We start from the raw sequence: 144,179 nt of genomic DNA, 5'->3' as shown, positions 1-144,179 counted from the left end.
GTTTCACAGAATGTTTCTGTGTAGTTTATATTTGAATATATTCCTTTTTCCACTACTACTCTCTTAGCGCTCCAAATGTCCAGTTGCATTTTCTATAGAAAGAGTGTTCAGATCTGCTCAATCAAAAGTATGGTTTAACTCTGTTAGCTGAATGCACAGATCAGAAAGAAGTTTCACAGAATGATTCTGTGTAGTTTATATTTGGAGACATTCCTTTTTCCACAAATACCCTCTTAGCGCTCCGAATCTCCACTTGCATTTTCTACAGAAAGAGTGTTTCAGAACGGCTCAATCAAAACTAAGGTTCAACTCTTTTAGTTGAACAAACAGAACAGAAAGAAGTTTCACACAATTCTTCTGTGTAGTTTTTATTTGTAGACATTCTTTTTCCCAATATAGGCCTCTTAGCGCTCAGAATGTCCAATTGCAGTTTCTACAGAAAGAGTGTTTCAGAACGGCTCAATCAAAAGTAAGGTTCAACTCTGTTAGTTGAATGCACAGAACAGAAAGAAGTTTCATACAATGCTTCTGTGTAGTTTATATTTGAACATATTCTTTTTTCCACTATTACCCACTTAGCGCTACGAATGTCCAGTTGCATTTTCTACAGACAGAGTGTTTCAAAACTGCTCAATCAAAAGTATGGTTTAACTCTGTTAGCTGAATGCTCAGATCAGAAAGAAGTTTCACAGAATGCTTCTGTGTAGTTTATATTTGAATATATTCCTTTTTCCACTACTACGCTCTTAGCGCTCCAAATGTCCAGTTGCATTTTCAACAGAAAGAGTGTTCAGATCTGCTCAATCAAAAGTATGGTTTAACTCTGTTAGCTGAATGCACAGATCAGAAAGAAGTTTCACCGAATGATTCTGTGTAGTTTATATTTGAAGACATTCCTTTTTCCAATATTACCCTCTTAGCGCTCCGAATCTCCACTTGCATTTTCTACAAAAAGAGTGTTTCATAACTGCTCAATCAAAAATATGTTTTATCTCTGTTAAATGAATTTACAGATCAGAAATAAGTTCCACAGAATGCATCTGTGTAGTTTTTATTTGAAGATATTCTTTTACCCAATGTAGGCCTCTTAGCGCTTAGCATGTCCAATTGCAGTTTCTACAGAAAGAGTGTTTCAGAACGGCTCAATCAAAAGTAAGGTTCAACTCTGTTAGTTGAATGCACAGAACAGAAAGAATTTTCACAGAATGCTACTGTGTAGTTTATATTTGAATATATTCCTTTTTCCACTATTACCCTCTTAGCGCTCCGAATGTCCACTTGCATTATCTACAGAAAGAGTGTTCAGAACTGCGCAATCAAAAGTATGGTTTAACTCTGTTAGCTTAATGAACATATCAGAAATAAGTTTCGCACAATGCTTCTGTGTAGTTTTTATTTGAAGATATTATTTTTCCCAATAGAGGCCTCTTAGCGCTCAGAATGTCCAATTGCAGTTTCTACAGAAAGAGTGTTTCAGAAAGGCTCAATCAAAAGTAAGGTTCAACTCTGTTATTTGAATGCACAGAACAGAAAGAAGTTTCATACAATGCTTCTGTGTAGTTTATATTTGAACATATTCTTTTTTCCACTATTACCCACTTAGCGCTACGAATGTCCAGTTGCATTTTCTACAGACAGAGTGTTTCAAAACTGCTCAATCAAAAGTATGGTTTAACTCTGTTAGCTGAATGCTCAGATCAGAAAGAAGTTTCACAGAATGTTTCTGTGTAGTTTATATTTGAATATATTCCTTTTTCCACTACTACTCTCTTAGCGCTCCAAATGTCCAGTTGCATTTTCTATAGAAAGAGTGTTCAGATCTGCTCAATCAAAAGTATGGTTTAACTCTGTTAGCTGAATGCACAGATCAGAAAGAAGTTTCACAGAATGATTCTGTGTAGTTTATATTTGGAGACATTCCTTTTTCCACAAATACCCTCTTAGCGCTCCGAATCTCCACTTGCATTTTCTACAGAAAGAGTGTTTCAGAACGGCTCAATCAAAACTAAGGTTCAACTCTTTTAGTTGAACAAACAGAACAGAAAGAAGTTTCACACAATTCTTCTGTGTAGTTTTTATTTGTAGACATTCTTTTTCCCAATATAGGCCTCTTAGCGCTCAGAATGTCCAATTGCAGTTTCTACAGAAAGAGTGTTTCAGAACGGCTCAATCAAAAGTAAGGTTCAACTCTGTTAGTTGAATGCACAGAACAGAAAGAAGTTTCATACAATGCTTCTGTGTAGTTTATATTTGAACATATTCTTTTTTCCACTATTACCCACTTAGCGCTACGAATGTCCAGTTGCATTTTCTACAGACAGAGTGTTTCAAAACTGCTCAATCAAAAGTATGGTTTAACTCTGTTAGCTGAATGCTCAGATCAGAAAGAAGTTTCACAGAATGCTTCTGTGTAGTTTATATTTGAATATATTCCTTTTTCCACTACTACGCTCTTAGCGCTCCAAATGTCCAGTTGCATTTTCAACAGAAAGAGTGTTCAGATCTGCTCAATCAAAAGTATGGTTTAACTCTGTTAGCTGAATGCACAGATCAGAAAGAAGTTTCACCGAATGATTCTGTGTAGTTTATATTTGAAGACATTCCTTTTTCCAATATTACCCTCTTAGCGCTCCGAATCTCCACTTGCATTTTCTACAAAAAGAGTGTTTCATAACTGCTCAATCAAAAATATGTTTTATCTCTGTTAAATGAATTTACAGATCAGAAATAAGTTCCACAGAATGCATCTGTGTAGTTTTTATTTGAAGATATTCTTTTACCCAATGTAGGCCTCTTAGCGCTTAGCATGTCCAATTGCAGTTTCTACAGAAAGAGTGTTTCAGAACGGCTCAATCAAAAGTAAGGTTCAACTCTGTTAGTTGAATGCACAGAACAGAAAGAATTTTCACAGAATGCTACTGTGTAGTTTATATTTGAATATATTCCTTTTTCCACTATTACCCTCTTAGCGCTCCGAATGTCCACTTGCATTTTCTACAGAAAGAGTGTTCAGAACTGCGCAATCAAAAGTATGGTTTAACTCTGTTAGCTTAATGAACATATCAGAAATAAGTTTCACACAATGCTTCTGTGTAGTTTTTATTTTAAGATATTATTTTTCCCAATAGAGGCCTCTTAGCACTCAGAATGTCCAATTGCAGTTTCTACAGAAAGAGTGTTTCAGAAAGGCTCAATCAAAAGTAAGGTTCAACTCTGTTAGTTGAATGCACAGAACAGAAAGTAGTTTCATACGATGCTTCTGTGTAGTTTATATTTGAACATATTCTTTTTTCCACTATTACCCACTTAGCGCTACGAATGTCCAGTTGCATTTTCTACAGACAGAGTGTTTCAAAACTGCTAAATCAAAAGTATGGTTTAACTCTGTTAGCTGAATGCTCAGATCAGAAAGAAGTTTCACAGAATGCTTCTGTGTAGTTTATATTTGAATATATTCCTTTTTCCACTACTACTCTCTTAGCGCTCCAAATGTCCAGTTGCATTTTCTACAGAAAGAGTGTTCAGATCTGCTCAATGAAAAGTATGGTTTAACTCTGTTAGCTGAATGCACAGATCAGAAAGAAGTTTCACAGAATGATTCTGTGTAGTTTATATTTGGAGACATTCCTTTTTCCACTATTACCCTCTTAGCGCTCCGAATCTCCACTTGCATTTTCTACAGAAAGAGTGTTTCAGAACGGCTCAATCAAAACTAAGGTTCAACTCTTTTAGTTGAACAAACAGAACAGAAAGAAGTTTCACACAATTCTTCTGTGTAGTTTTTATTTGTAGACATTCTTTTTCCCAATATAGGCCTCTTAGCGCTCAGAATGTCCAATTGCAGTTTCTACAGAAAGAGTGTTTCAAAACGGCTCAATCAAAAGTAAGGTTCAACTCTGTTAGTTGAATGCACAGAACAGAAAGAAGTTTCATACAATGCTTCTGTGTAGTTTATATTTGAACATATTCTTTTTTCCACTATTACCCACTTAGCGCTACGAATGTCCAGTTGCATTTTCTACAGACAGAGTGTTTCAAAACTGCTCAATCAAAAGTATGGTTTAACTCTGTTAGCTGAATGCTCAGATCAGAAAGGAGATTCACAGAATGCTTCTGTGTAGTTTATATTTGAATATATTCCTTTTTCCACTACTACGCTCTTAGCGCTCCAAATGTCCAGTTGCATTTTCAACAGAAAGAGTGTTCAGATCTGCTCAATCAAAAGTATGGTTTAACTCTGTTAGCTGAATGCACAGATCAGAAAGAAGTTTCACCGAATGATTCTGTGTAGTTTATATTTGAAGACATTCCTTTTTCCACTATTACCCTCTTAGCGCTCCGAATCTCCACTTGCATTTTCTACAAAAAGAGTGTTTCATAACTGCTCAATCAAAAATGTGTTTTATCTCTGTTAAATGAATTAACAGATCAGAAATAAGTTCCACAGAATGCATCTGTGTAGTTTTTATTTGAAGATATTCTTTTACCCAATGTAGGCCTCTTAGCGCTTAGCATGTCCAATTGCAGTTTCTACAGTAAGAGTGTTTCAGAACGGCTCAATCAAAAGTAAGGTTCAACTCTGTTAGTTGAATGCACAGAACAGAAAGAATTTTCACAGAATGCTACTGTGTAGTTTATATTTGAATATATTCCTTTTTCCACTATTACCCTCTTAGCGCTCCGAATGTCCACTTGCATTTTCTACAGAAAGAGTGTTCAGAACTGCGCAATCAAAAGTATGGTTTAACTCTGTTAGCTTAATGAACATATCAGAAATAAGTTTCACACAATGCTTCTGTGTAGTTTTTATTTGAAGATATTATTTTTCCCAATATAGGCCTCTTAGCGCTCAGAATGTCCAATTGCAGTTTCTACAGAAAGAGTGTTTCAGAACGGCTCAATCAAAAGTAAGGTTCAACTCTGTTAGTTGAATGCACAGAACAGAAAGAAGTTTTATACAATGCTTCTGTGTAGTTTATATTTGAACATATTCTTTTTTCCACTATTAACCACTTAGCGCTACGAATGTCCAGTTGCATTTTCTACAGACAGAGTGTTTCAAATCTGCTCAATCAAAAGTATGGTTTAAATCTGTTAGCTGAATGCTCAGATCAGAAAGAAGTTTCACAGAATGCTTCTGTGTAGTTTATATTTGAATATATTCCTTTTTCCACTACTGCGCTCTTAGCGCTCCAAATGTCCAGTTGCATTTTCAACAGAAAGAGTGTTCAGATCTGCTCAATCAAAAGTATGGTTTAACTCTGTTAGCTGAATGCACAGATCAGAAAGAGGTTTCACCAAATGATTCTGTGTAGTTTATATTTGGAGACATTCCTTTTTCCACTATTACCCTCTTAGCGCTCCGAATCTCCACTTGCATTTTCTACAGAAAGAGTGTTTCAGAACGGCTCAATCAAAACTAAGGTTCAACTCCTTTAGTTGAACAAACAGAACAGAAAGAAGTTTCACACAATTCTTCTGTGTAGTTTTTATTTGTAGACATTCTTTTTCCCAATATAGGCCTCTTAGCGCTCAGAATGTCCAATTGCAGTTTCTACAGAAAGAGTGTTTCAGAACGGCTCAATCAAAAGTAAGGTTCAACTCTGTTAGTTGAATGCACAGAACAGAAAGAAGTTTCATACAATGCTTCTGTGTAGTTTATATTTGAACATATTCTTTTTTCCACTATTACCCACTTAGCGCTACGAATGTCCAGTTGCATTTTCTACAGACAGAGTGTTTCAAAACTGCTCAATCAAATGTATGGTTTAACTCTGTTAGCTGAATGCTCAGATCAGAAAGAAGTTTCACAGAATGCTTCTGTGTAGTTTATATTTGAATATATTCCTTTTTCCACTACTACGCTCTTAGCGCTCCAAATGTCCAGTTGCATTTTCTACAGAAAGAGTGTTCAGATCAGCTCAATCAAAAGTATGGTTTAACTCTGTTAGCTGAATGCACAGATCAGAAAGAAGTTTCACCGAATGATTCTGTGTAGTTTATATTTGAAGACATTCCTTTTTCCACTATTACCCACTTAGCGCTCCGAATCTCCACTTGCATTTTCTACAAAAGGAGTGTTTCATAACTGCTCAATCAAAAATATGTTTTATCTCTGTTAACTGAATTTACAGATCAGAAATAAGTTTCACAGAATGCATCTGTGTAGTTTTTATTTGAAGATATTCTTTTTCCCAATGTAGGCCTCTTAGCGCTTAGCATGTCCAATTGCACTTTCTACAGAAAGAGTGTTTCAGAACGGCTCAATCAAAAGTAAGGTTCAACTCTGTTAGTTGAATGCACAGAACAGAAAGAATTTTCACAGAATGCTACTGTGTGGTTTATATTTGAATATATTCCTTTTTCCACTATTACCCTCTTAGCGCTCCGAATGTCCACTTGCATTTTCTACAGAAAGAGTGTTCAGAACTGCGCAATCAAAAGTATGGTTTAACTCTGTTAGCTTAATGAACATATCAGAAATAAGTTTCAAACAATGCTTCTGTGTAGTTTTTATTTGAAGATATTATTTTTCCCAATAGAGGCCTCTTAGCGCTCAGAATGTCCAATTGCAGTTTCTACAGAAAGAGTGTTTCAGAAAGGCTCAATCAAAAGTAAGGTTCAACTCTGTTAGTTGAATGCACAGAACAGAAAGAAGTTTCATACAATGCTTCTGTGTAGTTTATATTTGAACATATTCTTTTTTCCACTATTACCCCCTTAGCGCTACGAATGTCCAGTTGAATTTTCTACAGACAGAGTGTTTAAAAACTGCTCAATCAAAAATATGGTTTAACTCTGTTAGCTGAATGCTCAGATCAGAAAGAAGTTTCACAGAATGCTTCTGTGTAGTTTATATTTGAATATATTCCTTTTTCCACTACTACTCTCTTAGCGCTCCAAATGTCCAGTTGCATTTTCTACAGAAAGAGTGTTCAGATCTGCTCAATCAAAAGTATGGTTTAATTCTGTTAGCTGAATGCACAGATCAGAAAGAAGTTTCACAGAATGATTCTGTGTAGTTTATATTTGGAGACATTCCTTTTTCCACTATTACCCTCTTAGCGCTCCGAATCTCCACTTGCATTTTCTACAGAAAGAGTGTTTCAGAACGGGCAATCAAAACTAAAGTTCAACTCTTTTAGTTGAACAAACAGAACAGAAAGTAGTTTCACACAATTCTTCTGTGTAGTTTTTATTTGTAGACATTCTTTTTCCCAATATAGGCCTCTTAGCGCTCAGAATGTCCAATTGTAGTTTCTTCAGAAAGAGTGTTTCAGAACGGCTCAATCAAAAGTAAGGTTCAACTCTGTTAGTTGAATGCACAGAACAGAAAGAAGTTTCATACAATGCTTCTGTGTAGTTTATATTTGAACATATTCTTTTTTCCACTATTACCCACTTAGCGCTACGAATGTCCAGTTGCATTTTCTACAGACAGAGTGTTTCAAAACTGCTCAATCAAAAGTATGGTTTAACTCTGTTAGCTGAATGCTCAGATCAGAAAGAAGTTTCACAGAATGCTTCTGTGTAGTTTATATTTGAATATATTCCTTTTTCCACTACTACGCTCTTAGCGCTCCAAATGTCCAGTTGCATTTTCAACAGAAAGAGTGTTCAGATCTGCTCAATCAAAAGTATGGTTTAACTCTGTTAGCTGAATGCACAGATCAGAAAGAAGTTTCACCGAATGATTCTGTGTAGTTTATATTTGAAGACATTCCTTTTTCCACTATTACCCTCTTAGCGCTCCGAATCTCCACTTGCATTTTCTACAAAAAGAGTGTTTCATAACTGCTCAATCAAAAATGTGTTTTATCTCTGTTAAATGAATTTACAGATCAGAAATAAGTTCCACAGAATGCATCTGTGTAGTTTTTATTTGAAGATATTCTTTTACCCAATGTAGGCCTCTTAGCGCTTAGCATGTCCAATTGCAGTTTCTACAGAAAGAGGGTTTCAGAACGGCTCAATCGAAAGTAAGGTTCAACTCTGTTAGTTGAATTCACAGAACAGAAAGAATTTTCACAGAATGCTACTGTGTAGTTTATATTTGAATATATTCCTTTTTCCACTATTACCCTCTTAGCGCTCCGAATGTCCACTTGCATTTTCTACAGAAAGAGTGTTCAGAACTGCGCAATCAAAAGTATGGTTTAACTCTGTTAGCTTAATGAACATATCAGAAATAAGTTTCACACAATGTTTCTGTGTAGTTTTTATTTGAAGATATTATTTTTCCCAATAGAGGCCTCTTAGCGCTCAGAATGTCCAATTGCAGTTTCTACAGAAAGAGTGTTTCAGAAAGGCTCAATCAAAAGTAAGGTTCAACTCTGTTAGTTGAATGCACAGAACAGAAAGTAGTTTCATACGATGCTTCTGTGTAGTTTATATTTGAACCTATTCTTTTTTCCACTATTACCCACTTAGCGCTACGAATGTCCAGTTGCATTTTCTACAGACAGAGTGTTTCAAAACTGCTCAATCAAAAGTATGGTTTAACTCTGTTAGCTGAATGCTCAGATCAGAAAGAAGTTTCACAGAATGCTTCTGTGTAGTTTATATTTGAATATATTCCTTTTTCCACTACTACTCTCTTAGCGCTCCAAATGTCCAGCTGCATTTTCTACAGAAAGAGTGTTCAGATCTGCTCAATGAAAAGTATGGTTTAACTCTGTTAGCTGAATGCACAGATCAGAAAGAAGTTTCACAGAATGATTCTGTGTAGTTTATATTTGGAGACATTCCTTTTTCCACTATTACCCTCTTAGCGCTCCGAATCTCCACTTGCATTTTCTACAGAAAGAGTGTTTCAGAACGGCTCAATCAAAACTAAGGTTCAACTCTTTTAGTTGAACAAACAGAACGGAAAGAAGTTTCACACAATTCTTCTGTGTAGTTTTTATTTGTAGACATTCTTTTTCCCAATATAGGCCTCTTAGCGCTCAGAATGTCCAATTGCAGTTTCTACAGAAAGAGTGTTTCAGAACGGCTCAATCAAAAGTAAGGTTCAACTCTGTTAGTTGAATGCACAGAACAGAAAGAAGTTTCATACAATGCTTCTGTGTAGTTTATATTTGAACATATTCTTTTTTCCACTATTACCCACTTAGCGCTACGAATGTCCAGTTGCATTTTCTACAGACAGAGTGTTTCAAAACTGCTCAATCAAAAGTATGGTTTAACTCTGTTAGCTGAATGCTCAGATCAGAAAGAAGTTTCACAGAATGCTTCTGTGTAGTTTATATTTGAATATATTCCTTTTTCCACTACTACGCTCTTAGCGCTCCAAATGTCCAGTTGCATTTTCAACAGAAAGAGTGTTCAGATCTGCTCAATCAAAAGTATGGTTTAACTCTGTTAGCTGAATGCACAGATCAGAAAGAAGTTTCACCGAATGATTCTGTGTAGTTTATATTTGAAGACATTCCTTTTTCCACTATTACCCTCTTAGCGCTCCGAATATCCACTTGCATTTTCTACAAAAAGAGTGTGTCATAACTGCTCAATCAAAAATATGTTTTATCTCTGTTAACTGAATTTACAGATCAGAAATAAGTTTCACAGAATGCATCTGTGTAGTTTTTATTTGAAGATATTCTTTTTCCCAATGTAGGCCTCTTAGCGCTTAGCATGTCCAATTGCATTTTCTACAGAAACAGTGTTTCAGAATGGCTCAATCAAAAGTAAGGTTCAACTCTGTTAGTTGAATGCACAGAACAGAAAGAATTTTCACAGAATGCTACTGTGTAGTTTATATTTGAATATATTCCTTTTTCCACTATTACCCTCTTAGCGCTCCGAATGTCCACTTGCATTTTCTACAGAAAGAGTGTTCAGAACTGCGCAATCAAAAGTATGGTTTAACTCTGTTAGCTTAATGAACATATCAGAAATAAGTTTCACACAATGCTTCTGTGTAGTTTTTATTTGAAGATATTATTTTTCCCAATATAGGCCTCTTAGCGCTCAGAATGTCCAATTCCAGTTTCTACAGAAAGAGTGTTTCAGAACGGCTCAATCAAAAGTAAGGTTCAACTCTGTTAGTTGAATGCACAGAACAGAAAGAAGTTTCATACAATGCTTCTGTGTAGTTTATATTTGAACATATTCTTTTTTCCACTATTAACCACTTAGCGCTACGAATGTCCAGTTGCATTTTCTACAGACAGAGTGTTTCAAATCTGCTCAATCAAAAGTATGGTTTAAATCTGTTAGCTGAATGCTCAGATCAGAAAGAAGTTTCACAGAATGCTTCTGTGTAGTTTATATTTGAATATATTCCTTTTTCCACTACTGCGCTCTTAGCGCTCCAAATGTCCAGTTGCATTTTCAACAGAAAGAGTGTTCAGATCTGCTCAATCAAAAGTATGGTTTAACACTGTTAGCTGAATGCACAGATCAGAAAGAGGTTTCACCAAATGATTCTGTGTAGTTTATATTTGGAGACATTCCTTTTTCCATTATTACCCTCTTAGCGCTCCGAATCTCCACTTGCATTTTCTACAAAAAGAGTGTTTCATAACTGCTCAATCAAAAATGTGTTTTATCTCTGTTAACTGAATTTACAGATCAGAAATAAGTTTCAAAGAATGCATCTGTGTAGTTTTTATTTGAAGATATACTTTTTCCCAATGTGGGCCTCTTAGCGCTTAGCATGTCCAATTGCAGTTTCTACAGAAAGAGTGTTTCAGAACGGCTCAATCAAAAGTAAGGTTCAACTCTGTTAGTTGAATGCACAGAACAGAAAGAATTTTCACAGAATGCTACTGTGTAGTTTATATTTGAATATATTCCTTTTTCCACTACTACTCTCTTAGCGCTCCAAATGTCCAGTTGCATTTTCTACAGAAAGAGTGTTCAGATCTGCTCAATCAAAAGTATGGTTTAACTCTGTTAGCTGAATGCACAGATCAGAAAGAAGTTTCACAGAATGATTCTGTGTAGTTTATATTTGGAGACATTCCTTTTTCCACTATTACCCCCTTAGCGCTCCGAATCTCCACTTGCATTTTCTACAGAAAGAGTGTTTCAGAACGGGCAATCAAAACTAAAGTTCAACTCTTTTAGTTGAACAAACAGAACAGAAAGTAGTTTCACACAATTCTTCTGTGTAGTTTTTATTTGTAGACATTCTTTTTCCCAATATAGGCCTCTTAGCGCTCAGAATGTCCAATTGTAGTTTCTTCAGAAAGAGTGTTTCAGAACGGCTCAATCAAAAGTAAGGTTCAACTCTGTTAGTTGAATGCACAGAACAGAAAGAAGTTTCATACAATGCTTCTGTGTAGTTTATATTTGAACATATTCTTTTTTCCACTATTACCCACTTAGCGCTACGAATGTCCAGTTGCATTTTCTACAGACAGAGTGTTTCAAAACTGCTCAATCAAAAGTATGGTTTAACTCTGTTAGCTGAATGCTCAGATCAGAAAGAAGTTTCACAGAATGCTTCTGTGTAGTTTATATTTGAATATATTCCTTTTTCCACTACTACGCTCTTAGCGCTCCAAATGTCCAGTTGCATTTTCAACAGAAAGAGTGTTCAGATCTGCTCAATCAAAAGTATGGTTTAACTCTGTTAGCTGAATGCACAGATCAGAAAGAAGTTTCACCGAATGATTCTGTGTAGTTTATATTTGAAGACATTCCTTTTTCCACTATTACCCTCTTAGCGCTCCGAATCTCCACTTGCATTTTCTACAAAAAGTGTGTTTCAAAACTGCTCAATCAAAAATGTGTTTTATCTCTGTTAAATGAATTTACAGATCAGAAATAAGTTCCACAGAATGCATCTGTGTAGTTTTTATTTGAAGATATTCTTTTACCCAATGTAGGCCTCTTAGCGCTTAGCATGTCCAATTGCAGTTTCTACAGAAAGAGTGTTTCAGAACGGCTCAATCAAAAGTAAGGTTCAACTCTGTTAGTTGAATTCACAGAACAGAAAGAATTTTCACAGAATGCTACTGTGTAGTTTATATTTGAATATATTCCTTTTTCCACTATTACCCTCTTAGCGCTCCGAATCTCCACTTGCATTTTCTACAGAAAGAGTGTTCAGAACTGCGCAATCAAAAGTATGGTTTAACTCTGTTAGCTTAATGAACATATCAGAAATAAGTTTCACACAATGCTTCTGTGTAGTTTTTATTTGAAGATATTATTTTTCCCAATAGAGGCCTCTTAGCGCTCAGAATGTCCAATTGCAGTTTCTACAGAAAGAGTGTTTCAGAAAGGCTCAATCAAAAGTAAGGTTCAACTCTGTTAGTTGAATGCACAGAACAGAAAGTAGTTTCATACGATGCTTCTGTGTAGTTTATATTTGAACATATTCTTTTTTCCACTATTACCCACTTAGCGCTACGAATGTCCAGTTGCATTTTCTACAGACAGAGTGTTTCAAAACTGCTCAATCAAAAGTATGGTTTAACTCTGTTAGCTGAATGCTCAGATCAGATAGAAGTTTCACAGAATGCTTCTGTGTAGTTTATATTTGAATATATTCCTTTTTCCACTACTACTCTCTTAGCGCTCCAAATGTCCAGCTGCATTTTCTACAGAAAGAGTGTTCAGATCTGCTCAATGAAAAGTATGGTTTAACTCTGTTAGCTGAATGCACAGATCAGAAAGAAGTTTCACAGAATGATTCTGTGTAGTTTATATTTGGAGACATTCCTTTTTCCACTATTACCCTCTTAGCGCTCCGAATCTCCACTTGCATTTTCTACAGAAAGAGTGTTTCAGAACGGCTCAATCAAAACTAAGGTTCAACTCTTTTAGTTGAACAAACAGAACGGAAAGAAGTTTCACAAAATTCTTCTGTGTAGTTTTTATTTGTAGACATTCTTTTTCCCAATATAGGCCTCTTAGCGCTCAGAATGTCCAATTGCAGTTTCTACAGAAAGAGTGTTTCAGAACGGCTCAATCAAAAGTAAGGTTCAACTCTGTTAGTTGAATGCACAGAACAGAAAGAAGTTTCATACAATGCTTCTGTGTAGTTTATATTTGAACATATTCTTTTTTCCACTATTACCCACTTAGCGCTACGAATGTCCAGTTGCATTTTCTACAGACAGAGTGTTTCAAAACTGCTCAATCAAAAGTATGGTTTAACTCTGTTAGCTGAATGCTCAGATCAGAAAGAAGTTTCACAGAATGCTTCTGTGTAGTTTATATTTGAATATATTCCTTTTTCCACTACTACGCTCTTAGCGCTCCAAATGTCCAGTTGCATTTTCAACAGAAAGAGTGTTCAGATCTGCTCAATCAAAAGTATGGTTTAACTCTGTTAGCTGAATGCACAGATCAGAAAGAAGTTTCACCGAATGATTCTGTGTAGTTTATATTTGAAGACATTCCTTTTTCCACTATTACCCACTTAGCGCTCCGAATATCCACTTGCATTTTCTACAAAAAGAGTGTTTCATAACTGCTCAATCAAAAATATGTTTTATCTCTGTTAACTGAATTTACAGATCAGAAATAAGTTTCACAGAATGCATCTGTGTAGTTTTTATTTGAAGATATTCTTTTTCCCAATGTAGGCCTCTTAGCGCTTAGCATGTCCAATTGCAGTTTCTACAGAAACAGTGTTTCAGAATGGCTCAATCAAAAATAAGGTTCAACTCTATAAGTTGAATGCACAGAACAGAAAGAATTTTCACAGAATGCTACTGTGTAGTTTATATTTGAATATATTCCTTTTTCCACTATTACCCTCTTAGCGCTCCGAATGTCCACTTGCATTTTCTACAGAAAGAGTGTTCAGAACTGCGCAATCAAAAGTATGGTTTAACTCTGTTAGCTTAATGAACATATCAGAAATAAGTTTCACACAATGCTTCTGTGTAGTTTTTATTTGAAGATATTATTTTTCCCAATATAGGCCTCTTAGCGCTCAGAATGTCCAATTGCAGTTTCTACAGAAAGAGTGTTTCAGAAAGGCTCAATCAAAAGTAAGGTTCAACTCTGTTAGTTGAATGCACAGAACAGAAAGTAGTTTCATACGATGCTTCTGTGTAGTTTATATTTGAACATATTCTTTTTTCCACTATTACCCACTTAGCGCTACGAATGTCCAGTTGCATTTTCTACAGACAGAGTGTTTCAAAACTGCTAAATCAAAAGTATGGTTTAACTCTGTTAGCTGAATGCTCAGATCAGAAAGAAGTTTCACAGAATGCTTCTGTGTAGTTTATATTTGAATATATTCCTTTTTCCACTACTACTCTCTTAGCGCTCCAAATGTCCAGTTGCATTTTCTACAGAAAGAGTGTTCAGATCTGCTCAATGAAAAGTATGGTTTAACTCTGTTAGCTGAATGCACAGATCAGAAAGAAGTTTCACAGAATGATTCTGTGTAGTTTATATTTGGAGATATTCCTTTTTCCACTATTACCCTCTTAGCGCTCCGAATCTCCACTTGCATTTTCTACAGAAAGAGTGTTTCAGAACGGCTCAATCAAAACTAAGGTTCAACTCTTTTAGTTGAACAAACAGAACAGAAAGAAGTTTCACACAATTCTTCTGTGTAGTTTTTATTTGTAGACATTCTTTTTCCCAATATAGGCCTCTTAGCGCTCAGAATGTCCAATTGCAGTTTCTACAGAAAGAGTGTTTCAAAACGGCTCAATCAAAAGTAAGGTTCAACTCTGTTAGTTGAATGCACAGAACAGAAAGAAGTTTCATACAATGCTTCTGTGTAGTTTATATTTGAACATATTCTTTTTTCCACTATTACCCACTTAGCGCTACGAATGTCCAGTTGCATTTTCTACAGACAGAGTGTTTCAAAACTGCTCAATCAAAAGTATGGTTTAACTCTGTTAGCTGAATGCTCAGATCAGAAAGGAGATTCACAGAATGCTTCTGTGTAGTTTATATTTGAATATATTCCTTTTTCCACTACTACGCTCTTAGCGCTCCAAATGTCCAGTTGCATTTTCAACAGAAAGAGTGTTCAGATCTGCTCAATCAAAAGTATGGTTTAACTCTGTTAGCTGAATGCACAGATCAGAAAGAAGTTTCACCGAATGATTCTGTGTAGTTTATATTTGAAGACATTCCTTTTTCCACTATTACCCTCTTAGCGCTCCGAATCTCCACTTGCATTTTCTACAAAAAGAGTGTTTCATAACTGCTCAATCAAAAATGTGTTTTATCTCTGTTAAATGAATTAACAGATCAGAAATAAGTTCCACAGAATGCATCTGTGTAGTTTTTATTTGAAGATATTCTTTTACCCAATGTAGGCCTCTTAGCGCTTAGCATGTCCAATTGCAGTTTCTACAGTAAGAGTGTTTCAGAACGGCTCAATCAAAAGTAAGGTTCAACTCTGTTAGTTGAATGCACAGAACAGAAAGAATTTTCACAGAATGCTACTGTGTAGTTTATATTTGAATATATTCCTTTTTCCACTATTACCCTCTTAGCGCTCCGAATGTCCACTTGCATTTTCTACAGAAAGAGTGTTCAGAACTGCGCAATCAAAAGTATGGTTTAACTCTGTTAGCTTAATGAACATATCAGAAATAAGTTTCACACAATGCTTCTGTGTAGTTTTTATTTGAAGATATTATTTTTCCCAATATAGGCCTCTTAGCGCTCAGAATGTCCAATTGCAGTTTCTACAGAAAGAGTGTTTCAGAACGGCTCAATCAAAAGTAAGGTTCAACTCTGTTAGTTGAATGCACAGAACAGAAAGAAGTTTTATACAATGCTTCTGTGTAGATTATATTTGAACATATTCTTTTTTCCACTATTAACCACTTAGCGCTACGAATGTCCAGTTGCATTTTCTACAGACAGAGTGTTTCAAATCTGCTCAATCAAAAGTATGGTTTAAATCTGTTAGCTGAATGCTCAGATCAGAAAGAAGTTTCACAGAATGCTTCTGTGTAGTTTATATTTGAATATATTCCTTTTTCCACTACTGCGCTCTTAGCGCTCCAAATGTCCAGTTGCATTTTCAACAGAAAGAGTGTTCAGATCTGCTCAATCAAAAGTATGGTTTAACTCTGTTAGCTGAATGCACAGATCAGAAAGAGGTTTCACCAAATGATTCTGTGTAGTTTATATTTGGAGACATTCCTTTTTCCACTATTACCCTCTTAGCGCTCCGAATCTCCACTTGCATTTTCTACAGAAAGAGTGTTTCAGAACGGCTCAATCAAAACTAAGGTTCAACTCCTTTAGTTGAACAAACAGAACAGAAAGAAGTTTCACACAATTCTTCTGTGTAGTTTTTATTTGTAGACATTCTTTTTCCCAATATAGGCCTCTTAGCGCTCAGAATGTCCAATTGCAGTTTCTACAGAAAGAGTGTTTCAGAACGGCTCAATCAAAAGTAAGGTTCAACTCTGTTAGTTGAATGCACAGAACAGAAAGAAGTTTCATACAATGCTTCTGTGTAGTTTATATTTGAACATATTCTTTTTTCCACTATTACCCACTTAGCGCTACGAATGTCCAGTTGCATTTTCTACAGACAGAGTGTTTCAAAACTGCTCAATCAAATGTATGGTTTAACTCTGTTAGCTGAATGCTCAGATCAGAAAGAAGTTTCACAGAATGCTTCTGTGTAGTTTATATTTGAATATATTCCTTTTTCCACTACTACGCTCTTAGCGCTCCAAATGTCCAGTTGCATTTTCTACAGAAAGAGTGTTCAGATCAGCTCAATCAAAAGTATGGTTTAACTCTGTTAGCTGAATGCACAGATCAGAAAGAAGTTTCACCGAATGATTCTGTGTAGTTTATATTTGAAGACATTCCTTTTTCCACTATTACCCACTTAGCGCTCCGAATCTCCACTTGCATTTTCTACAAAAGGAGTGTTTCATAACTGCTCAATCAAAAATATGTTTTATCTCTGTTAACTGAATTTACAGATCAGAAATAAGTTTCACAGAATGCATCTGTGTAGTTTTTATTTGAAGATATTCTTTTTCCCAATGTAGGCCTCTTAGCGCTTAGCATGTCCAATTGCACTTTCTACAGAAAGAGTGTTTCAGAACGGCTCAATCAAAAGTAAGGTTCAACTCTGTTAGTTGAATGCACAGAACAGAAAGAATTTTCACAGAATGCTACTGTGTGGTTTATATTTGAATATATTCCTTTTTCCACTATTACCCTCTTAGCGCTCCGAATGTCCACTTGCATTTTCTACAGAAAGAGTGTTCAGAACTGCGCAATCAAAAGTATGGTTTAACTCTGTTAGCTTAATGAACATATCAGAAATAAGTTTCAAACAATGCTTCTGTGTAGTTTTTATTTGAAGATATTATTTTTCCCAATAGAGGCCTCTTAGCGCTCAGAATGTCCAATTGCAGTTTCTACAGAAAGAGTGTTTCAGAAAGGCTCAATCAAAAGTAAGGTTCAACTCTGTTAGTTGAATGCACAGAACAGAAAAAAGTTTCATACAATGCTTCTGTGTAGTTTATATTTGAACATATTCTTTTTTCCACTATTACCCCCTTAGCGCTACGAATGTCCAGTTGCATTTTCTACAGACAGAGTGTTTAAAAACTGCTCAATCAAAAATATGGTTTAACTCTGTTAGCTGAATGCTCAGATCAGAAAGAAGTTTCACAGAATGCTTCTGTGTAGTTTATATTTGAATATATTCCTTTTTCCACTACTACTCTCTTAGCGCTCCAAATGTCCAGTTGCATTTTCTACAGAAAGAGTGTTCAGATCTGCTCAATCAAAAGTATGGTTTAATTCTGTTAGCTGAATGCACAGATCAGAAAGAAGTTTCACAGAATGATTCTGTGTAGTTTATATTTGGAGACATTCCTTTTTCCACTATTACCCTCTTAGCGCTCCGAATCTCCACTTGCATTTTCTACAGAAAGAGTGTTTCAGAACGGGCAATCAAAACTAAAGTTCAACTCTTTTAGTTGAACAAACAGAACAGAAAGTAGTTTCACACAATTCTTCTGTGTAGTTTTTATTTGTAGACATTCTTTTTCCCAATATAGGCCTCTTAGCGCTCAGAATGTCCAATTGTAGTTTCTTCAGAAAGAGTGTTTCAGAACGGCTCAATCAAAAGTAAGGTTCAACTCTGTTAGTTGAATGCACAGAACAGAAAGAAGTTTCATACAATGCTTCTGTGTAGTTTATATTTGAACATATTCTTTTTTCCACTATTACCCACTTAGCGCTACGAATGTCCAGTTGCATTTTCTACAGACAGAGTGTTTCAAAACTGCTCAATCAAAAGTATGGTTTAACTCTGTTAGCTGAATGCTCAGATCAGAAAGAAGTTTCACAGAATGCTTCTGTGTAGTTTATATTTGAATATATTCCTTTTTCCACTACTACGCTCTTAGCGCTCCAAATGTCCAGTTGCATTTTCAACAGAAAGAGTGTTCAGATCTGCTCAATCAAAAGTATGGTTTAACTCTGTTAGCTGAATGCACAGATCAGAAAGAAGTTTCACCGAATGATTCTGTGTAGTTTATATTTGAAGACATTCCTTTTTCCACTATTACCCTCTTAGCGCTCCGAATCTCCACTTGCATTTTCTACAAAAAGAGTGTTTCATAACTGCTCAATCAAAAATGTGTTTTATCTCTGTTAAATGAATTTACAGATCAGAAATAAGTTCCACAGAATGCATCTGTGTAGTTTTTATTTGAAGATATTCTTTTACCCAATGTAGGCCTCTTAGCGCTTAGCATGTCCAATTGCAGTTTCTACAGAAAGAGTGTTTCAGAACGGCTCAATCGAAAGTAAGGTTCAACTCTGTTAGTTGAATTCACAGAACAGAAAGAATTTTCACAGAATGCTACTGTGTAGTTTATATTTGAATATATTCCTTTTTCCACTATTACCCTCTTAGCGCTCCGAATGTCCACTTGCATTTTCTACAGAAAGAGTGTTCAGAACTGCGCAATCAAAAGTATGGTTTAACTCTGTTAGCTTAATGAACATATCAGAAATAAGTTTCACACAATGCTTCTGTGTAGTTTTTATTTGAAGATATTATTTTTCCCAATAGAGGCCTCTTAGCGCTCAGAATGTCCAATTGCAGTTTCTACAGAAAGAGTGTTTCAGAAAGGCTCAATCAAAAGTAAGGTTCAACTCTGTTAGTTGAATGCACAGAACAGAAAGTAGTTTCATACGATGCTTCTGTGTAGTTTATATTTGAACCTATTCTTTTTTCCACTATTACCCACTTAGCGCTACGAATGTCCAGTTGCATTTTCTACAGACAGAGTGTTTCAAAACTGCTCAATCAAAAGTATGGTTTAACTCTGTTAGCTGAATGCTCAGATCAGAAAGAAGTTTCACAGAATGCTTCTGTGTAGTTTATATTTGAATATATTCCTTTTTCCACTACTACTCTCTTAGCGCTCCAAATGTCCAGCTGCATTTTCTACAGAAAGAGTGTTCAGATCTGCTCAATGAAAAGTATGGTTTAACTCTGTTAGCTGAATGCACAGATCAGAAAGAAGTTTCACAGAATGATTCTGTGTAGTTTATATTTGGAGACATTCCTTTTTCCACTATTACCCTCTTAGCGCTCCGAATCTCCACTTGCATTTTCTACAGAAAGAGTGTTTCAGAACGGCTCAATCAAAACTAAGGTTCAACTCTTTTAGTTGAACAAACAGAACGGAAAGAAGTTTCACACAATTCTTCTGTGTAGTTTTTATTTGTAGACATTCTTTTTCCCAATATAGGCCTCTTAGCGCTCAGAATGTCCAATTGCAGTTTCTACAGAAAGAGTGTTTCAGAACGGCTCAATCAAAAGTAAGGTTCAACTCTGTTAGTTGAATGCACAGAACAGAAAGAAGTTTCATACAATGCTTCTGTGTAGTTTATATTTGAACATATTCTTTTTTCCACTATTACCCACTTAGCGCTACGAATGTCCAGTTGCATTTTCTACAGACAGAGTGTTTCAAAACTGCTCAATCAAAAGTATGGTTTAACTCTGTTAGCTGAATGCTCAGATCAGAAAGAAGTTTCACAGAATGCTTCTGTGTAGTTTATATTTGAATATATTCCTTTTTCCACTACTACGCTCTTAGCGCTCCAAATGTCCAGTTGCATTTTCAACAGAAAGAGTGTTCAGATCTGCTCAATCAAAAGTATGGTTTAACTCTGTTAGCTGAATGCACAGATCAGAAAGAAGTTTCACCGAATGATTCTGTGTAGTTTATATTTGAAGACATTCCTTTTTCCACTATTACCCTCTTAGCGCTCCGAATATCCACTTGCATTTTCTACAAAAAGAGTGTGTCATAACTGCTCAATCAAAAATATGTTTTATCTCTGTTAACTGAATTTACAGATCAGAAATAAGTTTCACAGAATGCATCTGTGTAGTTTTTATTTGAAGATATTCTTTTTCCCAATGTAGGCCTCTTAGCGCTTAGCATGTCCAATTGCATTTTCTACAGAAACAGTGTTTCAGAATGGCTCAATCAAAAGTAAGGTTCAACTCTGTTAGTTGAATGCACAGAACAGAAAGAATTTTCACAGAATGCTACTGTGTAGTTTATATTTGAATATATTCCTTTTTCCACTATTACCCTCTTAGCGCTCCGAATGTCCACTTGCATTTTCTACAGAAAGAGTGTTCAGAACTGCGCAATCAAAAGTATGGTTTAACTCTGTTAGCTTAATGAACATATCAGAAATAAGTTTCACACAATGCTTCTGTGTAGTTTTTATTTGAAGATATTATTTTTCCCAATATAGGCCTCTTAGCGCTCAGAATGTCCAATTCCAGTTTCTACAGAAAGAGTGTTTCAGAACGGCTCAATCAAAAGTAAGGTTCAACTCTGTTAGTTGAATGCACAGAACAGAAAGAAGTTTCATACAATGCTTCTGTGTAGTTTATATTTGAACATATTCTTTTTTCCACTATTAACCACTTAGCGCTACGAATGTCCAGTTGCATTTTCTACAGACAGAGTGTTTCAAATCTGCTCAATCAAAAGTATGGTTTAAATCTGTTAGCTGAATGCTCAGATCAGAAAGAAGTTTCACAGAATGCTTCTGTGTAGTTTATATTTGAATATATTCCTTTTTCCACTACTGCGCTCTTAGCGCTCCAAATGTCCAGTTGCATTTTCAACAGAAAGAGTGTTCAGATCTGCTCAATCAAAAGTATGGTTTAACACTGTTAGCTGAATGCACAGATCAGAAAGAGGTTTCACCAAATGATTCTGTGTAGTTTATATTTGGAGACATTCCTTTTTCCATTATTACCCTCTTAGCGCTCCGAATCTCCACTTGCATTTTCTACAAAAAGAGTGTTTCATAACTGCTCAATCAAAAATGTGTTTTATCTCTGTTAACTGAATTTACAGATCAGAAATAAGTTTCACAGAATGCATCTGTGTAGTTTTTATTTGAAGATATACTTTTTCCCAATGTGGGCCTCTTAGCGCTTAGCATGTCCAATTGCAGTTTCTACAGAAAGAGTGTTTCAGAACGGCTCAATCAAAAGTAAGGTTCAACTCTGTTAGTTGAATGCACAGAACAGAAAGAATTTTCACAGAATGCTACTGTGTAGTTTATATTTGAATATATTCCTTTTTCCACTACTACTCTCTTAGCGCTCCAAAGGTCCAGTTGCATTTTCTACAGAAAGAGTGTTCAGATCTGCTCAATCAAAAGTATGGTTTAACTCTGTTAGCTGAATGCACAGATCAGAAAGAAGTTTCACAGAATGATTCTGTGTAGTTTATATTTGGAGACATTCCTTTTTCCACTATTACCCCCTTAGCGCTCCGAATCTCCACTTGCATTTTCTACAGAAAGAGTGTTTCAGAACGGGCAATCAAAACTAAAGTTCAACTCTTTTAGTTGAACAAACAGAACAGAAAGTAGTTTCACACAATTCTTCTGTGTAGTTTTTATTTGTAGACATTCTTTTTCCCAATATAGGCCTCTTAGCGCTCAGAATGTCCAATTGTAGTTTCTTCAGAAAGAGTGTTTCAGAACGGCTCAATCAAAAGTAAGGTTCAACTCTGTTAGTTGAATGCACAGAACAGAAAGAAGTTTCATACAATGCTTCTGTGTAGTTTATATTTGAACATATTCTTTTTTCCACTATTACCCACTTAGCGCTACGAATGTCCAGTTGCATTTTCTACAGACAGAGTGTTTCAAAACTGCTCAATCAAAAGTATGGTTTAACTCTGTTAGCTGAATGCTCAGATCAGAAAGAAGTTTCACAGAATGCTTCTGTGTAGTTTATATTTGAATATATTCCTTTTTCCACTACTACGCTCTTAGCGCTCCAAATGTCCAGTTGCATTTTCAACAGAAAGAGTGTTCAGATCTGCTCAATCAAAAGTATGGTTTAACTCTGTTAGCTGAATGCACAGATCAGAAAGAAGTTTCACCGAATGATTCTGTGTAGTTTATATTTGAAGACATTCCTTTTTCCACTATTACCCTCTTAGCGCTCCGAATCTCCACTTGCATTTTCTACAAAAAGTGTGTTTCATAACTGCTCAATCAAAAATGTGTTTTATCTCTTTTAAATGAATTTACAGATCAGAAATAAGTTCCACAGAATGCATCTGTGTAGTTTTTATTTGAAGATATTCTTTTACCCAATGTAGGCCTCTTAGCGCTTAGCATGTCCAATTGCAGTTTCTACAGAAAGAGTGTTTCAGAACGGCTCAATCAAAAGTAAGGTTCAACTCTGTTAGTTGAATTCACAGAACAGAAAGAATTTTCACAGAATGCTACTGTGTAGTTTATATTTGAATATATTCCTTTTTCCACTATTACCCTCTTAGCGCTCCGAATCTCCACTTGCATTTTCTACAGAAAGAGTGTTCAGAACTGCGCAATCAAAAGTATGGTTTAACTCTGTTAGCTTAATGAACATATCAGAAATAAGTTTCACACAATGCTTCTGTGTAGTTTTTATTTGAAGATATTATTTTTCCCAATAGAGGCCTCTTAGCGCTCAGAATGTCCAATTGCAGTTTCTACAGAAAGAGTGTTTCAGAAAGGCTCAATCAAAAGTAAGGTTCAACTCTGTTAGTTGAATGCACAGAACAGAAAGTAGTTTCATACGATGCTTCTGTGTAGTTTATATTTGAACATATTCTTTTTTCCACTATTACCCACTTAGCGCTACGAATGTCCAGTTGCATTTTCTACAGACAGAGTGTTTCAAAACTGCTCAATCAAAAGTATGGTTTAACTCTGTTAGCTGAATGCTCAGATCAGATAGAAGTTTCACAGAATGCTTCTGTGTAGTTTATATTTGAATATATTCCTTTTTCCACTACTACTCTCTTAGCGCTCCAAATGTCCAGCTGCATTTTCTACAGAAAGAGTGTTCAGATCGGCTCAATGAAAAGTATGGTTTAACTCTGTTAGCTGAATGCACAGATCAGAAAGAAGTTTCACAGAATGATTCTGTGTAGTTTATATTTGGAGACATTCCTTTTTCCACTATTACCCTCTTAGCGCTCCGAATCTCCACTTGCATTTTCTACAGAAAGAGTGTTTCAGAACGGCTCAATCAAAACTAAGGTTCAACTCTTTTAGTTGAACAAACAGAACGGAAAGAAGTTTCACAAAATTCTTCTGTGTAGTTTTTATTTGTAGACATTCTTTTTCCCAATATAGGCCTCTTAGCGCTCAGAATGTCCAATTGCAGTTTCTACAGAAAGAGTGTTTCAGAACGGCTCAATCAAAAGTAAGGTTCAACTCTGTTAGTTGAATGCACAGAACAGAAAGAAGTTTCATACAATGCTTCTGTGTAGTTTATATTTGAACATATTCTTTTTTCCACTATTACCCACTTAGCGCTACGAATGTCCAGTTGCATTTTCTACAGACAGAGTGTTTCAAAACTGCTCAATCAAAAGTATGGTTTAACTCTGTTAGCTGAATGCTCAGATCAGAAAGAAGTTTCACAGAATGCTTCTGTGTAGTTTATATTTGAATATATTCCTTTTTCCACTACTACGCTCTTAGCGCTCCAAATGTCCAGTTGCATTTTCAACAGAAAGAGTGTTCAGATCTGCTCAATCAAAAGTATGGTTTAACTCTGTTAGCTGAATGCACAGATCAGAAAGAAGTTTCACCGAATGATTCTGTGTAGTTTATATTTGAAGACATTCCTTTTTCCACTATTACCCACTTAGCGCTCCGAATATCCACTTGCATTTTCTACAAAAAGAGTGTTTCATAACTGCTCAATCAAAAATATGTTTTATCTCTGTTAACTGAATTTACAGATCAGAAATAAGTTTCACAGAATGCATCTGTGTAGTTTTTATTTGAAGATATTCTTTTTCCCAATGTAGGCCTCTTAGCGCTTAGCATGTCCAATTGCAGTTTCTACAGAAACAGTGTTTCAGAATGGCTCAATCAAAAATAAGGTTCAACTCTGTAAGTTGAATGCACAGAACAGAAAGAATTTTCACAGAATGCTACTGTGTAGTTTATATTTGAATATATTCCTTTTTCCACTATTACCCTCTTAGCGCTCCGAATGTCCACTTGCATTTTCTACAGAAAGAGTGTTCAGAACTGCGCAATCAAAAGTATGGTTTAACTCTGTTAGCTTAATGAACATATCAGAAATAAGTTTCACACAATGCTTCTGTGTAGTTTTTATTTGAAGATATTATTTTTCCCAATATAGGCCTCTTAGCGCTCAGAATGTCCAATTGCAGTTTCTACAGAAAGAGTGTTTCAGAAAGGCTCAATCAAAAGTAAGGTTCAACTCTGTTAGTTGAATGCACAGAACAGAAAGTAGTTTCATACGATGCTTCTGTGTAGTTTATATTTGAACATATTCTTTTTTCCACTATTACCCACTTAGCGCTACGAATGTCCAGTTGCATTTTCTACAGACAGAGTGTTTCAAAACTGCTAAATCAAAAGTATGGTTTAACTCTGTTAGCTGAATGCTCAGATCAGAAAGAAGTTTCACAGAATGCTTCTGTGTAGTTTATATTTGAATATATTCCTTTTTCCACTACTACTCTCTTAGCGCTCCAAATGTCCAGTTGCATTTTCTACAGAAAGAGTGTTCAGATCTGCTCAATGAAAAGTATGGTTTAACTCTGTTAGCTGAATGCACAGATCAGAAAGAAGTTTCACAGAATGATTCTGTGTAGTTTATATTTGGAGATATTCCTTTTTCCACTATTACCCTCTTAGCGCTCCGAATCTCCACTTGCATTTTCTACAGAAAGAGTGTTTCAGAACGGCTCAATCAAAACTAAGGTTCAACTCTTTTAGTTGAACAAACAGAACAGAAAGAAGTTTCACACAATTCTTCTGTGTAGTTTTTATTTGTAGACATTCTTTTTCCCAATATAGGCCTCTTAGCGCTCAGAATGTCCAATTGCAGTTTCTACAGAAAGAGTGTTTCAGAACGGCTCAATCAAAAGTAAGGTTCAACTCTGTTAGTTGAATGCACAGAACAGAAAGAAGTTTCATACAATGCTTCTGTGTAGTTTATATTTGAACATATTCTTTTTTCCACTATTACCCACTTAGCGCTACGAATGTCCAGTTGCATTTTCTACAGACAGAGTGTTTCAAAACTGCTCAATCAAAAGTATGGTTTAACTCTGTTAGCTGAATGCTCAGATCAGAAAGAAGTTTCACAGAATGCTTCTGTGTAGTTTATATTTGAATATATTCCTTTTTCCACTACTACTCTCTTAGCGCTCCAAATGTCCAGCTGCATTTTCTACAGAAAGAGTGTTCAGATCTGCTCAATGAAAAGTATGGTTTAACTCTGTTAGCTGAATGCACAGATCAGAAAGAAGTTTCACAGAATGATTCTGTGTAGTTTATATTTGAAGACATTCCTTTTTCCACTATTACCCTCTTAGCGCTCCGAATCTCCACTTGCATTTTCTACAGAAAGAGTGTTTCAGAACGGCTCAATCAAAACTAAGGTTCAACTCTTTTAGTTGAACAAACAGAACGGAAAGAAGTTTCACACAATTCTTCTGTGTAGTTTTTATTTGTAGACATTCTTTTTCCCAATATAGGCCTCTTAGCGCTCAGAATGTCCAATTGCAGTTTCTACAGAAAGAGTGTTTCAGAACGGCTCAATCAAAAGTAAGGTTCAACTCTGTTAGTTGAATGCACAGAACAGAAAGAAGTTTCATACAATGCTTCTGTGTAGTTTATATTTGAACATATTCTTTTTTCCACTATTACCCACTTAGCGCTACGAATATCCAGTTGCATTTTCTACAGACAGAGTGTTTCAAAACTGCTCAATCAAAAGTATGGTTTAACTCTGTTAGCTGAATGCTCAGATCAGAAAGAAGTTTCACAGAATGATTCTGTGTAGTTTATATTTGAATATATTCCTTTTTCCACTACTACGCTCTTAGCGCTCCAAATGTCCAGTTGCATTTTCAACAGAAAGAGTGTTCAGATCTGCTCAATCAAAAGTATGGTTTAACTCTGTTAGCTGAATGCACAGATCAGAAAGAAGTTTCACCGAATGATTCTGTGTAGTTTATATTTGAAGACATTCCTTTTTCCACTATTACCCTCTTAGCGCTCCGAATATCCACTTGCATTTTCTACAAAAAGAGTGTTTCATAACTGCTCAATCAAAAATATGTTTTATCTCTGTTAACTGAATTTACAGATCAGAAATAAGTTTCACAGAATGCATCTGTGTAGTTTTTATTTGAAGATATTCTTTTTCCCAATGTAGGCCTCTTAGCGCTTAGCATGTCCAATTGCAGTTTCTACAGAAACAGTGTTTCAGAATGGCTCAATCAAAAGTAAGGTTCAACTCTGTAAGTTGAATGCACAGAACAGAAAGAATTTTCACAGAATGCTACTGTGTAGTTTATATTTGAATATATTCCTTTTTCCACTATTACCCTCTTAGCGCTCCGAATGTCCACTTGCATTTTCTACAGAAAGAGTGTTCAGAACTGCGCAATCAAAAGTATGGTTTAACTCTGTTAGCTTAATGAACATATCAGAAATAAGTTTCACACAATGCTTCTGTGTAGTTTTTATTTGAAGATATTATTTTTCCCAATATAGGCCTCTTAGCGCTCAGAATGTCCAATTGCAGTTTCTACAGAAAGAGTGTTTCAGAAAGGCTCAATCAAAAGTAAGGTTCAACTCTGTTAGTTGAATGCACAGAACAGAAAGTAGTTTCATACGATGCTTCTGTGTAGTTTATATTTGAACATATTCTTTTTTCCACTATTACCCACTTAGCGCTACGAATGTCCAGTTGCATTTTCTACAGACAGAGTGTTTCAAAACTGCTAAATCAAAAGTATGGTTTAACTCTGTTAGCTGAATGCTCAGATCAGAAAGAAGTTTCACAGAATGCTTCTGTGTAGTTTATATTTGAATATATTCCTTTTTCCACTACTACTCTCTTAGCGCTCCAAATGTCCAGTTGCATTTTCTACAGAAAGAGTGTTCAGATCTGCTCAATGAAAAGTATGGTTTAACTCTGTTAGCTGAATGCACAGATCAGAAAGAAGTTTCACAGAATGATTCTGTGTAGTTTATATTTGGAGATATTCCTTTTTCCACTATTACCCTCTTAGCGCTCCGAATCTCCACTTGCATTTTCTACAGAAAGAGTGTTTCAGAACGGCTCAATCAAAACTAAGGTTCAACTCTTTTAGTTGAACAAACAGAACAGAAAGAAGTTTCACACAATTCTTCTGTGTAGTTTTTATTTGTAGACATTCTTTTTCCCAATATAGGCCTCTTAGCGCTCAGAATGTCCAATTGCAGTTTCTACAGAAAGAGTGTTTCAGAACGGCTCAATCAAAAGTAAGGTTCAACTCTGTTAGTTGAATGCACAGAACAGAAAGAAGTTTCATACAATGCTTCTGTGTAGTTTATATTTGAACATATTCTTTTTTCCACTATTACCCACTTAGCGCTACGAATGTCCAGTTGCATTTTCTACAGACAGAGTGTTTCAAAACTGCTCAATCAAAAGTATGGTTTAACTCTGTTAGCTGAATGCTCAGATCAGAAAGAAGTTTCACAGAATGCTTCTGTGTAGTTTATATTTGAATATATTCCTTTTTCCACTACTACTCTCTTAGCGCTCCAAATGTCCAGCTGCATTTTCTACAGAAAGAGTGTTCAGATCTGCTCAATGAAAAGTATGGTTTAACTCTGTTAGCTGAATGCACAGATCAGAAAGAAGTTTCACAGAATGATTCTGTGTAGTTTATATTTGAAGACATTCCTTTTTCCACTATTACCCTCTTAGCGCTCCGAATCTCCACTTGCATTTTCTACAGAAAGAGTGTTTCAGAACAGCTCAATCAAAACTAAGGTTCAACTCTTTTAGTTGAACAAACAGAACGGAAAGAAGTTTCACACAATTCTTCTGTGTAGTTTTTATTTGTAGACATTCTTTTTCCCAATATAGGCCTCTTAGCGCTCAGAATGTCCAATTGCAGTTTCTACAGAAAGAGTGTTTCAGAACGGCTCAATCAAAAGTAAGGTTCAACTCTGTTAGTTGAATGCACAGAACAGAAAGAAGTTTCATACAATGCTTCTGTGTAGTTTATATTTGAACATATTCTTTTTTCCACTATTACCCACTTAGCGCTACGAATATCCAGTTGCATTTTCTACAGACAGAGTGTTTCAAAACTGCTCAATCAAAAGTATGGTTTAACCCTGTTAGCTGAATGCTCAGATCAGAAAGAAGTTTCACAGAATGATTCTGTGTAGTTTATATTTGAATATATTCCTTTTTCCACTACTACGCTCTTAGCGCTCCAAATGTCCAGTTGCATTTTCAACAGAAAGAGTGTTCAGATCTGCTCAATCAAAAGTATGGTTTAACTCTGTTAGCTGAATGCACAGATCAGAAAGAAGTTTCACCGAATGATTCTGTGTAGTTTATATTTGAAGACATTCCTTTTTCCACTATTACCCTCTTAGCGCTCCGAATATCCACTTGCATTTTCTACAAAAAGAGTGTTTCATAACTGCTCAATCAAAAATATGTTTTATCTCTGTTAACTGAATTTACAGATCAGAAATAAGTTTCACAGAATGCATCTGTGTAGTTTTTATTTGAAGATATTCTTTTTCCCAATGTAGGCCTCTTAGCGCTTAGCATGTCCAATTGCAGTTTCTACAGAAACAGTGTTTCAGAATGGCTCAATCAAAAGTAAGGTTCAACTCTGTAAGTTGAATGCACAGAACAGAAAGAATTTTCACAGAATGCTACTGTGTAGTTTATATTTGAATATATTCCTTTTTCCACTATTACCCTCTTAGCGCTCCGAATGTCCACTTGCATTTTCTACAGAAAGAGTGTTCAGAACTGCGCAATCAAAAGTATGGTTTAACTCTGTTAGCTTAATGAACATATCAGAAATAAGTTTCACACAATGCTTCTGTGTAGTTTTTATTTGAAGATATTATTTTTCCCAATATAGGCCTCTTAGCGCTCAGAATGTCCAATTGCAGTTTCTACAGAAAGAGTGTTTCAGAAAGGCTCAATCAAAAGTAAGGTTCAACTCTGTTAGTTGAATGCACAGAACAGAAAGTAGTTTCATACGATGCTTCTGTGTAGTTTATATTTGAACATATTCTTTTTTCCACTATTACCCACTTAGCGCTACGAATGTCCAGTTGCATTTTCTACAGACAGAGTGTTTCAAAACTGCTCAATCAAAAGTATGGTTTAACTCTGTTAGCTGAATGCTCAGATCAGAAAGAAGTTTCACAGAATGCTTCTGTGTAGTTTATATTTGAATATATTCCTTTTTCCACTACTACTCTCTTAGCGCTCCAAATGTCCAGTTGCATTTTCTACAGAAAGAGTGTTCAGATCTGCTCAATGAAAAGTATGGTTTAACTCTGTTAGCTGAATGCACAGATCAGAAAGAAGTTTCACAGAATGATTCTGTGTAGTTTATATTTGGAGACATTCCTTTTTCCACTATTACCCTCTTAGCGCTCCGAATCTCCACTTGCATTTTCTACAGAAAGAGTGTTTCAGAACGGCTCAATCAAAACTAAGGTTCAACTCTTTTAGTTGAACAAACAGAACAGAAAGAAGTTTCACACAATTCTTCTGTGTAGTTTTTATTTGTAGACATTCTTTTTCCCAATATAGGCCTCTTAGCGCTCAGAATGTCCAATTGCAGTTTCTACAGAAAGAGTGTTTCAGAACGGCTCAATCAAAAGTAAGGTTCAACTCTGTTAGTTGAATGCACAGAACAGAAAGAAGTTTCATACAATGCTTCTGTGTAGTTTATATTTGAACATATTCTTTTTTCCACTATTACCCACTTAGCGCTACGAATGTCCAGTTGCATTTTCTACAGACAGAGTGTTTCAAAACTGCTCAATCAAATGTATGGTTTAACTCTGTTAGCTGAATGCTCAGATCAGAAAGAAGTTTCACAGAATGCTTCTGTGTAGTTTATATTTGAATATATTCCTTTTTCCACTACTACGCTATTAGCGCTCCAAATGTCCAGTTGCATTTTCTACAGAAAGAGTGTTCAGATCAGCTCAATCAAAAGTATGGTTTAACTCTGTTAGCTGAATGCACAGATCAGAAAGAAGTTTCACCGAATGATTCTGTGTAGTTTATATTTGAAGACATTCCTTTTTCCACTATTACCCACTTAGCGCTCCGAATCTCCACTTGCATTTTCTACAAAAAGAGTGTTTCATAACTGCTCAATCAAAAATATGTTTTATCTCTGTTAACTGAATTTACAGATCAGAAATAAGTTTCACAGAATGCATCTGTGTAGTTTTTATTTGAAGATATTCTTTTTCCCAATGTAGGCCTCTTAGCGCTTAGCATGTCCAATTGCACTTTCTACAGAAAGAGTGTTTCAGAACGGCTCAATCAAAAGTAAGGTTCAACTCTGTTAGTTGAATGCACAGAACAGAAAGAATTTTCACAGAATGCTACTGTGTAGTTTATATTTGAATATATTCCTTTTTCCACTATTACCCTCTTAGCGCTCCGAATGTCCACTTGCATTTTCTACAGAAAGAGTGTTCAGAACTGCGCAATCAAAAGTATGGTTTAACTCTGTTAGCTTAATGAACATATCAGAAATAAGTTTCAAACAATGCTTCTGTGTAGTTTTTATTTGAAGATATTATTTTTCCCAATAGAGGCCTCTTAGCGCTCAGAATGTCCAATTGCAGTTTCTACAGAAAGAGTGTTTCAGAAAGGCTCAATCAAAAGTAAGGTTCAACTCTGTTAGTTGAATGCACAGAACAGAAAGAAGTTTCATACAATGCTTCTGTGTAGTTTATATTTGAACATATTCTTTTTTCCACTATTACCCCCTTAGCGCTACGAATGTCCAGTTGCATTTTCTACAGACAGAGTGTTTAAAAACTGCTCAATCAAAAATATGGTTTAACTCTGTTAGCTGAATGCTCAGATCAGAAAGAAGTTTCACAGAATGCTTCTGTGTAGTTTATATTTGAATATATTCCTTTTTCCACTACTACTCTCTTAGCGCTCCAAATGTCCAGTTGCATTTTCTACAGAAAGAGTGTTCAGATCTGCTCAATCAAAAGTATGGTTTAACTCTGTTAGCTGAATGCACAGATCAGAAAGAAGTTTCACAGAATGATTCTGTGTAGTTTATATTTGGAGACATTCCTTTTTCCACTATTACCCTCTTAGCGCTCCGAATCTCCACTTGCATTTTCTACAGAAAGAGTGTTTCAGAACGGGCAATCAAAACTAAAGTTCAACTCTTTTAGTTGAACAAACAGAACAGAAAGTAGTTTCACACAATTCTTCTGTGTTGTTTTTATTTGTAGACATTCTTTTTCCCAATATAGGCCTGTTAGCGCTCAGAATGTCCAATTGTAGTTTCTTCAGAAAGAGTGTTTCAGAACGGCTCAATCAAAAGTAAGGTTCAACTCTGTTAGTTGAATGCACAGAACAGAAAGAAGTTTCATACAATGCTTCTGTGTAGTTTATATTTGAACATATTCTTTTTTCCACTATTACCCACTTAGCGCTACGAATGTCCAGTTGCATTTTCTACAGACAGAGTGTTTCAAAACTGCTCAATCAAAAGTATGGTTTAACTCTGTTAGCTGAATGCTCAGATCAGAAAGAAGTTTCACAGAATGCTTCTGTGTAGTTTATATTTGAATATATTCCTTTTTCCACTAATACGCTCTTAGCGCTCCAAATGTCCAGTTGCATTTTCAACAGAAAGAGTGTTCAGATCTGCTCAATCAAAAGTATGGTTTAACTCTGTTAGCTGAATGCACAGATCAGAAAGAAGTTTCACCGAATGATTCTGTGTAGTTTATATTTGAAGACATTCCTTTTTCCACTATTACCCTCTTAGCGCTCCGAATCTCCACATGCATTTTCTACAAAAAGAGTGTTTCATAACTGCTCAATCAAAAATGTGTTTTATCTCTGTTAAATGAATTTACAGATCAGAAATAAGTTCCACAGAATGCATCTGTGTAGTTTTTATTTGAAGATATTCTTTTACCCAATGTAGGCCTCTTAGCGCTTAGCATGTCCAATTGCAGTTTCTACAGAAAGAGTGTTTCAGAACGGCTCAATCAAAAGTAAGGTTCAACTCTGTTAGTTGAATTCACAGAACAGAAAGAATTTTCACAGAATGCTACTGTGTAGTTTATATTTGAATATATTCCTTTTTCCACTATTACCCTCTTAGCGCTCCGAATGTCCACTTGCATTTTCTACAGAAAGAGTCTTCAGAACTGCGCAATCAAAAGTATGGTTTAACTCTGTTAGCTTAATGAACATATCAGAAATAAGTTTCACACAATGCTTCTGTGTAGTTTTTATTTGAAGATATTATTTTTCCCAATAGAGGCCTCTAATCGCTCAGAATGTCCTATTGCAGTTTCTACAGAAAGAGTGTTTCAGAAAGGCTCAATCAAAAGTAAGGTTCAACTCTGTTAGTTGAATGCACAGAACAGAAAGTAGTTTCATACGATGCTTCTGTGTAGTTTATATTTGAACATATTCTTTTTTCCACTATTACCCCCTTAGCGCTACGAATGTCCAGTTGCATTTTCTACAGACAGAGTGTTTAAAAACTGCTCAATCAAAAATATGGTTTAACTCTGTTAGCTGAATGCTCAGATCAGAAAGAAGTTTCACAGAATGCTTCTGTGTAGTTTATATTTGAATATATTCCTTTTTCCACTACTACTCTCTTAGCGCTCCAAATGTCCAGTTGCATTTTCTACAGAAAGAGTGTTCAGATCTGCTCAATCAAAAGTATGGTTTAACACTGTTAGCTGAATGCACAGATCAGAAAGAAGTTTCACAGAATGATTCTGTGTAGTTTATATTTGGAGACATTCCTTTTTCCACTATTACCCTCTTAGCGCTCCGAATCTCCACTTGCATTTTCTACAGAAAGAGTGTTTCAGAACGGGCAATCAAAACTAAAGTTCAACTCTTTTAGTTGAACAAACAGAACAGAAAGTAGTTTCACACAATTCTTCTGTGTAGTTTTTATTTGTAGACATTCTTTTTCCCAATATAGGCCTGTTAGCGCTCAGAATGTCCAATTGTAGTTTCTTCAGAAAGAGTGTTTCAGAACGGCTCAATCAAAAGTAAGGTTCAACTCTGTTAGTTGAATGCACAGAACAGAAAGAAGTTTCATACAATGCTTCTGTGTAGTTTATATTTGAACATATTCTTTTTTCCACTATTACCCACTTAGCGCTACGAATGTCCAGTTGCATTTTCTACAGACAGAGTGTTTCAAAACTGCTCAATCAAAAGTATGGTTTAACTCTGTTAGCTGAATGCTCAGATCAGAAAGAAGTTTCACAGAATGCTTCTGTGTAGTTTATATTTGAATATATTCCTTTTTCCACTACTACTCTCTTAGCGCTCCAAATGTCCAGTTGCATTTTCTACAGAAAGAGTGTTCAGATCTGCTCAATCAAAGTATGGTTTAACTCTGTTAGCTGAATGCACAGATCAGAAAGAAGTTTCACCGAATGATACTGTGTAGATTATATTTGAAGACATTCCTTTTTCCACTATTACCCTCTTAGCGCTCCGAATCTCCACTTGCATTTTCTACAGAAAGAGTGTTTCAGAACGGCTCAATCAAAACTAAGGTTCAAATCTTTTAGTTGAACAAACAGAACAGAAAGAAGTTTCACACAATTCTTCTGTGTAGTTTTTATTTGTAGACATTCTTTTTCCCAATATAGGCCTCCTAGCGCTCAGAATGTCCAATTGCAGTTTCTACAGAAAGAGTGTTTCAGAAGGGCTCAATCAAAAGTAAGGTTCAACTGTGTTAGTTGAATGCACAGAACAGAAAGAAGTTTCATACAATGCTTCTGTGTAGTTTATATTTGAACATATTCTTTTTTCCACTATTACCCACTTAGCGCTACGAATGTCCAGTTGCATTTTCTACAGATAGAGTGTTTCAAAACTGCTCAATCAAAAGTATGGTTTAACTCTGTTAGCTGAATGCTCAGATCAGAAAGAAGTTTCACAGAATGCTTCTGTGTAGTTTATATTTGAATATATTCCTTTTTCCACTACTACTCTCTTAGCGCTCCAAATGTCCAGTTGCATTTTCTACAGAAAGAGTGTTCAGATCTGCTCAATCAAAAGTATGGTTTAACTCTGTTAGCTGAATGCACAGATCAGAAAGAAGTTTCACAGAATGATTCTGTGTAGTTTATATTTGGAGACATTCCTTTTTCCACTATTACCCTCTTAGCGCTCCGAATCTCCACTTGCATTTTCTACAGAAAGAGTGTTTCAGAACGGGCAATCAAAACTAAAGTTCAACTCTTTTAGTTGAACAAACAGAACAGAAAGTAGTTTCACACAATTCTTCTGTGTAGTTTTTATTTGTAGACATTCTTTTTCCCAATATAGGCCTGTTAGCGCTCAGAATGTCCAATTGTAGTTTCTTCAGAAAGAGTGTTTCAGAACGGCTCAATCAAAAGTAAGGTTCAACTCTGTTAGTTGAATGCACAGAACAGAAAGAAGTTTCATACAATGCTTCTGTGTAGTTTATATTTGAACATATTCTTTTTTCCACTATTACCCACTTAGCGCTACGAATGTCCAGTTGCATTTTCTACAGACAGAGTGTTTCAAAACTGCTCAATCAAAAGTATGGTTTAACTCTGTTAGCTGAATGCTCAGATCAGAAAGAAGTTTCACAGAATGCTTCTGTGTAGTTTATATTTGAATATATTCCTTTTTCCACTAATACGCTCTTAGCGCTCCAAATGTCCAGTTGCATTTTCAACAGAAAGAGTGTTCAGATCTGCTCAATCAAAAGTATGGTTTAACTCTGTTAGCTGAATGCACAGATCAGAAAGAAGTTTCACCGAATGATTCTGTGTAGTTTATATTTGAAGACATTACTTTTTCCACTATTACCCTCTTAGCGCTCCGAATCTCCACTTGCATTTTCTACAAAAAGAGTGTTTCATAACTGCTCAATCAAAAATGTGTTTTATCTCTGTTAAATGAATTTACAGATCAGAAATAAGTTCCACAGAATGCATCTGTGTAGTTTTTATTTGAAGATATTCTTTTACCCAATGTAGGCCTCTTAGCGCTTAGCATGTCCAATTGCAGTTTCTACAGAAAGAGTGTTTCAGAACGGCTCAATCAAAAGTAAGGTTCAACTCTGTTAGTTGAATTCACAGAACAGAAAGAATTTTCACAGAATGCTACTGTGTAGTTTATATTTGAATATATTCCTTTTTCCACTATTACCCTCTTAGCGCTCCGAATGTCCACTTGCATTTTCTACAGAAAGAGTGTTCAGAACTGCGCAATCAAAAGTATGGTTTAACTCTGTTAGCTTAATGAACATATCAGAAATAAGTTTCACACAATGCTTCTGTGTAGTTTTTATTTGAAGATATTATTTTTCCCAATAGAGGCCTCTTAGCGCTCAGAATGTCCAATTGCAGTTTCTACAGAAAGAGTGTTTCAGAAAGGCTCAATCAAAAGTAAGGTTCAACTCTGTTAGTTGAATGCACAGAACAGAAAGTAGTTTCATACGATGCTTCTGTGTAGTTTATATTTGAACATATTCTTTTTTCCACTATTACCCACTTAGCGCTACGAATGTCCAGTTGCATTTTCTACAGGCAGAGTGTTTCAAAACTGCTCAATCAAAAGTATGGTTTAACTCTGTTAGCTGAATGCTCAGATAAGAAAGAAGTTTCACAGAATGCTTCTGTGTAGTTTATATTTGAATATATTCCTTTTTCCACTACTACTCTCTTAGCGCTCCAAATGTCCAGCTGCATTTTCTACAGAAAGAGTGTTCAGATCTGCTCAATGAAAAGTATGGTTTAACTCTGGTAGCTGAATGCACAGATCAGAAAGAAGTTTCACAGAATGATTCTGTGTAGTTTATATTTGGAGACATTCCTTTTTCCACTATTACCCTCTTAGCGCTCCGAATCTCCACTTGCATTTTCTACAGAAAGAGTGTTTCAGAACGGCTCAATCAAAACTAAGGTTCAACTCTTTTAGTTGAACAAACAGAACGGAAAGAAGTTTCACACAATTCTTCTGTGTAGTTTTTATTTGTAGACATTCTTTTTCCCAATATAGGCCTCTTAGCGCTCAGAATGTCCAATTGCAGTTTCTACAGAAAGAGTGTTTCAGAACGGCTCAATGAAAAGTAAGGTTCAACTCTGTTAGTTGAATGCACAGAACAGAAAGAAGTTTCATACAATGCTTCTGTGTAGTTTATATTTGAACATATTCTTTTTTCCACTATTACCCACTTAGCGCTACGAATGTCCAGTTGCATTTTCTACAGACAGAGTGTTTCAAAACTGCTCAATCAAAAGTATGGTTTAACTCTGTTAGCTGAATGCTCAGATCAGAAAGAAGTTTCACAGAATGCTTCTGTGTAGTTTATATTTGAATATATTCCTTTTTCCACTACTACGCTCTTAGCGCTCCAAATGTCCAGTTGCATTTTCAACAGAAAGAGTGTTCAGATCTGCTCAATCAAAAGTATGGTTTAACTCTGTTAGCTGAATGCACAGATCAGAAAGAAGTTTCACCGAATGATTCTGTGTAGTTTATATTTGAAGACATTCCTTTTTCCACTATTACCCTCTTAGCGCTCCGAATATCCACTTGCATTTTCTACAAAAAGAGTGTTTCATAACTGCTCAATCAAAAATATGTTTTATCTCTGTTAACTGAATTTACAGATCAGAAATAAGTTTCACAGAATGCATCTGTGTAGTTTTTATTTGAAGATATTCTTTTTCCCAATGTAGGCCTCTTAGCGCTTAGCATGTCCAATTGCAGTTTCTACAGAAACAGTGTTTCAGAATGGCTCAATCAAATGTAAGGTTCAACTCTGTTAGTTGAATGCACAGAACAGAAAGAATTTTCACAGAATGCTACTGTGTAGTTTATATTTGAATATATTCCTTTTTCCACTATTACCCTCTTAGCGCTCCGAATGTCCACTTGCATTTTCTACAGAAAGAGTGTTCAGAACTGCGCAATCAAAAGTATGGTTTAACTCTGTTAGCTTAATGAACATATCAGAAATAAGTTTCACACAATGCTTCTGTGTAGTTTTTATTTGAAGATATTATTTTTCCCAATATAGGCCTCTTAGCGCTCAGAATGTCCAATTGCAGTTTCTACAGAAAGAGTGTTTCAGAACGGCTCAATCAAAAGTAAGGTTCAACTCTGTTAGTTGAATGCACAGAACAGAAAGAAGTTTCATACAATGCTTCTGTGTAGTTTATATTTGAACATATTCTTTTTTCCACTATTAACCACTTAGCGCTACGAATGTCCAGTTGCATTTTCTACAGACAGAGTGTTTCAAATCTGCTCAATCAAAAGTATGGTTTAAATCTGTTAGCTGAATGCTCAGATCAGAAAGAAGTTTCACAGAATGCTTCTGTGTAGTTTATATTTGAATATATTCCTTTTTCCACTACTGCGCTCTTAGCGCTCCAAATGTCCAGTTGCATTTTCAACAGAAAGAGTGTTCAGATCTGCTCAATCAAAAGTATGGTTTAACTCTGTTAGCTGAATGCACAGATCAGAAAGAGTTTTCACCAAATGATTCTGTGTAGTTTATATTTGGAGACTTTCCTTTTTCCACTATTACCCTCTTAGCGCTCCGAATCTCCACTTGCATTTTCTACAAAAAGAGTGTTTCATAACTGCTCAATCAAAAATGTGTTTTATCTCTGTTAACTGAATTTACAGATCAGAAATAAGTTTCACAGAATGCATCTGTGTAGTTTTTATTTGAAGATATACTTTTTCCCAATGTGGGCCTCTTAGCGCTTAGCATGTCCAATTGCAGTTTCTACAGAAAGAGTGTTTCAGAACGGCTCAATCAAAAGTAAGGTTCAACTCTGTTAGTTGAATGCACAGAACAGAAAGAATTTTCACAGAATGCTACTGTGTAGTTTATATTTGAATATATTCCTTTTTCCACTATTACCCTCTTAGCGCTCCGAATGTCCACTTGCATTTTCTACAGAAAGAGTGTTCAGAACTGCGCAATCAAAAGTATGGTTTAACTCTGTTAGCTTAATGAACATATCAGAAATAAGTTTCACACAATGCTTCTGTGTAGTTTTTATTTGAAGATATTATTTTTCCCAATATAGGCCTCTTAGCGCTCAGAATGTCCAATTGCAGTTTCTACAGAAAGAGTGTTTCAGAAAGGCTCAATCAAAAGTAAGGTTCAACTCTGTTAGTTGAATGCACAGAACAGAAAGAAGTTTCATACAATGCTTCTGTGTAGTTTATATTTGAACATATTCTTTTTTCCACTATTACCCACTTAGCGCTACGAATGTCCAGTTGCATTTTCTACAGAAAGAGTGTTTCAAAACTCCTCAATCAAAATTATGGTTTAACTCTGTTAGCTGTATGCTCAGATCAGAAAGAATTTTCACAGAATGCTTCTGTCTAGTTTATATTTGAATATATTCGTTTTTCCACTACTACGCTCTTAGCGCTCCAAATGTCCAGTTGCATTTTCAACAGAAAGAGTGTTCAGATGTGATCAATCAAAAGTATGGTTTAACTCTGTTAGCTGAATGCACAGATCAGAAAGATGTTTCACCGAATGATTCTGTGTAGTTTAAATTTGAAGACATTCCTTTTTCCACTATTACCCTCTTAGCGCTCCGAATCTCCACTTGCATTTTCTACAAAAAGAGTGTTTCATAACTGCTCAATCAAAAATATGTTTTATCTCTGTTAACTGAATTTACAGATCAGAAATAAGTTTCACAGAATGCATCTGTGTAGTTTTTATTTGAAGATATTCTTTTTCCCAATGTAGGCCTCTTAGCGCTTAGCATGTCCAATTGCAGTTTCTACAGAAAGAGTGGTTCAGAACGGCTCAATCAAAAGTAATTTTCAACTCTGATAGTTGAATGCACAGAACAGAAAGAATTTTCACAGAATGCTACTGTGTAGTTTATATTTGAATATATTCCTTTTTCCACTATTACCCTCTTAGCGCTCCGAATGTCCACTTGCATTTTTTACAGAAAGAGTGTTCAGAACTGCGCAATAAAAAGTATGGTTTAACTCTGTTAGCTTAATGAACATATCAGAAATAAGTTTCAAACAATGCTTCTGTGTAGTTTTTATTTGAAGATATTATTTTTCCCAATAGAGGCCTCTTAGCGCTCAGAATGTCCAACTGCAGTTTCTACAGAAAGAGTGTTTCAGAAAGGCTCAATCAAATGTAAGGTTCAACTCTGTTAGTTGAATGCACAGAACAGAAAGAAGTTTCATACAATGCTTCTGTGTAGTTTATATTTGAACATATTCTTTTTTCCACTATTACCCCCTTAGCGCTACAAATGTCCAGTTGCATTTTCTACAGACAGAGTGTTTAAAAACTGCTCAATCAAAAATATGGTTTAACTCTGTTAGCTGAATGCTCAGATCAGAAAGAAGTTTCACAGAATGCTTCTGTGTAGTTTATATTTGAATATATTCCTTTTTCCACTACTACTCTCTTAGCGCTCCAAATGTCCAGTTGCCTTTTCTACAGAAAGAGTGTTCAGATCTGCTCAATCAAAAGTATGGTTTAAATCTGTTAGCTGAATTCACAGATCAGAAAGAAGTTTCACAGAATGATTCTGTGTAGTTTATATTTGGAGACATTCCTTTTTCCACTACTACTCTCTTAGCGCTCCAAATGTCCAGTTGCATTTTCTACAGAAAGAGTGTTCAGATCTGCTCAATCAAAAGTATGGTTTAACTCTGTTAGCTGAATGCACAGATCAGAAAGAAGTTTCACAGAATGATTCTGTGTAGTTTATATTTGGAGACATTCCTTTTTCCACTATTACCCTCTTAGCGCTCCGAATCTCCACTTGCATTTTCTACAGAAAGAGTGTTTCAGAACGGGCAATCAAAACTAAAGTTCAACTCTTTTAGTTGAACAAACAGAACAGAAAGTAGTTTCACACAATTCTTCTGTGTAGTTTTTATTTGTAGACATTCTTTTTCCCAATATAGGCCTCTTAGCGCTCAGAATGTCCAATTGTAGTTTCTTCAGAAAGAGTGTTTCAGAACGGCTCAATCAAAAGTAAGGTTCAACTCTGTTAGTTGAATGCACAGAACAGAAAGAAGTTTCATACAATGCTTCTGTGTAGTTTATATTTGAACATATTCTTTTTTCCACTATTACCCACTTAGCGCTATGAATGTCCAGTTGCATTTTCTACAGAAAGAGTGTTTCAAAACTCCTCAATCAAAATTATGGTTTAACTCTGTTAGCTGTATGCTCAGATCAGAAAGAATTTTCACAGAATGCTTCTGTCTAGTTTATATTTGAATATATTCCTTTTTCCACTACTACGCTCTTAGCGCTCCAAATGTCCAGTTGCATTTTCAACAGAAAGGGTGTTCAGATGTGATCAATCAAAAGTATGGTTTAACTCTGTTAGCTGAATGCACAGATCAGAAAGATATTTCACCGAATGATTCTGTGTAGTTTAAATTTGAAGACATTCCTTTTTCCACTATTACCCTCTTAGCGCTCCGAATCTCCACTTGCATTTTCTACAAAAAGGGTGTTTCATAACTGCTCAATCAAAAATATGTTTTATCTCTGTTAACTGAATTTACAGATCAGAAATAAGTTTCACAGAATGCATCTGTGTAGTTTTTATTTGAAGATATTCTTTTTCCCAATGTAGGCCTCTTAGCGCTTAGCATGTCCAATTGCAGTTTCTACAGAAAGAGTGTTTCAGAACGGCTCAATCAAAAGTAAGGTTCAACTCTGATAGTTGAATGCACAGAACAGAAAGAATTTTCACAGAATGCTACTGTGTAGTTTATATTTGAATATATTCCTTTTTCCACTATTACCCTCTTAGCGCTCCGAATGTCCACTTGCATTTTCTACAGAAAGAGTGTTCAGAACTGCGCAATCAAAAGTATGGTTTAACTCTGTTAGCTTAATGAACATATCAGAAATAAGTTTCACACAATGCTTCTGTGTAGTTTTTATTTGAAGATATTATTTTTCCCAATATAGGCCTCTTAGCGCTCAGAATGTCCAATTGCAGTTTCTACAGAAAGAGTGTTTCAGAAAGGCTCAATCAAAAGTAAGGTTCAACTCTGTTAGTTGAATGCACAGAACAGAAAGAAGTTTCATACAATGCTTCTGTGTAGTTTATATTTGAAAATATTCTTTTTTCCACTATTACCCACTTAGCGCTACGAATGTCCAGTTGCATTTTCTACAGACAGAGTGTTTCAAAACTGCTCAATCATAAGTATGGTTTAACTCTGTTAGCTGAATGCTCAGATCAGAAAGAAGTTTCACAGAATGCTTCTGTGTAGTTTATATTTGAATATATTCCTTTTTCCACTACTACTCTCTTAGCGCTCCAAATGTCCAGTTGCATTTTCTACAGAAAGAGTGTTCAGATCTGCTCAATCAAAAGTATGGTTTAACTCTGTTAGCTGAATGCACAGATCAGAAAGAAGTTTCACAGAATGATTCTGTGTAGTTTATATTTGGAGACATTCCTTTTTCCTCTATTAACCTCTTAGCGCTCCGAATCTCCACTTGCATTTTCTACAGAAAGAGTGTTTCAGAACGGCTCAATCAAAACTAAGGTTCAACTCTTTTATTTGAACAAACAGAACAGAAAGAAGTTTCACACAATTCTTCTGTGTAGTTTTTATTTGTAGACATTCTTTTTCCCAATATAGGCCTCTTAGCGCTCAGAATGTCCAATTGCAGTTTCTACAGAAAGAGTGTTTCAGAACGGCTCAATCAAAAGTAAGGTTCAACTCTGTTAGTTGAATGCACAGAACAGAAAGAAGTTTCATACAATGCTTCTGTGTAGTTTATATTTGAACATATTCTTTTTTCCACTATTACCCACTTAGCGCTACGAATGTCCAGTTGCATTTTCTACAGACAGAGTGTTTCAAAACTGCTCAATCAAATGTATGGTTTAACTCTGTTAGCTGAATGCTCAGATCAGAAAGAAGTTTCACAGAATGCTTCTGTGTAGTTTATATTTGAATATATTCCTTTTTCCACTACTACGCTCTTAGCGCTCCAAATGTCCAGTTGCATTTTCTACAGAAAGAGTGTTCAGATCAGCTCAATCAAAAGTATGGTTTAACTCTGTTAGCTGAATGCACAGATCAGAAAGAAGTTTCACAGAATGATTCTGTGTAGTTTATATTTGGAGACATTCCTTTTTCCACTATTACCCTCTTAGCGCTCCGAATCTCCACTTGCATTTTCTACAAAAAGAGTGTTTCATAACTGCTCAATCAAAAATATGTTTTATCTCTGTTAAATGAATTTACAGATCAGAAATAAGTTCCACAGAATGCATCTGTGTAGTTTTTATTTGAAGATAGTCTTTTTCCCAATGTAGGCCTCTTAGCGCTTAGCATGTCCAATTGCACTTTCTACAGAAAGAGTGTTTCAGAACGGCTCAATCAAAAGTAAGGTTCAACTCTGTTAGTTGAATGCACAGAACAGAAAGAATTTTCACAGAATGCTACTGTGTAGTTTATATTTGAATATATTCCTTTTTCCACTATTACCCTCTTAGCGCTCCGAATGTCCACTTGCATTTTCTACAGAAAGAGTTTTCAGAACTGCGCAATCAAAAGTATGGTTTAACTCTGTTAGCTTAATGAACATATCAGAAATAAGTTTCAAACAATGCTTCTGTGTAGTTTTTATTTGAAGATATTATTTTTCCCAATAGAGGCCTCTTAGCGCTCAGAATGTCCAATTGCAGTTTCTACAGAAAGAGTGTTTCAGAAAGGCTCAATCAAAAGTAAGGTTCAACTCTGTTAGTTGAATGCACAGAACAGAAAGAAGTTTCATACAATGCTTCTGTGTAGTTTATATTTGAACATATTCTTTTTTCCACTATTACCCCCTTAGCGCTACGAATGTCCAGTTGCATTTTCTACAGACAGAGTGTTTAAAAACTGCTCAATCAAAAATATGGTTTAACTCTGTTAGCTGAATGCTCAGATCAGAAAGAAGTTTCACAGAATGCTTCTGTGTAGTTTATATTTGAATATATTCCTTTTTCCACTACTACTCTCTTAGCGCTCCAAATGTCCAGTTGCATTTTCTACAGAAAGAGTGTTCAGATCTGCTCAATCAAAAGTATGGTTTAACTCTGTTAGCTGAATGCACAGATCAGAAAGAAGTTTCACAGAATGATTCTGTGTAGTTTATATTTGGAGACATTCCTTTTTCCACTATTACCCTCTTAGCGCTCCGAATCTCCACTTGCATTTTCTACAGAAAGAGTGTTTCAGAACGGGCAATCAAAACTAAAGTTCAACTCTTTTAGTTGAACAAACAGAACAGAAAGTAGTTTCACACAATTCTTCTGTGTAGTTTTTATTTGTAGACATTCTTTTTCCCAATATAGGCCTCTTAGCGCTCAGAATGTCCAATTGTAGTTTCTTCAGAAAGAGTGTTTCAGAACGGCTCAATCAAAAGTAAGGTTCAACTCTGTTAGTTGAATGCACAGAACAGAAAGAAGTTTCATACAATGCTTCTGTGTAGTTTATATTTGAACATATTCTTTTTTCCACTATTACCCACTTAGCGCTACGAATGTCCAGTTGCATTTTCTACAGAAAGAGTGTTTCAAAACTCCTCAATCAAAATTATGGTTTAACTCTTAGCTGTATGCTCAGATCAGAAAGAATTTTCACAGAATGCTTCTGTCTAGTTTATATTTGAATATATTCCTTTTTCCACTACTACGCTCTTAGCGCTCCAAATGTCCAGTTGCATTTTCAACAGAAAGAGTGTTCAGATGTGATCAATCAAAAGTATGGTTTAACTCTGTTAGCTGAATGCACAGATCAGAAAGATGTTTCACCGAATGATTCTGTGTAGTTTAAATTTGAAGACATTCCTTTTTCCACTATTACCCTCTTAGCGCTCCGAATCTCCACTTGCATTTTCTACAAAAAGAGTGTTTCATAACTGCTCAATCAAAAATATGTTTTATCTCTGTTAACTGAATTTACAGATCAGAAATAAGTTTCACAGAATGCATCTGTGTAGTTTTTATTTGAAGATATTCTTTTTCCCAATGTAGGGCTCTTAGCGCTTAGCATGACCAATTGCAGTTTCTACAGAAAGAGTGTTTCAGAACGGCTCAATCCAAAGTAAGGTTCAACTCTGATAGTTGAATGCACAGAACAGAAAGAATTTTCACAGAATGCTACTGTGTAGTTTATATTTGAATATATTCCTTTTTCCACTATTACCCTCTTAGCGCTCCGAATGTCCACTTGCATTTTCTACAGAAAGAGTGTTCAGAACTGCGCAATCAAAAGTATGGTTTAACTCTGTTAGCTTAATGAACATATCAGAAATAAGTTTCACACAATGCTTCTGTGTAGTTTTTATTTGAAGATATTATTTTTCCCAATAGAGGCCTCTTAGCGCTCAGAATGTCCAATTGCAGTTTCTACAGAAAGAGTGTTTCAGAAAGGCTCAATCAAAAGTAAGGTTCAACTCTGTTAGTTGAATGCACAGAACAGAAAGAAGTTTCATACAATGCTTCTGTGTAGTTTATATTTGAACATATTCTTTTTTCCACTATTACCCACTTAGCGCTACGAATGTCCAGTTGCATTTTCTACAGACAGAGTGTTTCAAAACTGCTCAATCAAAAGTATGGTTTAACTCTGTTAGCTGAATGCTCAGATCAGAAAGAAGTTTCACAGAATGCTTCTGTGTAGTTTATATTTGAGTATATTCCTTTTTCCACTACTACTCTCTTAGCGCTCCAAATGTCCAGTTGCATTTTCTACAGAAAGAGTGTTCAGATCTGCTCAATCAAAAGTATGGTTTAACTCTGTTAGCTGAATGCTCAGATCAGAAAGAAGTTTCACAGAATGCTTCTGTGTAGTTTATATTTGAATATATTCCTTTTTCCACTACTACTCTCTTAGCGCTCCAAATGTCCAGTTGCATTTTCTACAGAAAGAGTGTTCAGATCTGCTCAATCAAAAGTATGTTTTAACTCTGTTAGCTGAATGCACAGATCAGAAAGAAGTTTCACAGAATGATTCTGTGTAGTTTATATTTGGAGACATTCCTTTTTCCACTATTACCCTCTTAGCGCTCCGAATGTCCACTTGCATTTTCTACAGAAAGAGTGTTCAGAACTGCGCAATCAAAAGTATGGTTTAACTCTGTTAGCTTAATGAACATATCAGAAATAAGTTTCACACAATGCTTCTGTGTAGTTTTTATTTGAAGATATTATTTTTCCCAATAGAGGCCTCTTAGCGCTCAGAATGTCCAATTGCTGTTTCTACAGAAAGAGTGTTTCAGAAAGGCTCAATCAAAAGTAAGGTTCAACTCTGTTAGTTGAATGCACAGAACAGAAAGAAGTTTCATACAATGCTTCTGTGTAGTTTATATTTGAACATATTCTTTTTTCCACTATTACCCACTTAGCGCTACGAATGTCCAGTTGCATTTTCTACAGACAGAGTGTTTCAAAACTGCTCAATCAAAAGTATGGTTTAACTCTGTTAGCTGAATGCTCAGATCAGAAAGAAGTTTCACAGAATGCTTCTGTGTAGTTTATATTTGAGTATATTCCTTTTTCCACTACTACTCTCTTAGCGCTCCAAATGTCCAGTTGCATTTTCTACAGAAAGAGTGTTCAGATCTGCTCAATCAAAAGTATGGTTTAACTCTGTTAGCTGAATGCACAGATCAGAAAGAAGTTTCACAGAATGATTCTGTGTAGTTTATATTTGGAGACATTCCTTTTTCCACTATTACCCTCTTAGCGCTCCGAATCTCCACTTGCATTTTCTACAGAAAGAGTGTTTCAGAACGGCTCAATCAAAACTAAGGTTCAACGCTTTTAGTTGAACAAACAGAACAGAAAGAAGTTTCACACAATTCTTCTGTGTAGTTTTTATTTGTAGACATTTTTTTTCCCAATATAGGCCTCTTAGCGCTCAGAATGTCCAATTGCAGTTTCTACAGAAAGAGTGTTTCAGAACGGCTCAATCAAAAGTAAGGTTCAACTCCGTTAGTTGAATGCACAGAACAGAAAGAAGTTTCATACAATGCTTCTGTGTAGTTTATATTTGAACATATTCTTTTTTCCACTATTACCCACTTAGCGCTACGAATGTCCAGTTGCATTTTCTACAGACAGAGTGTTTCAAAACTGCTCAATAAAAAGTATGGTTTAACTCTGTTAGCTGTATGCTCAGATCAGAAATAAGTTTCACAGAATGCTTCTGTGTAGTTTATATTTGAATATATTCCTTTTTCCACTACTACGCTCTTAGCGCTCCAAATGTCCAGTTGCATTTTCAACAGAAAGAGTGTTCAGATCTGCATAATCAAAAGTATGGTTTAACACTGTTAGCTGAATGCACAGATCAGAAAGACGTTTCACCGAATGATTCTGTGTAGTTTATATTTGAAGACATTCCTTTTTCCACTATTACCCTCTTAGCGCTCCGAATCTCCACTTGCATTTTCCACAAAAAGAGTGTTTCATAACTGCTCAATCAAAAATATATTTTATCTCTGTTAACTGAATTTACAGATCAGAAATAAGTTTCACAGAATGCATCTGTGTAGTTTTTATTTGAAGATATTCTTTTTCCCAATGTAGGCCTCTTAGCGCTTAGCATGTCCAATTGCAGTTTCTACAGAAAGAGTGTTTCAGAACGGCTCAATCAAAAGTAAGGTTCATCTCTGTTAGTTGAATGCACAGAACAGAAAGAATTTTCACAGAATGCTACTGTGTAGTTTATATTTGAATATATTCCTTTTTCCACCATTACCCTCTTAGCGCTCCGAATGTCCACTTGCATTTTCTACAGAAAGAGTGTTCAGAACTGCGCAATCAAAAGTATGGCTTAACTCTGTTAGCTTAATGAACATATCAGAAATAAGTTTCACACAATGCTTCTGTGTAGTTTTTATTTGAAGATATTATTTTTCCCAATAGAGGCCTCTTAGCGCTCAGAATGTCCAATTGCAGTTTCTACAGAAAGAGTGTTTCAGAAAGGCTCAATCAAAAGTAAGGTTCAACTCTGTTAGTTGAATGCACAGAACAGAAAGAAGTTTCATACAATGCTTCTGTGTAGTTTATATTTGAACATATTCTTTTTTCCACTATTACCCACTTAGCGCTACGAATGTCCAGTTGCATTTTCTACAGACAGAGTGTTTCAAAACTGCTCAATCAAAAGTATGGTTTAACTCTGTTAGCTGAATGCTCAGATCAGAAAGAAGTTTCACAGAATGCTTCTGTGTAGTTTATATTTGAATATATTCCTTTTTCCACTACTACTCTCTTAGCGCTCCAAATGTCCAGTTGCATTTTCTACAGAAAGAGTGTTCAGATCTGCTCAATCAAAAGTATGGTTTAACTCTGTTAGCTGAATGCACAGATCAGAAAGAAGTTTCACAGAATGATTCTGTGTAGTTTATATATGGAGACATTCCTTTTTCCACTATTACCCTCTTAGCGCTCCGAATCTCCACTTGCATTTTCTACAGAAAGAGTGTTTCAGAACGGCTCAATCAAAACTAAGGTTCAACTCTTTTAGTTGAACAAACAGAACAGAAAGAAGTTTCACACAATTCTTCTGTGTAGTTTTTATTTGTAGACATTCTTTTTCCCAATATAGGCCTATTAGCTCTCAGAATGTCCAATTGCAGTTTCTACAGAAAGAGTGTTTCAGAAAGGCTCAATCAAAAGTAAGGTTCAACTCTGTTAGTTGAATGCACAGAACAGAAAGAAGTTTCATACAATGCTTCTGTGTAGTTTATATTTGAACATATTCTTTTTTCCACTATAACCCACTTAGCGCTACGAATGTCCAGTTGCATTTTCTACAGACAGAGTGTTTCAAAACTGCTCAATCAAAAGTATGGTTTAACTCTGTTAGCTGAATGCTCAGATCAGAAAGAAGTTTCACAGAATGCTTCTGTGTAGTTTATATTTGAATATATTCCTTTTTCCACTACTACGCTCTTAGCGCTCCAAATGTCCAGTTGCATTTTCTACAGAAAGAGTGTTCAGATCTGCTCAATCAAAAGTATGGTTTAACTCTGTTAGCTGAATGCACAGATCAGAAAGAAGTTTCACCGAATGATTCTGTGTAGTTTATATTTGAAGACATTCCTCTTTGCACTATTACCCTCTTAGCGCTCCGAATCTCCACTTGCATTTTCTACAGAACGAGTGTTTCAGAACGGCTCAATCAAAACTAAGGTTCAACTCTTTTAGTTGAACAAACAGAACAGAAAGAAGTTTCACACAATTCTTCTGTGTAGTTTTTATTTGTAGACATTCTTTTTCCCAATATAGGCCTCTTAACGCTCAGAATGTCCAATTGCAGTTTCTACAGAAAGAGTGTTTCAGAATGGCTCAATCAAAAGTAAGGTTCAACTCTGTTAGTTGAATGCACAGAACAGAAAGAATTTTCACAGAATGCTACTGTGTAGATTATATTTGAATATATTCCTTTTTCCACTATTACCCTCTTAGCGCTCCGAATGTCCACTTGCATTTTCTACAGAAAGAGTGTTCAGAACTGCGCAATCAAAAGTATGGTTTAACTCTGTTAGCTTAATGAACATATCAGAAACAAGTTTCACACAATGCTTCTGTGTAGTTTTTATTTGAAGTTATTATTTTTCCCAATATAGGCCTCTTAGCGCTCAGAATGTCCAATTGCAGTTTCTACAGAAAGAGTTTTTCAGAAAGGCTCAATCAAAAGTAAGGTTCAACTCTGTTAGTTGAATGCACAGAACAGAAAGAAGTTTCATACAATGCTTCTGTGTAGTTTATATTTGAACATATTCTTTTTTCCACTATTACCCACTTAGCGCTACGAATGTCCAGTTGCATTTTCTACAGACAGAGTGTTTCAAAACTGCTCAATCAAAAGTATGGTTTAACTCTGTTAGCTGAATGCTCAGATCAGAAAGAAGTTTCACAGAATGCTTCTGTGTAGTTTATATTTGAATATATTCCTTTTTCCACTACTACGCTCTTAGCGCTCCAAATGTCCAGTTGCATTTTCTACAGAAAGAGTGTTCAGATCTGCTCAATCAAAAGTATGGTTTAACTCTGTTAGCTGAATGCACAGATCAGAAAAAAGTTTCACAGAATGATTCTGTGTAGTTTATATTTGGAGACATTCCTTTTTCCACTATTACCCTCTTAGCGCTCCGAATCTCCACTTGCATTTTCTACAGAAAGAGTGTTTCAGAACGACTCAATCAAAACTAAGGTTCAACTCTTTTAGTTGAACAAACAGAACAGAAAGAAGTTTCACACAATTCTTCTGTGTAGTTTTTATTTGTAGACATTCTTTTTCCCCATATAGGCCTCTTAGCGCTCAGGATGTCCAATTGCAGTTTCTACAGAAAGAGTGTTTCAGAACGGCTCAATCAAAAGTAAGGTTCAACTCTGTTAGTTGAATGCACAGAACAGAAAGAAGTTTCATACAATGCTTCTGTGTAGTTTATATTTGAACATATTCTTTTTCCACTGTTACCCACTTAGCGCTACGAATGTCCAGTTGCATTTTCTACAGACAGAGTGTTTCAAAACTGCTCAATCAAAAGTATGGTTTAACTCTGTTAGCTGAATGCTCAGATCAGAAAGAAGTTTCACAGAATGCTTCTGTGTAGTTTATATTTGAATATATTGCTTTTTCCACTACTACGCTCTTAGCGCTCCAAATGTCCAGTTGCATTTTCTACAGAAAGAGTGTTCAGATCTGCTCAATAAAAAGTATGGTTTAACTCTGTTAGCTGAATGCACAGATCAGAAAGAAGTTTCACAGAATGATTCTGTGTAGTTTATATATGGAGACATTCCTTTTTCCACTATTACCCTCTTAGCGCTCCGAATCTCCACTTGCATTTTCTACAGAAAGAGTGTTTCAGAACGGCTCAATCAAAACTAAGGTTCAACTCTTTTAGTTGAACAAACAGAACAGAAAGAAGTTTCACACAATTCTTCTGTGTAGTTTTTATTTGTAGACATTCTTTTTCCCAATATAGGCCTATTAGCTCTCAGAATGTCCAATTGCAGTTTCTACAGAAAGAGTGTTTCAGAAAGGCTCAATCAAAAGTAAGGTTCAACTCTGTTAGTTGAATGCACAGAACAGAAAGAAGTTTCATACAATGCTTCTGTGTAGTTTATATTTGAACATATTCTTTTTTCCACTATAACCCACTTAGCGCTACGAATGTCCAGTTGCATTTTCTACAGACAGACTGTTTCAAAACTGCTCAATCAAAAGTATGGTTTAACTCTGTTAGCTGAATGCTCAGATCAGAAAGAAGTTTCACAGAATGCTTCTGTGTAGTTTATATTTGAATATATTCCTTTTTCCACTACTACGCTCTTAGCGCTCCAAATGTCCAGTTGCATTTTCTACAGAAAGAGTGTTCAGATCTGCTCAATCAAAAGTATGGTTTAACTCTGTTAGCTGAATGCACAGATCAGAAAGAAGTTTCACAGAATGATTCTGTGTAGTTTATATATGGAGACATTCCTTTTTCCACTATTACCCTCTTAGCGCTCCGAATCTCCACTTGCATTTTCTACAGAAAGAGTGTTTCAGAACGGCTCAATCAAAACTAAGGTTCAACTCTTTTAGTTGAACAAACAGAACAGAAAGAAGTTTCACACAATTCTTCTGTGTAGTTTTTATTTGTAGACATTCTTTTTCCCAATATAGGCCTATTAGCTCTCAGAATGTCCAATTGCAGTTTCTACAGAAAGAGTGTTTCAGAAAGGCTCAATCAAAAGTAAGGTTCAACTCTGTTAGTTGAATGCACAGAACAGAAAGAAGTTTCACAGAATGCTACTGTGTAGATTATATTTGAATATATTCCTTTTTCCACTATTACCCTCTTAGCGCTCCGAATGTCCACTTGCATTTTCTACAGAAAGAGTGTTCAGAACTGCGCAATCAAAAGTATGGTTTAACACTGTTAGCTTAATGAACATATCAGAAATAAGTTTCACACAATGCTTCTGTGTAGTTTTTATTTGAAGTTATTATTTTTCCCAATATAGGCCTCTTAGCGCTCAGAATGTCCAATTGCAGTTTCTACAGAAAGAGTTTTTCAGAAAGGCTCAATCAAAAGTAAGGTTCAACTCTGTTAGTTGAATGCACAGAACAGAAAGAAGTTTCATACAATGCTTCTGTGTAGTTTATATTTGAACATATTCATTTTCCACTATTACCCACTTAGCGCTACGAATGTCCAGTTGCATTTTCTACAGACAGAGTGTTTCAAAACTGCTCAATCAAAAGTATGGTTTAACTCTGTTAGCTGAATGCTCAGATCAGAAAGAAGTTTCACAGAATGCTTCTGTGTAGTTTATATTTGAATATATTCCTTTTTCCACTACTACGCTCTTAGCGCTCCAAATGTCCAGTTGCATTTTCTACAGAAAGAGTGTTCAGATCTGCTCAATCAAAAGTATGGTTTAACTCTGTTAGCTGAATGCACAGATCAGAAAAAAGTTTCACAGAATGATTCTGTGTAGTTTATATTTGGAGACATTCCTTTTTCCACTATTACCCTCTTAGCGCTCCGAATCTCCACTTGCATTTTCTACATAAAGAGTGTTTCAGAACGGCTCAATCAAAACTAAGGTTCAACTCTTTTAGTTGAACAAACAGAACAGAAAGAAGTTTCACACAATTCTTCTGTGTAGTTTTTTTTTGTAGACATTCTTTTTCCCAATATAGGCCTCTTAGCTCTCAGAATGTCCAATTGCAGTTTCTACAGAAAGAGTGTTTCAGAACGGCTCAATCAAAAGTAAGGTTCAACTCTGTTAGTTGAATGCACAGAACAGAAATAAGTTTCATACAATGCTTCTGTGGAGTTTATATTTGAACATATTCTTTTTTCCACTATTACCCAGTTAGTGCTACGAATGTCCAGTTGCATTTTCTACAGACAGAGTGTTTCAAAACTGCTCAATCAAAAGTATGGTTTAACTCTGTTAGCTGAATGCTCAGATCAGAATGAAGTTTCACAGAATGCTTCTGTGTAGTTTATATTTGAATATATTCCTTTTTCCACTAATACGCTCTTAGCGCTCCAAATGTCCAGTTGCATTTTCAACAGAAAGAGTGTTCAGATCTGCTCAATCAAAAGTATGGTTTAACTCTGTTAGCTGAATGCACAGATCAGAAAGAAGTTTCACCGAATGATTCTGTGTAGTTTATGTTTGAAGACATTCCTTTTTCCACTATTACCCTCTTAGCGCTCCGAATCTCCACTTGCATTTCCTACAAAAAGAGTGTTTCATAACTGCTCAATGAAAAATATGTTTTATCTCTGTTAACTGAATTTACAGATCAGAAATAAGTTGCACAGAATGCATCTGTGTAGTTTTTATTTGAAGATATACTTTTTCCCAATGTAGGCCTCTTAGCGCTTAGCATGTCCAATTGCAGTTTCTACAGAAAGAGTGTTTCAGAACGGCTCAATCAAAAGTAAGGTTCAACTCTGTTAGTTGAATGCACAGAACAGAGAGAATTTTCACAGAATGATACTGTGTAGTTTATATTTGAATATATCCCTTTTTCCACTATTACCCTCTTAGCGCTCCGAATGTCCACTTGCATTTTCTACAGAAAGAGTGTTCAGAACTGCGCAATCAAAAGTATGGTTTAACTCTGTTAGCATAATGAACATATCAGAAATAAGTTTCACACAATGCTTCTGTGTAGTTTTTATTTGAAGATATTATTTTTCCCAATATAGGCCTCTTAGCGCTCAGAATGTCCAATTGCAGATTCTACAGAAAGAGTGTTTCAGAAAGGCTCAATCAAAAGTAAGGTTCAACTCTGTTAGTTGAATGCACAGAACAGAAAGAAGTTTCATACAATGCTTCTGTGTAGTTTATATTTGAACATATTCTTTTTTCCACTATTACCCACTTAGCGCTACGAATGTCCAGTTGCATTTTCTACAGACAGAGTGTTTCAAAACTGCTCAATCAAAAGTATGGTTTAACTCTGTTAGCTGAATGCTCAGATCAGAAAGAGGTTTCACAGAATGCTTCTGTGTAGTTTATATTTGAATATATTCCTTTTTCCACTAATACGCTCTTAGCGCTCCAAATGTCCAGTTGCATTTTCAACAGAAAGAGTGTTCAGATCTGCTCAATCAAAAGTATGGTTTAACTCTGTTAGCTGAATGCACAGATCAGAAAGAAGTTTCACCGAATGATTCTGTGTAGTTTATGTTTGAAGACATTCCTTTTTCCACTATTACCCTCTTAGCGCTCCGAATCTCCACTTGCATTTTCTACAAAAAGAGTGTTTCATAACTGCTCAATGAAAAATATGTTTTATCTCTGTTAACTGAATTTACAGATCAGAAATAAGTTGCACAGAATGCATCTGTGTAGTTTTTATTTGAAGATATTCTTTTTCCCAATGTAGGCCTCTTAGCGCTTAGCATGTCCAATTGCAGTTTCTACAGAAAGAGGGTTTCAGAACGGCTCAATCAAAGGTAAGGTTCAACTCTGTTAGTTGAATGCACAGAACAGAAAGAATTTTCACAGAATGCTACTGTGTAGTTTATATTTGAATATATCCCTTTTTCCACTATTACCCTCTTAGCGCTCCGAATGTCCACTTGCATTTTCTACAGAAAGAGTGTTCAGAACTGCACAATCAAAAGTATGGTTTAACTCTGTTAGCTTAATGAACATATGAGAAATAAGTTTCACACAATGCTTCTGTGTAGTTTTTATTTGAAGATATTATTTTTCAAAATATAGGCCTCTTAGCGCTCAGAATGTCCAATTGCAGATTCTACAGAAAGAGTGTTTCAGAAAGGCTCAATCAAAAGTAAGGTTCAACTCTGTTAGTTGAATGCACAGAACAGAAAGAAGTTTCATACAATGCTTCGGTGTAGTTTATATTTGAACATATTCTTTTTTCCACTATTACCCACTTAGCGCTACGAATGTCCAGTTGCATTTTCTACAGACAGAGTGTTTCAAAACTGCTCAATCAAAAGTATGGTTTAACTCTGTTAGCTGAATGCTCAGATCAGAAAGAAGTTTCACAGAATGCTTCTGTGTAGTTTATATTTGAATATATTCCTTTTTCCACTACTACTCTCTTAGCGCTCCAAATGTCCAGTTGCATTTTCTACAGAAAGAGTGTTCAGATCTGCTCAATCAAAAGTATGTTTTAACTCTGTTAGCTGAATGCACAGATCAGAAAGAAGTTTCACAGAATGATTCTGTGTAGTTTATATTTGGAGACATTCCTTTTTCCACTATTACCCTCTTAGCGCTCCGAATCTCCACTTGCATTTTCTACATAAAGAGTGTTTCAGAACGGCTCAATCAAAACTAAGGTTCAAATCTTTTAGTTGAACAAACAGAACAGAAAGAAGTTTCACACAATTCTTCTGTGTAGTTTTTATTTGTAGACATTCTTTTTCCCAATATAGGCCTCTTAGCTCTCAGAATGTCCAATTGCAGTTTCTACAGAAAGAGTGTTTCAGAACGGCTCAATCAAAAGTAAGGTTCAACTCTGTTAGTTGAATGCACAGAACAGAAAGAAGTTTCATACAATGCTTCTGTGTAGTTTATATTTGAACATATTCTTTTTTCCACTATTACCCACTTAGCGCTACGAATGTCCAGTTGCATTTTCTACAGACAGAGTGTTTCAAAACTGCTCAATCAAAAGTATGGTTTAACTCTGTTAGCTGAATGCTCAGATCAGAAAGTAGTTTCACAGAATGCTTCTGTGTAGTTTATATTTGAATATATTCCTTTTTCCACTACTACGCTCTTAGCGCTCCAAATGTCCAGTTGCATTTTCTACAGAAAGAGTGTTCAGATCTGCTCAATCAAAAGTATGGTTTAACTCTGTTAGCCGAATGCACAGATCAGAAAGAAGTTTCACCGAATGATTCTGTGTAGTTTATATTTGAAGACATTCCTTTTTCCACTATTACCCTCTTATCGCTCCGAATCTCCACTTGCATTTTCTACAAAAAGAGTGTTTCATAACTGCTCAATCAAAAATATGTTTTATCTCTGTTAACTGAAATTACTGATCAGAAATAAGTTTCACAGAATGCATCTGTGTAGTTTTTATTTGAAGATATTCTTTTTCCCAATGTAGGCCTCTTAGCGCTTAGCATGTCCAATTGCAGTTTCTACAGAAAGAGTGTTTCAGAACGGCTCAATCAAAAGTAAGGTTCAACTCTGTTAGTTGAATGCACAGAACAGAAAGTATTTTCACAGAATGCTACTGTGTAGTTTATATTTGAATATATTCCTTTTTCCACTATTACCCTCTTAGCGCTCCGAATGTCCACTTGCATTTTCTACAGAAAGAGTGTTCAGAACTGCGCAATCAAAAGTATGGTTTAACTCTGTTAGCTTAATGAACATATCAGAAATAAGTTTCACACAATGCTTCTGTGTAGTTTTTATTTGAAGATATTATTTTTCCCAATAGAGGCCTCTTAGCGCTCAGAATGTCCAATTGCAGTTTCTACAGAAAGAGTGTTTCAGAACGGCTCAATCAAAAGTAAGGTTCAACTCTGTTAGTTGAATGCACAGAACAGAAAGAAGTTTCATACAATGCTTCTGTGTAGTTTATATTTGAACATATTCTTTTTTCCACTATTACCCACTTAGCGCTACGAATGTCCAGTTGCATTTTCTACAGACAGAGTGTTTCAAAACTGCTCAATCAAAAGTATGGTTTAACTCTGTTAGCTGAATGCACAGATCAGAAAGAAGTTTCACAGAATGATTCTGTGTAGTTTATATTTGGAGACATTCCTTTTTCCACTATTACCCTCATAGCGCTCCGAATCTCCACTTGCATTTTCTACATAAAGAGTGTTTCAGAACGGCTCAATCAAAACTAAGGTTCAACTCTTTTAGTTGAACAAACAGAACAGAAAGAAGTTTCACACAATTCTTCTGTGTAGTTTTTATTTGTAGACATTCTTTTTCCCAATATAGGCCTCTTAGCTCTCAGAATGTCCAATTGCAGTTTCTACAGAAAGAGTGTTTCAGAACGGCTCAATCAAAAGTAAGGTTCAACTCTGTTAGTTGAATGCACAGAACAGAAAGAAGTTTCATACAATGCTTCTGTGTAGTTTATATTTGAACATATTCTTTTTTCCACTATTACCCACTTAGCGCTACGAATGTCCAGTTGCATTTTCTACAGACAGAGTGTTTCAAAACTGCTCAATCAAAAGTATGGTTTAACTCTGTTAGCTGAATGCTCAGATCAGAAAGAAGTTTCACAGAATGCTTCTGTGTAGTTTATATTTGAATATATTCCTTTTTCCACTACTACGCTCTTAGCGCTCCAAATGTCCAGTTGCATTTTCTACAGAAAGAGTGTTCAGATCTGCTCAATCAAAAGTATGGTTTAACTCTGTTAGCTGAATGCACAGATCAGAAAGAAGTTTCACCGAATGATTCTGTGTAGTTTATATTTGAAGACATTCCTTTTTCCACTATTACCCTCTTAGCGCTCCGAATCTCCACTTGCATTTTCTACAAAAAGAGTGTTTCATAACTGCTCAATCAAAAATATGTTTTATCTCTGTTAACTGAAATTACTGATCAGAAATAAGTTTCACAGAATGCATCTGTGTAGTTTTTATTTGAAGATATTCTTTTTCCCAATGTAGGCCTCTTAGCGCTTAGCATGTCCAATTGCAGTTTCTACAGAAAGAGTGTTTCAGAACGGCTCAATCAAAAGTAAGGTTCAACTCTGTTAGTTGAATGCACAGAACAGAAAGTATTTTCACAGAATGCTACTGTGTAGTTTATATTTGAATATATTCCTTTTTCCACTATTACCCTCTTAGCGCTCCGAATGTCCACTTGCATTTTCTACAGAAAGAGTGTTCAGAACTGCGCAATCAAAAGTATGGTTTAACTCTGTTAGCTTAATGAACATATCAGAAATAAGTTTCACACAATGCTTCTGTGTAGTTTTTATTTGAAGATATTATTTTTCCCAATAGAGGCCTCTTAGCGCTCAGAATGTCCAATTGCAGTTTCTACAGAAAGAGTGTTTCAGAACGGCTCAATCAAAAGTAAGGTTCAACTCTGTTAGTTGAATGCACAGAACAGAAAGAAGTTTCATACAATGCTTCTGTGTAGTTTATATTTGAACATATTCTTTTTTCCACTATTACCCACTTAGCGCTACGAATGTCCAGTTGCATTTTCTACAGACAGAGTGTTTCAAAACTGCTCAATCAAAAGTATGGTTTAACTCTGTTAGCTGAATGCACAGATCAGAAAGAAGTTTCACAGAATGATTCTGTGTAGTTTATATTTGGAGACATTCCTTTTTCCACTATTACCCTCATAGCGCTCCGAATCTCCACTTGCATTTTCTACATAAAGAGTGTTTCAGAACGGCTCAATCAAAACTAAGGTTCAACTCTTTTAGTTGAACAAACAGAACAGAAAGAAGTTTCACACAATTCTTCTGTGTAGTTTTTATTTGTAGACATTCTTTTTCCCAATATAGGCCTCTTAGCTCTCAGAATGTCCAATTGCAGTTTCTACAGAAAGAGTGTTTCAGAACGGCTCAATCAAAAGTAAGGTTCAACTCTGTTAGTTGAATGCACAGAACAGAAAGAAGTTTCATACAATGCTTCTGTGTAGTTTATATTTGAACATATTCTTTTTTCCACTATTACCCACTTAGCGCTACGAATGTCCAGTTGCATTTTCTACAGACAGAGTGTTTCAAAACTGCTCAATCAAAAGTATGGTTTAACTCTGTTAGCTGAATGCTCAGATCAGAAAGAAGTTTCACAGAATGCTTCTGTGTAGTTTATATTTGAATATATTCCTTTTTCCACTACTACGCTCTTAGCGCTCCAAATGTCCAGTTGCATTTTCTACAGAAAGAGTGTTCAGATCTGCTCAATCAAAAGTATGGTTTAACTCTGTTAGCTGAATGCACAGATCAGAAAGAAGTTTCACCGAATGATTCTGTGTAGTTTATATTTGAAGACATTCCTTTTTCCACTATTACCCTCTTAGCGCTCCGAATCTCCACTTGCATTTTCTACAAAAAGAGTGTTTCATAACTGCTCAATCAAAAATATGTTTTATCTCTGTTAACTGAAATTACTGATCAGAAATAAGTTTCACAGAATGCATCTGTGTAGTTTTTATTTGAAGATATTCTTTTTCCCAATGTAGGCCTCTTAGCGCTTAGCATGTCCAATTGCAGTTTCTACAGAAAGAGTGTTTCAGAACGGCTCAATCAAAAGTAAGGTTCAACTCTGTTAGTTGAATGCACAGAACAGAAAGAATTTTCACAGAATGCTACTGTGTAGTTTATATTTGAATATATTCCTTTTTCCAATATTACCCTCTTAGCGCTCCGAATGTCCACTTGCATTTTCTACAGAAAGAGTGTTCAGAACTGCGCAATCAAAAGTATGGTTTAACTCTGTTAGCTTAATGAACATATCAGAAATAAGTTTCACACAATGCTTCTGTGTAGTTTTTATTTGAAGATATTATTTTTCCCAATAGAGGCCTCTTAGCGCTCAGAATGTCCAATTGCAGTTTCTACAGAAAGAGTGTCTCAGAAAGGCTCAATCAAAAGTAAGGTTCAACTCTGTTAGTTGAATGCACAGAACAGAAAGAAGTTTCATACAATGCTTCTGTGTAGTTTATATTTGAACATATTCTGTTTTCCACTATTACCCACTTAGCGCTACGAATGTCCAGTTGCATTTTCTACAGACAGAGTGTTTCAAAACTGCTCAATCAAAAGTATGGTTTAACTCTGTTAGCTGAATGCTCAGATGAGAAAGAAGTTTCACAGAATGCTTCTGTGTAGTTTATATTTGAATATATTCCTTTTTCCACTACTACTCTCTTAGCGCTCCAAATGTCCAGTTGCATTTTCTACAGAAAGAGTGTTCAGATCTGCTCAATCAAAAGTATGGTTTAACTCTGTTAGCTGAATGCACAGATCAGAAAGAAGTTTCACAGAATGATTCTGTGTAGTTTATATTTGGAGACATTCCTTTTTCCACTATTACCCTCTTAGCGCTCCGAAACTCCACTTGCATTTTCTACAGAAAGAGTGTTACAGAACGACTCAATCAAAACTAAGGTTCAACTCTTTTAGTTGAACAAACAGAACAGAAAGAAGTTTCACACAATTCTTCTGTATAGTTTTTATTTGTAGACATTCTTTTTCCCAATATAGGCCTCTTAGCGCTCAGAATGTCCAATTGCAGTTTCTACAGAAAGAGTGTTTCAGAACGGCTCAATCAAAAGTAAGGTTCAACTCTGTTAGTTGAATGCACAGAACAGAAAGAAGTTTCATACAATGCTTCTGTGTAGTTTATATTTGAACATATTCTTTTTTCCACTATTACCCACTTAGCGCTACGAATGTCCAGTTGCATTTTCTACAGACAGAGTGTTTCAAAACTGCTCAATCAAAAGTATGTTTTAACTCTGTTAGCTGAATGCTCAGATCAGAAAGAAGTTTCACAGAATGCTTCTGTGTAGTTTATATTTGAATATATTCCTTTTTCCACTAATACGCTCTTAGCGCTCCAAATGTCCAGTTGTATTTTCAACAGAAAGAGTGTTCAGATCTGCTCAATCAAAAGTATAGTTTAACTCTGTTAGCTGAATGCACAGATCAGAAAGAAGTTTCACCGAATGATTCTGTGTAGTTTATATTTGAAGACATTTCTTTTTCCGCTATTACCCTCTTAGCGCTCCGAATCTCCACTTGCATTTTCTACAAAAAGAGTGTTTCATAACTGCTCAATGAAAAATATGTTTTATCTCTGTTAACTGAATTTACAGATCAGATATAAGTTGCACAGAATGCATCTGTGTAGTTTTTATTTGAAGATATTCTTTTTCCCAATGTAGGCCTCTTAGCGCTTAGCATGTCCAATTGCAGTTTCTACAGAAAGAGTGTTTCAGAACGGCTCAATCAAAAGTAAGGTTCAACTCTGTTAGTTGAATGCACAGAACAGAAAGAATTTTCACAGAATGCTACTGTGTAGTTTATATTTGAATATATCCCTTTTTCCACTATTACCCTCTTAGCGCTCCGAATGTCCACTTGCATTTTCTACAGAAAGAGTGTTCAGAACTGCGCAATCAAAAGTATGGTTTAACTCTGTTAGCTTAATGAACATATCAGAAATAAGTTTCACAAAATGCTTCTGTGTAGTTTTTATTTGAAGATATTATTTTTCCCAATAGAGGCCTCTTAGCGCTCAGAATGTCCAATTGCAGTTTCTACAGAAAGAGTGTTTCAGAAAGGCTCAATCAAATGTAAGGTTCAACTCTGTTAGTTGAATGCACAGAACAGAAAGAAGTTTCATACAATGCTTCTGTGTAGTTTATATTTGAACATATTCTTTTTTCCACTATTACCCACTTAGCGCTACGAATGTCCAGTTGCATTTTCTACAGACAGAGTGTTTCAAAACTGCTGAATCAAAAGTATGGTTTAACTCTGTTAGCTGAATGCTCAGATCAGAAAGAAGTTTCACAGAATGCTTCTGTGTAGTTTATATTTGAATATATTCCTTTTTCCACTACTACTCTCTTAGCGCTCCAAATATCCAGTTGCATTTTCTACAGAAAGAGTGTTCAGATCTGCTCAATCAAAAGTATGGTTTAACTCTGTTAGCTGAATGCACAGATCAGAAAGAAGTTTCACAGAATGATTCTGTGTAGTTTATATTTGGAGACATTCCTTTTTCCACTATTACCCTCTTAGCGCTCCGAATCTCCACTTGCATTTTCTACAGAAAGTGTGTTTCATAACTGCTCAATCAAAAATATGTTTTATCTCTGTTAACTGAATTTACAGATCAGAAATAAGTTTCACAGAATGCATCTGTGTAGTTTTTATTTGAAGATATTCTTTTTCCCAATGTAGGCCTCTTAGCGCTTAGCATGTCCATTTGCAGTTTCTACAGAAAGAGTGTTTCAGAACGGCTCAATCAAAAGTAAGGTTCAACTCTGTTAGTTGAATGCACAGAACAGAAAGAAGTTTCATACAATGCTTCTGTGTAGTTTATATTTGAACATATTCTTTTTTCCACAATTACCCACTTAGCGCTACGAATGTCCAGTTGCATTTTCTACAGACAGAGTGTTTCAAAACTGCTCAATCAAAAGTATGGTTTAACTCTGTTAGCTGAATGCTCAGATCAGAAAGAAGTTTCACAGAATGCTTCTGTGTAGTTTATATTTGAATATAGTCCTTTTTCCACTACTACTCTCTTAGCGCTCCAAATGTCCAGTTGCATTTTCTACAGAAAGAGTGTTCAGATCTGCTCAATCAAAAGTATGGTTTAACTCTGTTAGCTGAATGCACAGATCAGAAAGAAGTTTCACAGAATGATTCTGTGTAGTTTATATTTGGAGACATTCCTTTTTCCACTATTACCCTCTTAGCGCTCCGAATCTCCACTTGCATTTTCTACAGAAAGTGTGTTTCATAACTGCTCAATCAAAAATATGTTTTATCTCTGTTAACTGAATTTACAGATCAGAAATTTGTTTCACAGAATGCATCTGTGTAGTTTTTATTTGAAGATATTCTTTTTCCCAATGTAGGACTCTTAGCGCTTAGCATGTCCAATTGCAGTTTCTACAGAAAGAGTGTTTCAGAACGGCTCAATCAAAAGTAAGGTTCAACTCTGTTAGTTGAATGCACAGAACAGAAAGAAGTTTCATACAATGCTACTGTGTAGTTTATATTTGAACATATTCTTTTTTCCACTATTACCCACTTAGCGCTACGAATGTCCAGTTGCATTTTCTACAGACAGAGTGTTTCAAAACTGCTCAATCAAAAGTATGGTTTAACTCTGTTAGCTGAATGCTCAGATCAGAAAGAAGTTTCACAGAATGCTTCTGTGCAGTTTATATTTGAATATATTCCTTTATCCACTACTACGCTCTTAGCGCTCCAAATGTCCAGTTGCATTTTCTACAGAAAGAGTGTTCAGATCTGCTCAATCAAAAGTATGGTTTAACTCTGTTAGCTGAATGCACAGATCAGAAAGAAGTTTCACCGAATGATTCTGTGTAGTTTATATTTGAAGACATTCCTTTTTCCACTATTACCCTCTTAGCGCTCCGAATCTCCACTTGCATTTTCTACAAAAAGAGTGTTTCATAACTGCTCAATCAAAAATATGTTTTATCTCTGTTAACTGAATTTACAGATCAGAAATAAGTTTCACAGAATGTATCTGTGTAGTTTTTATTTGAAGATATTCTTTTTCCCAATGTAGGCCTCTTAGCGCTTAGCATGTCCAATTGCAGTTTCTACAGAAAGAGTGTTTCAGAACGGCTCAATCAAAAGTAAGGTTCAACTCTGTTAGTTGAATGCACAGAACAGAAAGAATTTTCACAGAATGCTACTGTGTAGTTTATATTTGAATATATTCCTTTTTCCACTATTACCCTCTTAGCGCTCCGAATGTCCACTTGCATTTTCTACAGAAAGAGTGTTCAGAACTGCGCAATCAAAAGTATGGTTTAACTCTGTTAGCTTAATGAACATATCAGAAATAAGTTTCACACAATGCTTCTGTGTAGTTTTTATTTGAAGATATTATTTTTCCCAATAGAGGCCTCTTAGCGCTCAGAATGTCCAATTGCAGTTTCTACAGAAAGAGTGTTTCAGAAAGGCTCAATCAAAAGTAAGGTTCAACTCTGTTAGTTGAATGCACAGAACAGAAAGAAGTTTCATACAATGCTTCTGTGTAGTTTATATTTGAACATATTCTTTTTTCCACTATTACCCACTTAGCGCTACGAATGTCCAGTTGCATTTCCTACAGACAGAGTGTTTCAAAACTGCTCAATCAAAAGTATGGTTTAACTCTGTTAGCTGAATGCTCAGATCAGAAAGAAGTTTCACAGAATGCTTCTGTGTAGTTTATATTTGAATATATTCCTTTTTCCACTACTACGCTCTTAGCGCTCCAAATGTCCAGTTGCATTTTCTACAGAAAGAGTGTTCAGATCTGCTCAATCAAAAGTATGGTTTAACTCTGTTAGCTGAATGCACAGATCAGAAAGAAGTTTCACCGAATGATTCTGTGTAGTTTATATTTGAAGACATTCCTTTTTCCACTATTACCCTCTTAGCGCTCCGAATCTCCACTTGCATTTTCTACAAAAAGAGTGTTTCATAACTGCTCAATCAAAAATATGTTTTATCTCTGTTAACTGAATTTACAGATCAGAAATAAGTTTCACAGAATGCATCTGTGTAGTTTTTATTTGAAGATATTCTTTTTCCCAATGTAGGCCTCTTAGCGCTTAGCGTGTCCAATTGCAGTTTCTACAGAAAGAGTGTTTCAGAACGGCTCAATCAAAAGTAAGGTTCAACTCTGTTAGTTGAATGCACAGAACAGAAAGAATTTTCACAGAATGCTACTGTGTAGTTTATATTTGAATATATTCCTTTTTCCACTATTACCCTCTTAGCGCTCCGAATGTCCACTTGCACTTTCTACAGAAAGAGTGTTCAGAACTGCGCAATCAAAAGTATGGTTTAACTCTTTTAGCTTAATGAACATATCAGAAATAAGTTTCACACAATGCTTCTGTGTAGTTTTTATTTGAAGATATTATTTTTCCCAATAGAGGCCTCTTAGCGCTCAGAATGTCCAATTGCAGTTTCTACAGAAAGAGTGTTTCAGAAAGGCTCAATCAAAAGTAAGGTTCAACTCTGTTAGTTGAATGCACAGAACAGAAAGAAGTTTCATACAATGCTTCTGTGTAGTTTATATTTGAACATATTCTTTTTTCCACTATTACCCACTTAGCGCTACGAATGTCCAGTTGCATTTTCTACAGACAGAGTGTTTCAAAACTGCTCAATCAAAAGTATGGTTTAACTCTGTTAGCTGAATGCTCAGATCAGAAAGAAGTTTCACAGAATGCTTCTGTGTAGTTTATATTTGAATATATTCCTTTTTCCACTACTACTCTCTTAGCGCTCCAAATGTCCGTTGCATTTTCTACAGAAAGAGTGTTCAGATCTGCTCAATCAAAAGTATGGTTTAACTCTGTTAGCTGAATGCACAGATCAGAAAGAAGTTTCACAGAATGATTCTGTGTAGTTTATATTTGGAGACATTCCTTTTTCCACTATTACCCTCTTAGCGCTCCGAATGTCCACTTGCATTTTCTACAGAAAGAGTGTTTCAGAACGGCTCAATCAAAACTAAGGTTCAACTCTTTTAGTTGAACAAACAGAACAGAAAGGAGTTTCACACAATTCTTCTGTGTAGTTTTTATTTGTAGACATTCTTTTTCCCAATATAGGCCTCTTAGCGCTCAGAATGTCCAATTGCAGTTTCTACAAAAGAGTGTTTCAGATCGGCTCAATCAAAAGTAAGGTTCAACTCTGTTAGTTGAATGCACAGAACAGAAAGAAGTTTCATACAATGCTTCTGTGTAGTTTATATTTGAACATATTCCTTTTTCCACTACTACTCTCTTAGCGCTCCAAATGTCCGTTGCATTTTCTACAGAAAGAGTGTTCAGATCTGCTCAATCAAAAGTATGGTTTAACTCTGTTAGCTGAATGCACAGATCAGAAAGAAGTTTCACAGAATGATTCTGTGTAGTTTATATTTGGAGACATTCCTTTTTCCACTATTACACTCTTAGCGCTCCGAATGTCCACTTGCATTTTCTACAGAAAGAGTGTTTCAGAACGGCTCAATCAAAACTAAGGTTCAACTCTTTTAGTTGAACAAACAGAACAGAAAGGAGTTTCACACAATTCTTCTGTGTAGTTTTTATTTGTAGACATTCTTTTTCCCAATATAGGCCTCTTAGCGCTCAGAATGTCCAATTGCAGTTTCTACAAAAGAGTGTTTCAGATCGGCTCAATCAAAAGTAAGGTTCAACTCTGTTAGTTGAATGCACAGAACAGAAAGAAGTTTCATACAATGCTTCTGTGTAGTTTATATTTGAACATATTCTTTTTTCCACTATTACCCACTTAGCGCTACGAATGTCCAGTTGCATTTTCTACAGACAGAGTGTTTCAAAGCTGCTCAATCAAAAGTATGGTTTAACTCTGTTAGCTGAATGCTCAGATCAGGAAGAAGTTTCACAGAATGATTCTTTGTAGTTTATATTTGGAGACATTACTTTTTCCACTATTACCCTCTTAGCTCTCCGAATCTCCACTTGCATTTTCTACAGAAAGAGTGTTTCCGAACGGCTCAATCAAAACTAAGGTTCAACTCTTTTAGTTGAACAAACAGAACAAAAAGTAGTTTCACACAATTCTTCTGTGTAGTTTTTATTTGTAGACATTCTTTTTCCCAATATAGGCCTCTTAGCGCTCAGAATGTCCAATTGCAGTTTCTACAAAAGAGTGTTTCAGATCGGCTCAATCAAAAGTAAGGTTCAACTCTGTTAGTTGAATGCACAGAACAGAAAGAAGTTTCATACAATGCTTCTGTATAGTTTATATTTGAACATATTCTTTTTTCCACTATTACCCACTTAGCGCTACGAATGTCCAGTTGCATTTTCTACAGACAGAGTGTTTCAAAACTGCTCAATCAAAAGTATGGTTTAACTCTGTTAGCTGAATGCTCAGATCAGAAAGAAGTTTCACAGAATGCTTCTGTGTAGTTTATATTTGAATATATTCCTTTTTCCACTACTACGCTCTTAGCGCTCCAAATGTCCAGTTGCATTTTCTACAGAAAGAGTGTTCAGATCCGCTCAATCAAAAGTATGGTTTAACTCTGTTAGCTGAATGCACAGATCAGAAAGAAGTTTCACCGAATGATTCTGTGTAGTTTATATTTGGAGACATTCCTTTTTCCACTATTACCCTCTTAGCGCTCCGAATCTCCACTTGCATTTTCTACAAAAAGAGTGTTTCATAACTGCTCAATCAAAAATATGTTTTATCTCTGTTAACTGAATTTACAGATCAGAAATAAGTTTCACAGAATGCATCTGTGTAGTTTTTATTTGAAGATATTCTTTTTCCCAATGTAGGCCTCTTAGCGCTTAGCATGTCCAATTGCAGTTTCTACAGAAAGAGTGTTTCAGAACGGCTCAATCAAAAGTAAGGTTCAACTCTGTTAGTTGAATGCACAGAACAGAAAGATTTTTCACAGAATGCTACTGTGTAGTTTATATTTGAATATATTCCTTTTTCCACTATTACCCTCTTAGCGCTCCGAATGTCCACTTGCATTTTCTACAGAAAGAGTTTTCAGAACTGCGCAATCAAAAATATGGTTTAACTCTGTTAGCTTAATGAACATATCAGAAATAAGTTTCACACAATGCTTCTGTGTAGTTTTTATTTGAAGATGTTATTTTTCCCAATAGAGGCCTCTTAGCGCTCAGAATGTCCAATTGCAGTTTCTACAGAAAGAGTGTTTCAGAAAGGCTCAATCAAAAGTAAGGTTCAACTCTGTTAGTTGAATGCACAGAACAGAAAGAAGTTTCATACAATGCTTCTGTGTAGTTTATATTTGAACATATTCTTTTTTCCACTATTACCCACTTAGCGCTACGAATGTCCAGTTGCATTTTCTACAGACAGAGTGTTTCAAAACTGCTCAATCAAAAGTATGGTTTAACTCTGTTAGCTGAATGCTCAGATCAGAAAGAAGTTTCACAGAATGCTTCTGTGTAGTTTATATTTGAATTATTCCTTTTTCCACTACTACTCTCTTAGCGCTCCAAATGTCCAGTTGCATTTTCTACAGAAAGAGAGTTCAGATCTGCTCAATCAAAAGTATGGTTTAACTCTGTTAGCTGAATGCACAGATCAGAAAGAAGTTTCACAGAATGATTCTGTGTAGTTTATATTTGGAGACATTCCTTTTTCCACTATTACCCTCCTAGCGCTCCGAAACTCCACTTGCATTTTGTACAGAAAGAGTGTTTCAGAACGGCTCAATCAAAACTAAGGTTCAACTCTTTTAGTTGAACAAACAGAACAGAAAGAAGTTTCACACAATTCTTCTGTGTAGTTTTTATTTGTAGACATTCTTTTTCCCAATATAGGCCTCTTAGCGCTCAGAATGTCCAATTGCAGTTTCTACAAAAGAGTGTTTCAGAACGGCTCAAACAAAAGTAAGGTTCAACTCTGTTAGTTGAATGCACAGAACAGAAAGAAGTTTCATACAATGATTCTGTGTAGTTTATATTTGAACATATTCTTTTTTCCACTATTACCCACTTAGCGCTACGAATGTCCAGTTGCATTTCCTACAGACAGAGAGTTTCAAAACTGCTCAATCAAAAGTATGGTTTAACTCTGTTAGCTGAATGCTCAGATCAGAAAGAAGTTTCACAGAATGCTTCTGTGTAGTTTATATTTGAATATATTCCTTTTTCCACTACTACGCTCTTAGCGCTCCAAATGTCCAGTTGCATTTTCTACAGAAAGAGTGTTCAGATCTGCTCAATCAAAAGTATGGTTTAACTCTGTTAGCTGAATGCACAGATCAGAAAGAAGTTTCACCGAATGATTCTGTGTAGTTTATATTTGGAGACATTCCTTTTTCCACTATTACCCTCTTAGCGCTCCGAATCTCCACTTGCATTTTCTACAAAAAGAGTGTTTCATAACTGCTCAATCAAAAATATGTTTTATCTCTGTTAACTGAATTTACGGATCAGAAATAAGTTTCACAGAATGCATCTGTGTAGTTTTTATTTGAAGATATTCTTTTTCCCAATGTAGGCCTCTTAGCGCTTAGCATGTCCAATTGCAGTTTCTACAGAAAGAGTGTTTCAGAACGGCTCAATCAAAAGTAAGGTTCAACTCTGTTAGTTGAATGCACAGAACAGAAAGAATTTTCACAGAATGCTACTGTGTAGTTTATATTTGAATATATTCCTTTTTCCACTATTACCCTCTTAGCGCTGCGAATGTCCACTTGCAGTTTCTACAGAAAGAGTGTTCAGAACTGCGCAATCAAAAGTATGGTTTAACTCTGTTAGCTTAATGAACATATCAGAAATAAGTTTCACACAATGCTTCTGTGTAGTTTTTATTTGAAGATATTATTTTCCCCAATATAGGCCTCTTAGCGCTCAGAATGTCCAATTGCAGTTTCTACAGAAAGAGTGTTTCAGAAAGGCTCAATCAAAAGTAAGTTTCAACTCTGTTAGTTGAATGCACAGAACAGAAAGAAGTTTCATGCAATGCTTCTGTGTAGTTTATATTTGAACATATTCTTTTTTCCACTATTACCCACTTAGCGCTACGAATGTCCAGTTGCATTTTCTACAGACAGAGTGTTTCAAAACTGCTCAATCAAAAGTATGGTTTAACTCTGTTAGCTGAATGCTCAGATCAGAAAGAAGTTTCACAGAATGCTTCTGTGTAGTTTATATTTGAATATATTCCTTTTTCCACTACTACTCTCTTAGCGCTCCAAATGTCCGGTTGCATTTTCTACAGAAAGAGTGTTCAGATCTGCTCAATCAAAAGTATGGTTTAACTCTGTTAGCTGAATGCACAGATCAGAAAGAAGTTTCACAGAATGATTCTGTGTAGTTTATATTTGGAGACATTCCTTTTTCCACTATTACCCTCTTAGCACTCCGAATCTCCACTTGAATTTTCTACAGAAAGAGTGTTTAAGAACGGCTCAATCAAAACTAAGGTTCAACTCTTTTAGTTGAACAAACAGAACAGAAAGTAGTTTCACACAATTCTTCTGTGTAGTTTTTATTTGTAGACATTCTTTTTCCCAATATAGGCCTCTTAGCGCTCAGAATGTCCAATTGCAGTTTCTACAGAAAGAGTGTTTCAGAACGGCTCAATCAAAAGTAAGGTTCAACTCTGTTAGTTGAATGCACAGAACAGAAAGAAGTTTCATACAATGCTTCTGTGTAGTTTATATTTGAACATATTCTTTTTTCCACTATTACCCACTTAGCGCTACGAATGTCCAGTTGCATTTCCTACAGACAGAGTGTTTCAAAACTGCTCAGTCAAAAGTATGGTTTAACTCTGTTAGCTGAATGCTCAGATCAGAAAGAAGTTTCACAGAATGCTTCTGTGTAGTTTATATTTGAATATATTCCTTTTTCCACTACTACGCTCTTAGCGCTCCAAATGTCCAGTTGCATTTTCTACAGAAAGAGTGTTCAGATCTGCTCAATCAAAAGTATGGTTTAACTCTGTTAGCTGAATGCACAGATCAGAAAGAAGTTTCACCGAATGATTCTGTGTAGTTTATATTTGAAGACATTACTTTTTCCACTATTACCCTCTTAGCGCTCCGAATCTCCACTTGCATTTTCTACAAAAAGAGTGTTTCATAACTGCTCAATCAAAAATATGTTTTCTCTCTGTTAACTGAATTTACAGATCAGAAATAAGTTTCACAGAATGCATCTGTGTAGTTTTTATTTGAAGATATTCTTTTTCCCAATGTAGGCCTCTTAGCGCTTAGCATGTCCAATTGCAGTTTCTACAGAAAGAGTGTTTCAGAACGGCTCAATCAAAAGTAAGGTTCAACTCTGTTAGTTGAATGCACAGAACAGAAAGAATTTTCACAGAATGCTACTGTGTAGTTTATATTTGAATATATTCCTTTTTCCACTATTACCCTCTTAGCGCTCCAAATGTCCACTTGCATTTTCTACAGAAAGAGTGTTCAGAACTGCGCAATCAAAAGTATGGTTTAACTCCGTTAGCTTAATGAACATATCAGAAATAAGTTTCACACAATGCTTCTGTGTAGTTTTTATTTGAAGATATTATATTTCCCAATAGAGGCCTCTTAGCGCTCAGAATGTCCAATTGCAGTTTCTACAGAAAGAGTGTTTCAGAAAGGCTCAATCAAAGGTAAGGTTCAACTCTGTTAGTTGAATGCACAGAACAGAAAGAAATTTCATACAATGCTTCTGTGTAGTTTATATTTGAACATACTCTTTTTTCCACTATTACCCACTTAGCGCTACGAATGTCCAGTTGCATTTTCTACAGACAGAGTGTTTCAAAACTGCTCAATCAAAAGTATGGTTTAACTCTGTTAGCTGAATGCTCAGATCAGAAAGAAGTTTCACAGAATGCTTCTGTGTAGTTTATATTTGAATATATTCCTTTTTCCACTACTACTCTCTTAGCGCTCCAAATGTCCAGTTGCATTTTCTACAGAAAGAGTGTTCAGATCTGCTCAATCAAAAGTATGGTTTAACTCTGTTAGCTGAATGCACAGATCAGAAAGAAGTTTCACAGAATGATTCTGTGTAGTTTATATTTGGAGACATTCCTTTTTCCACTATTACCCTCTTAGCGCTCCGAATCTCCACTTGCATTTTCTACAGAAAGAGTGTTTCAGAACGGCTCAATCAAAACAAAGGTTCAACTCTTTTAGTTGAACAAACAGAACAGAAAGAAGTTTCACACAATTCTTCTGTGTAGTTTTTATTTGTAGACATTCTTTTTCCCAATATAGGCCTCTTAGCGCTCAGAATGTCCTATTGCTGTTTCTACAGAAAGAGTGTTTCAGAACGGCTCAATCAAAAGTAAGGTTCAACTCTGTTAGTTGAATGCACAGAACAGAAAGAAGTTTCATACAATGCTTCTGTGTAGTTTATATTTGAACATATTCTTTTTTCCACTATTACCCACTTAGCGCTACGAATGTCCAGTTGCATTTTCTACACACAGAGTGTTTCAAAACTGCTCAATCAAAAGTATGGTTTAACTCTGTTAGCTGAATGCTCAGATCAGAAAGAAGTTTCACAGAATGCTTCTGTGTAGTTTATATTTGAATATATTCCTTTTTCCACTACTACTCTCTTAGCGCTCCAAATGTCCAGTTGCATTTTCTACAGAAAGAGTGTTCAGATCTGCTCAATCAAAAGTATGGTTTAACTCTGTTAGCTGAATGCAAAGATTAGAAAGAAGTTTCACAGAATGATTCTGTGTAGTTTATATTTGGAGACATCCCTTTTTCCACTATTACCCTCTTAGCCCTCCGAATCTCCACTTGCATTTTCTACAGAAAGTGTGTTTCAGAACGGCTCAATCAAAACTAAGGTTCAACTCTTTTAGTTGAACAAACAGAACAGAAAGAAGTTTCACACAATTCTTCTGTGTAGTTTTTATTTGTAGACATTCTTTTTCCCGATATAGGCCTCTTAGCGCTCAGAATGTCCAATTGCAGTTTCTACAGAAAGAGTGTTTCAGAACGGCTCAATCAAAAGTAAGGTTCAACTCTGTTAGTTGAATGCACAGAACAGAAAGAAGTTTCATACAATGCTTCTGTGTAGTTTATATTTCAACATATTCTTTTTTCCACTATTACCCACTTAGCGCTACGAATGTCCAGTTGCATTTTCTACAGACAGAGTGTTTCAAAACTGCTCAATCAAAAGTATGGTTTAACTCTGTTAGCTGAATGCTCAGATCAGAAAGAAGTTTCACAGAATGCTTCTGTGTAGTTTATATTTGAATATATTACTTTTTCCACTACTACGCTCTTAGCGCTCCAAATGTCCAGTTGCATTTTCTACAGAAAGAGTGTTCAGATCTGCTCAATCAAAAGTGTGGTTTAACTCTGTTAGCTGAATGCACAGATCAGAAAGAAGTTTCACCGAATGATTCTGTGTAGTTCATATTTGAAGACATTCCTTTTTCCACTATTACCCACTTAGCGCTCCGAATCTCCACTTGCATTTTCTACAAAAAGAGTGTTTCATAACTGCTCAATCAAAAATATGTTTTATCTCTGTTAACTGAATTTACAGATCAGAAATAAGTTTCACAGAATGCATCTGTGTAGTTTTTATTTGAAGATATTCTTTTTCCCAATGTAGGCCTCTTAGCGCTTAGCATGTCCAATTGCAGTTTCTACAGAAAGAGTGTTTCAGAACGGCTCAATCAAAAGTAAGGTTCAACTCTGTTAGTTGAATGCACAGAACAGAAAGAATTTTCACAGAATGCTACTGTGTAGTTTATATTTGAATATATTCCTTTTTCCACTATTACCCTCTTAGTGCTCCGAATGTCCACTTGCATTTTCTACAGAAAGAGTGTTCAGAACTGCGCAATCAAAAGTATGGTTTAACTCTGTTAGCTTAATGAACATATCAGAAATAAGTTTCACACAATGCTTCTGTGTAGTTTTTATTTGAAGATATTATTTTTCCCAATAGATGCCTCTTAGCGCTCAGAATGTCCAATTGCATTTTCTACAGAAAGAGTGTTTCAGAAAGGCTCAATCAAAAGTAAGGTTCAACTCTGTTAGTTGAATGCACAGAACAGAAAGAAGTTTCATACAATGCTTCTGTGTAGTTTATATTTGAACATATTCTTTTTTCCACTATTACCCACTTAGCGCTACGAATGTCCAGTTGCATTTTCTACAGACAGACTGTTTCAAAACTGCTCAATCAAAAGTTTGGTTTAACTCTGTTAGCTGAATGCTCAGATCAGAAAGTAGTTTCACAGAATGCTTCTGTGTAGTTTATATTTGAATATATTCCTTTTTCCACTACTACTCTCTTAGCGCTCCAAATGTCCAGTTGCATTTTCTACAGAAAGAGTGTTCAGATCTGCTCAATCAAAAGTATGGTTTAACTCTGTTAGCTGAATGCACAGATCAGAAAGAAGTTTCACAGAATGATTCTGTGTAGTTTATATTTGGAGACATTCCTTTTTCCACTATTACCCTCTTAGCGCTCCGAATCTCCACTTGCATTTTCTACAGAAAGAGTGTTTCAGAACGGCTCAATCAAAACTAAGGTTCAACTCTTTTAGTTGAACAAACAGAACAGAAAGAAGTTTCACACAATTCTTCTGTGTAGTTTTTATTTGTAGACATTCTTTTTCCCAATATAGGCCTCTTAGCGCTCAGAATGTCCAATTGCTGTTTCTACAGAAAGAGTGTTTCAGAACGGCTCAATCAAAAGTAAGGTTCAACTCTGTTAGTTGAATGCACAGAACAGAAAGAAGTTTCATACAATGCTTCTGTGTAGTTTATATTTGAACATATTCTTTTTTCCACTATTACCCACTTAGCGCTACGAATGTCCAGTTGCATTTTCTACACACAGAGTGTTTCAAAACTGCTCAATCAAAAGTATGGTTTAACTCTGTTAGCTGAATGCTCAGATCAGAAAGAAGTTTCACAGAATGCTTCTGTGTAGTTTATATTTGAATATATTCCTTTTTCCACTACTACGCTCTTAGCGCTCCAAATGTCCAGTTGCATTTTCTACAGAAAGAGTTTTCAGATCTGCTCAATCAAAAGTATGGTTTAACTCTGTTAGCTGAATGCACAGATCAGAAATAAGTTTCACCGAATGATTCTGTGTAGTTTATATTTGAAGACATTCCTTTTTCCACTATTACCATCTTAGCACTCCGAATCTCCACTTGCATTTTCTACAAAAAGAGTGTTTCATAACTGCTCAATCAAAAATATGTTTTATCTCTGTTAACTGAATTTACAGATCAGAAATAAGTTTCACAGAATGCATCTGTGTAGTTTTTATTTGAAGATATTCTTTTTCCCAATGTAGGCCTCTTAGCGCTTAGCATGTCCAATTGCAGTTTCTACAGAAAGAGTCTTTCAGAACGGCTCAATCAAAAGTAAGGTTCAACTCTGTTAGTTGAATGCACAGAACAGAAAGAATTTTCACAGAATGCTACTGTGTAGTTTATATTTGAATATATTCCTTTTTCCACTATTACCCTCTTAGCGCTCCGAATGTCCACTTGCATTTTCTACAGAAAGAGTGTTCAGAACTGCGCAATCAAAAGTATGGTTTAACTCTGTTAGCTTAATGAACATATCAGAAATAAGTTTCACACAATGCTTCTGTGTAGTTTTTATTTGAAGATATTATTTTTCCCAATAGAGGCCTCTTAGCGCTCAGAATGTCCAATTGCAGTTTCTACAGAAAGAGTGTTTCAGAAAGGCTCAATCAAAAGTAAGGTTCAACTCTGTTAGTTGAATGCACAGAACAGAAAGAAGTTTCATACAATGATTCTGTGTAGTTTATATTTGAACATATTCTTTTTTCCACTATTACCCACGTAGCGCTACGAATGTCCAGTTGCATTTCCTACAGACAGAGTGTTTCAAAACTGCTCAATCAAAAGTATGGTTTAACTCTGTTAGCTGAATGCTCAGATCAGAAAGAAGTTTCACAGAATGCTTCTGTGTAGTTTATATTTGAATATATTCCTTTATCCACTACTACGCTCTTAGCGCTCCAAATGTCCAGTTGCATTTTCTACAGAAAGAGTGTTCAGATCTGCTCAATCAAAAGTATGGTTTAACTCTGTTAGCTGAATGCACAGATCAGAAAGAAGTTTCACCGAATGATTCTGTGTAGTTTATATTTGAAGACATTACTTTTTCCACTATTACCCTCTTAGCGCTCCGAATCTCCACTTGCATTTTCTACTAAAAGAGTGTTTCATAACTGCTCAATCAAAAATATGTTTTATCTCTGTTAACTGAATTTACAGATCAGAAATAAGTTTCACAGAATGCATCTGTGTAGTTTTTATTTGAAGATATTCTTTTTCCCAATGTAGGCCTCTTAGCGCTTAGCATGTCCAATTGCAGTTTCTACAGAAAGAGTGTTTCAGAACGGCTCAATCAAAAGTAAGGTTCAACACTGTTAGTTGAATGCACAGAACAGAAAGAATTTTCACAGAATGCTACTGTGTAGTTTATATTTGAATATATTCCTTTTTCCACTATTAACCTCTTAGCGCTCCGAATGTCCACTTGCATTTTCTACAGAAAGAGTGTTCAGAACTGCGCAATCAAAAGTATGGTTTAACTCTGTTAGCTTAATGAACATATCAGAAATAAGTTTCACACAATGCTTCTGTGTAGTTTTTATTTGTAGATATTTTTTTTCCCAATAGAGGCCTCTTAGCGCTCAGAATGTCCAATTGCAGTTTCTACAGAAAGAGTGTTTCAGAAAGGCTCAATCAAAAGTAAGGTTCAACTCTGTTAGTTGAATGCACAGAACAGAAAGAAATTTCATACAATGCTTCTGTGTAGTTTATATTTGAACATACTCTTTTTTCCACTATTACCCACTTAGCGCTACGAATGTCCAGTTGCATTTTCTACAGACAGAGTGTTTCAAAACTGCTCAATCAAAAGTATGGTTTAACTCTGTTAGCTGAATGCTCAGATCAGAAAGAAGTTTCACAGAATGCTTCTGTGTAGTTTATATTTGAATATATTCCTTTTTCCACTACTACACTCTTAGCGCTCCAAATGTCCAGTTGCATTTTCTACAGAAAGAGTGTTCAGATCTGCTCAATCAAAAGTATGTTTTAACTCTGTTAGCTGAATGCACAGATCAGAAAGAAGTTTCACAGAATGATTCTGTGTAGTTTATATTTGGAGACATTCCTTTTTCCACTATTACCCTCTTATCGCTCCGAATCTCCACTTGCATTTTCTACAGAAAGAGTGTTTCAGAACGGCTCAATCAAAACTAAGGTTCAACTCTTTTAGTTGAACAAACAGAACAGAAAGAAGTTTCACACAATTCTTCTGTGTAGTTTTTATTTGTAGACATTCTTTTTCCCAATATAGGCCTCTTAGCGCTCAGAATGTCCAATTGCTGTTTCTACAGAAAGAGTGTTTCAGAACGGCTCAATCAAAAGTAAGGTTCAACTCTGTTAGTTGAATGCACAGAACAGAAAGAAGTTTCATACAATGCTTCTGTGTAGTTTATATTTGAACATATTCTTTTTTCCACTATTACCCACTTAGCGCTACGAATGTCCAGTTGCATTTTCTACAGACAGACTGTTTCAAAACTGCTCAATCAAAAGTTTGGTTTAACTCTGTTAGCTGAATGCTCAGATCAGAAAGTAGTTTCACAGAATGCTTCTGTGTAGTTTATATTTGAATATATTCCTTTTTTCACTACTACGCTCTTAGCGCTCCAAATGTCCAGTTGCATTTTCTACAGAAAGAGTGTTCAGATCTGCTCAATCAAAAGTATGGTTTAACTCTGTTAGCTGAATGCACAGATCAGAAAGAAGTTTCACCGAATGATTCTGTGTAGTTTATATTTGAATACATTCCTTTTTCCACTATTACCCTCTTAGCGCTCCGAATCTCCACTTGCATTTTCTACAAAAAGAGTGTTTCATAACGGCTCAATCAAAAATATGTTTTATCTCTGTTAACTGAATTTACAGATCAGAAATATGTTTCACAGAATGCATCTGTGTAGTTTTTATTTGAAGATATTCTTCTTCCCAATGTAGGCCTCTTAGCGCTTAGCATGTCCAATTGCAGTTTCTACAGAAAGAGTGTTTCAGAACGGCTCAATCAAAAGTAAGGTTCAACTCTGTTAGTTGAATGCACAGAACAGAAAGTATTTTCACAGAATGCTACTGTGTAGTTTATATTTGAATATATTCCTTTTTCCACTATTACCCTCTTAGCGCTCCGAATGTCCACTTGCATTTTCTACAGAAAGAGTGTTCAGAACTGCGCTATCAAAAGTATGGTTTATCTCTGTTAGCTTAATGAACATATCAGAAATAAGTTTCACAAAATGCTTCTATGTAGTTTTTATTTGAAGATATTATTTTTCCCAATAGAGGCCTCTTAGCTCTCAGAATGTCCAATTGCAGTTTCTACAGAAAGAGTGTTTCAGAAAGGCTCAATCAAAAGTAAGGTTCAACTCTGTTAGTTGAATGCACAGAACAGAAAGAAGTTTCATACAATGCTTCTGTGTAGTTTATATTTGAACATATTCTTTTTTCCACTATTACCCACTTAGCGCTACGAATGTCCAGTTGCATTTTCTACAGACAGAGTGTTTCAAAACTGCTCAATCAAAAGTATGGTTTAACTCTGTTAGCTGAATGCTCAGATGAGAAAGAAGTTTCACAGAATGCTTCTGTGTAGTTTATATTTGAATATATTCCTTTTTCCACTACTACTCTCTTAGCGCTCCAAATGTCCAGTTGCATTTTCTACAGAAAGAGTGTTCAGATCTGCTCAATCAAAAGTATGGTTTAACTCTGTTAGCTGAATGCACAGATCAGAAAGAAGTTTCACAGAATGATTCTGTGTAGTTTATATTTGGAGACATTCCTTTTTCCACTATTACCCTCTTAGCGCTCCGAATCTCCACTTGCATTTTCTACAAAAAGAGTGTTTCATAACTGCTCAATCAAAAATATGTTTTATCTCTGTTAACTGAATTTACAGATCAGAAATAAGTTTCACAGAATGCATCTGTGCAGTTTTTATTTGAAGATATTCTTTTTCCCAATGTAGGCCTCTTAGCGCTTAGCATGTCCAATTGCAGTTTCTACAGAAAGAGTGTTTCAGAACGGCTCAATCAAAAGTAAGGTTCAACTCTGTTAGTTGAATGCACAGAACAGAAAGAATTTTCACAGAATGCTACTGTGTAGTTTATATTTGAATATATCCCTTTTTCCACTATTACCCTCTTAGCGCTCCGAATGTCCACTTGCATTTTCTACAGAAAGAGTGTTCAGAACTGCGCAATCAAAAGTATGGTTTAACTCTGTTAGCTTAATGAACATATCAGAAATAAGTTTCACACAATGCTTCTGTGTAGTTTTTATTTCAAGATATTATTTTTCCCAATAGAGGCCTCTTAGCGCTCAGAATGTCCAATTGCAGTTTCTACAGAAAGAGTGTTTCAGAAAGGCTCAATCAAAAGTAAGGTTCAACTCTCTTAGTTGAATGCACAGAACAGAAAGATGTTTCATACAATGCTTCTGTGTAGTTTATATTTGAACATATTCTTTTTTCCACTATTACCCACTTAGCGCTACGAATGTCCAGTTGCATTTTCTACAGACAGAGTGTTTCAAAACTGCTCAATCAAAAGTATGGTTTAACTCTGTTAGCTGAATGCTCAGATCAGAAAGAAGTTTCACAGAATGCTTCTGTGTAGTTTATATTTGAATATATTCCTTTTTCCACTACTACTCTCTTAGCGCTCCAAATGTCCAGTTGCATTTTCTACAGAAAGAGTGTTCAGATCTGCTCAATCAAAAGTATGGTTTAACTCTGTTAGCTGAATGCAAAGATCAGAAAGAAGTTTCACAGAATGATTCTGTGTAGTTTATATTTGGAGACATCCCTTTTTCCACTATTACCCTCTTAGCCCTCCGAAACTCCACTTGCATTTTCTACAGAAAGAGAGTTTCAGAACGGCTCAATCAAAACTAAGGTTCAACTCTTTTAGTTGAACAAACAGAACAGAAAGAAGTTTCACACAATTCTTCTGTGTAGTTTTTATTTGTAGACATTGTTTTTCCCAATATAGGCCTCTTAGCGCTCAGAATGTCCAATTGCAGTTTCTACAGAAAGAGGGTTTCAGAACGGCTCAATCAAAAGTAAGGTTCAACTCTGTTAGTTGAATGCACAGGACAGAAAGAAGTTTCATACAATGCTTCTGTGTAGTTTATATTTGAACATATTCTTTTTTCCACTATTACCCACTTAGCGCTACGAATGTCCAGTTGCATTTTCTACAGACAGAGTGTTTCAAAACTGCTCAATCAAAAGTATGGTTTAACTCTGTTAGCTGAATACTCAGATCCGAAAGAAGTTTCACAGAATGCTTCTCTGTAGTTTATATTTGAATATATTCCTTTTTCCACTACTACGCTCTTAGCGCTCCAAATGTCCAGTTGCATTTTCTACAGAAAGAGTGTTCAGATCTGCTCAATCAAAAGTATGGTTTAACTCTGTTAGCTGAATGCACAGATCAGAAAGAAGTTTCACCGAATGATTCTGTGTAGTTTATATTTGAAGACATTCCTTTTTCCACTATTACCCTCTTAGCGCTCCGAATCTCCACTTGCATTTTCTACAAAAAGAGTGTTTCATAACTGCTCAAACAAAAATATGTTTTATCTCTGTTAACTGAATTTACAGATCAGAAATAAGTTTCACAGAATGCATCTGTGTAGTTTTTATTTGAAGATATTCTTCTTCCCAATGTAGGCCTCTTTGCGCTTAGCATGTCCAATTGCAGTTTCTACAGAAAGAGTGTTTCAGAACGGCTCAATCAAAATTAAGGTTCAACTCTGTTAGTTGAATGCACAGAACAGAAAGAATTTTCACAGAATGAATCTGTGAAGTTTATATTTGAATATATTCCTTTTTCCACTATTACCCTCTTAGCGCTCCGAATGTCCACTTGCATTTTCTACAGAAAGAGTGTTCAGAACTGCGCAATCAAAAGTATGGTTTAACTCTGTTAGCTTAATGAACATATCAGAAATAAGTTTCACACAATGCTTCTGTGTAGTTTTTATTTGAAGATATTATTTTCCCCAATAGAGGCCTCTTAGCGCTCAGAATGTCCAATAGCAGTTTCTACAGAAAGAGTGTTTCAGAAAGGCTCAATCCAAAGTAACGTTCAACTCTGTTAGTTGAATGCACAGGACAGAAAGAAGTTTCATACAATGCTTCTGTGTAGTTTATATTTGAACATATTCTTTTTTCCACTATTACCCACTTAGCGATACGAATGTCCAGTTGCATTTTCTACAGACAGAGTGTTTCAAAACTGCTCAATCAAAAGTATGGTTTAACTCTGTTAGCTGAATGCTCAGATCAGAAAGAAGTTTCACAGAATGCTTCTCTGTAGTTTATATTTGAATATGTTCCTTTTTCCACTACTACGCTCTTAGCGCTCCAAATGTCCAGTTGCATTTTCTACAGAAAGAGTGTTCAGATCTGCTCAATCAAAAGTATGGTTTAACTCTGTTAGCTGAATGCACAGATCAGAAAGAAGTTTCACTGAATGATTCTGTGTAGTTTATATTTGAAGACATTCCTTTTTCCACTATTACCCTCTTAGCGCTCCGAATCTCCACTTGCATTTTCTACAAAAAGAGTGTTTCATAACTGCTCAAACAAAAATATGTTTTATCTCTGTTAACTGAATTTACAGATCAGAAATAAGTTTCACAGAATGCATCTGTGTAGTTTTTATTTGAAGATATTCTTCTTCCCAATGTAGGCCTCTTTGCGCTTAGCATGTCCAATTGCAGTTTCTACAGAAAGAGTGTTTCAGAACGGCTCAATCAAAAGTAAGGTTCAACTCTGTTAGTTGAATGCACAGAACAGAAAGAATTTTCACAGAATGAATCTGTGAAGTTTATATTTGAATATAATCCTTTTTCCACTATTACCCTCTTAGCGCTCCGAATGTCCACTTGCATTTTCTACAGAAAGAGTGTTCAGAACTGCGCAATCAAAAGTATGGTTTAACTCTGTTAGCTTAATGAACATATCAGAAATAAGTTTCACACAATGCTTCTGTGTAGTTTTTATTTGAAGATATTATTTTCCCCAATAGAGGCCTCTTAGCGCTCAGAATGTCCAATAGCAGTTTCTACAGAAAGAGTGTTTCAGAAAGGCTCAATCAAAAGTAAGGTTCAACTCTGTTAGTTGAATGCACAGAACAGAAAGAAGTTTCATACAATGCTTCTGTGTAGTTTATATTTGAACATATTCTTTTTTCCACTATTACCCACTTAGCGCTACGAATGTCCAGTTGCATTTTCTACAGACAGAGTGTTTCAAAACTGCTCAATCAAAAGTATGGTTTAACTCTGTTAGCTGAATGCTCAGATCAGAAAGAAGTTTCACAGAATGTTTCTGTGTAGTTTATATTTGAATATATTCCTTTTTCCACTACTACTCTCTTAGCGCTCCAAATGTCCAGTTGCATTTTCTACAGAAAGAGTGTTCAGATCTGCTCAATCAAAAGTATGGTTTAACTCTGTTAGCTGAATGCACAGATCAGAAAGAAGTTTCACAGAATGATTCTGTGTAGTTTATATTTGGAGACATTCCTTTTTCCACTATTAACTTCTTAGGGCTCCGAATCTCCACTTGCGTTTTCTACAAAAAGAGTGTTTCATAACTGCTCAATCAAAAATATGTTTTATCTCTGTTAACTGACTTTACAGATTAGAAATAAGTTTCACAGAATGCATCTGTGTAGTTTTTATTTGAAGATATTCTTTTTCCCAATGTAGGCCTCTTAGCGCTTAGCATGTCCAATTGCAGTTTCTACAGAAAGAGTGTTTCAGAACGGCTCAATCAAAAGTAAGGTTCAACTTTGTTAGTTGAATGCACAGAACAGAAAGAATTTTAACAGAATGCTACTGTGTAGTTTATATTTGAATATATTCCTTTTTCCACTATTACCCTCTTAGCGCTGCGAATGTCCACTTGCATTTTCTACAGAAAGAGTGTTCAGAACTGCGCAATCAAAAGTATGGTTATCTCTGTTAGCTTAATGAACATATCAGAAGTAAGTTTCACACAATGCTTCTGTGTAGTTTTTATTTGAAGATATTATTTTTCCCAATAGAGGCCTCTTAGCGCTCAGAATGTCCAATTGCAGTTTCTACAGAAAGAGTGTTTCAGAAAGGCTCAATCAAAAGTAAGGTTCAACTCTGTTAGTTGAATGCACAGAACAGAAAGAAGTTTCATACAGGGCTTCTGTGTAGTTTATATCTGAACATACTCTTTTTTCCACTATTACCCACTTAGCGCTACGAATGTGCAGTTGCATTTTCTACAGACAGAGTGTTTCAAAACTGCTCAATCAAAGGTATGTTTTAACTCTGTTAGCTGAATGCTCAGATCAGAAAGTAGTTTCACAGAATGCTTCTGTGTAGTTTATATTTGAATATATTCCTTTTTCCACTACTACTCTCTTAGCGCTCCAAATGTCCGGTTGCATTTTCTACAGAAAGAGTGTTCAGATCTGCTCAATCAAAAGTATGGTTTAACTCTGTTAGCTGAATGCACAGATCAGAAAGAAGTTTCACAGAATGATTCTGTGTAGTTTATATTTGGAGACATTCCTTTTTCCACTATTACCCTCTTAGCACTCCGAATCTCCACTTGAATTTTCTACAGAAAGAGTGTTTAAGAACGGCTCAATCAAAACTAAGGTTCAACTCTTTTAGTTGAACAAACAGAACAGAAAGAAGTTTCACACAATTCTTCTGTGTAGTTTTTATTTGTAGACATTCTTTTTCCCAATATAGGCCTCTTAGCGCTCAGAATGTCCAATTGCAGTTTCTACAGAAAGAGTGTTTCAGAACGGCTCAATTAAAAGTAAGGTTCAACTCTGTTATTTGAATGCACAGAACAGAAAGAAGTTTCATACAATGCTTCTGTGTAGTTTATATTTGAACATATTCTTTTTTCCACTATTACCCACGTAGCGCTACGAATGTCCAGTTGCATTTTCTACAGACAGAGTGTTTCAAAACTGCTCAATCAAAAGTATGGTTTAACTCTGTTAGCTGAATGCTCAGATCAGAAAGAAGTTTCACAGAACGCTTCTGTGTAGTTTATATTTGAATATATTCCTTTTTCCACTACTACTCTCTTAGCGCTCCAAATGTCCAGTTGCATTTTCTACAGAAAGAGTGTTCAGATCTGCTCAATCAAAAGCATGGTTTAACTCTGTTAGCTGAATGCACAGATCAGAAAGACGTTTCACAGAATGATTCTCTGTAGTTTATATTTGGAGACATTCCTTTTTCCACTATTACCCTCTTAGCGCTCCGAATCTCCACTTGCATTTTCTACAAAAAGAGTGTTTCATAACTGCTCAAACAAAAATATGTTTTATCTCTGTTAACTGAATTTACAGATCAGAAAAAAGTTTCACAGAATGCATCTGTGTAGTTTTTATTTGAAGATATACTTCTTCCCAATGTAGGCCTCTTTGCGCTTAGCATGTCCAATTGCAGTTTCTACAGAAAGAGTGTTTCAGAACGGCTCAATCAAAAGTAAGGTTCAACTCTGTTAGTTGAATGCACAGAACAGAAAGAATTTTCACAGAATGAATCTGTGAAGTTTATATTTGAATATATTCCTTTTTCCACTATTACCCTCTTAGCGCTCCGAATGTCCACTTGCATTTTCTACAGAAAGAGTGTTCAGAACTGCGCAATCAAAAGTATGGTTTAACTCTGTTAGCTTAATGAACATATCAGAAATAAGTTTCACACAATGCTTCTGTGTAGTTTTTATTTGAAGATATTATTTTCCCCAATAGAGGCCTCTTAGCGCTCAGAATGTCCAATAGCAGTTTCTACAGAAAGAGTGTTTCAGAAAGGCTCAATCCAAAGTAAGGTTCAACTCTGTTAGTTGAATGCACAGGACAGAAAGATGTTTCATACAATGCTTCTGTGTAGTTTATATTTGAACATATTCTTTTTTCCACTATTACCCACTTAGCGCTACGAATGTCCAGTTGCATTTTCTACAGACAGAGTGTTTCAATACTGCTCAATCAAATGTATGGTTTAACTCTGTTAGCTGAATGCTCAGATGAGAAAGAAGTTTCACAGAATGCTTCTCTGTAGTTTATATTTGAATATATTCCTTTTTCCACTACTACGCTCTTAGCGCTCCAAATGTCCAGTTGCATTTTCTACAGAAAGAGTGTTCAGATCTGCTCAATCAAAAGTATGGTTTAACTCTGTTAGCTGAATGCACAGATCAGAAAGAAGTTTCACCGAATGATTCTGTGTAGTTTATATTTGAAGACATTCCTTTTTCCACTATTACCCTCTTAGCGCTCCGAATCTCCACTTGCATTTTCTACAAAAAGAGTGTTTCATAACTGCTCAAACAAAAATATGTTTTATCTCTGTTAACTGAATTTACAGATCAGAAATAAGTTTCACAGAATGCATCTGTGTAGTTTTTATTTGAAGATATTCTTCTTCCCAATGTAGGCCTCTTTGCGCTTAGCATGTCCAATTGCAGTTTCTACAGAAAGAGTGTTTCAGAACGGCTCAATCAAAAGTAAGGTTCAACTCTGTTAGTTGAATGCGCAGAACAGAAAGAATTTTCACAGAATGAATCTGTGAAGTTTATATTTGAATATATTCCTTTTTCCACTATTACCCTCTTAGCGCTCCGAATGTCCACTTGCATTTTCTACAGAAAGAGTGTTCAGAACTGCGCAATCAAAAGTATGGTTTAACTCTGTTAGCTTAATGAACATATCAGAAATAAGTTTCACACAATGCTTGTGTGTAGTTTTTATTTGAAGATATTATTTTACCCAATAGAGGCCTCTTAGCGCTCAGAATGTCCAATAGCAGTTTCTACAGAAAGAGTGTTTCAGAAAGGCTCAATCAAAAGTAAGGTTCAACTCTGTTAGATGAATGCACAGAACAGAAAGAAGTTTCATATAATGCTTCTGTGTAGTTTATATTTGAACATATTCTTTTTTCCACTATTACCCACTTAGCGCTACGAATGTCCAGTTGCATTTTCTACAGACAGAGTGTTTCAAAACTGCTCAATCAAAAGTATGGTTTAACTCTGTTAGCTGAATGCTCAGATCAGAAAGAAGTTTCACAGAATGCTTCTGTGTAGTTTATATTTGAATATAATCCTTTTTCCACTACTACTCTCTTAGCGCTCCAAATGTCCAGTTGCATTTTCTACAGAAAGAGTGTTCAGATCTGCTCAATCAAAAGTATGGTTTAACTCTGTTAGCTGAATGCACAGATCAGAAAGAAGTTTCACAGAATGATTCTGTGTAGTTTATATTTGGAGACATTCCTTTTTCCACTATTACCCTCTTAGCGCTCCGAATCTCCACTTGCGTTTTCTACAAAAAGAGTGTTTCATAACTGCTCAATCAAAAATATGTTTTATCTCTGTTAACTGACTTTACAGATCAGCAATAAGTTTCACAGAATGCATCTGTGTAGTTTTTATTTGAAGATATTCTTTTTCCCAATGTAGGCCTCTTAGCGCTTAGCATGTCCAATTGCAGTTTCTACAGAAAGAGTGTTTCAGAACGGCTCAATCAAAAGTAAGGTTCAACTTTGTTAGTTGAATGCACAGAACAGAAAGAATTTTCACAGAATGCTACTGTGTAGTTTATATTTGAATATATTCTTTTTCCACTATTACCCTCTTAGCGCTGCGAATGTCCACTTGCATTTTCTACAGAAAGAGTGTTCAGAACTGCGCAATCAAAAGTATGGTTTAACTCTGTTAGCTTAATGAACATATCAGAAGTAAGTTTCACACAATGCTTCTGTGTAGTTTTTATTTGAAGATATTATTTTTCCCAATAGAGGCCTCTTAGCGCTCAGAATGTCCAATTGCAGTTTCTACAGAAAGAGTGTTTCAGAAAGGCTCAATCAAAAGTAAGGTTCAACTCTGTTAGTTGAATGCACAGAACAGAAAGAAGTTTCATACAGGGCTTCTGTGTAGTTTATATCTGAACATACTCTTTTTTCCACTATTACCCACTTAGCGCTACGAATGTGCAGTTGCATTTTCTACAGACAGAGTGTTTCAAAACTGCTCAATCAAAGGTATGTTTTAACTCTGTTAGCTGAATGCTCAGATCAGAAAGAAGTTTCACAGAATGCTTCTGTGTAGTTTATATTTGAATATATTCATTTTCCACTACTACTCTCTTAGCGCTCCAAATGTCCGGTTGCATTTTCTACAGAAAGAGTGTTCAGATCTGCTCAATCAAAAGTATGGTTTAACCCTGTTAGCTGAATGCACAGATCAGAAAGAAGTTTCACAGAATGATTCTGTGTAGTTTATATTTGGAGACATTCCTTTTTCCACTATTACCCTCTTAGCACTCCGAATCTCCACTTGAATTTTCTACAGAAAGAGTGTTTAAGAACGGCTCAATCAAAACTAAGGTTCAACTCTTTTAGTTGAACAAACAGAACAGAAAGAAGTTTCACACAATTCTTCTGTGTAGTTTTTATTTGTAGACATTCTTTTTCCCAATATAGGCCTCTTAGCGCTCAGAATGTCCAATTGCAGTTTCTACAGAAAGAGTGTTTCAGAACGGCTCAATCAAAAGTAAGGTTCAACTCTGTTAGTTGAATGCACAGAACAGAAAGAAGTTTCATACAATGCTTCTGTGTAGTTTATATTTGAACATATTCTTTTTTCCACTATTACCCACTTAGCGCTACGAATGTCCAGTTGCATTTTCTACAGACAGAGTGTTTCAAAACTGCTCAATCAAAAGTATGGTTTAACTCTGTTAGCTGAATGCTCAGATCAGAAATAAGTTTCACAGAATGCTTCTGTGTAGTTTATATTTGAATATAATCCTTTTTCCACTACTACTCTCTTAGCGCTCCAAATGTCCAGGTGCATTTTCTACAGAAAGAGTGTTCAGATCTGCTCAATCAAAAGTATGGTTTAACTCTGTTAGCTGAATGCACAGATCAGAAAGAAGTTTCACAGAATGATTCTGTGTAGTTTATATTTGGAGACATTCCTTTTTCCACTATTACCCTCTTAGCGCTCCGAATCTCCACTTGCATTTTCTACAAAAAGAGTGTTTCATAACTGCTCAATCAAAAATATGTTTTATCTCTGTTAACTGAATTTACAGATCAGAAATAAGTTTCACAGAATGCATCTGTGTAGTTTTTATTTGAAGATATTCTTTTTCCCAATGTAGGCCTCTTAGCGCTTAGCATGTCCAATTGCAGTTTCTACATAAAGAGTGTTTCAGAACGGCTCAATCAAAAGTAAGGTTCAACTCTGTTAGTTGAATGCACAGAACAGAAAGAATTTTCACAGAATGCTACTGTGTAGTTTATATTTGAATATATTCCTTTTTCCACTATTACCCTCTTAGCGCTCCGAATGTCCACTTGCATTTTCTACAGAAAGAGTTTTCAGAACTGCGCAATCAAAAGTATGGTTTAACTCTGTTAGCTTAATGAACATATCAGAAATAAGTTTCACAAAATGCTTCTGTGTAGTTTTTATTTGAAGATGTTATTTTTCCCAATAGAGGCCTCTTAGCGCTCAGAATGTCCAATTGCAGTTTCTACAGAAAGAGTGTTTCAGAAAGGCTCAATCAAAAGTAAGGTTCAACTCTGTTAGTTGAATGCACAGAACAGAAAGAAGTTTCATACAATGCTTCTGTGTAGTTTATATTTGAACATATTCTTTTTTCCACTATTACCCACTTAGCGCTACGAATGTCCAGTTGCATTTTCTACAGACAGAATGTTTCAAAACTGCTCAATCAAAAGTATGGTTTAACTCTGTTAGCTGAATACTCAGATCAGAAAGAAGTTTCACAGAATGCTTCTCTGTAGTTTATATTTGAATATATTCCTTTTTCCACTACTACGCTCTTAGCGCTCCAAATGTCCAGTTGCATTTTCTACAGAAAGAGTGTTCAGATCTGCTCAATCAAAAGTATGGTTTAACTCTGTTAGCTGAATGCACAGATCAGAAAGAAGTTTCACCGAATGATTCTGTGTAGTTTATATTTGAAGACATTCCTTTTTCCACTATTACCCTCTTAGCGCTCCGAATCTCCACTAGCATTTTCTACAAAAAGAGTGTTTCATAACTGCTCAAACAAAAATATGTTTTATCTCTGTTAACTGAATTTACAGATCAGAAATAAGTTTCACAGAATGCATCTGTGTAGTTTTTATTTGAATATATTCTTCTTCCCAATGTAGGCCTCTTTGCGCTTAGCATGTCCAATTGCAGTTTCTACAGAAAGAGTGTTTCAGAACGGCTCAATCAAAAGTAAGGTTCAACTCTGTTAGTTGAATGCAAAGAACAGAAAGAAGTTTCATACAATGCTTCTGTGTAGTTTATATTTGAACATATTCTTTTTTCCACTATTACCCACTTAGCGCTACGAATGTCCAGTTGCATTTTCTACAGACAGAGTGTTTCAAAACTGCTCAATCAAAAGTATGGTTTAACTCTGTTAGCTGAATGCTCAGATCAGAAAGAAGTTTCACAGAATGCTTCTGTGTAGTTTATATTTGAATATATTCCTTTTTCCACTACTACTCTCTTAGCGCTCCAAATGTCCAGTTGCATTTTCTACAGAAAGAGAGTTCAGATCTGCTCAATCAAAAGTATGGTTTAACTCTGTTAGCTAAATGCACACATCAGAAAGAAGTTTCACAGAATGATTCTGTGTAGTTTATATTTGGAGACATTCCTTTTTCCACTATTACCCTCCTAGCGCTCCGAAACTCCACTTGCATTTTCTACAGAAAGAGTGTTTCAGAACGGCTCAATCAAAACTAAGGTTCAACTCTTTTAGTTGAACAAACAGAACAGAAAGAAGTTTCACACAATTCTTCTGTGTAGTTTTTATTTGTAGACATTGTTTTTCCCAATATAGGCCTCTTAGCGCTCAGAATGTCCAATAGCAGTTTCTACAGAAAGAGTGTTTCAGAAAGGCTCAATCCAAAGTAAGGTTCAACTCTGTTAGTTGAATGCACAGGACAGAAAGAAGTTTCATACAATGCTTCTGTGTAGTTTATATTTGAACATATTCTTTTTTCCACTATTACCCACTAAGCGCTACGAATGTCCAGTTGCATTTTCTACAGACAGAGTGTTTCAATACTGCTCAATCAAATGTATGGTTTAACTCTGTTAGCTGAATGCTCAGATCAGAAAGAAGTTTCACAGAATGCTTCTCTGTAGTTTATATTTGAATATATTCCTTTTTCCACTACTACGCTCTTAGCGCTCCAAATGTCCAGTTGCATTTTCTACAGAAAGAGTGTTCAGATCTGCTCAATCAAAAGTATGGTTTAACTCTGTTAGCTGAATGCACAGATCAGAAAGAAGTTTCACCGAATGATTCTGTGTAGTTTATATTTGAAGACATTCCTTTTTCCACTATTACCCTCTTAGCGCTCCGAATCTCCACTTGCATTTTCTACAAAAAGAGTGTTTCATAACTGCTCAAACAAAAATATGTTTTATCTCTGTTAACTGAATTTACAGATCAGAAATAAGTTTCACAGAATGCATCTGTGTAGTTTTTATTTGAAGATATTCTTCTTCCCAATGTAGGCCTCTTTGCGCTTAGCATGTCCAATTGCAGTTTCTACAGAAAGAGTGTTTCAGAACGGCTCAATCAAAAGTAAGGTTCAACTCTGTTAGTTGAATGCGCAGAACAGAAAGAATTTTCACAGAATGAATCTGTGAAGTTTATATTTGAATATATTCCTTTTTCCACTATTACCCTCTTAGCGCTCCGAATGTCCACTTGCATTTTCTACAGAAAGAGTGTTCAGAACTGCGCAATCAAAAGTATGGTTTAACTCTGTTAGCTTAATGAACATATCAGAAATAAGTTTCACACAATGCTTGTGTGTAGTTTTTATTTGAAGATATTATTTTCCCCAATAGAGGCCTCTTAGCGCTCAGAATGTCCAATAGCAGTTTCTACAGAAAGAGTGTTTCAGAACGGCTCAATCAAAAGTAAGGTTCAACTCTGTTAGTTGAATGCACAGAACAGAAAGAATTTTCACAGAATGAATCTGTGAAGTTTATATTTGAATATATTCCTTTTTCCACTATTACCCTCTTAGCGCTCCGAATGTCCACTTGCATTTTCTACAGAAAGAGTGTTCAGAACTGCGCAATCAAAAGTATGGTTTAACTCTGTTAGCTTAATGAACATATCAGAAATAAGTTTCACACAATGCTTCTGTGTAGTTTTTATTTGAAGATATTATTTTCCCCTATAGAGGCCTCTTAGCGCTCAGAATGTCCAATAGCAGTTTCTACAGAAAGAGTGTTTCAGAAAGGCTCAATCAAAAGTAAGTTTCAACTCTGTTAGTTGAATGCACAGAACAGAAAGAAGTTTCATACAATGCTTCTGTGTAGTTTATATCTGAACATATTCTTTTTTCCACTATTACCCACTTAGCGCTACGAATGTCCAGTTGCATTTTCTACAGACAGAGTGTTTCAAAACTGCTCAATCAAAAGTATGGTTTAACTCTGTTAGCTGAATGCTCAGATCAGAAAGAAGTTTCACAGAATGCTTCTGTGTAGTTTATATTTGAATATATTCCTTTTTCCACTACTACTCTCTTAGCGCTCCAAATGTCCAGTTGCATTTTCTACAGAAAGAGTGTTCAGATCTGCTCAATCAAAAGTATGGTTTAACTCTGTTAGCTGAATGCACAGATCAGAAAGAAGTTTCACAGAATGATTCTGTGTAGTTTATATTTGGAGACATTTCTTTTTCCACTATTACCCTCTTAGCGCTCCGAATCTCCACTTGCATTTTCTACAAAAAGAGTGTTTCATAACTGCTCAATCAAAAATATGTTTTATCTCTGTTAACTGACTTTACAGATCAGAAATAAGTTTCACAGAATGCATCTGTGTAGTTTTTATTTGAAGATATTCTTTTTCCCAATGTGGGCCTCTTAGCGCTTAGCATGTCCAATTGCAGTTTCTACAGAAAGAGTGTTTCAGAACGGCTCAATCAAAAGTAAGGTTCAACTTTGTTAGTTGAATGCACAGAACAGAAAGAATTTTCACCGAATGCTACTGTGTAGTTTATATTTGAATATATTCCTTTTTCCACTATTAACCTCTTAGCGCTGCGAATGTCCACTTGCATTTTCTACAGAAAGAGTGTTCAGAACTGCGCAATCAAAAGTATGGTTTAACTCTGTTAGCTTAATGAACATATCAGAAGTAAGTTTCACACAATGCTTCTGTGTAGTTTTTATTTGAAGATATTATTTTTCCCAATAGAGGCCTCTTAGCGCTCAGAATGTCCAATTGCAGTTTCTACAGAAAGAGTGTTTCAGAAAGGCTCAATCAAAAGTAAGGTTCAACTCTGTTAGTTGAATGCACAGAACAGAAAGAAGTTTCATACAATGCTTCTGTGTAGTTTATATCTGAACATACTCTTTTTTCCACTATTACCCACTTAGCGCTACGAATGTGCAGTTGCATTTTCTACAGACAGAGTGTTTCAAAACTGCTCAATCAAAGGTATGTTTTAACTCTGTTAGCTGAATGCTCAGATCAGAAAGAAGTTTCACAGAATGCTTCTGTGTAGTTTATATTTGAATATATTCCTTTTTCCACTACTACTCTCTTACCGCTCCAAATGTCCGGTTGCATTTTCTACAGAAAGAGTGTTCAGATCTGCTCAATCAAAAGTATGGTTTAACTCTGTTAGCTGAATGCACAGATCAGAAAGAAGATTCACAGAATGATTCTGTGTAGTTTATATTTGGAGACATTCCTTTTTCCACTATTACCCTCTTAGCACTCCGAATCTCCACTTGAATTTTCTACAGAAAGAGTGTTTAAGAACGGCTCAATCAAAACTAAGGTTCAACTCTTTTAGTTGAACAAACAGAACAGAAAGAAGTTTCACACAATTCTTCTGTGTAGTTTTTATTTGTAGACATTCTTTTTCCCAATATAGGCCTCTTAGCGCTCAGAATGTCCAATTGCAGTTTCTACAGAAAGAGTGTTTCAGAAAGGCTCAATCAAAAGTAAGGTTCAACTCTGTTAGTTGAATGCACAGAACAGAAAGAAGTTTCATACAATGCTTCTGTGTAGTTCATATTTGAACACATTATTTTTTCCACTATTACCCACTTAGCGCTACGAATGTCCAGTTGCATTTTCTACAGACAGAGTGTTTCAAAACTGCTCAATCAAAAGTATGGTTTAACTCTGTTAGCTGAATGCTCAGATCAGAAAGAAGTTTCACAGAATGCTTCTGTGTAGTTTATATTTGAATATATTCCTTTTTCCACTACTACGCTCTTAGCGCTCCAAATGTCCAGTTGCATTTTCTACAGAAAGAGTGTTCAGATCTGCTCAATCAAAAGTATGGTTTAATTCTGTTAGCTGAATGCACAGATCAGAAAGAAGTTTCACCGAATGTTTCTGTGTAGTTTATATTTGAAGACATTCCTTTTTCCACTATTAACCTCTTAGCGCTCCGAATGTCCACTTGCATTTTCTACAGAAAGAGTGTTCAGAACTGCGCAATCAAAAGTATGGTTTAACTCTGTTAGCTTAATGAACATATCAGAAATAAGTTTCACACAATGCTTCTGTGTAGTTTTTATTTGAAGATATTATTTTTCCCATTAGAGGCCTCTTAGCGCTCAGAATGTCCAATTGCAGTTTCTACAGAAAGAGTGTTTCAGAAAGGCTCAATCAAAAGTAAGGTTCAACTCTGTTAGTTGAATGCACAGAACAGAAAGAAGTTTCATACAATGCTTCTGTGTAGTTTATATCTGAACATATTCTTTTTTCCACTATTACCCACTTAGCGCTACGAATGTCCAGTTGCATTTTCTACAGACAGAGTGTTTCAAAACTGCTCAATCAAAAGTATGGTTTAACTCTGTTAGCTGAATGCTCAGATCAGAAAGAAGTTTCACAGAATGCTTCTGTGTAGTTTATATTTGAATATATTCCTTTTTCCACTACTACTCTCTTAGCGCTCCAAATGTCCAGTTGCATTTTCTACAGAAAGAGTGTTCAGATCTGCTCAATCAAAAGTATGGTTTAACTCTGTTAGCTGAATGCACAGATCAGAAAGAAGTTTCACAGAATGATTCTGTTTAGTTTATATTTGGAGACATTCCTTTTTCCACTATTACCCTATTAGCGCTCCGAATCTCCACTTGCATTTTCTACAGAAAGAGTGTTTCAGAACGGCTCAATCAAAACTAAGGTTCAACTCTTTTACTTGAACAAACAGAACAGAAAGAAGTTTCACACAATTCTTCTGTGTAGTTTTTATTTGTAGACATTCTTTTTCCCAATATAGGCCTCTTAGCGCTCAGAATGTCCAATTGCAGTTTCTACAGAAAGAGTGTTTCGGAACGGCTCAGTCAAAAGTAAGGTTCAACTCTGTTAGTTGAATGCACAGAACAGAAAGAAGTTTCATACAATGCTTCTGTGTAGTTTATATTTGAACATATTCTTTTTTCCACTATTACCCACTTAGCGCTACGAATGTCCAGTTGCATTTTCTACAGACAGAGTGTTTCAAAACTGCTCAATCAAAAGTATGGTTTAACTCTGTTAGCTGAATGCTCAGATCAGAAAGAAGTTTCACAGAATGCTTCTGTGTAGTTTATATTTGAATATAATCCTTTTTCCACTACTACTCTCTTAGCGCTCCAAATGTCCAGTTGCATTTTCTACAGAAAGAGTGTTCAGATCTGCTCAATCAAAAGTATGGTTTAACTCTGTTAGCTGAATGCACAGATCAGAAAGAAGTTTCACAGAATGATTCTGTGTAGTTTATATTTGGAGACATTCCTTTTTCCACTATTACCCTCTTAGCGCTCCGAATCTCCACTTGCATTTTCTACAAAAAGAGTGTTTCATAACTGCTCAATCAAAAATATGTTTTATCTCTGTTAACTGAATTTACAGATCAGAAATAAGTTTCACAGAATGCATCTGTGTAGTTTTTATTTGAAGATATTCTTTTTCCCAATGTAGGCCTCTTAGCGCTTAGCATGTCCAATTGCAGTTTCTACATAAAGAGTGTTTCAGAACGGCTCAATCAAAAGTAAGGTTCAACTCTGTTAGTTGAATGCACAGAACAGAAAGAATTTTCACAGAATGCTACTGTGTAGTTTATATTTGAATATATTCCTTTTTCCACTATTACCCTCTTAGCGCTCCGAATGTCCACTTGCATTTTCTACAGAAAGAGTTTTCAGAACTGCGCAATCAAAAGTATGGTTTAACTCTGTTAGCTTAATGAACATATCAGAAATAAGTTTCACAAAATGCTTCTGTGTAGTTTTTATTTGAAGATGTTATTTTTCCCAATAGAGGCCTCTTAGCGCTCAGAATGTCCAATTGCAGTTTCTACAGAAAGAGTGTTTCAGAAAGGCTCAATCAAAAGTAAGGTTCAACTCTGTTAGTTGAATGCACAGAACAGAAAGAAGTTTCATACAATGCTTCTGTGTAGTTTATATTTGAACATATTCTTTTTTCCACTATTACCCACTTAGCGCTACGAATGTCCAGTTGCATTTTCTACAGACAGAGTGTTTCAAAACTGCTCAATCAAAAGTATGGTTTAACTCTGTTAGCTGAATGCTCAGATCAGAAAGAAGTTTCACAGAATGCTTCTGTGTAGTTTATATTTGAATATATTCCTTTTTCCACTACTACTCTCTTAGCGCTCCAAATGTCCAGTTGCATTTTCTACAGAAAGAGAGTTCAGATCTGCTCAATCAAAAGTATGGTTTAACTCTGTTAGCTGAATGCACAGATCAGAAAGAAGTTTCACAGAATGATTCTGTGTAGTTTATATTTGGAGACATTCCTTTTTCCACTATTACCCTCCTAGCGCTCCGAAAATCCACTTGCATTTTCTACAGAAAGAGTGTTTCAGAACGGCTCAATCAAAACTAAGGTTCAACTCTTTTAGTTGAACAAACAGAACAGAAAGAAGTTTCACACAATTCTTCTGTGTAGTTTTTATTTGTAGACATTGTTTTTCCCAATATAGGCCTCTTAGCGCTCAGAATGTCCAATTGCAGTTTCTACAGAAAGAGTGTTTCAGAACGGCTCAATCCAAAGTAAGGTTCAACTCTGTTAGTTGAATGCACAGGACAGAAAGAAGTTTCATACAATGCTTCTGTGTAGTTTATATTTGAACATATTCTTTTTTCCACTATTACCCACTTAGCGCTACGAATGTCCAGTTGCATTTTCTACAGACAGAGTGTTTCAAAACTGCTCAATCAAAAGTATGGTTTAACTCTGTTAGCTGAATACTCAGATCAGAAAGAAGTTTCACAGAATGCTTCTCTGTAGTTTATATTTGAATATATTCCTTTTTCCACTACTACGCTCTTAGCGCTCCAAATGTCCAGTTGCATTTTCTACAGAAAGAGTGTTCAGATCTGCTCAATCAAAAGTATGGTTTAACTCTGTTAGCTGAATGCACAGATCAGAAAGAAGTTTCACCGAATGATTCTGTGTAGTTTATATTTGAAGACATTCCTTTTTCCACTATTACCCTCTTAGCGCTCCGAATCTCCACTAGCATTTTCTACAAAAAGAGTGTTTCATAACTGCTCAAACAAAAATATGTTTTATCTCTGTTAACTGAATTTACAGATCAGAAATAAGTTTCACAGAATGCATCTGTGTAGTTTTTATTTGAAGATATTCTTCTTCCCAATGTAGGCCTCTTTGCGCTTAGCATGTCCAATTGCAGTTTCTACAGAAAGAGTGTTTCAGAACGGCTCAATCAAAAGTAAGGTTCAACTCTGTTAGTTGAATGCACAGAACAGAAAGAATTTTCACAGAATGAATCTGTGAAGTTTATATTTGAATATATTCCTTTTTCCACTATTACCCTCTTAGCGCTCCGAATGTCCACTTGCATTTTCTACAGAAAGAATGTTCAGAACTGCGCAATCAAAAGTATGGTTTAACTCTGTTAGCTTAATGAACATATCAGAAATAAGTTTCACACAATGCTTCTGTGTAGTTTTTATTTGAAGATATTATTTTCCCCTATAGAGGCCTCTTAGCGCTCAGAATGTCCAATAGCAGTTTCTACAGAAAGAGTGTTTCAGAAAGGCTCAATCAAAAGTAAGTTTCAACTCTGTTAGTTGAATGCACAGAACAGAAAGAAGTTTCATACAATGCTTCTGTGTAGTTTATATTTGAACATATTCTTTTTTCCACTATTACCCACTTAGCGCTACGAATGTCCAGTTGCATTTTCTACAGACAGAGTGTTTCAAAACTGCTCAATCAAAAGTATGGTTTAACTCTGTTAGCTGAATGCTCAGATCAGAAAGAAGTTTCACAGAATGCTTCTGTGTAGTTTATATTTGAATATATTCCTTTTTCCACTACTACTCTCTTAGCGCTCCAAATGTCCAGTTGCATTTTCTACAGAAAGAGTGTTCAGATCTGCTCAATCAAAAGTATGGTTTAACTCTGTTAGCTGAATGCACAGATCAGAAAGAAGTTTCACAGAATGATTCTGTGTAGTTTATATTTGGAGACATTTCTTTTTCCACTATTACCCTCTTAGCGCTCCGAATCTCCACTTGCATTTTCTACAAAAAGAGTGTTTCATAACTGCTCAATCAAAAATATGTTTTATCTCTGTTAACTGACTTTACAGATCAGAAATAAGTTTCACAGAATGCATCTGTGTAGTTTTTATTTGAAGATATTCTTTTTCCCAATGTGGGCCTCTTAGCGCTTAGCATGTCCAATTGCAGTTTCTACAGAAAGAGTGTTTCAGAACGGCTCAATCAAAAGTAAGGTTCAACTTTGTTAGTTGAATGCACAGAACAGAAAGAATTTTCACCGAATGCTACTGTGTAGTTTATATTTGAATATATTCCTTTTTCCACTATTAACCTCTTAGCGCTGCGAATGTCCACTTGCATTTTCTACAGAAAGAGTGTTCAGAACTGCGCAATCAAAAGTATGGTTTAACTCTGTTAGCTTAATGAACATATCAGAAGTAAGTTTCACACAATGCTTCTGTGTAGTTTTTATTTGAAGATATTATTTTTCCCAATAGAGGCCTCTTAGCGCTCAGAATGTCCAATTGCAGTTTCTACAGAAAGAGTGTTTCAGAAAGGCTCAATCAAAAGTAAGGTTCAACTCTGTTAGTTGAATGCACAGAACAGAAAGAAGTTTCATACAATGCTTCTGTGTAGTTTATATCTGAACATACTCTTTTTTCCACTATTACCCACTTAGCGCTACGAATGTGCAGTTGCATTTTCTACAGACGGAGTGTTTCAAAACTGCTCAATCAAAGGTATGTTTTAACTCTGTTAGCTGAATGCTCAGATCAGAAAGAAGTTTCACAGAATGCTTCTGTGTAGTTTATATTTGAATATATTCCTTTTTCCACTACTACTCTCTTACCGCTCCAAATGTCCAGTTGCATTTTCTACAGAAAGAGTGTTCAGATCTGCTCAATCAAAAGTATGGTTTAACTCTGTTAGCTGAATGCACAGATCAGAAAGAAGTTTCACAGAATGATTCTGTTTAGTTTATATTTGGAGACATTCCTTTTTCCACTATTACCCTATTAGCGCTCCGAATCTCCACTTGCATTTTCTACAGAAAGAGTGTTTCAGAACGGCTCAATCAAAACTAAGGTTCAACTCTTTTACTTGAACAAACAGAACAGAAAGAAGTTTCACACAATTCTTCTGTGTAGTTTTTATTTGTAGACATTCTTTTTCCCAATATAGGCCTCTTAGCGCTCAGAATGTCCAATTGCAGTTTCTACAGAAAGAGTGTTTCGGAACGGCTCAGTCAAAAGTAAGGTTCAACTCTGTTAGTTGAATGCACAGAACAGAAAGGAGTTTCATACAATGCTTCTGTGTAGTTTATATTTGAACATATTCTTTTTTCCACTATTACCCACTTAGCGCTACGAATGTCCAGTTGCATTTTCTACAGACAGAGTGTTTCAAAACTGCTCAATCAAAAGTATGGTTTAACTCTGTTAGCTGAATGCTCAGATCAGAAAGAAGTTTCACAGAATGCTTCTGTGTAGTTTATATTTGAATATAATCCTTTTTCCACTACTACTCTCTTAGCGCTCCAAATGTCCAGTTGCATTTTCTACAGAAAGAGTGTTCAGATCTGCTCAATCAAAAGTATGGTTTAACTCTGTTAGCTGAATGCACAGATCAGAAAGAAGTTTCACAGAATGATTCTGTGTAGTTTATATTTGGAGACATTCCTTTTTCCACTATTACCCTCTTAGCGCTCCGAATCTCCACTAGCATTTTCTACAAAAAGAGTGTTTCATAACTGCTCAAACAAAAATATGTTTTATCTCTGTTAACTGAATTTACAGATCAGAAATAAGTTTCACAGAATGCATCTGTGTAGTTTTTATTTGAAGATATTCTTCTTCCCAATGTAGGCCTCTTTGCGCTTAGCATGTCCAATTGCAGTTTCTACAGAAAGAGTGTTTCAGAACGGCTCAATCAAAAGTAAGGTTCAACTCTGTTAGTTGAATGCACAGAACAGAAAGAATTTTCACAGAATGAATCTGTGAAGTTTATATTTGAATATATTCCTTTTTCCACTATTACCCTCTTAGCGCTCCGAATGTCCACTTGCATTTTCTACAGAAAGAGTGTTCAGAACTGCGCAATCAAAAGTATGGTTTAACTCTGTTAGCTTAATGAACATATCAGAAATAAGTTTCACACAATGCTTCTGTGTAGTTTTTATTTGAAGATATTATTTTCCCCTATAGAGGCCTCTTAGCGCTCAGAATGTCCAATAGCAGTTTCTACAGAAAGAGTGTTTCAGAAAGGCTCAATCAAAAGTAAGTTTCAACTCTGTTAGTTGAATGCACAGAACAGAAAGAAGTTTCATACAATGCTTCTGTGTAGTTTATATTTGAACATATTCTTTTTTCCACTATTACCCACTTAGCGCTACGAATGTCCAGTTGCATTTTCTACAGACAGAGTGTTTCAAAACTGCTCAATCAAAAGTATGGTTTAACTCTGTTAGCTGAATGCTCAGATCAGAAAGAAGTTTCACAGAATGCTTCTGTGTAGTTTATATTTGAATATATTCCTTTTTCCACTACTACTCTCTTAGCGCTCCAAATGTCCAGTTGCATTTTCTACAGAAAGAGTGTTCAGATCTGCTCAATCAAAAGTATGGTTTAACTCTGTTAGCTGAATGCACAGATCAGAAAGAAGTTTCACAGAATGATTCTGTGTAGTTTATATTTGGAGACATTTCTTTTTCCACTATTACCCTCTTAGCGCTCCGAATCTCCACTTGCATTTTCTACAAAAAGAGTGTTTCATAACTGCTCAATCAAAAATATGTTTTATCTCTGTTAACTGACTTTACAGATCAGAAATAAGTTTCACAGAATGCATCTGTGTAGTTTTTATTTGAAGATATTCTTTTTCCCAATGTGGGCCTCTTAGCGCTTAGCATGTCCAATTGCAGTTTCTACAGAAAGAGTGTTTCAGAACGGCTCAATCAAAAGTAAGGTTCAACTTTGTTAGTTGAATGCACAGAACAGAAAGAATTTTCACCGAATGCTACTGTGTAGTTTATATTTGAATATATTCCTTTTTCCACTATTAACCTCTTAGCGCTGCGAATGTCCACTTGCATTTTCTACAGAAAGAGTGTTCAGAACTGCGCAATCAAAAGTATGGTTTAACTCTGTTAGCTTAATGAACATATCAGAAGTAAGTTTCACACAATGCTTCTGTGTAGTTTTTATTTGAAGATATTATTTTTCCCAATAGAGGCCTCTTAGCGCTCAGAATGTCCAATTGCAGTTTCTACAGAAAGAGTGTTTCAGAAAGGCTCAATCAAAAGTAAGGTTCAACTCTGTTAGTTGAATGCACAGAACAGAAAGAAGTTTCATACAATGCTTCTGTGTAGTTTATATCTGAACATACTCTTTTTTCCACTATTACCCACTTAGCGCTACGAATGTGCAGTTGCATTTTCTACAGACAGAGTGTTTCAAAACTGCTCAATCAAAGGTATGTTTTAACTCTGTTAGCTGAATGCTCAGATCAGAAAGAAGTTTCACAGAATGCTTCTGTGTAGTTTATATTTGAATATATTCCTTTTTCCACTACTACTCTCTTACCGCTCCAAATGTCCAGTTGCATTTTCTACAGAAAGAGTGTTCAGATCTGCTCAATCAAAAGTATGGTTTAACTCTGTTAGCTGAATGCACAGATCAGAAAGAAGTTTCACAGAATGATTCTGTTTAGTTTATATTTGGAGACATTCCTTTTTCCACTATTACCCTATTAGCGCTCCGAATCTCCACTTGCATTTTCTACAGAAAGAGTGTTTCAGAACGGCTCAATCAAAACTAAGGTTCAACTCTTTTACTTGAACAAACAGAACAGAAAGAAGTTTCACACAATTCTTCTGTGTAGTTTTTATTTGTAGACATTCTTTTTCCCAATATAGGCCTCTTAGCGCTCAGAATGTCCAATTGCAGTTTCTACAGAAAGAGTGTTTCGGAACGGCTCAGTCAAAAGTAAGGTTCAACTCTGTTAGTTGAATGCACAGAACAGAAAGGAGTTTCATACAATGCTTCTGTGTAGTTTATATTTGAACATATTCTTTTTTCCACTATTACCCACTTAGCGCTACGAATGTCCAGTTGCATTTTCTACAGACAGAGTGTTTCAAAACTGCTCAATCAAAAGTATGGTTTAACTCTGTTAGCTGAATGCTCAGATCAGAAAGAAGTTTCACAGAATGCTTCTGTGTAGTTTATATTTGAATATAATCCTTTTTCCACTACTACTCTCTTAGCGCTCCAAATGTCCAGTTGCATTTTCTACAGAAAGAGTGTTCAGATCTGCTCAATCAAAAGTATGTTTTAACTCTGTTAGCTGAATGCACAGATCAGAAAGAAGTTTCACAGAATGATTCTGTGTAGTTTATATTTGGAGACATTCCTTTTTCCACTATTACCCTCTTAGCGCTCCGAATCTCCACTTGCATTTTCTACAAAAAGAGTGTTTCATAACTGCTCAATCAAAAATATGTTTTATCTCTGTTAACTGAATTTACAGATCAGAAATAAGTTTCACAGAATGCATCTGTGTAGTTTTTATTTGAAGATATTCTTTTTCCCAATGTAGGCCTCTTAGCGCTTAGCATGTCCAATTGCAGTTTCTACATAAAGAGTGTTTCAGAACGGCTCAATCAAAAGTAAGGTTCAACTCTGTTAGTTGAATGCACAGAACAGAAAGAATTTTCACAGAATGCTACTGTGTAGTTTATATTTGAATATATTCCTTTTTCCACTATTACCCTCTTAGCGCTCCGAATGTCCACTTGCATTTTCTACAGAAAGAGTTTTCAGAACTGCGCAATCAAAAGTATGGTTTAACTCTGTTAGCTTAATGAACATATCAGAAATAAGTTTCACAAAATGCTTCTGTGTAGTTTTTATTTGAAGATGTTATTTTTCCCAATAGAGGCCTCTTAGCGCTCAGAATGTCCAATTGCAGTTTCTACAGAAAGAGTGTTTCAGAAAGGCTCAATCAAAAGTAAGGTTCAACTCTGTTAGTTGAATGCACAGAACAGAAAGAAGTTTCATACAATGCTTCTGTGTAGTTTATATTTGAACATATTCTTTTTTCCACTATTACCCACTTAGCGCTACGAATGTCCAGTTGCATTTTCTACAGACAGAGTGTTTCAAAACTGCTCAATCAAAAGTATGGTTTAACTCTGTTAGCTGAATGCTCAGATCAGAAAGAAGTTTCACAGAATGCTTCTGTGTAGTTTATATTTGAATATATTCCTTTTTCCACTACTACTCTCTTAGCGCTCCAAATGTCCAGTTGCATTTTCTACAGAAAGAGAGTTCAGATCTGCTCAATCAAAAGTATGGTTTAACTCTGTTAGCTGAATGCACAGATCAGAAAGAAGTTTCACAGAATGATTCTGTGTAGTTTATATTTGGAGACATTCCTTTTTCCACTATTACCCTCCTAGCGCTCCGAAAATCCACTTGCATTTTCTACAGAAAGAGTGTTTCAGAACGGCTCAATCAAAACTAAGGTTCAACTCTTTTAGTTGAACAAACAGAACAGAAAGAAGTTTCACACAATTCTTCTGTGTAGTTTTTATTTGTAGACATTTTTTTTCCCAATATAGGCCTCTTAGCGCTCAGAATGTCCAATTGCAGTTTCTACAGAAAGAGTGTTTCAGAACGGCTCAATCCAAAGTAAGGTTCAACTCTGTTAGTTGAATGCACAGGACAGAAAGAAGTTTCATACAATGCTTCTGTGTAGTTTATATTTGAACATATTCTTTTTTCCACTATTACACACTTAGCGCTACGAATGTCCAGTTGCATTTTCTACAGACAGAGTGTTTCAAAACTGCTCAATCAAAAGTATGGTTTAACTCTGTTAGCTGAATACTCAGATCAGAAAGAAGTTTCACAGAATGCTTCTCTGTAGTTTATATTTGAATATATTCCTTTTTCCACTACTACGCTCTTAGCGCTCCAAATGTCCAGTTGCATTTTCTACAGAAAGAGTGTTCAGATCTGCTCAATCAAAAGTATGGTTTAACTCTGTTAGCTGAATGCACAGATCAGAAAGAAGTTTCACCGAATGATTCTGTGTAGTTTATATTTGAAGACATTCCTTTTTCCACTATTACCCTCTTAGCGCTCCGAATCTCCACTAGCATTTTCTACAAAAAGAGTGTTTCATAACTGCTCAAACAAAAATATGTTTTATCTCTGTTAACTGAATTTACAGATCAGAAATAAGTTTCACAGAATGCATCTGTGTAGTTTTTATTTGAAGATATTCTTCTTCCCAATGTAGGCCTCTTTGCGCTTAGCATGTCCAATTGCAGTTTCTACAGAAAGAGTGTTTCAGAACGGCTCAATCAAAAGTAAGGTTCAACTCTGTTAGTTGAATGCACAGAACAGAAAGAATTTTCACAGAATGAATCTGTGAAGTTTATATTTGAATATATTCCTTTTTCCACTATTACCCTCTTAGCGCTCCGAATGTCCACTTGCATTTTCTACAGAAAGAGTGTTCAGAACTGCGCAATCAAAAGTATGGTTTAACTCTGTTAGCTTAATGAACATATCAGAAATAAGTTTCACACAATGCTTCTGTGTAGTTTTTATTTGAAGATATTATTTTCCCCTATAGAGGCCTCTTAGCGCTCAGAATGTCCAATAGCAGTTTCTACAGAAAGAGTGTTTCAGAAAGGCTCAATCAAAAGTAAGTTTCAACTCTGTTAGTTGAATGCACAGAACAGAAAGAAGTTTCATACAATGCTTCTGTGTAGTTTATATTTGAACATATTCTTTTTTCCACTATTACCCACTTAGCGCTACGAATGTCCAGTTGCATTTTCTACAGACAGAGTGTTTCAAAACTGCTCAATCAAAAGTATGGTTTAACTCTGTTAGCTGAATGCTCAGATCAGAAAGAAGTTTCACAGAATGCTTCTGTGTAGTTTATATTTGAATATATTCCTTTTTCCACTACTACTCTCTTAGCGCTCCAAATGTCCAGTTGCATTTTCTACAGAAAGAGTGTTCAGATCTGCTCAATCAAAAGTATGGTTTAACTCTGTTAGCTGAATGCACAGATCAGAAAGAAGTTTCACAGAATGATTCTGTGTAGTTTATATTTGGAGACATTTCTTTTTCCACTATTACCCTCTTAGCGCTCCGAATCTCCACTTGCATTTTCTACAAAAAGAGTGTTTCATAACTGCTCAATCAAAAATATGTTTTATCTCTGTTAACTGACTTTACAGATCAGAAATAAGTTTCACAGAATGCATCTGTGTAGTTTTTATTTGAAGATATTCTTTTTCCCAATGTGGGCCTCTTAGCGCTTAGCATGTCCAATTGCAGTTTCTACAGAAAGAGTGTTTCAGAACGGCTCAATCAAAAGTAAGGTTCAACTTTGTTAGTTGAATGCACAGAACAGAAAGAATTTTCACCGAATGCTACTGTGTAGTTTATATTTGAATATATTCCTTTTTCCACTATTAACCTCTTAGCGCTGCGAATGTCCACTTGCATTTTCTACAGAAAGAGTGTTCAGAACTGCGCAATCAAAAGTATGGTTTAACTCTGTTAGCTTAATGAACATATCAGAAGTAAGTTTCACACAATGCTTCTGTGTAGTTTTTATTTGAAGATATTATTTTTCCCAATAGAGGCCTCTTAGCGCTCAGAATGTCCAATTGCAGTTTCTACAGAAAGAGTGTTTCAGAAAGGCTCAATCAAAAGTAAGGTTCAACTCTGTTAGTTGAATGCACAGAACAGAAAGAAGTTTCATACAATGCTTCTGTGTAGTTTATATCTGAACATACTCTTTTTTCCACTATTACCCACTTAGCGCTACGAATGTGCAGTTGCATTTTCTACAGACAGAGTGTTTCAAAACTGCTCAATCAAAGGTATGTTTTAACTCTGTTAGCTGAATGCTCAGATCAGAAAGAAGTTTCACAGAATGCTTCTGTGTAGTTTATATTTGAATATATTCCTTTTTCCACTACTACTCTCTTACCGCTCCAAATGTCCGGTTGCATTTTCTACAGAAAGAGTGTTCAGATCTGCTCAATCAAAAGTATGGTTTAACTCTGTTAGCTGAATGCACAGATCAGAAAGAAGATTCACAGAATGATTCTGTGTAGTTTATATTTGGAGACATTCCTTTTTCCACTATTACCCTCTTAGCACTCCGAATCTCCACTTGAATTTTCTACAGAAAGAGTGTTTAAGAACGGCTCAATCAAAACTAAGGTTCAACTCTTTTAGTTGAACAAACAGAACAGAAAGAAGTTTCACACAATTCTTCTGTGTAGTTTTTATTTGTAGACATTCTTTTTCCCAATATAGGCCTCTTAGCGCTCAGAATGTCCAATTGCAGTTTCTACAGAAAGAGTGTTTCAGAAAGGCTCAATCAAAAGTAAGGTTCAACTCTGTTAGTTGAATGCACAGAACAGAAAGAAGTTTCATACAATGCTTCTGTGTAGTTCATATTTGAACACATTATTTTTTCCACTATTACCCACTTAGCGCTACGAATGTCCAGTTGCATTTTCTACAGACAGAGTGTTTCAAAACTGCTCAATCAAAAGTATGGTTTAACTCTGTTAGCTGAATGCTCAGATCAGAAAGAAGTTTCACAGAATGCTTCTGTGTAGTTTATATTTGAATATATTCCTTTTTCCACTACTACGCTCTTAGCGCTCCAAATGTCCAGTTGCATTTTCTACAGAAAGAGTGTTCAGATCTGCTCAATCAAAAGTATGGTTTAATTCTGTTAGCTGAATGCACAGATCAGAAAGAAGTTTCACCGAATGTTTCTGTGTAGTTTATATTTGAAGACATTCCTTTTTCCACTATTAACCTCTTAGCGCTCCGAATGTCCACTTGCATTTTCTACAGAAAGAGTGTTCAGAACTGCGCAATCAAAAGTATGGTTTAACTCTGTTAGCTTAATGAACATATCAGAAATAAGTTTCACACAATGCTTCTGTGTAGTTTTTATTTGAAGATATTATTTTTCCCATTAGAGGCCTCTTAGCGCTCAGAATGTCCAATTGCAGTTTCTACAGAAAGAGTGTTTCAGAAAGGCTCAATCAAAAGTAAGGTTCAACTCTGTTAGTTGAATGCACAGAACAGAAAGAAGTTTCATACAATGCTTCTGTGTAGTTTATATCTGAACATATTCTTTTTTCCACTATTACCCACTTAGCGCTACGAATGTCCAGTTGCATTTTCTACAGACAGAGTGTTTCAAAACTGCTCAATCAAAAGTATGGTTTAACTCTGTTAGCTGAATGCTCAGATCAGAAAGAAGTTTCACAGAATGCTTCTGTGTAGTTTATATTTGAATATATTCCTTTTTCCACTACTACTCTCTTAGCGCTCCAAATGTCCAGTTGCATTTTCTACAGAAAGAGTGTTCAGATCTGCTCAATCAAAAGTATGGTTTAACTCTGTTAGCTGAATGCACAGATCAGAAAGAAGTTTCACAGAATGATTCTGTTTAGTTTATATTTGGAGACATTCCTTTTTCCACTATTACCCTATTAGCGCTCCGAATCTCCACTTGCATTTTCTACAGAAAGAGTGTTTCAGAACGGCTCAATCAAAACTAAGGTTCAACTCTTTTACTTGAACAAACAGAACAGAAAGAAGTTTCACACAATTCTTCTGTGTAGTTTTTATTTGTAGACATTCTTTTTCCCAATATAGGCCTCTTAGCGCTCAGAATGTCCAATTGCAGTTTCTACAGAAAGAGTGTTTCAGAACGGCTCAGTCAAAAGTAAGGTTCAACTCTGTTAGTTGAATGCACAGAACAGAAAGGAGTTTCATACAATGCTTCTGTGTAGTTTATATTTGAACATATTCTTTTTTCCACTATTACCCACTTAGCGCTACGAATGTCCAGTTGCATTTTCTACAGACAGAGTGTTTCAAAACTGCTCAATCAAAAGTATGGTTTAACTCTGTTAGCTGAATGCTCAGATCAGAAAGAAGTTTCACAGAATGCTTCTGTGTAGTTTATATTTGAATATATTCCTTTTTCCACTACTACGCTCTTAGCGCTCTAAATGTCCAGTTGCATTTTCTAGAGAAAGAGTGTTCAGATCTGCTCAATCAAAAGTATGGTTTAACTCTGTTAGCTGAATGCACAGATCAGAAAGAAGTTTCACCGAATGTTTCTGTGTAGTTTATATTTGAAGACATTCCTTTTTCCACTATTAACCTCTTAGCGCTCCGAATCTCCACTTGCATTTTCTACAAACGAGTGTTTCATAATTGCTCAATCAAAAATATGTTTTATCTATGTTAACTGAATTTACAGATCAGAAATAAGTTTCACAGAATGCATCTGTGTAGTTTTTATTTGAAGATATTCTTTTTCCCAATGTAGGCCTCTTAGCGCTTAGCATGTCCAATTGCAGTTTCTACAGAAAGAGTGTTTCATAACGGCTCAATCAAAAGTAAGGTTCAACTCTGTTAGTTGAATGCACAGAACAGAAAGAATTTTCACAGAATGCTACTGTGTAGTCTATATTTGAATATATTCCTTTTTCCACTATTACCCTCTTAGCGCTGCGAATGTCTACTTGCATTTTCTACAGAAAGAGTGTTCAGAAATGCGCAATCAAAAGTATGGTTTAACTCTGTTAGCTTAATGAACATATCAGAAGTAAGTTTCACACAATGCTTCTGTGTAGTTTTTATTTGAAGATATTATTTTTCCCAATAGAGGCCTCTTAGCGCTCAGAATGTCCAATTGCAGTTTCTACAGAAAGAGTGTTTCAGAAAGGCTCAATCAAAAGTAAGGTTCAACTCTGTTAGTTGAATGCACAGAACAGAAAGAAGTTTCATACAATGCTTCTGTGTAGTTTATATTTGAACATATTCTTTTTTCCACTCTTACCCACTTAGCGCTACGAATGTCCAGTTGCATTTTCTACAGACAGAGTGTTTCAAAACTGCTCAATCAAAAGTATGGTTTAACTCTGTTAGCTGAATGCTCAGATCAGAAAGAAGTTTCACAGAATGCTTCTGTGTAGTTTATATTTGAATATATTCCTTTTTCCACTACTAATCTTTTAGCGCTCCAAATGTCCGGTTGCATTTTCTACAGAAAGAGTGTTCAGATCTGCTCAATCAAAAGTATGGTTTAACTCTGTTAGCTTATTGCACAGATCAGAAAGAAGTTTCACAGAATGATTCTGTGTAGTTTATATTTGGAGACATTCCTTTTTCCACTATTACCCTCTTAGCGCTCCGAATCTCCACTTGCATTTTCTACAGAAAGAGTGTTTCAGAACGGTTCAATCAAAACTAAGGTTCAAATCTTTTAGTTGAACAAACAGAACAGAAAGAAGTTTCACACAATTCTTCTGTGTAGTTTTTATCTGTAGACATTCTTTTTCCCAATATAGGCCTCTTAGCGCTCAGAATGTCCAATTGCTGTTTCTACAGAAAGAGTGTTTCAGAACGGCTCAATCAAAAGTAAGGTTCAACTCTGTTAGTTGAATGCACAGAACAGAAAGAAGTTTCATACAATGCTTCTGTGTAGTTTATATTTGAACATATTCTTTTTTCCACTATTACCCACTTAGCGCTACGAATGTCCAGTTGCATTTTCTACAGACAGAGTGTTTCAAAACTGCTCAATCAAAAGTATGGTTTAACTCTGTTAGCTGAATGCTCAGATCAGAAAGAAGTTTCACAGAATGCTTCTGTGTAGTTTATATTTGAATATATTCCTTTTTCCACTACTACGCTCTTAGCGCTCCAAATGTCCAGTTGCATTTTCAACAGAAAGAATGTTCAGATCTGCTCAATCAAAAGTATGGTTTAACTCTGTTAGCTGAATGCACAGATCAGAAAGAAGTTTCACCGAATGATTCTGTGTAGTTTATATTTGAAGACATTCCTTTTTCCACTATTACCCTCTTAGCGCTCCGAATCTCCACTTGCATTTTCTACAAAAAGAGTGTTTCATAACTGCTCAATCAAAAATATGTTTTATCTCTGTTAACTGAATTTACAGATCAGAAATAAGTTTCACAGAATGCATCTGTGTAGTTTTTATTTGAAGATATTCTTTTTCCCAATGTAGGCCTCTTAGCGTTTAGCATGTCCAATTGCAGTTTCTACAGAAAGAGTGTTTCAGAACGGCTCAATCAAAAGTAAGGTTCAACTCTGTTAGTTGAATGCACAGAACAGAAAGAATTTTCACAGAATGCTACTGTGTAGTTTATATTTGAATATATTCCTTTTTCCACTATTACCCTCTTAGCGCTCCGAATGTCCACTTGCATTTTCTACAGAAAGAGTGTTCAGAACTGCGCAATCAAAAGTATGGTTTAACTCTGTTAGCTTAATGAACATATCAGAAATAAGTTTCACACAATGCTTCTGTGTAGTTTTTATTTGAAGATATTATTTTTCCCATTAGAGGCCTCTTAGCGCTCAGAATGTCCAATTGCAGTTTCTACAGAAAGAGTGTTTCAGAAAGGCTCAATCAAAAGTAAGGTTCAACTCTGTTAGTTGAATGCACAGAACAGAAAGAAGTTTCATACAATGCTTCTGTGTAGTTTATATCTGAACATATTCTTTTTTCCACTATTACCCACTTAGCGCTACGAATGTCCAGTTGCATTTTCTACAGACAGAGTGTTTCAAAACTGCTCAATCAAAAGTATGGTTTAACTCTGTTAGCTGAATGCTCAGATCAGAAAGAAGTTTCACAGAATGCTTCTGTGTAGTTTATATTTGAATATATTCCTTTTTCCACTACTACTCTCTTAGCGCTCCAAATGTCCAGTTGCATTTTCTACAGAAAGAGTGTTCAGATCTGCTCAATCAAAAGTATGGTTTAACTCTGTTAGCTGAATGCACAGATCAGAAAGAAGTTTCACAGAATGATTCTGTTTAGTTTATATTTGGAGACATTCCTTTTTCCACTATTACCCTATTAGCGCTACGAATCTCCACTTGCATTTTCTACAGAAAGAGTGTTTCAGAACGGCTCAATCAAAACTAAGGTTCAACTCTTTTACTTGAACAAACAGAACAGAAAGAAGTTTCACACAATTCTTCTGTGTAGTTTTTATTTGTAGACATTCTTTTTCCCAATATAGGCCTCTTAGCGCTCAGAATGTCCAATTGCAGTTTCTACAGAAAGAGTGTTTCAGAACGGCTCAATCAAAAGTAAGGTTCAACTCTGTTAGTTGAATGCACAGAACAGAAAGGAGTTTCATACAATGCTTCTGTGTAGTTTATATTTGAACATATTCTTTTTTCCACTATTACCCACTTAGCGCTACGAATGTCCAGTTGCATTTTCTACAGACAGAGTGTTTCAAAACTGCTCAATCAAAAGTATGGTTTAACTCTGTTAGCTGAATGCTCAGATCAGAAAGAAGTTTCACAGAATGCTTCTGTGTAGTTTATATTTGAATATATTCCTTTTTCCACTACTACGCTCTTAGCGCTCCAAATGTCCAGTTGCATTTTCTAGAGAAAGAGTGTTCAGATCTGCTCAATCAAAAGTATGGTTTAACTCTGTTAGCTGAATGCACAGATCAGAAAGAAATTTCACCGAATGATTCTGTGTAGTTTATATTTGAAGACATTCCTTTTTCCACTATTACCCTCTTAGCGCTCCGAATCTCCACTTGCATTTTCTACAAAAAGAGTGTTTCATAACTGCTCAATCAAAAATATGTTTTATCTCTGTTAACTGAATTTACAGATCAGAAATAAGTTTCACAGAATGCATCTGTGTAGTTTTTATTTGAAGATATTCTTTTTCCCAATGTAGGCCTCTTAGCGCTTAGCATGTCCAATTGCAGTTTCTACAGAAAGAGTGTTTCAGAACGGCTCAATCAAATGTAAGGTTCAACTCTGTTAGTTGAATGCACAGAACAGAAAGAATTTTCACAGAATGCTACTGTGTAGTCTATATTTGAATATATTCCTTTTTCCACTATTACCCTCTTAGCGCTGCGAATGTCTACTTGCATTTTCTACAGAAAGAGTTTTCAGAAATGCGGAATCAAAAGTATGGTTTAACTCTGTTAGCTTAATGAACATATCAGAAGTAAGTTTCACACAATGCTTCTGTGTAGTTTTTATTTGAAGATATTATTTTTCCCAATAGAGGCCTCTTAGCGCTCAGAATGTCCAATTGCAGTTTCTACAGAAAGAGTGTTTCAGAAAGGCTCAATCAAAAGTAAGGTTCAACTCTGTTAGTTGAATGCACAGAACAGAAAGAAGTTTCATACAATGCTTCTGTGTAGTTTATATTTGAACATATTCTTTTTTCCACTATTACCCACTTAGCGCTACGAATGTCCAGTTGCATTTTCTACAGACAGAGGGTTTCAAAACTGCTCAATCAAAAGTATGGTTTAACTCTGTTAGCTGAATGCTCAGATCAGAAAGAAGTTTCACAGAATGCTTCTGTGTAGTTTATATTTGAATATATTCCTTTTTCCACTACTAATCTCTTAGCGCTCCAAATGTCCGGTTGCATTTTCTACAGAAAGAGTGTTCAGATCTGCTCAATCAAAAGTATGGTTTAACTCTGTTAGCTGATTGCACAGATCAGAAAGAAGTTTCACAGAATGATTCTGTGTAGTTTATATTTGGAGACATTCCTTTTTCCACTATTACCCTCTTAGCGCTCCGAATCTCCACTTGCATTTTCTACAGAAAGAGTGTTTCAGAACGGCTCAATCAAAACTAAGGTTCAAATCTTTTAGTTGAACAAACAGAACAGAAAGAAGTTTCACACAATTCTTCTGTGTAGTTTTTATCTGTAGACATTCTTTTTCCCAATATAGGCCTCTTAGCGCTCAGAATGTCCAATTGCTGTTTCTACAGAAAGAGTGTTTCAGAACGGCTCAATCAAAAGTAAGGTTCAACTCTGTTAGTTGAATGCACAGAACAGAAAGAAGTTTCATACAATGCTTCTGTGTAGTTTATATTTGAACATATTCTTTTTTCCACTATTACCCACTTAGCGCTACGAATGTCCAGTTGCATTTTCTACAGACAGAGTGTTTCAAAACTGCTCAATCAAAAGTATGGTTTAACTCTGTTAGCTGAATGCTCAGATCAGAAAGAAGTTTCACAGAATGCTTCTGTGTAGTTTATATTTGAATATATTCCTTTTTCCACTACTACGCTCTTAGCGCTCCAAATGTCCAGTTGCATTTTCAACAGAAAGAATGTACAGATCTGCTCAATCAAAAGTATGGTTTAACTCTGTTAGCTGAATGCACAGATCAGAAAGAAGTTTCACCGAATGATTCTGTGTAGTTTATATTTGAAGACATTCCTTTTTCCACTATTACCCTCTTAGCGCTCCGAATCTCCACTTGCATTTTCTACAAAAAGAGTGTTTCATAACTGCTCAATCAAAAATATGTTTTATCTCTGTTAACTGAATTTACAGATCAGAAATAAGTTTCACAGAATGCATCTGTGTAGTTTTTATTTGAAGATATTCTTTTTCCCAATGTAGGCCTCTTAGCGCTTAGCATGTCCAATTGCACTTTCTACAGAAAGAGTGTTTCAGAACGGCTCAATCAAAAGTAAGGTTCAACTCTGTTAGTTGAATGCACAGAACAGAAAGAATTTTCACAGAATGCTACTGTGTAGTTTATATTTGAATATATTCCTTTTTCCACTATTACCCTCTTAGCGCTCCGAATGTCCACTTGCATTTTCTACAGAAAGAGTGTTCAGAACTGCGCAATCAAAAGTATGGTTTAACTCTGTTAGCTTAATGAACATATCAGAAATAAGTTTCACACAATGCTTCTGTGTAGTTTTTATTTGAAGATATTATTTTTCCCATTAGAGGCCTCTTAGCGCTCAGAATGTCCAATTGCAGTTTCTACAGAAAGAGTGTTTCAGAAAGGCTCAATCAAAAGTAAGGTTCAACTCTGTTAGTTGAATGCACAGAACAGAAAGAAGTTTCATACAATGCTTCTGTGTAGTTTATATCTGAACATATTCTTTTTTCCACTATTACCCACTTAGCGCTACGAATGTCCAGTTGCATTTTCTACAGACAGAGTGTTTCAAAACTGCTCAATCAAAAGTATGGTTTAACTCTGTTAGCTGAATGCTCAGATCAGAAAGAAGTTTCACAGAATGCTTCTGTGTAGTTTATATTTGAATATATTCCTTTTTCCACTACTACTCTCTTAGCGCTCCAAATGTCCAGTTTCATTTTCTACAGAAAGAGTGTTCAGATCTGCTCAATCAAAAGTATGGTTTAACTCTGTTAGCTGAATGCACAGATCAGAAAGAAGTTTCACAGAATGATTCTGTTTAGTTTATATTTGGAGACATTCCTTTTTCCACTATTACCCTATTAGCGCTCCGAATCTCCACTTGCATTTTCTACAGAAACAGTGTTTCAGAACGGCTCAATCAAAACTAAGGTTCAACTCTTTTACTTGAACAAACAGAACAGAAAGAAGTTTCACACAATTCTTCTGTGTAGTTTTTATTTGTAGACATTCTTTTTCCCAATATAGGCCTCTTAGCGCTCAGAATGTCCAATTGCAGTTTCTACAGAAAGAGTGTTTCAGAACGGCTCAATCAAAAGTAAGGTTCAACTCTGTTAGTTGAATGCACAGAACAGAAAGGAGTTTCATACAATGCTTCTGTGTAGTTTATATTTGAACATATTCTTTTTTCCACTATTACCCAATAGCGCTACGAATGTCCAGTTGCATTTTCTACAGACAGAGTGTTTCAAATCCGCTCAATCAAAAGTATGGTTTAACTCTGTTAGCTGAATGCTCAGATCAGAAAGAAGTTTCACAGAATGCTTCTGTGTAGTTTATATTTGAATATATTCCTTTTTCCACTACTACGCTCTTAGCGCTCCAAATGTCCAGTTGCATTTTCTACAGAAAGAGTGTTCAGATCTGCTCAATCAAATGTATGGTTTAACTCTGTTAGCTGAATGCACAGATCAGAAAGAAGTTTCACCGAATGATTCTGTGTTGTTTATATTTGAAGACATTCCTTTTTCCACTATTACCCTCTTAGCGCTCCGAATCTCCACTTGCATTTTCTACAAAAGGAGTGTTTCATAACTGCTCAATCAAAAATATGTTTTATCTCTGTTAACTGAATTTACAGATCAGAAATAATTTTCACAGAATGCATCTGTGTAGTTTTTATTTGAAGATATTCTTTTTCCCAATGTAGGCCTCTTAGCGCTTAGCATGTCCAATTGCAGTTTCTACAGAAAGAGTGTTTCAGAACGGCTCAATCAAAAGTAAGGTTCAACTCTGTTAGTTGAATGCACAGAACAGAAAGAATTTTCACAGAATGGTACTGTGTAGTTTATATTTGAATATATTCCTTTTTCCACTATTACCCTCTTAGCGCTCCGAATGTCCACTTGCGTTTTCTACAGAAAGAGTGTTCAGAACTGCGCAATCAAAAGTATGGTTTAACTCTGTTAGCTTAATGAACATATCAGAAATAAGTTTCACACAATGCTTCTGTGTAGTTTTTATTTGAAGATATTATTTTTCCCAATAGAGGCCTCTTAGCGCTCAGAATGTCCAATTGCAGTTTCTACAGAAAGAGTGTTTCAGAAAGGCTCAATCAAAAGTAAGGTTCAACTCTGTTAGTTGAATGCACAGAACAGAAAGAAGTTTCATACAATGCTTCTGTGTAGTTTATATTTGAACATATTCTTTTTTCCACTATTACCCACTTAGCGCTACGAATGTCCAGTTGCATTTTCTACAGAGAGAGTGTTTCAAAACTGCTCAATCAAAAGTATGGTTTAACTCTGTTAGCTGAATGCTCAGATCAGAAAGAAGTTTCACAGAATGCTTCTGTGTAGTTTATATTTGAATATATTCCTTTTTCCACTACTACTCTCTTAGCGCTCCAAATGTCCAGTTGCATTTTCTACAGAAAGAGTGTTCAGATCTGCTCAATCAAAAGTATGGTTTAACTCTGTTACCTGAATGCACAGATCAGAAAGAAGTTTCACAGAATGATTCTGTGTAGTTTATATTTGGAGACATTCCTTTTTCCACTATTACCCTCTTAGCGCTCCGAATCTCCACTTGCATTTTCTACAGAAAGAGTGTTTCAGAACGGCTCAATCAAAACTAAGGTTCAACTCTTTTAGTTGAACAAACAGAACAGAAAGAAGTTTCACACAATTCTTCTGTGTAGTTTTTATTTGTAGACATTCTTTTTCCCAATATAGGCCTCTTAGTGCTCAGAATGTCCAATTGCAGTTTCTACAGAAAGAGTGTTTCAGAACGGCTCAATCAAAAGTAAGGTTCAAATCTGTTAGTTGAATGCTCAGATCAGAAAGAAGTTTCACAGAATGCTTCTGTGTAGTTTATATTTGAATATATTCCTTTTTCCACTACTACGCTCTTAGCGCTCCAAATGTCCAGTTGCATTTTCTAGAGAAAGAGTGTTCAGATCTGCTCAATCAAAAGTATGGTTTAACTCTGTTAGCTGAATGCACAGATCGGAAAGAAATTTCACCGAATGATTCTGTGTAGTTTATATTTGAAGACATTCCTTTTTCCACTATTACCCTCTTAGCGCTCCGAATCTCCACTTGCATTTTCTACAAAAAGAGTGTTTCATAACTGCTCAATCAAAAATATGTTTTATCTCTGTTAACTGAATTTACAGATCAGAAATAAGTTTCACAGAATGCATCTGTGTAGTTTTTATTTGAAGATATTCTTTTTCCCAATGTAGGCCTCTTAGCGCTTAGCATGTCAAATTGCAGTTTCTACAGAAAGAGTGTTTCAGAACGGCTCAATCAAAAGTAAGGTTCAACTCTGTTAGTTGAATGCACAGAACAGAAAGAATTTTCACAGAATGCTACTGTGTAGTTTATATTTGAATATATTCCTTTTTCCACTATTACCCTCTTAGCGCTGCGAATGACTACTTGCATTTTCTACAGAAAGAGTGTTCAGAAATGCGCAATCAAAAGTATGGTTTAACTCTGTTAGCTTAATGAACATATCAGAAATAAGTTTCACACAATGCTTCTGTGTACTTTTTATTTGAAGATATTATTTTTCCCATTACAGGCCTCTTAGCGCTCAGAATGTCCAATTGCACTTTCTACAGAAAGAGTGTTTCAGAATGGCTCAATCAAAAGTAAGGTTCAACTCTGTTAGTTGAATGCACAGAACACAAAGAAGTTTCATAAAATGCTTCTGTGTAGTTTATATCTGAACATGCTCTTTTTTCCACTATTACCCACTTAGCGCTACGAATGTCCAGTTGCATTTTCTACAGACAGAGTGTTTCAAAACTGCTCAATCAAAAGTATGGTTTAACTCTGTTAGCTGAATGCTCAGATCAGAAAGAAGTTTCACAGAAGGCTTCTGTGTAGTTTATATTTGAATATATTCCTTTTTCCACTACTACTCTATTAGCGCTCCAAATGTCCAGTTGCATTTTCTACAGAAAGAGTGTTCAGATCTGCTCAATCAAAAGTATGGTTTAACTCTGTTAGCTGAATGCACAGATCAGAAAGAAGTTTCACAGAATGATTCTGTGTAGTTTATATTTGGAGACATTCCTTTTTCCACTATTACCCTCTTAGCGCTCCGAATCTCCACTTGCATTTTCTACAGAAAGAGTGTTTCAGAACGGCTCAATCAAAACTAAGGTTCAACTCTTTTAGTTGAACAAACAGAACAGAAAGAAGTTTCACACAATTCTTCTGTGTAGTTTTTATTTGTAGACATTCTTTTTCCCAATGTAGGCCTCTTAGCGCTCAGAATGTCCAATTGCAGTTTCTACAGAAAGAGTGTTTCAGAACGGCTCAATCAAAAGTAAGGTTCAACTCTGTTAGTTGAATGCACAGAACAGAAAGAAGTTTCATACAATGCTTCTGTGTAGTTTATATTTGAACACATTATTTTTTCCACTATTACCCACTTAGCGCTACGAATGTCCAGTTGCATTTTCTACAGACAGAGTGTTTCAAAACTGCTCAATCAAAAGTATGGTTTAACTCTGTTAGCTGAATGCTCAGATCAGAAAGAAGTTTCACAGAATGCTTCTGTGTAGTTTATATTTGAATATATTCCTTTTTCCACTACTACGCTCTTAGCGCTCCAAATGTCCAGTTGCATTTTCTACAGAAAGAGTGTTCAGATCTGCTCAATCAAAAGTATGGTTTAACTCTGTTAGCTGAATGCACAGATCAGAAAGAAGTTTCACCGAATGTTTCTGTGTAGTTTATATTTGAAGACATTCCTTTTTCCACTATTAACCTCTTAGCGCTCCGAATCTCCACTTGCATTTTCTACAAACGAGTGTTTCATAACTGCTCAATCAAAAATATGTTTTATCTCTGTTAACTGAATTTACATATCAGAAATAAGTTTCACAGAATGCATCTGTGTAGTTTTTATTTGAAGATATTCTTTTTCCCAATGTAGGCCTCTTAGCGCTTAGCATGTCCAATTGCAGTTTCTACAGAAAGAGTGTTTCAGAACGGCTCAATCAAAAGTAAGGTTCAACTCTGTTAGTTGAATGCACAGAACAGAAAGAATTTTCACAGAATGCTACTGTGTAGTTTATATTTGAATATATTCCTTTTTCTACTATTACCCTCTTAGCGCTCCGAATGTCCACTTGCATTTTCTACAGAAAGAGTGTTCAGAACTGCGCAATCAAAAGTATGGTTTAACTCTGTTAGCTTAATGAACATATCAGAAATAAGTTTCACACAATGCTTCTGTGTAGTTTTTATTTGAAGATATTCTTTTTCCCATTAGAGGCCTCTTAGCGCTCAGAATGTCCAATTGCACTTTCTACAGAAAGAGTGTTTCAGAAAGGCTCAATCAAATGTAAGGTTCAACTCTGTTAGTTGAATGCACAGAACACAAAGAAGTTTCATAAAATGCTTCTGTGTAGTTTATATCTGAACATGCTCTTTTTCCACTATTACCCACTTAGCGCTACGAATGTCCAGTTGCATTTTCTACAGACAGAGTGTTTCAAAACTGCTCAATCAATAGTATGGTTTAACTCTGTTAGCTGAATGCTCAGATCAGAAAGAAGTTTCACAGAATGCTTCTGTGTAGTTTATATTTGAATATATTCCTTTTTCCACTACTACTCTCTTAGCGCTCCAAATGTCCAGTTGCATTTTCTACAGAAAGAGTGTTCAGATCTGCTCAATCAAAAGTATGGTTTAATTCTGTTAGCTGAATGCACAGATCAGAAAGAAGTTTCACAGAATGATTCTGTGTAGTTTATATTTGGAGACATTCCTTTTTCCACTATTACCCTCTTAGCGCACCGAATCTCCACTTGCATTTTCTACAGAAAGAGTGTTTCAGAACGGCTCAATCAAAACTAAGGTTCAACTCTTTTACTTGAACAAACAGAACAGAAAGAAGTTTCACACAATTCTTCTGTGTAGTTTTTATTTGTAGACATTGTTTTTCCCAATATAGGCCTCTTAGCGCTCAGAATGTCCAATTGCTGTTTCTACAGAAAGAGTGTTTCAGAACGGCTCAATCAAAAGTAAGGTTCAACTCTGTTAGTTGAATGCACAGAACAGAAAGCAGTTTCATACAATGCTTCTGTGTAGTTTATATTTGAACATATTCTTTTTTCCACTATTACCCACTTAGCGCTACGAATGTCCAGTTGCATTTTCTACACACAGAGTGTTTCAAAACTGCTCAATCAAAAGTATGGTTTAAGTCTGTTAGCTGAATGCTCAGATCAGAAAGAAGTTTCACAGAATGCTTCTGTGTAGTTTATATTTGAATATATTCCTTTTTCCACTACTACGCTCTTAGCGCTCCAAATGTCCAGTTGCATTTTCTACAGAAAGAGTGTTCAGATCTGCTCAATCAAAAGTATGGTTTAACTCTGTTAGCTGAATGCACAGATCAGAAAGAAGTTTCACCGAATGATTCTGTGTAGTTTATATTTGAAGACATTCCTTTTTCCACTATTACCATCTTAGCGCTCCGAATCTCCACTTGCATTTTCTACAAAAAGAGTGTTTCATAACTGCTCAATCAAAAATATGTTTTATCTCTGTTAACTGAATTTACAGATCAGAAATAAGTTTCACAGAATGCATCTGTGTAGTTTTTATTTGAAGATATTCTTTTTCCCAATGTAGGCCTCTTAGCGCTTAGCATGTCCAATTGCAGTTTCTACAGAAAGAGTGTTTCAGAACGGCTCAATCAAAAGTAAGGTTCAACTCTGTTAGTTGAATACACAGAACAGAAAGAATTTTCACAGAATGCTACTGTGTAGTTTATATTTGAATATATTCCTTTTTCCACTATTACCCTCTTAGCGCTCCGAATGTCCACTTGCATTTTCTACAGAAAGAGTGTTCAGAACTGTGCACTCAAAAGTATGGTTTAACTCTGTTAGCTTAATGAACATATCAGAAATAAGTTTCACACAATGCTTCTGTGTAGTTTTTATTTGAAGATATTATTTTTCCCATTAGAGGCCTCTTAGCGCTCAGAATGTCCAATTGCAGTTTCTACAGAAAGAGTGTTTCAGAAAGGCTCAATCAAAAGTAAGGTTCAACTCTGTTAGTTGAATGCACAGAACAGAAAGAAGTTTCATACAATGCTTCTGTGTAGTTTATATCTGAACATACTCTTTTTTCCACTATTACCCACTTAGCGCTACGAATGTCCAGTTGCATTTTCTACAGACAGAGTGTTTCAAAACTGCTCAATCAAAAGTATGGTTTAACTCTGTTAGCTGAATGCTCAGATCAGAAAGAAGTTTCACAGAATGCTTCTGTGTAGTTTATATTTGAATATATTCCTTTTTCCACTACTACTCTCTTAGCGCTCCAAATGTCCAGTTGCATTTTCTACAGAAAGAGTGTTCAGATCTGCTCAATCAAAAGTATGGTTTAACTCTGTTAGCTGAATGCACAGATCAGAAAGAAGTTTCACAGAATGATTCTGTGTAGTTTATATTTGGAGACATTCCTTTTTCCACTATTACCCTCTTAGCGCTCCGAATCTCCACTTGCATTTTCTACAGAAAGAGTGTTTCAGAACGGCTCAATCAAAACTAAGGTTCAAATCTTTTAGTTGAACAAACAGAACAGAAAGAAGTTTCACACAATTCTTCTGTGTAGTTTTTATCTGTAGACATTCTTTTTCCCAATATAGGCCTCTTAGCGCTCAGAATGTCCAATTGCTTTTTCTACAGAAAGAGTGTTTCAGAACGGCTCAATCAAAAGTAAGGTTCAACTCTGTTAGTTGAATGCACAGAACAGAAAGAAGTTTCATACAATGCTTCTGTGTAGTTTATATTTGAACATATTCTTTTTTCCACTATTACCCAGTTAGCGCTACGAATGTCCAGTTGCATTTTCTACAGACAGAGTGTTTCAAAACTGCTCAATCAAAAGTATGGTTTAACTCTGTTAGCTGAATGCTCAGATCAGAAAGAAGTTTCACAGAATGCTTCTGTGTAGTTTATATTTGAATATATTCCTTTTTCCACTACTACGCTCTTAGCGCTCCAAATGTCCAGTTGCATTTTCAACAGAAAGAATGTTCAGATCTGCTCAATCAAAAGTATGGTTTAACTCTGTTAGCTGAATGCACAGATCAGAAAGAAGTTTCACCGAATGATTCTGTGTAGTTTATATTTGAAGACATTCCTTTTTCCACTATTACCCTCTTAGCGCTCCGAATCTCCACTTGCATTTTCTACAAAAAGAGTGTTTCATAACTGCTCAATCAAAAATATGTTTTATCTCTGTTAACTGAATTTACAGATCAGAAATAAGTTTCACAGAATGCATCTGTGTAGTTTTTATTTGAAGATATTTTTTTCCCAATGTAGGCCTCTTAGCGCTTAGCATGTCCAATTGCAGTTTCTACAGAAAGAGTGTTTCAGAACGGCTCAATCAAAAGTAAGGTTCAACTCTGTTAGTTGAATGCACAGAACAGAAAGGATTTTCACAGAATGCTACTGTGTAGTTTATATTTGAATATATTCCTTTTTCCACTATTACCCTCTTAGCGCTCCGAATGTCCACTTGCATTTTCTACAGAAAGAGTGTTCAGAACTGCGCAATCAAAAGTATGGTTTAACTCTGTTAGCTTAATGAACATATCAGAAATAAGTTTCACACAATGCTTCTGTGTAGTTTTTATTTGAAGATATTATTTTTCCCATTAGAGGCCTCTTAGCGCTCAGAATGTCCAATTGCAGTTTCTACAGAAAGAGTGTTTCAGAAAGGCTCAATCAAAAGTAAGGTTCAACTCTGTTAGTTGAATGCACAGAACAGAAAGAAGTTTCATACAATGCTTCTGTGTAGTTTATATCTGAACATATTCTTTTTTCCACTATTACCCACTTAGCGCTACGAATGTCCAGTTGCATTTTCTACAGACAGAGTGTTTCAAAACTGCTCAATCAAAAGTATGGTTTAACTCTGTTAGCTGAATGCTCAGATCAGAAAGAAGTTTCACAGAATGCTTCTGTGTAGTTTATATTTGAATATATTCCTTTTTCCACTACTACTCTCTTAGCGCTCCAAATGTCCAGTTGCATTTTCTACAGAAAGAGTGTTCAGATCTGCTCAATCAAAAGTAAGGTTTAACTCTGTTAGCTGAATGCACAGATCAGAAAGAAGTTTCACCGAATGATTCTGTGTAGTTTATATTTGAAGACATTCCTTTTTCCACTATTACCCTCTAAGCGCTCCGAATCTCCACTTGCATTTTCTACAGAAAGAGTGTTTCAGAACGGCTCAATCAAAACTAAGGTTCAACTCTTTTAGTTGAACAAACAGAACAGAAAGAAGTTTCACACAATTCTTCTGTGTAGTTTTTATTTGTAGACATTCTTTTTCCCAATATAGGCCTCTTAGCGCTCAGAATGTCCAATTGCAGTTTCTACAGAAAGAGTGTTTCAGAACGGCTCAATCAAAAGTAAGGTTCAACTCTGTTAGTTGAATGCACAGAACAGAAAGAAGTTTCATACAATGCTTCTGTGTAGTTTATATTTGAACACATTATTTTTTCCACTATTACCCACTTAGCGCTACGAATGTCCAGTTGCATTTTCTACAGACAGAGTGTTTCAAAACTGCTCAATCAAAAGTATGGTTTAACTCTGTTAGCTGAATGCTCAGATCAGAAAGAAGTTTCACAGAATGCTTCTGTGTAGTTTATATTTGAATATATTCCTTTTTCCACTACTACGCTCTTAGCGCTCCAAATGTCCAGTTGCATTTTCTACAGAAAGAGTGTTCAGATCTGCTCAATCAAAAGTATGGTTTAACTCTGTTAGCTGAATGCACAGATCAGAAAGAAGTTTCACCGAATGTTTCTGTGTAGTTTATATTTGAAGACATTCCTTTTTCCACTATTAACCTCTTAGCGCTCCGAATCTCCACTTGCATTTTCTACAAACGAGTGTTTCATAACTGCTCAATCAAAAATATGTTTTATCTCTGTTAACTGAATTTACATATCAGAAATAAGTTTCACAGAATGCATCTGTGTAGTTTTTATTTGAAGATATTCTTTTTCCCAATGTAGGCCTCTTAGCGCTTAGCATGTCCAATTGCAGTTTCTACAGAAAGAGTGTTTCAGAACGGCTCAATCAAAAGTAAGGTTCAACTCTGTTAGTTCAATGCACAGAACAGAAAGAATTTTCACAGAATGCTACTGTGTAGTTTATATTTGAATATATTCCTTTTTCTACTATTACCCTCTTAGCGCTCCGAATGTCCACTTCATTTTCTACAGAAAGAGTGTTCAGAACTGCGCAATCAAAAGTATGGTTTAACTCTGTTAGCTTAATGAACATATCAGAAATAAGTTTCACACAATGCTTCTGTGTAGTTTTTATTTGAAGATATTTTTTTTCCCATTAGAGGCCTCTTAGCGCTCAGAATGTCCAATTGCACTTTCTACAGAAAGAGTGTTTCAGAAAGGCTCAATCAAATGTAAGGTTCAACTCTGTTAGTTGAATGCACAGAACACAAAGAAGTTTCATAAAATGCTTCTGTGTAGTTTATATCTGAACATGCTCTTTTTTCCACTATTACCCACTTAGCGCTACGAATGTCCAGTTGCATTTTCTACAGACAGAGTGTTTCAAAACTGCTCAATCAATAGTATGGTTTAACTCTGTTAGCTGAATGCTCAGATCAGAAAGAAGTTTCACAGAATGCTTCTGTGTAGTTTATATTTGAATATATTCCTTTTTCCACTACTACTCTCTTAGCGCTCCAAATGTCCAGTTGCATTTTCTACAGAAAGAGTGTTCAGATCTGCTCAATCAAAAGTATGGTTTAACTCTGTTAGCTGAATGCACAGATCAGAAAGAAGTTTCACAGAATGATTCTGTGTAGTTTATATTTGGAGACATTCCTTTTTCCACTATTACCCTCTTAGCGCACCGAATCTCCACTTGCATTTTCTACAGAAAGAGTGTTTCAGAACGGCTCAATCAAAACTAAGGTTCAACTCTTTTACTTGAACAAACAGAACAGAAAGAAGTTTCACACAATTCTTCTGTGTAGTTTTTATTTGTAGACATTCTTTTTCCCAATATAGGCCTCTTAGCGCTCAGAATGTCCAATTGCAGTTTCTACAGAAAGAGTGTTTCAGAACGGCTCAATCAAAAGTAAGGTTCAACTCTGTTAGTTGAATGCACAGAACAGAAAGAAGTTTCATACAATGCTTCTGTGTAGTTTATATTTGAACATATTCTTTTTTCCACTATTACCCACTTAGCGCTACGAATGTCCAGTTGCATTTTCTACACACAGAGTGTTTCAAAACTGCTCAATCAAAAGTATGGTTTAAATCTGTTAGCTGAATGCTCAGATCAGAAAGAAGTTTCACAGAATGCTTCTGTGTAGTTTATATTTGAATATATTCCTTTTTCCACTACTACGCTCTTAGCGCTCCAAATGTCCAGTTGCATTTTCTACAGAAAGAGTGTTCAGATCTGCTCAATCAAAAGTATGGTTTAACTCTGTTAGCTGAATGCACAGATCAGAAAGAAGTTTCACCGAATGATTCTGTGTAGTTTATATTTGAAGACATTCCTTTTTCCACTATTACCATCTTAGCGCTCCGAATCTCCACTTGCATTTTCTACAAAAAGAGTGTTTCATAACTGCTCAATCAAAAATATGTTTTATCTCTGTTAACTGAATTTACAGATCAGAAATAAGTTTCACAGAATGCATCTGTGTAGTTTTTATTTGAAGATATTCTTTTTCCCAATGTAGGCCTCTTAGCGCTTAGCATGTCCAATTGCAGTTTCTACAGAAAGAGTGTTTCAGAACGGCTCAATCAAAAGTAAGGTTCAACTCTGTTAGTTGAATGCACAGAACAGAAAGAATTTTCACAGAATGCTACTGTGTAGTTTATATTTGAATATATTCCTTTTTCCACTATTACCCTCTTAGCGCTCCGAATGTCCACTTGCATTTTCTACAGAAAGAGTGTTCAGAACTGTGCAATCAAAAGTATGGTTTAACTCTGTTAGCTTAATGAACATATCAGAAATAAGTTTCACACAATGCTTCTGTGTAGTTTTTATTTGAAGATATTATTTTTCCCATTAGAGGCCTCTTAGCGCTCAGAATGTCCAATTGCAGTTTCTACAGAAAGAGTGTTTCAGAAAGGCTCAATCAAAAGTAAGGTTCAACTCTGTTAGTTGAATGCACAGAACAGAAAGAAGTTTCATACAATGCTTCTGTGTAGTTTATATCTGAACATACTCTTTTTTCCACTATTACCCACTTAGCGCTACGAATGTCCAGTTGCATTTTCTACAGACAGAGTGTTTCAAAACTGCTCAATCAAAAGTATGGTTTAACTCTGTTAGCTGAATGCACAGATCAGAAAGAAGTTTCACCGAATGATTCTGTGTAGTTTATATTTGAAGACATTCCTTTTTCCACTATTACCCTCTTAGCGCTCCGAATCTCCACTTGCATTTTCTACAAAAAGAGTGTTTCATAACTGCTCAATCAAAAATATGTTTTATCTCTGTTAACTGAATTTACAGATCAGAAATAAGTTTCACAGAATGCATCTGTGTAGTTTTTATTTGAAGATATTTTTTTCCCAATGTAGGCCTCTTAGCGCTTAGCATGTCCAATTGCAGTTTCTACAGAAAGAGTGTTTCAGAACGGCTCAATCAAAAGTAAGGTTCAACTCTGTTAGTTGAATGCACAGAACAGAAAGAATTTTCACAGAATGCTACTGTGTAGTTTATATTTGAATATATTCCTTTTTCCACTATTACCCTCTTAGCGCTCCGAATGTCCACTTGCATTTTCTACAGAAAGAGTGTTCAGAACTGCGCAATCAAAAGTATGGTTTAACTCTGTTAGCTTAATGAACATATCAGAAATAAGTTTCACACAATGCTTCTGTGTAGTTTTTATTTGAAGATATTATTTTTCCCATTAGAGGCCTCTTAGCGCTCAGAATGTCCAATTGCAGTTTCTACAGAAAGAGTGTTTCAGAAAGGCTCAATCAAAAGTAAGGTTCAACTCTGTTAGTTGAATGCACAGAAAAGAAAGAAGTTTCATACAATGCTTCTGTGTAGTTTATATCTGAACATATTCTTTTTTCCACTATTACCCACTTAGCGCTACGAATGTCCAGTTGCATTTTCTACAGACAGAGTGTTTCAAAACTGCTCAATCAAAAGTATGGTTTAACTCTGTTAGCTGAATGCTCAGATCAGAAAGAAGTTTCACAGAATGCTTCTGTGTAGTTTATATTTGAATATATTCCTTTTTCCACTACTACTCTCTTAGCGCTCCAAATGTCCAGTTGCATTTTCTACAGAAAGAGTGTTCAGATCTGCTCAATCAAAAGTATGGTTTAACTCTGTTAGCTGAATGCACAGATCAGAAAGAAGTTTCACCGAATGATTCTGTGTAGTTTATATTTGAAGACATTCCTTTTTCCACTATTACCCTCTTAGCGCTCCGAATCTCCACTTGCATTTTCTACAGAAAGAGTGTTTCAGAACGGCTCAATCAAAACTAAGGTTCAACTCTTTTAGTTGAACAAACAGAACAGAAAGAAGTTTCACACAATTCTTCTGTGTAGTTTTTATTTGTAGACATTCTTTTTCCCAATATAGGCCTCTTAGCGCTCAGAATGTCCAATTGCAGTTTCTACAGAAAGAGTGTTTCAGAACGGCTCAATCAAAAGTAAGGTTCAACTCTGTTAGTTGAATGCACAGAACAGAAAGAAGTTTCATACAATGCTTCTGTGTAGTTTATATTTGAACACATTATTTTTTCCACTATTACCCACTTAGCGCTACGAATGTCCAGTTGCATTTTCTACAGACAGAGTGTTTCAAAACTGCTCAATCAAAAGTATGGTTTAACTCTGTTAGCTGAATGCTCAGATCAGAAAGAAGTTTCACAGAATGCTTCTGTGTAGTTTATATTTGAATATATTCCTTTTTCCACTACTACGCTCTTAGCGCTCCAAATGTCCAGTTGCATTTTCTACAGAAAGAGTGTTCAGATCTGCTCAATCAAAAGTATGGTTTAACTCTGTTAGCTGAATGCACAGATCAGAAAGAAGTTTCACCGAATGATTCTGTGTAGTTTATATTTGAAGACATTCCTTTTTCCACTATTAACCTCTTAGCGCTCCGAATCTCCACTTACATTTTCTACAAACGAGTGTTTCATAACTGCTCAATCAAAAATATGTTTTATCTCTGTTAACTGAATTTACATATCAGAAATAAGTTTCACAGAATGCATCTGTGTAGTTTTTATTTGAAGATATTCTTTTTCCCAATGTAGGCCTCTTAGCGCTTAGCATGTCCAATTGCAGTTTCTACAGAAAGAGTGTTTCAGAACGGCTCAATCAAAAGTAAGGTTCAACTCTGTTAGTTGAATGCACAGAACAGAAAGAATTTTCACAGAATGCTACTGTGTAGTTTATATTTGAATATATTCCTTTTTCTACTATTACCCTCTTAGCGCTCCGAATGTCCACTTGCATTTTCTACAGAAAGAGTGTTCAGAACTGCGCAATCAAAAGTATGGTTTAACTCTGTTAGCTTAATGAACATATCAGAAATAAGTTTCACACAATGCTTCTGTGTAGTTTTTATTTGAAGATATTTTTTTTCCCATTAGAGGCCTCTTAGCGCTCAGAATGTCCAATTGCACTTTCTACAGAAAGAGTGTTTCAGAAAGGCTCAATCAAATGTAAGGTTCAACTCTGTTAGTTGAATGCACAGAACACAAAGAAGTTTCATAAAATGCTTCTGTGTAGTTTATATCTGAACATGCTCTTTTTTCCACTATTACCCACTTAGCGCTACGAATGTCCAGTTGCATTTTCTACAGACAGAGTGTTTCAAAACTGCTCAATCAATAGTATGGTTTAACTCTGTTAGCTGAATGCTCAGATCAGAAAGAAGTTTCACAGAATGCTTCTGTGTAGTTTATATTTGAATATATTCCTTTTTCCACTACTACTCTCTTAGCGCTCCAAATGTCCAGTTGCATTTTCTACAGAAAGAGTGTTCAGATCTGCTCAATCAAAAGTATGGTTTAACTCTGTTAGCTGAATGCACAGATCAGAAAGAAGTTTCACAGAATGATTCTGTGTAGTTTATATTTGGAGGCATTCCTTTTTCCACTATTACCCTCTTAGCGCACCGAATCTCCACTTGCATTTTCTACAGAAAGAGTGTTTCAGAACGGCTCAATCAAAACTAAGGTTCAACTCTTTTACTTGTACAAACAGAACAGAAAGAAGTTTCACACAATTCTTCTGTGTAGTTTTTATTTGTAGACATTCTTTTTCCCAATATAGGCCTCTTAGCGCTCAGAATGTCCAATTGCAGTTTCTACAGAAAGAGTGTTTCAGAACGGCTCAATCAAAAGTAAGGTTCAACTCTGTTAGTTGAATGCACAGAACAGAAAGAAGTTTCATACAATGCTTCTGTGTAGTTTATATTTGAACATATTCTTTTTTCCACTATTACCCACTTAGCGCTACGAATGTCCAGTTGCATTTTCTACACACAGAGTGTTTCAAAACTGCTCAATCAAAAGTATGGTTTAAATCTGTTAGCTGAATGCTCAGATCAGAAAGAAGTTTCACAGAATGCTTCTGTGTAGTTTATATTTGAATATATTCCTTTTTCCACTACTACGCTCTTAGCGCTCCAAATGTCCAGTTGCATTTTCTACAGAAAGAGTGTTCAGATCTGCTCAATCAAAAGTATGGTTTAACTCTGTTAGCTGAATGCACAGATCAGAAAGAAGTTTCACCGAATGATTCTGTGTAGTTTATATTTGAAGACATTCCTTTTTCCACTATTACCATCTTAGCGCTCCGAATCTCCACTTGCATTTTCTACAAAAAGAGTGTTTCATAACTGCTCAATCAAAAATATGTTTTATCTCTGTTAACTGAATTTACAGATCAGAAATAAGTTTCACAGAATGCATCTGTGTAGTTTTTATTTGAAGATATTCTTTTTCCCAATGTAGGCCTCTTAGCGCTTAGCATGTCCAATTGCAGTTTCTACAGAAAGAGTGTTTCAGAACGGCTCAATCAAAAGTAAGGTTCAACTCTGTTAGTTGAATGCACAGAACAGAAAGAATTTTCACAGAATGCTACTGTGTAGTTTATATTTGAATATATTCCTTTTTCCACTATTACCCTCTTAGCGCTCCGAATGTCCACTTGCATTTTCTACAGAAAGAGTGTTCAGAACTGTGCAATCAAAAGTATGGTTTAACTCTGTTAGCTTAATGAACATATCAGAAATAAGTTTCACACAATGCTTCTGTGTAGTTTTTATTTGAAGATATTATTTTTCCCATTAGAGGCCTCTTAGCGCTCAGAATGTCCAATTGCAGTTTCTACAGAAAGAGTGTTTCAGAAAGGCTCAATCAAAAGTAAGGTTCAACTCTGTTAGTTGAATGCACAGAACAGAAAGAAGTTTCATACAATGCTTCTGTGTAGTTTATATCTGAACATACTCTTTTTTCCACTATTACCCACTTAGCGCTACGAATGTCCAGTTGCATTTTCTACAGACAGAGTGTTTCAAAACTGCTCAATCAAAAGTATAGTTTAACTCTGTTAGCTGAATGCTCAGATCAGAAAGAAGTTTCACAGAATGCTTCTGTGTAGTTTATATTTGAATATATTCCTTTTTCCACTACTACTCTCTTAGCGCTCCAAATGTCCAGTTGCATTTTCTACAGAAAGAGTGTTCAGATCTGCTCAATCAAAAGTATGGTTTAACTCTGTTAGCTGAATGCACAGATCAGAAAGAAGTTTCACAGAATGATTCTGTGTAGTTTATATTTGGAGACATTCCTTTTTCCACTATTACCCTCTTAGCGCTCCGAATCTCCACTTGCATTTTCTACAGAAAGAGTGTTTCAGAACGGCTCAATCAAAACTAAGGTTCAACTCTTTTAGTTGAACAAACAGAACAGAAAGAAGTTTCACACAATTCTTCTGTGTAGTTTTTATCTGTAGACATTCTTTTTCCCAATATAGGCCTCTTAGCGCTCAGAATGTCCAATTGCTTTTTCTACAGAAAGAGTGTTTCAGAACGGCTCAATCAAAAGTAAGGTTCAACTCTGTTAGTTGAATGCACAGAACAGAAAGAAGTTTCATACAATGCTTCTGTGTAGTTTATATTTGAACATATTCTTTTTTCCACTATTACCCACTTAGCGCTACGAATGTCCAGTTGCATTTTCTACAGACAGAGTGTTTCAAAACTGCTCAATCAAAAGTATGGTTTAACTCTGTTAGCTGAATGCTCAGATCAGAAAGAAGTTTCACAGAATGCTTCTGTGTAGTTTATATTTGAATATATTCCTTTTTCCACTACTACGCTCTTAGCGCTCCAAATGTCCAGTTGCATTTTCAACAGAAAGAATGTCCAGATCTGCTCAATCAAAAGTATGGTTTAACTCTGTTAGCTGAATGCACAGATCAGAAAGAAGTTTCACCGAATGATTCTGTGTAGTTTATATTTGAAGACATTCCTTTTTCCACTATTACCCTCTTAGCGCTCCGAATCTCCACTTGCATTTTCTACAAAAAGAGTGTTTCATAACTGCTCAATCAAAAATATGTTTTATCTCTGTTAACTGAATTTACAGATCAGAAATAAGTTTCACAGAATGCATCTGTGTAGTTTTTATTTGAAGATATTCTTTTTCCCAATGTAGGCCTCTTAGCGCTTAGCATGTCCAATTGCAGTTTCTACAGAAAGAGTGTTTCAGAACGGCTCAATCAAAAGTAAGGTTCAACTCTGTTAGTTGAATGCACAGAACAGAAAGAATTTTCACAGAATACTACTGTGTAGTTTATATTTGAATATATTCCTTTTTCCACTATTACCCTCTTAGCGCTCCGAATGTCCACTTGCATTTTCTACAGAAAGAGTGTTCAGAACTGCGCAATCAAAAGTATGGTTTAACTCTGTTAGCTTAATGAACATATCAGAAATAAGTTTCACACAATGCTTCTGTGTAGTTTTTATTTGAAGATATTATTTTTCCCATTAGAGGCCTCTTAGCACTCAGAATGTCCAATTGCAGTTTCTACAGAAAGAGTGTTTCAGAAAGGCTCAATCAAAAGTAAGGTTCAACTCTGTTAGTTGAATGCACAGAACAGAAAGAAGTTTCATACAATGCTTCTGTGTAGTTTATATCTGAACATATTCTTTTTTCCACTATTACCCACTTAGCGCTACGAATGTCCAGTTGCATTTTCTACAGACAGAGTGTTTCAAAACTGCTCAATCAAAAGTATGGTTTAACTCTGTTAGCTGAATGCTCAGATCAGAAAGAAGTTTCACAGAATGCTTCTGTGTAGTTTATATTTGAATATATTCCTTTTTCCACTACTACTCTCTTAGCGCTCCAAATGTCCAGTTGCATTTTCTACAGAAAGAGTGTTCAGATCTGCTCAATCAAAATTATGGTTTAACTCTGTTAGCTGAATGCACAGATCAGAAAGAAGTTTCACAGAATGATTCTGTTTAGTTTATATTTGGAGACATTCCTTTTTCCACTATTACCCTATTAGCGCTCCGAATCTCCACTTGCATTTTCTACAGAAAGAGTGTTTCAGAACGGCTCAATCAAAACTAAGGTTCAACTCTTTTACTTGAACAAACAGAACAGAAAGAAGTTTCACACAATTCTTCTGTGTAGTTTTTATTTGTAGACATTCTTTTTCCCAATATAGGCCTCTTAGCGCTCAGAATGTCCAATTGCAGTTTCTACAGAAAGAGTGTTTCAGAACGGCTCAATCAAAAGTAAGGTTCAACTCTGTTAGTTGAATGCACAGAACAGAAAGGAGTTTCATACAATGCTTCTGTGTAGTTTATATTTGAATATATTCTTTTTTCCACTATTACCCACTTAGCGCTACGAATGTCCAGTTGCATTTTCTACAGACAGAGTGTTTCAAAACTGCTCAATCAAAAGTATGGTTTAACTCTGTTAGCTGAATGCTCAGATCAGAAAGAAGTTTCACAGAATGCTTCTGTGTAGTTTATATTTGAATATATTCCTTTTTCCACTACTACGCTCTTAGCGCTCCAAATGTCCAGTTGCATTTTCTACAGAAAGAGTGTTCAGATCTGCTCAATCAAATGTATGGTTTAACTCTGTTAGCTGAATGCACAGATCAGAAAGAAGTTTCACCGAATGATTCTGTGTAGTTTATATTTGAAGACATTCCTTTTTCCACTATTACCCCCTTAGCGCTCCGAATCTCCACTTGCATTTTCTACAAAAGGAGTGTTTCATAACTGCTCAATCAAAAATATGTTTTATCTCTGTTAACTGAATTTACAGATCAGAAATAATTTTCACAGAATGCATCTGTGTAGTTTTTATTTGAAGATATTCTTTTTCCCAATGTAGGCCTCTTAGCGCTTAGCATGTCCAATTGCAGTTTCTACAGAAAGAGTGTTTCAGAACGGCTCAATCAAAAGTAAGGTTCAACTCTGTTAGTTGAATGCACAGAACAGAAAGAATTTTCACAGAATGGTACTGTGTAATTTATATTTGAATATATTCCTTTTTCCACTATTACCCTCTTAGCGCTCCGAATGTCCACTTGCATTTTCTACAGAAAGAGTGTTCAGAACTGCGCAATCAAAAGTATGGTTTAACTCTGTTAGCTTAATGAACATATCAGAAATAAGTTTCACACAATGCTTCTGTGTAGTTTTTATTTGAAGATGTTATTTTTCCCAATAGAGGCCTCTTAGCGCTCAGAATGTCCAATTGCAGTTTCTACAGAAAGAGTGTTTCAGAAAGGCTCAATCAAAAGTAAGGTTCAACTCTGTTAGTTGAATGCACAGAACAGAAAGAAGTTTCATACAATGCTTCTGTGTAGTTTATATTTGAACATATTCTTTTTTCCACTATTACCCACTTAGCGCTACGAATGTCCAGTTGCATTTTCTACAGACAGAGTGTTTCAAAACTGCTCAATCAAAAGTATGGTTTAACTCTGTTAGCTGAACGCTCAGATCAGAAAGAAGTTTCACAGAATGCTTCTGTGTAGTTTATATTTGAATATATTCCTTTTTCCACTACTACTCTCTTAGCGCTCCAAATGTCCAGTTGCATTTTCTACAGAAAGAGAGTTCAGATCTGCTCAATCAAAAGTATGGTTTAACTCTGTTAGCTGAATGCACAGATCAGAAAGAAGTTTCACAGAATGATTCTGTGTAGTTTATATTTGGAGACATTCCTTTTTCCACTATTACCCTCCTAGCGCTCCGAAACTCCACTTGCATTTTCTACAGAAAGAGTGTTTCAGAACGGCTCAATCAAAACTAAGGTTCAACTCTTTTAGTTGAACAAACAGAACAGAAAGAAGTTTCACACAATTCTTCTGTGTAGTTTTTATTTGTAGACATTGTTTTTCCCAATATAGGCCTCTTAGTGCTCAGAATGTCCAATTGCAGTTTCTACAGAAAGAGTGTTTCAGAACGGCTCAATCCAAAGTAAGGTTCAACTCTGTTAGTTGAATGCACAGGACAGAAAGAAGTTTCATACAATGCTTCTGTGTAGTTTATATTTGAACATATTCTTTTTTCCACTATTACCCACTTAGCGCTACGAATGTCCAGTTGCATTTTCTACAGAGAGAGTGTTTCAAAACTGCTCAATCAAAAGTATGGTTTAACTCTGTTAGCTGAATGCTCAGATCAGAAAGAAGTTTCACAGAATGCTTCTCTGTAGTTTATATTTGAATATATTCCTTTTTCCACTACTACTCTCTTAGCGCTCCAAATGTCCAGTTGCATTTTCTACAGAAAGAGTGTTCAGATCTGCTCAATCAAAAGTATGGTTTAACTCTGTTAGCTGAATGCACAGATCAGAAAGAAGTTTCACAGAATGATTCTGTGTAGTTTATATTTGGAGACATTCCTTTTTCCACTATTACCCTCTTAGCGCTCCGAATCTCCAGTTGCATTTTCTACAAAAAGAGTGTTTCATAACTGCTCAATCAAAAATATGTTTTATCTCTGTTAACTGAATTTACAGATCAGAAATAAGTTTCACAGAATGCATCTGTGTAGTTTTTATTTGAAGATATTCTTTTTCCCAATGTAGGCCTCTTAGCGCTTAGCATGTCCAATTGCAGTTTCTACATAAAGAGTGTTTCAGAACGGCTCAATCAAAAGTAAGGTTCAACTCTGTTAGTTGAATTCACAGAACAGAAAGAATTTTCACAGAATGCTACTGTGTAGTTTATATTTGAATATATTCCTTTTTCCACTATTACCCTCTTAGCGCTCCGAATGTCCACTTGCATTTTCTACAGAAAGAGTTTTCAGAACTGCGCAATCAAAAGTATGGTTTAACTCTGTTAGCTTAATGAACATATCAGAAATAAGTTTCACAAAATGCTTCTGTGTAGTTTTTATTTGAAGATGTTATTTTTCCCAATAGAGCCCTCTTAGCGCTCAGAATGTCCAATTGCAGTTTCTACAGAAAGAGTGTTTCAGAAAGGCTCAATCAAAAGTAAGGTTCAACTCTGTTAGTTGAATGCACAGAACAGAAAGAAGTTTGATACAATGCTTCTGTGTAGTTTATATTTGAACATATTCTTTTTTCCACTATTACCCACTTAGCGCTACGAATGTCCAGTTGCATTTTCTACAGACAGAGTGTTTCAAAACTGCTCAATCAAAAGTATGGTTTAACTCTGTTAGCTGAATGCTCAGATCAGAAAGAAGTTTCACAGAATGCTTCTGTGTAGTTTATATTTGAATATATTCCTTTTTCCACTACTACTCTCTTAGCGCTCCAAATGTCCAGTTGCATTTTCTACAGAAAGAGAGTTCAGATCTGCTCAATCAAAAGTATGGTTTAACTCTGTTAGCTGAATGCACAGATCAGAAAGAAGTTTCACAGAATGATTCTGTGTAGTTTATATTTGGAGACATTCCTTTTTCCACTATTACCCTCCTAGCGCTCCGAAACTCCACTTGCATTTTCTACAGAAAGAGTGTTTCAGAACGGCTCAATCAAAACTAAGGTTGAACTCTTTTAGTTGAACAAACAGAACAGAAAGGAGCTTCACACAATTCTTCTGTGTAGTTTTTATTTGTAGACATTGTTTTTCCCAATATAGGCCTCTTAGCGCTCAGAATGTCCAATTGCAGTTTCTACAGAAAGAGTGTTTCAGAACGGCTCAATCCAAAGTAAGGTTCAACTCTGTTAGTTGAATGCACAGGACAGAAAGAAGTTTCATACGATGCTTCTGTGTAGTTTATATTTGAACATATTCTTTTTTCCACTATTACCCACTTAGCGCTACGAATGTCCAGTTGCATTTTCTACAGACAGAGTGTTCAGATCTGCTCAATCAAAAGTATGGTTTAACTCTGTTAGCTGAATGCACAGATCAGAAAGAAGTTTCACCGAATGATTCTGTGTAGTTTATATTTGAAGACATTCCTTTTTCCACTATTACCCTCTTAGCGCTCCGAATCTCCACTAGCATTTTCTACAAAAAGAGTGTTTCATAACTGCTCAAACAAAAATATGTTTTATCTCTGTTAACTGAATTTACAGATCAGAAATAAGTTTCACAGAATGCATCAGTGTAGTTTTTATTTGAAGATATTCTTCTTCCCAATGTAGGCCTCTTTGCGCTTAGCATGTCCAATTGCAGTTTCTACAGAAAGAGTGTTTCAGAACGGCTCAATCAAAAGTAAGGTTCAACTCTGTTAGTTGAATGCACAGAACAGAAAGAAGTTTCATACAATGCTTCTGTGTAGTTTATATTTGAACATATTCTTTTTTCCACTATTACCCACTTAGCGCTACGAATGTCCAGTTGCATTTTCTACAGACAGAGTGTTTCAAAACTGCTCAATCAAAAGTATGGTTTAACTCTGTTAGCTGAATGCTCAGATCAGAAAGAAGTTTCACAGAATGCTTCTGTGTAGTTTATATTTGAATATATTCCTTTTTCCACTACTACTCTCTTAGCGCTCCAAATGTCCAGTTGCATTTTCTACAGAAAGAGAGTTCAGATCTGCTCAATCAAAAGTATGGTTTAACTCTGTTAGCTGAATGCACAGATCAGAAAGAAGTTTCACAGAATGATTCTGTGTAGTTTATATTTGGAGACATTCCTTTTTCCACTATTACCCTCCTAGCGCTCCGAAACTCCACTTGCATTTTCTACAGAAAGAGTGTTTCAGAACGGCTCAATCAAAACTAAGGTTCAACTCTTTTAGTTGAACAAACAGAACAGAAAGAAGTTTCACACAATTCTTCTGTGTAGTTTTTATTTGTAGACATTTTTTTTCCCAATATAGGCCTCTTAGCGCTCAGAATGTCCAATTGCAGTTTCTACAGAAAGAGTGTTTCAGAACGGCTCAATCCAAAGTAAGGTTCAAATCTGTTAGTTGAATGCACAGGACAGAAAGAAGTTTCATACAATGCTTCTGTGTAGTTTATATTTGAACATATTCTTTTTTCCACTATTACCCACTTAGCGCTACGAATGTCCAGTTGCATTTTCTACAGACAGAGTGTTTCAAAACTGCTCAATCAAAAGTATGGTTTAACTCTGTTAGCTGAATACTCAGATCAGAAAGAAGTTTCACAGAATGCTTCTCTGTAGTTTATATTTGAATATATTCCTTTTTCCACTACTACGCTCTTAGCGCTCCAAATGTCCAGTTGCATTTTCTACAGAAAGAGTGTTCAGATCTGCTCAATCAAAAGTATGGTTTAACTCTGTTAGCTGAATGCACAGATCAGAAAGAAGTTTCACCGAATGATTCTGTGTAGTTTATATTTGAAGACATTCCTTTTTCCACTATTACCCTCTTAGCGCTCCGAATCTCCACTAGCATTTTCTACAAAAAGAGTGTTTCATAACTGCTCAAACAAAAATATGTTTTATCTCTGTTAACTGAATTTACAGATCAGAAATAAGTTTCACAGAATGCATCGGTGTAGTTTTTATTTGAAGATATTCTTCTTCCCAATGTAGGCCTCTTTGCGCTTAGCATGTCCAATTGCAGTTTCTACAGAAAGAGTGTTTCAGAACGGCTCAATCAAAAGTAAGGTTCAACTCTGTTAGTTGAATGCACAGAACAGAAAGAATTTTCACAGAATGAATCTGTGAAGTTTATATTTGAATATATTCCTTTTTCCACTATTACCCTCTTAGCGCTCCGAATGTCCACTTGCATTTTCTACAGAAAGAGTGTTCAGAACTGCGCAATCAAAAGTATGGTTTAACACTGTTAGCTTAATGAACATATCAGAAATAAGTTTCACACAATGCTTCTGTGTAGTTTTTATTTGAAGATTTTATTTTCCCCAATAGAGGCCTCTTAGCGCTCAGAATGTCCAATAGCAGTTTCTACAGAAAGAGTGTTTCAGAAAGGCTCAATCAAAAGTAAGGTTCAACTCTGTTAGTTGAATGCACAGAACAGAAAGAAGTTTCATACAATGCTTCTGTGTAGTTTATATTTGAACCTATTCTTTTTTCCACTATTACCCATTTAGCGCTACGAATGTCCAGTTGCATTTTCTACAGACAGAGTGTTTCAAAACTGCTCAATCAAAAGTATGGTTTAACTCTGTTAGCTGAATGCTCAGATCAGAAAGAAGTTTCACAGAATGCTTCTGTGTAGTTTATATTTGAATATATTCCTTTTTCCACTACTACTCTCTTAGCGCTCCAAATGTCCAGTTGCATTTTCTACAGAAAGAGTGTTCAGATCTGCTCAATCAAAAGTATGGTTTAACTCTGTTAGCTGAATGCACAGATCAGAAAGAAGTTTCACAGAATGATTCTGTGTAGTTTATATTTGGAGACATTTCTTTTTCCACTATTACCCTCTTAGCGCTCCGAATCTCCACTTGCATTTTCTACAAAAAGAGTGTTTCATAACTGCTCAATCAAAAATATGTTTTATCTCTGTTAACTGACTTTACAGATCAGAAATAAGTTTCAAAGAATGCATCTGTGTAGTTTTTATTTGAAGATATTCTTTTTCCCAATGTGGGCCTCTTAGCGCTTAGCATGTCCAATTGCAGTTTCTACAGAAAGAGTGTTTCAGAACGGCTCAATCAAAAGTAAGGTTCAACTTTGTTAGTTGAATGCACAGAACAGAAAGAATTTTCACCGAATGCTACTGTGTAGTTTATATTTGAATATATTCCTTTTTCCACTATTAACCTCTTAGCGCTGCGAATGTCCACTTGCATTTTCTACAGAAAGAGTGTTCAGAACTGCGCAATCAAAAGTATGGTTTAACTCTGTTAGCTTAATGAACATATCAGAAGTAAGTTTCACACAATGCTTCTGTGTAGTTTTTATTTGAAGATATTATTTTTCCCAATAGAGGCCTCTTAGCGCTCAGAATGTCCAATTGCAGTTTCTACAGAAAGAGTGTTTCAGAAAGGCTCAATCAAAAGTAAGGTTCAACTCTGTTAGTTGAATGCACAGAACAGAAAGAAGTTTCATACAATGCTTTTGTGTAGTTTATATCTGAACATACTCTTTTTTCCACTATTACCCACTTAGCGCTACGAATGTGCAGTTGCATTTTCTACAGACAGAGTGTTTCAAAACTGCTCAATCAAAGGTATGTTTTAACTCTGTTAGCTGAATGCTCAGATCAGAAAGAAGTTTCACAGAATGCTTCTGTGTAGTTTATATTTGAATATATTCCTTTTTCCACTACTACTCTATTAGCGCTCCAAATGTCCAGTTGCATTTTCTACAGAAAGAGTGTTCAGATCTGCTCAATCAAAAGTATGGTTTAACTCTGTTAGCTGAATGCACAGATCAGAAAGAAGTTTCACAGAATGATTCTGTGTAGTTTATATTTGGAGACATTCCTTTTTCCACTATTACCCTCTTAGCGCTCCGAATCTCCACTTGCATTTTCTACAGAAAGAGTGTTTCAGAACGGCTCAATCAAAACTAAGGTTCAACTCTTTTAGTTGAACAAACAGAACAGAAAGAAGTTTCACACAATTCTTCTGTGTAGTTTTTATTTGTAGACATTCTTTTTCCCAATATAGGCCTCTTAGCGCTCAGAATGTCCAATTGCAGTTTCTACAGAAAGAGTGTTTCAGAACGGCTCAATCAAAAGTAAGGTTCAACTCTGTTAGTTGAATGCACAGAACAGAAAGAAGTTTCATACAATGCTTCTGTGTAGTTTATATTTGAACACATTATTTTTTCCACTATTACCCACTTAGCGCTACGAATGTCCAGTTGCATTTTCTACAGACAGAGTGTTTCAAAACTGCTCAATCAAAAGTATGGTTTAACTCTGTTAGCTGAATGCTCAGATCAGAAAGAAGTTTCACAGAATGCTTCTGTGTAGTTTATATTTGAATATATTCCTTTTTCCACTACTACGCTCTTAGCGCTCCAAATGTCCAGTTGCATTTTCTACAGAAAGAGTGTTCAGATCTGCTCAATCAAAAGTATGGTTTAACTCTGTTAGCTGAATGCACAGATCAGAAAGAAGTTTCACCGAATGTTTCTGTGTAGTTTATATTTGAAGACATTCCTTTTTCCACTATTAACCTCTTAGCGCTCCGAATCTCCACTTGCATTTTCTACAAACGAGTGTTTCATAACTGCTCAATCAAAAATATGTTTTATCTATGTTAACTGAATTTACATATCAGAAATAAGTTTCAGAGAATGCATCTGTGTAGTTTTTATTTGAAGATATTCTTTTTCCCAATGTAGGCCTCTTAGCGCTTAGCATGTCCAATTGCAGTTTCTACAGAAAGAGTGTTTCAGAACGGCTCAATCAAAAGTAAGGTTCAACTCTGTTAGTTGAATGCACAGAACAGAAAGAATTTTCACAGAATGCTACTGTGTAGTTAATATTTGAATATATTCCTTTTTCCACTATTACCCTCTTAGCGCTCCGAATGTCCACTTGCATTTTCTACAGAAAGAGTGTTCAGAACTGCGCAATCAAAAGTATGGTTTAACTCTGTTAGCTTAATGAACATATCAGAAATAAGTTTCACACAATGCTTCTGTGTAGTTTTTATTTGAAGATATTATTTTTCCCATTAGAGGCCTCTTAGCGCTCAGAATGTCCAATTGCAGTTTCTACAGAAAGAGTGTTTCAGAAAGGCTCAATCAAAAGTAAGGTTCAATTCTGTTAGTTGAATGCACAGAACAGAAAGAAGTTTCATACAATGCTTCTGTGTAGTTTATATCTGAACATATTCTTTTTTCCACTATTACCCACTTAGCGCTACGAATGTCCAGTTGCATTTTTTACAGACAGAGTGTTTCAAAACTGCTCAATCAAAAGTATGGTTTAACTCTGTTAGCTGAATGCTCAGATCAGAAAGAAGTTTCACAGAATGCTTCTGTGTAGTTTATATTTGAATATATTCCTTTTTCCACTACTACTCTCTTAGCGCTCCAAATGTCCAGTTGCATTTTCTACAGAAAGAGTGTTCAGATCTGCTCAATCAAAAGTATGGTTTAACTCTGTTAGCTGAATGCACAGATCAGAAAGAAGTTTCACAGAATGATTCTGTTTAGTTTATATTTGGAGACATTCCTTTTTCCACTATTACCCTATTAGCGCTCCGAATCTCCACTTGCATTTTCTACAGAAAGAGTGTTTCAGAACGGCTCAATCAAAACTAAGGTTCAACTCTTTTACTTGAACAAACAGAACAGAAAGAAGTTTCACACAATTCTTCTGTGAAGTTTTTATTTGTAGACATTCTTTTTCCCAATATAGGCCTCTTAGCGCTCAGAATGTCCAATTGCAGTTTCTACAGAAAGAGTGTTTCAGAACGGCTCAATCAAAAGTAAGGTTCAACTCTGTTAGTTGAATGCACAGAACAGAAAGGAGTTTCATACAATGCTTCTGTGTAGTTTATATTTGAACATATTCTTTTTTCCACTATTACCCACTTAGCGCTACGAATGTCCAGTTGCATTTTCTACAGACAGAGTGTTTCAAAACTGCTCAATCAAAAGTATGGTTTAACTCTGTTAGCTGAATGCTCAGATCAGAAAGAAGTTTCACAGAATGATTCTGTGTAGTTTATATTTGGAGACATTCCTTTTTCCACAATTACCCTCTTAGCGCTCCGAATCTCCACTTGCGTTTTCTACAAAAAGAGTGTTTCATAACTGCTCAATCAAAAATATGTTTTATCTCTGTTAACTGACTTTACAGATCAGCAATAAGTTTCACAGAATGCATCTGTGTAGTTTTTATTTGAAGATATTCTTTTTCCCAATGTAGGCCTCTTAGCGCTTTGCATGTCCAATTGCAGTTTCTACAGAAAGAGTGTTTCAGAACGGCTCAATCAAAAGTACGGTTCAACTTTGTTAGTTGAATGCACAGAACAGAAAGAATTTTCAGAGAATGCTACTGTGTAGTTTATATTTGAATATATTCCTTTTTCCACTATTACCCTCTTAGCGCTGCGAATGTCCACTTGCATTTTCTACAGAAAGAGTGTTCAGAACTGCGCAATCAAAAGTATGGTTTAACCCTGTTAGCTTAATGAACATATCAGAAGTAAGTTTCACACAATGCTTCTGTGTAGTTTTTATTTGAAGATATTATTTTTCCCAATAGAGGCCTCTTAGCGCTCAGAATGTCCAATTGCAGTTTCTACAGAAAGAGTGTTTCAGAAAGGCTCAATCAAAAGTAAGGTTCAACTCTGTTAGTTGAATGCACAGAACAGAAAGAAGTTTCATACAGGGCTTCTGTGTAGTTTATATCTGAACATACTCTTTTTTCCACTATTACCCACTTATCGCTACGAATGTGCAGTTGCATTTTCTACAGACAGAGTGTTTCAAAACTGCTCAATCAAAGGTATGTTTTAACTCTGTTAGCTGAATGCTCAGATCAGAAAGAAGTTTCACAGAATGCTTCTGTGTAGTTTATATTTGAATATATTCATTTTCCACTACTACTCTCTTAGCGCTCCAAATGTCCGGTTGCATTTTCTACAGAAAGAGTGTTCAGATCTGCTCAATCAAAAGTATGGTTTAACCCTGTTAGCTGAATGCACAGATCAGAAAGAAGTTTCACAGAATGATTCTGTGTAGTTTATATTTGGAGACATTCCTTTTTCCACTATTACCCTCTTAGCACTCCGAATCTCCACTTGAATTTTCTACAGAAAGAGTGTTTAAGAACGGCTCAATCAAAACTAAGGTTCAACTCTTTTAGTTGAACAAACAGAACAGAAAGAAGTTTCACACAATTCTTCTGTGTAGTTTTTATTTGTAGACATTCTTTTTCCCAATATAGGCCTCTTAGCGCTCAGAATGTCCAATTGCAGTTTCTACAGAAAGAGTGTTTCAGAACGGCTCAATCAAAAGTAGGGTTCAACTCTGTTAGTTGAATGCACAGAACAGAAAGAAGTTTCATACAATGCTTCTGTGTAGTTTATATTTGAACATATTCTTTTTTCCACTATTACCCACTTAGCGCTACGAATGTCCAGTTGCATTTTCTACAGACAGAGTGTTTCAAAACTGCTCAATCAAAAGTATGGTTTAACTCTGTTAGCTGAATGCTCAGATCAGAAAGAAGTTTCACAGAATGCTTCTGTGTAGTTTATATTTGAATATATTCCTTTTTCCACTACTACTCTCTTAGCGCTCCAAATGTCCAGTTGCATTTTCTACAGAAAGAGTGTTCAGATCTGCTCAATCAAAAGTATGGTTTAACTCTGTTAGCTGAATGCACAGATCAGAAAGAAGTTTCACAGAATGATTCTGTTTAGTTTATATTTGGAGACATTCCTTTTTCCACTATTACCCTATTAGCGCTCCGAATCTCCACTTGCATTTTCTACAGAAAGAGTGTTTCAGAACGGCTCAATCAAAACTAAGGTTCAACTCTTTTACTTGAACAAACAGAACAGAAAGAAGTTTCACACAATTCTTCTGTGAAGTTTTTATTTGTAGACATTCTTTTTCCCAATATAGGCCTCTTAGCGCTCAGAATGTCCAATTGCAGTTTCTACAGAAAGAGTGTTTCAGAACGGCTCAATCAAAAGTAAGGTTCAACTCTGTTAGTTGAATGCACAGAACAGAAAGGAGTTTCATACAATGCTTCTGTGTAGTTTATATTTGAACATATTCTTTTTTCCACTATTACCCACTTAGCGCTACGAATGTCCAGTTGCATTTTCTACAGACAGAGTGTTTCAAAACTGCTCAATCAAAAGTATGGTTTAACTCTGTTAGCTGAATGCTCAGATCAGAAAGAAGTTTCACAGAATGATTCTGTGTAGTTTATATTTGGAGACATTCCTTTTTCCACAATTACCCTCTTAGCGCTCCGAATCTCCACTTGCGTTTTCTACAAAAAGAGTGTTTCATAACTGCTCAATCAAAAATATGTTTTATCTCTGTTAACTGACTTTACAGATCAGCAATAAGTTTCACAGAATGCATCTGTGTAGTTTTTATTTGAAGATATTCTTTTTCCCAATGTAGGCCTCTTAGCGCTTTGCATGTCCAATTGCAGTTTCTACAGAAAGAGTGTTTCAGAACGGCTCAATCAAAAGTACGGTTCAACTTTGTTAGTTGAATGCACAGAACAGAAAGAATTTTCACAGAATGCTACTGTGTAGTTTATATTTGAATATATTCCTTTTTCCACTATTACCCTCTTAGCGCTGCGAATGTCCACTTGCATTTTCTACAGAAAGAGTGTTCAGAACTGCGCAATCAAAAGTATGGTTTAACTCTGTTAGCTTAATGAACATATCAGAAATAAGTTTCACACAATGCTTCTGTGTAGTTTTTATTTGAAGATATTATTTTTCCCATTAGAGGCCTCTTAGCGCTCAGAATGTCCAATTGCAGTTTCTACAGAAAGAGTGTTTCAGAAAGGCTCAATCAAAAGTAAGGTTCAACTCTGTTAGTTGAATGCACAGAACAGAAAGAAGTTTCATACAATGCTTCTGTGTAGTTTATATCTGAACATATTCTTTTTTCCACTATTACCCACTTAGCGCTACGAATGTCCAGTTGCATTTTTTACAGACAGAGTGTTTCAAAACTGCTCAATCAAAAGTATGGTTTAACTCTGTTAGCTGAATGCTCAGATCAGAAAGAAGTTTCACAGAATGCTTCTGTGTAGTTTATATTTGAATATATTCCTTTTTCCACTACTACTCTCTTAGCGCTCCAAATGTCCAGTTGCATTTTCTACAGAAAGAGTGTTCAGATCTGCTCAATCAAAAGTATGGTTTAACTCTGTTAGCTGAATGCACAGATCAGAAAGAAGTTTCACAGAATGATTCTGTTTAGTTTATATTTGGAGACATTCCTTTTTCCACTATTACCCTATTAGCGCTCCGAATCTCCACTTGCATTTTCTACAGAAAGAGTGTTTCAGAACGGCTCAATCAAAACTAAGGTTCAACTCTTTTACTTGAACAAACAGAACAGAAAGAAGTTTCACACAATTCTTCTGTGAAGTTTTTATTTGTAGACATTCTTTTTCCCAATATAGGCCTCTTAGCGCTCAGAATGTCCAATTGCAGTTTCTACAGAAAGAGTGTTTCAGAACGGCTCAATCAAAAGTAAGGTTCAACTCTGTTAGTTGAATGCACAGAACAGAAAGGAGTTTCATACAATGCTTCTGTGTAGTTTATATTTGAACATATTCTTTTTTCCACTATTACCCACTTAGCGCTACGAATGTCCAGTTGCATTTTCTACAGACAGAGTGTTTCAAAACTGCTCAATCAAAAGTATGGTTTAACTCTGTTAGCTGAATGCTCAGATCAGAAAGAAGTTTCACAGAATGATTCTGTGTAGTTTATATTTGGAGACATTCCTTTTTCCACAATTACCCTCTTAGCGCTCCGAATCTCCACTTGCGTTTTCTACAAAAAGAGTGTTTCATAACTGCTCAATCAAAAATATGTTTTATCTCTGTTAACTGACTTTACAGATCAGCAATAAGTTTCACAGAATGCATCTGTGTAGTTTTTATTTGAAGATATTCTTTTTCCCAATGTAGGCCTCTTAGCGCTTTGCATGTCCAATTGCAGTTTCTACAGAAAGAGTGTTTCAGAACGGCTCAATCAAAAGTACGGTTCAACTTTG

Source organism: Symphalangus syndactylus, chromosome 2 (assembly GCF_028878055.3).
Source record: "Symphalangus syndactylus isolate Jambi chromosome 2, NHGRI_mSymSyn1-v2.1_pri, whole genome shotgun sequence".
Taxonomy (NCBI): Eukaryota; Metazoa; Chordata; class Mammalia; order Primates; family Hylobatidae; genus Symphalangus; species Symphalangus syndactylus.
This window is presented reverse-complemented; position numbering follows the sequence as displayed.